This window comes from Hakea prostrata, chromosome 4 (assembly GCF_041222555.1).
Source record: "Hakea prostrata isolate BN-2017 chromosome 4, UWA_Hpros_2, whole genome shotgun sequence".
Classification (NCBI taxonomy): domain Eukaryota; kingdom Viridiplantae; phylum Streptophyta; class Magnoliopsida; order Proteales; family Proteaceae; genus Hakea; species Hakea prostrata.
Genome location: NC_142603.1, coordinates 35,161,312 through 35,305,490, shown reverse-complemented (window position 1 = coordinate 35,305,490; position 144,179 = coordinate 35,161,312). Strand labels below are relative to the sequence as shown.

Sequence of the window (144,179 nt, the reverse complement as noted above, 5' to 3'; positions counted from 1 at the left end):
TCTCTCAAGAGGGTGCTCATCACATCAAATGGAATTTCTAAAACCCTAAACTCTCATTTTGCATCCAAGCAAGGAATTAAAACATTTATCTTACCAAAGCCAGAAAAAAATTGGCCACTTTTTATGTAACAACCCCCGTATTTCTAACCCGAGATCCGTATTCCAGGTCCGAGAACCCAAAGGTCTAGTCGGGTAAATTTGTGGAGTGTCGGGATAGAAGTCCATGATCCATACCCTGAACCCATGGATCTGGATTCTCTGTCTGAAGAGCCTGCTTTGCTTGGTAGTTGGTCTTCTGGAAGGCAAATGATGTCTGAAGATGTCCGGAATGAAGGTAAGATCTCCCCCATCTCTTCTTTAAGGCTAGGTTGTACTTGGATATCAACCCCCTAGCAAAAGCACCCTTGTATTGCAAAATACATGGGGGCGGTTGCTAGTGGCGGTCTATCAAACCAAGCGACCTCCTGGAGCGACCGCCTGGTTTGTTTTCTGGGTTTTGCCCTATTTTGCCCCCTGACTTCTATAAAAGGTAACCCTCGTCCAATTTATGAATATTTTATTCGTGGTTACCATTTTTGGAGGTTAGACGACTGCGGAGAAGTGGCACAATCGGATCTGAAGTGCTGGTAGTGATCTGGAGATCAATCCTTCCCTATTTCTGATATTCTGGAGTGAGGTAATGGATTCACCCTTCATCCTTTATCTCCTTTGTCTTTCAATTTCTTGTTAACCCATCCCCTCATCATGGTGGTTACCCTTTTGATCAATCGTAACTCTCTTTCCAATCTTCTTGATGTGATTTATCCAAAAACGAAACCCTGCTTTCTCGAAATGGATAGATCCAGTCAAGGGGAGAGTTCTAGGTAATCCAATAATGGTAATTGTTAGGTTTCCTTTCACCCATTGGCTATAGGAGTGTTAGATTCGAGATTTAGGCCATGATCACTCGAAATCCGGATTGAAAACGGATGATCAGAAGCTTGAGTTTCAGATTGAAACTCTCTGTTTTTGGGGCGGTCACTAGTGGCGGTCGCTTAACCTAAGCAACCGGCTGGTAAACAGTGACCAAATGACTTTTGGTTTTGGTCCACTTTGATTCAATTGACTTATATATTATTGTAACCCTGTGTTTAGGTGTTCTTTGTTTGAAGAGAAAGTTTTATAATTCTGTTTTACAGACAATTTACTTATATGTAGGTAAGGACATTCAATCCTATCCTTATGAATAGACTTAAACATGCTAGTCCAATGTCTGTTAGAATTAGTCTTTCATTATACTAGTACAAACTTCACGTGCAAATGCACGTGGAACTTTTGCTTTTGTTGTGTTTAGCCTAATAATATGACATGTGGACTTTTATTAGTAATTGAAATTTTTGTCAAATAGTCTTTTATTCTAATTAGTTCTAAATAAGCTAAATTATAAGAGATGATAATTGGCGACAGAGAAAGGTGCTTCGGATGGTCTCTGCTTTGATTGCTATGAGAGAGAATGAAAGGTAACATTGTTGGGAAAAATAAAGTATATTCACTCCATCTATATTATGGACATATACGGAGCATTTAAGTAGCTATATAATTCTGCTCAAATAGTAGATGTTCTGATAATCCATTGAAAAAAATGAAAGGAGAATAAAAGAGGAAACCAAGACAAAATCATGTGAAAGAACCATCCTTTTTCAACAATAATTGCAAAATGGAAGCACTCCATAACACCTTCAAGTTTGATTCATGTTCATCATTTGCACATTGCATAATCCAACAAAAGTTCTCCCATGCACAACTTTTGAATGAGTAATGGTTCTCTGCAACAATAAGTTTCAATTTTAGTAAGCTTCCATATGATTTGTATAATTGTAAATAATTTTTCAATTTCAATAGGTAAAAAGGAAGGTATTGCACTTGCCTGTATATGCTTTATTCAAGTTTGCGATTTCAAGTATTGCTTCTCAAGGAATCAAACTGATATGAAGCTTGAAGGAATCAAGCTAATATGAACTGAATTAACATTGCTCCTTGTTTTCCACGCAATTCAAGGGAAGACTAGCATCTTGGTCACGACGAAACCATATCTCTTAACTTGACCATGCTAACTTGACATCACTTGAGAAGTTGTTTTCACATATATAAAATAAAAGAAACTTTAAAAGCACAGGGAGACGAAAAGAAGTATCTTAATAATTCGTTGGTATGCATGAAGAACATACCTTCTAGAGGAAACTCTCAAAAAGGAAAAAAAAAATAAGCAGAACTAAATTAAGGAGTCAAGTTTTCATATTTGAAAGCTACTTTAATCATGAGAAGATGCTTAATTTTAAGTGAACACGAACAAAGTTCTAATATCCGAAATTAGAACTGAGACATGTGTAAATAGGTGAAGTAAATAACAATGACTATGCAAAGTACACCGATTAAAAGCATAAAAATGTGGACAAATTGAGCACTCAAAGCAGTGAGTTAACCATGTATAAGAGATTGTCACATAGCAGTTTCTAAGTCCCGTTTCTCAAGGTAATAAGAATGCGGTGATTACCTGGACGGCACTCAAAGAATCGTCCACCATAGAGAAGCCACATCTCCAAGCCTTTTGATTTTTCCCGATCACCCTGAATCTGCCTCTTCTCCGTCCATCGAGCCGCCGCTATTTACAGTGACCAACCCTCCAGAGGGCCAGAGGGTTGAGCCAATGGTGAACTGAAACTGGCAGCAAGGAGAGATTGCATCACTGAGAGTGCTTTTTCCGCAAACCAACTGCCACTGAACTACTCTCCTAAGCGATGGAAGACTTCGTCAACAGAGTTTTCTCCATGGTTGGAGACCCTGTCGCTTATCTCCTTCCATAAAATGTGGGTCGTTGAGGGAGATCTTCCAATCGCCGTTGTCGTCAAAGACAACTTCTACTCTAAGAAAAGGATCCCTGCCCACAGCAGCTGTAATTAAGAGCATTATCTACAAGAAGCGAAAAATAGAAGAACGAAAATTATTGGATACTGCAGTGAGCTAAATTCTACCACTCAACATCAACTCAGGTCATCATTTGCGGATGAGGGAAGAAAAGAGAGATAAAGAAAATAAAACCCACAAAAAGGAAGTTCGAAAACCTGTCGTGTTCAAACCTGATACTGTGAAATGGGAAAACAACAAAAACTTGGCCTCAGAGTGGTCTCTAAGAGTCATGATTGAAAGATGGTAACTCATTCGCACGCTGGAAGCTATAGAACCTTGGAGAGAAGAAGAAACATTGAATACAATGAGATTTTTTATTGTGTTTGAAATGCGAAAAAACGTAGACTTTTTTGATTTAGCGGATACTTCAGCAGGGGGTGGTGGGCTATTAAGAGGTGCTTTGTTTTGAAATGGTGTCTCATTGCCAAAGTTTACATTATTTAGAGGTTAGGATCTTTGAGTCTAAGTTCTGAGGGATGCTTTGTTTTGAAAGGGTGTGTTTCATCACAAGGGTATGTTGCTTTGAGGAATGCTTTGATTTGAAAAGGTGCATTTCCAGTGGCGGAGCCACGTTGGGGTTGGGGGCCATGGCCCCTGGATTTTTTGAAATTTTAAACTATATCTATATTTTTTGTTATTTCTCTCACTTTACATGTGGAACACCACTATTTGGCCCCCTCCAAAAATTAAAAATAAAAATTTAAGATAAAGATAAAGATAATGGGTACAAATGTCATTCTTAATCATGGTTTTCATTAAATCCCTAGTTTTAAGGAATAAAATGTGAAATTCTAATTAAAAACTAACTCACGATCCATGAATTTCTCCCTATATATTCTCATATATTTTCATTCCTATTTATTCTCTCATGAATCTCCTCTTTTATTCCTATTTTTTCTCTTCTCTTTTTCTCACACGTCTCACAAAATAGTGGAGTAGTTAGCAGACATTGGAATTTTCCTAAATCTTCTCCACAGTTATCAGGTATTCACTCTTTTTCTCAAATTATTTATATTTCTCTCACACACTCACTATTTTTCCTAAATTTTTTATTCTACTAATAGCAATTTAAATATCGTTAGAATTTAGCCATTGATTTTATCATATATAATCATAATCATTGATTTTTTTTTAATCCTACTTTTTTCTCCTAAAATTTCATTTCCTATTAATGGAAATTTAAATCTCGTTTAGGATTTACCATCAATTTTATCATATCTAATCATAATCCTTTAATTTTATTTTTGAATCCATAAACTTTCTCATAAAGTTTCGATTCCTACTAATAGCAATTTAAATTTTTAGATTTTTAAAAAATTTTCTCCCACAATTTAGCTTTTACTTTATTTAAATATATTTTTTATAATTTACTTATAATTGTGGTACCCACCGTGGGTCCATCATTGGCCCACGTATATTCGGCCCCCAACTTTCAATCCTGGCTTTGCCCCTGTGCATTTCATCACAGGGTGTGTTGTTTTGAGGAATGCTTTGATTTGAAAAGGTGCATTTCATCATAAGAGAATGTTTTATGAAGAGGTACATGTCTATTTAGGGGGTATTTTGGTCAAGTAAAATACGTGCCACAAGTGTTGAAGGTTTTCCTCTTACACAGTAGTATGATAGTATGATCGTTGATTTTTTTTTTTTTAATCATGAATTTTTCTCCTAAAATTTCATTTCCTATTAATGGAAATTTAAATCTCGTTTATGATTTTACCATCAATTTTATGGAAATTTAAATCTCGTTTAGGATTTCACCATCAATGTTATCATATATAATTGTAACCATTTAATTTTATTTTTGAATCCTTAAATTTTCTCATAAAGTTTCGATTCCTACTAATAGCAATTTAAATTTTTAGATTTTTAAGAATTTTCTCCCACAATTTTAGCCCTTACTTTATTTAAATATATTTTTTATAATTAACTTATAATTGTGGTACCCACCGTGGGTCCATCATTGGCCCACGTATAATCAACCCCCAACTTTCAATCCTGGTTCCGCCCCTGTGCATTTCATCACAGGATGTGTTCTTTGAGGAATGCTTTGATTTGAAAAGGTGTATTTCATCATAAGAGTATGTTTTATGAAGAAGTACATGTCTATTCAGGGGGTATTTTGGTCAAGTAAAATACGGCCACAAGTGTTGGAGGTTTTCCTTTTATATAGTAGTATGATAAGCTGCTGTAATCATGTTTTACATACTAATCTTGTTGTATTGCTGCTGTTTATCTTGTTTACATATATACTTTGTTGATTATGGATGTGATATACTGATAATGCTTAGTATGAGGTTTTGATGGATGAGGTAATCCTTTGGGATATCTTAGCTTGGGATATCAGAAAGCTGTGGAATTACACACATGCCTGCTAATGTCTCCAGCACTGTCATGACTATTGGATGACATTCTTAGGTAGAGTCTAGAATTGCATGGCTAGGTACCTCACATGCTACTACCCTTTCGGTAGGGGGATTGAAACCGGATGACTCGTGATGACAATGATGTGACGTTGGTCCACTGTTAGTCATGTAAATGGTAGGGTTGCAAATGTTAGAGTTGGGCTCATGGACGTCCAAGGAACGGACCGGGTGTCGTGAGGAGTCATGAGAGCATTCTGCCCCAACAATATGTGGATGACTATAGGGTTATGGAATGAAGTCCAACAGCGGTAGCCAGTCCGTGAGGATTCTCATTCCTAGGTTGCGAAGGATACTGAACCGAGTTGGTTGGTGCCATAGGGGTTGTATCTAGATTTCATGTAGACATGTTACCTGTTTGACATTGCATTGGATTAGAAACCCTGATGTTTGTGAAATTTAAAAGTAACCGTAAGCGCACGGTATCGTGTAACTAACGCGTCGATCTCAAGGACATATACCACTTAGAATTCAACTTCTTAATAGTAATGCGAGAGTGCAATGATTCAATTTTTCTTAACTAATTAACTAAACTAAACGATCATAATCCATACATCTAATGCAATCGAATTGAAACGAAAAATAAATTAAACACAATCAATGCATAAATAAAAGACAGGAAAAAAAGTGCAAACAATAAAAATAAAAGGAAAAGGGAAGTGATCCGAGTGTCAGCTCTGGATCGAGGGAAGGAGAGTATAATAATAATGACTTTGACCGTGGACCATTTGCCGTAGCTTACAGTCCACCAATCGGGGGAACGGATATTAAAGAAAAAAAACAATGCAGAAAGTAAATAAAGGAAAGTAAATAACAAAGCAATAAAAGGAAAAGGAAGCCTTAACCAAAGAGAGGCACGACTGTAGGCATCTCTAATCAAGGATCTAGGGGAAGGGAGAATAATAAATAAATGTTGAAAGTAAATCGCAGAAAGTAAATAACAGAAAGTAAATTGCAGAAAGTAAAATGGAAACCTTAACCAAAGAGAGGCACGACTGTAGGCATCTCTGATCAAGGATCCAGGGGAAGGGAGAACAATAAATAAATGCTGAAAGTAAATCTTAAATTAAGAATATGGAGGGGTAGATAGAAGCGGGAATGCAAGGAGGAGAGAAGATTAATAAAGAATGTTACTTACTTTCGAATTGAATAAATGATTCGAATCTCAACCAACCCTAACAACCAGATCTAGATCTAGAATGATCTAAATCTGTAATTGCTAGACCCAGAGAAAAACGAATCTAAAAACTTCAACTTGAACTTGAATTGCATTACATTGACAAATTAAGCCTAAACATTCATTCTAGAAATTTAAATCTCACAAATGCAAACAATGAAAACTAGAGAAAACCTAAATAAACCGAAGAGAGAAGAAAGAATGCTTCTACTAACCTTGGATGGATTATGCTCTCCTTTTATAGAGTTTACATGAGATATGAGGCACGGCTGAATTTGAATAAAACTCAGGGTTCCTATCTGACTCAGCCAATTAGGGTTTTGACGTACTAATCGCACCAACTTAGAGAGATAAGATGCATAATTCCACCATTGGATTTGAGGTTTAAGTAGTCGTGAAGCTCTCCTCCAAAAATCAGCACGATTGGACATCGGATGACCATTGGATGAAGGGCTTGATCGAAACTGGACAGAGACATTCAAAAACAGAATTTTTGCTTCATCCTTATCTGAATATAATTCTTTTTCTTCTTTTTCTTTCTTTAATCAAATCCCAAATAGAAAATAAGATATTTAAGTATGCAATGACTCTTTTCTCCATGTGGACTCTCTCAATAATATCTCTGTAGATTTGATTGATAATTTATAATCTCAGCTGTAGATCAAATTTGCCTTCTTTATCTCTTCAATATTTCGGAGTTGGCCCATAATCACACATCTCTAGCCCATTATGCTCCAGATCAGGCCCATTTTTGCATTTGAGAATTTGAATAGACTTCTTGACGTGTAAAATTGAATGATTCAAGCCCAAAACTCCAAATATTTGCTTAAATCTTGAAAAGTCCTAAAATCTGCAAAACAACATAAAACCCAAGGTAACTCCACTCTAAGTGTATAAAATGCATGCTTTATGCCCTAAGATTTCACACATAAATGTGCTCATCAGATTCCCCCACACTTAGACTAAGCTTGTCCTCAAGCAAAAATTAAAGAAAAATAAAAATGCAGGTAAGAAACTAGTGCAACAAAATAAATCCTAACTCACTTTCGTAGGAATCACGGTTACACTTGGCATGTGCAACAGGCCTTTAAACCACTAGGTTACCCCTAGAGGACGAGTTTTGTCTCGTGGATGTTTGCAGTGAATGTACATCCAAAATTCCAATTTTAGCTCAAAATAAAACATTGCAAATTCCAACTCTAACAATTGGTAAGTAATCATACAGGATCAATAGCTATCACAATTTTTCTCACCATTGATTTAAGATCCCCCACACTTGAACTTTATTACCCCATATTGATTCTTGAGACAAAGCATATATCTCAATCAAAGACTCACCTTATATCTTTCAAGTACAACTCTCCTTTAAGCAAAACCACTCATAAAGTAAGGGGACCAAGGACTAAGGTTTTGAAGTATTTTTGACCAAACAATTTTACCAAAGCATTGATGACACTTGTATTTATCTCTCTTTTTTCTTTTGAGTAGTGAACTCTACTTTACTCCACTACGGTTGGCTTGAATGACATGGTGGAGCAAACACTAGAAACCAAAGTTACTTTGTAGCTTTGCTTTGCATATGCCCACATAGACAGTGATGCGAGAGTTCTTTTCAATAATCTCCTTCCTAAGAGTTTCGATCAAGTCACCTCGATTCCTGAGTCGGAGTGCCCTGTCTAGTTCCAAGGAATTCAACTTTTACTTTTTACTCTTCTTCTTCTTCTTCTTTTTCTTTCTTTTTTTTTTTTTTTTTTTTTCCCTTTGTCATATGCCATACACCAAATTGATCTCAACTTCTAGCCAAAGAAACAAGGACCCACAAAACTCATAGATGGTCCAACGCCTTAAGTTAAGGGCCTTTTATGTATAGTAACCAAAAGTCAAAATTAAAATCTACAACGAAGCTATACCCCCCCCCCCCCCACACTTAAGTAATGCAATGTCCTCAATGCACGCATGCTAAACAAGGAAGACAAATGAGGGGTATACCTTTCAGTCAAGATGTGCTTATCATGGGAAGCTTTAGTCTTATCTTCAATATCAATGTATGATGGGGAAGGCACTCCAAATAAGAAAAACCGTGAATCGAAAAATCATCTCTAAAGATCTCAAGAAAAACATTCACAATGTTAAAGAAAATTCTCATCATACGTTGAGGTTCTCTATAAGGTTTTGCATCTTTCATAAGATGAATATGATGTTGTTCAATGGAAGAGCTTAGACCTTTGATATGAGTGATAAACCAACCCAATGCTTCTCTATTATCATTCAATAGCATGATCAACTCTTCTGCTTTGTCAGAAGTTAAATCAGAGACAAAAATGATAGGATTATCTTGTCCCAGGAAAGCATACTTCAAATTAGAAGGCAACTCTTTCAATTCTAGCTTGGGGGGTTCAATTATTGAGGGCTTGGGAATGGAGATGGAGATGGATAGAGCTTTAATAGGCTCCAAAGGTGTGTGAAATATTTAAGACTTTAGAAAAGAAAGTTTCACTATCATCATCCAACATATCCATACATTCTTGAAATTCAGAATCAAAATCAATCTAAAGTTGGTAATCACATCATTAGGAAAATCAAAAAATTCCTCAAGCATATTGATCTCTTCTTCTATTTGTGGTTGTTTCCCTATTCTGAACATATTAAACTCTACAGTTTGACTTCCAAAAGATAACCGTAAGAGGCCATTTCGACAATTGATTAATGCATTACCTTAGCCAAAAATGGTCTTCCTAAAATTATTGGGATTTCATCCTTGATTGAAAAAGGTTTAGTATCTAGCACAATGAAATCAACTGGAAAAATAAATTCTCCCACTTTCAGTAAAACATCTTCAACCATCCCTTTAGGAATCTTAACTGACCTATCTGCCAACTGAAGAGTAGTTCTAGTTGCTTTCAATTCTCTCAATCCTAGTTGCTTATAAACATGGTAAGGCAAAAGATTCACACTTTCACCAAGATCAAGTAAAGCATGTTCAATGTGTGTATTGCCTATGACACAAGCTATGGTGGGGCTCCCTGGATCCTTATACTTGGCTGCTACAGGTTGAGTAATTATGGAACTAATGTTACCTGCCAAGAACGCCTTTTTGGGAATGCAAATGATTCTTTTATGAGTGCATAAATCTTTCAACACTTTTGCATAGGCGGAGATCTGGGATATGATATCCAAAAGAGGGATATTCACTTCTATCTTTTTGAAGACATCAAAAATTTTCTCCATAGTTGCAGTCTTCTTCTTATTAACTAAACGACTAGGATAAGGAGCCTTAGAAACATAAGGACTCTCATTTGAAATTTGCTCTTTTCTCATAGTTTTTGATAGTGGTTCACCAAACTTAGGTACTACTAAAGCAACTGGCTCATCCTCAACTTCTATGGGTTCTTCAGACAAACTTTTATTAGGAGATACTTGAACATTCTCCTCATCACAGTGGTCACTAATCTCGCTCTTTTCATTAATATGTGACTCACCTGTTAAATACCCTTTCCCACTTCTCAATGCAGACACAGAATTAATTGAAGCTAAAGAAGAATGGGAGGATTCAACTTGGTTGACTTGATTTGGTGGTTTTTGTTGAATCTGAATCCTAGGATTTAACTCAGGTTGGCTAGGCATTTTACCTTTTTCTTGCTCGGACAAAGCACTTGCAAGAGTGGAAATTTGTTTTTCCATATTATGCATAGAAGTCATGAAGGTGCTGGAAAGTACTTCCATATTCTTCTCTAAGGAAGAGAGACGAGAAAACTCTGGATTGTTACCTCTGTTGAAACTAGGTGATGATTGATTTTGTGCAATGTGAGGCATATGAGGCACAATAGGTGGATTGACAGGCCTAGCTAAATTGGCATTCTGGAAATTTGGGGCTTGAGGGAACTGAACAATTGGATTATGAGAAAATTGGGCACTTTGTTTTTGAGGGGCACCAAAGTGATTTTGTGTGGAATAATTGCTTAATCCATTTTGGTTTTGCCCTTGAGACCATGAAAAGTTAGGATGATTCTTCCACCCAGGATTGTACGTGTTACTGTACGGGTTTGGAAACATCGCACTGACATTTTCATGATGTCCTCCAGAATAGTTAGGACATTCATCAATTACATGTGTAGGAGACTGACACCATACACACATAGCAATAGATTTGTCAAATAAATGTGCTTGACTTGGTGGTGGTGGTGTAGCTTTAACTACCAAAGTCTCTAACTTTTTCAAAAGACTATCTATTTGTGCTTCCTTATGAACTTGGCTATCAACAAAATATCCCCTACTAGTCCATTCAGATTCTTGGGTTGACTCCTATTCTCTAGTTCTATCTGCTAGGTCTAAAAGAAATTTCCAAGCTTCGGAATCATCAGTGAACGATGTAAATCCTGTGGGGCACATAAATTCCAAGAGTTGCTTTGTTTGATAATCGATACCCTAATTATTTGGCATAAATGCCATAATTCTTTCCATGGTGAGGGCATTCTTGGAGAAGGCTTTGGAATCTCTCCATTACCTTAGCAAAGGACTCATTGGGTTTTTGACGAAATTGAAGAATATCATTTCTTATTTTATTCGTCTTGGAAAAAGGAAAGAATTTCTTCAAGAATAGGACAGTGAATTGTTCCCATGTGATAATGCTATCCCTAGGTAAGCTATAAAGCCACTTTTTGGCTTGGTCCTTTAATGCAAAGGTAATAAACCGTAGTCTTACGGCATCATCAGTAAGTTGTTGTACCTTCATAAGGACACAAACCTCCTCAAACTCCCTAAGGAACAAATATGCATCTTGATCAGGTAACCCATGAAATTGGGGTAACATAGATAGATAATGAGATTTGAGCTCAAATTATTACCCCTCACTTCAGGTAAACGTATACAGGAAGGTTGTGCAGATCAGGTTGGATAAAATCTATCCCTAAGACTCTTAGGTGGAGGTGGTGGAGGTAGACCTTCCATGGTCAAGTTAGACACTCGGACAATTCTATTTGTAGAATCACGAGTCCAGACACACATGTACTAACCACCTAATGCAATTAATGACTCTTATGAAAGAATGAGATTTTATTTTATTTTTAATAAAAATAAAAATAAAGTAACTAAAGAATAAAAGAAAAGAAAATGGGAGAATTGAAAGGCAAGTAGTGAATTTCCCACTACAAAGATTGAAATAATAATTCCAAAGCTGTAAGGTTGCCGTATAGCTGAGCGCTGTATAGGTTTGACAGCAAGGGAATCCGTATAGTCTTCGGAGCCACCTACAATTGAATCCTGGGGATTCTGCAGTAGAGTGGGGACTACTATACGTTTTTGTTTCTACTCAAGTTAAGAGTAATATCTTTGATTTTTTTTTTTTTAAATCACTTCAATTTACCTAAGAATGAGAAAAACAACGTGGACTAATACCTCCCCGGCAACAGCGCCAAAAACTTGTTTGTGAAATTTAAAAGTAACTGCAAGCGCACGGTATCGTGTAGCTAACGGGTCGATCTCAAGGAGATATACCACTTAGAATTCAACTTCTTAATAGTAATGCGAGAGTGCAATGATTTAATTTTTGTTAACTAATTAACTAAAGTAAACGATCCTGATCCATACATCTAATGCAATCGAATTGAAACGAAAAATAAATTAAACACAATCAATGCATAAATAAAAGACAGGAAAAAAAAATGCGAACAATAAAAATAAAAAGAAAAGGGAAGTGATCCGAGTGTCAGCTCTGGATCGAGGGAAGGGGAGTATAATAATAATGACTTTGACCGTGGACCCTTTGCCGTAGCTTACAGTCCACCGATCGGGGAACGGATATTAAAGAAAAAAAACAATGCAGAAAGTAAATAACAGAAAGTAAATAACAAAGCAATAAAAGGAAAAGGAAGCCTTAACCAAAGAGAGGCACAACTGTAGGCATCTCTAATCAAGGATCCAGGGGAGAGGAGAATAATAAATAAATGTTGAAAGTAAATTGCAGAAAGTAAATAACAGAAAGTAAATTGCAGAAAGTAAAATGGAAACCTTAACCAAAGAGAGGCACGACTATAGGCATCTCTGATCAAGGATCCAGGGGAAGGGAGAACAATAAATAAATGCTGAAAGTAAATCCTAAATTAAGAATATGGAGGGGTAGATAGAAGCGGGAATGGAGGGAGGAGAGAAGATTAATAAAGAAGGTTACTTACTTGCGAATTGAATAAACGATTCGAAGCTCAACCAACCCTAACAACCAGATCTAAATCTAGAATGATCTAAATCTGTAATTGCACGACCCAAAGAAAAACGAATCTAAAAACTTGAACTTGAATTGCATTACATAGAAAAATTAAGCCTAAACATTCAATCTAGAAATTTAAATCTCACAAATGCAAGCAATGAAAACTAGAGAAAACCTAAATAAACTGAAGAGAGAAGAAAGAATGCTTCTACTAAGCTCTAAAATACGTTCTCCTTTGATGGAGTATGCTCTCCTTTTATAGAGTTTACATGAGATATGAGGCACAACTGAATTTGAATAAAACTCAGGGTTCCTATCTGACTCAGCCAATTAGGGTTTTGACGTACTAATCGCGCCAACTTAGAGAGATTAGATGCATAATTCCACCGTTGGATTTGAGGTTTAAGTAGTCGTGAAGCTCTCCTCCAAAAATCAGCACGATCGGACATCGGATGACCATTCGATGATGGGCTTGATCAAAACTGGATAAAGACATTCAAAAACGGAATTTTTGCTTCATCCGTATCTGAATATAATTCTTTTCATCTTTTTCTTTCTTTAATCAAATCCCAAATATAAAATAAGATATTTAAGTATGCAATGACTCTTTTCTCCATGTGGACTCTCTCAATAATATCTCTGTAGATTTGATTGAAAATTTATAATCTCAGTCGTAGATCAAATTTGCCTTCTTTATCTCTTCAATATTTCGGAGTTGGCCCATAATCACATATCTCTAGCCCATCATGCTCCAGATTAGGCCCATTTTCGCATTTTAGAATTTGAATAGACTTCTTGACGTGTAAAATTGCATGATTCAAGCCCAAAACTCCAAATATTTGCTTAAATCTTGAAAAGTCCTAAAATCTGCAAAACAACATAAAACCCAAGGTAACTCCACTCTAAGTGTATAAAATGCATGCTTTATGCCCTAAGATTTCACACATAAATGTGCTCATCACCCGACATGTGCCAGTACTCATTACCAATGGTCAGGTGAGAGAGTGTTGACTTAACCCCAGCCATGGTTTGAGAGCCAGGTGTGGACTTTCCATTTTGCCCAGGATCCCTACAGAGGTAACCAGTCCTTGCCGGATCAGAGTGACTAGACTTACCCAGAGGAGGGCTGGTGTATATCTTAAAGCATGTCAGTTGTTAGAGACTTGCATAGTTAGAATCATAGTATCATTCATACTTTGTATCATTCATACTTTGCACTCATTCATATCATTTGTGCATTTCTGCTTTGTTGGATAATTGATGGGAATTGTAATTGTTCTTACTGAGTTCTCTAGAACTCACTCCTTTATTTGTATATGTTTTATTAGCCTGCACAGATGGAGGAATTATGCCAGAAGATGGACTGGTTTCCTATGAAGGAACCTTCCCTTATGAAGATGATGTGGCACCGGCAATGGGAAATGGAAATAGCCTGTGCGGGAGCTCCTGCGAGTGCATGGAGTGCGCTTATCACACCCATTGATGGACAGAGACGAAAAGTGGTTAGACAGTTCGCTCAGCGAATGGAGAAGAACTGGAGGACCCCCTTTCTAGAGATTCATGAAAAACATTATTTAGCCTTAGAAAAGGAAACTGGAAAGAAAATAATATAACTCTTCTGATTGCTTCCGCTGAACTCGTATTCATTTTGATTTATTATTCTTTCATTTATTATTTTATTGGAGCATTTGGACTCCTGTAATCCTTTAATTCATTTATTGAACTGTTATTGCTCTTGATTGTCTTTATTTGTATTTATTATTGTTGATAGACTAAAACCGTGGATCCTGTAACGGATCACTCCCACGGGTTGTCGGGCGGGTAACCGAGACCGGCGGGTGGGGTGTGACATTTTATCTTTGTGACAATGCTTTACCAACTATCAACGAGTCTTACTCGAGTTGACCCCCCCCCAACACTTAAATTATACAATGACCTCAATGCATGCAAGATATCAAAAATTAAAAAAAAAAATAATAGTTGCAAATAGAGGAAAGAGTGTACCTGATGTCTGAAATCGTATGCAACAGTAAGCCTAACAAACAAACAAAGAAAATAACAAGAAATAACATCTAAACAAATGGGTTGCCTCCCATAAAACACTAAGTTTGGAGTCTTCAGCCAAACTCAGCGAGAGACTCATGAAGAGTCTTGAGGCAAGTCTTCTAGGCCCAACTCCTCAATAAGTTGGCCCTCAGCTAGGCCATCAATATAAAGCTTAAATCATTGACCATTAACTTTAAAAGTATGTTCAGACTGTGGGTTCCAAAGTTGGTCAATAAATGGCAAGGGGAAGTGATCATTCTTAGTAACTTTGTTCAACTTTTGGTAATTGATGCAGACACGTCAACCCATAGTGGTAGAAGTTGGAACAAGATCATTTTTGTTATTTGGAACCACATTGATGCCGAATTTCTTAGGGACAACTGGGGTAGGACTGACCCCTTCATTCTTAGAGATCGAGAAGAAAATTTCGGCATCTAACCACTAAATCACCTCATTGTTCACTACCACTCTCATGTTAGGATTCAGACGATGCTAAGGATCCCTACAAGGTTTCGCTCCATCCTCACAATATATCCTATGCATACATATAGAAGGGCTAAGCCCTTAAGATCAGCTAAGGACCAGCCAATGGCTACCTTGAATTCAAAAAGCACTTGGAAAAGTTGGTCCTCTTGCCTAGGTGATAGATTAGAAGAAATAATGATAGGCAAGGTTTCATTTTGTCCTAAGAATGCATACTTTATATTGGAAGAGGGAAGTTTAAGATCCAACTCAGGGGAAGATATGAGGGATGAGGGTTGGGGAGATGCAGCCAATGGAGGTGGAGGCTCGAATCTAATTGTGAATGGTGATTGCTCCAAATAAGTGGAAGAGTCCAACAATGTGTTGACGTCCTCAATATTCAGGTCAAATTCCCCAAATGTCAAGTGATGCTATAGGGGATCATTAATAAGCATGTTTGGAGTATAATCAACCACTACCTCATCAATAAGGTTAATCGCAAAGCACTCTTCATCCCTATTTGGGCTTAAGGATGCATTGGAGATGTTGACTCTAAGTTTCTTATTGCCAAATGGTATGTCCATGACACCTGATATACAATTGATGCAAGCATTCGCAGTGGCTAAAAAGGGCCATCCAAGATTGACTGATGGTAACTTACTGGTAGTTGTATTCTCCATATCTATGATCAAATATAGATCCTCAACCTTTACCAAAACGTTTTCAAGTAGCCTACGGAGTCATTTGATTGAGTGGTCTGCTAATTGTAGAATCATATTAGTGGGTTTCAAATTTTCTAGACCAAACCTATCATAAATTGAACCAGGTAAAATATTCACACTGGCTCCCAAATCAAGCTACGCTTTACTTATGGATAGATCTCCAATGACACATGAGATTAAAGGTGTACCTAGATCTTTAAGTTTTGGGGGCAGTTGGTTGGAAATTACCGAGTTGACTTATTCAGTTAGGTGCACAGTTTTATCCATTTAACAATTGAGTGTTTTGTGAAGCTGATGGTTTCTCATTCCTATAGACATTTTGTTGCATATTAAATGGAGGTGGCCTATAAGGTATTTGATTAGAAGTATTGTGCATTAGGTTTTGCCATAAAAAATTATGGTGGTTTCTCCATCCTGGGTTGTAGGTACTGGAAAATGGGTCATTGCTTAGTTTAGAAACTCCTTAGGCCATATGTGCATGCTCTTGAACGAACTCAGGGTATTGAGAAGCCAAATAGCAATCAGTGACATTGTGGGAAAGGCTAGAACATAAAGCACAAGCTTTAGTTTGATTAGGTGGAGAGAGACTTGTGGGAAACGGATATGGGGTTTGTTGTCTTAATGACAAGAGATAGTCCAATTTCTTTGATAGCAAGTAAACCTTAGTGCTCATCTCAACAGTAGGATAGATCTTATAGAGATCGCTTCTCTTTGGTTGCCCAGTGGATGGAATCTCAGTCCTAACTGCTGAAGCATGGAGTTTTCACTAAGGGTCTCAAAAAGTTCTCATGCCTCATTCTCATTCTTATGCATGAAATCTACCACAAGAATAATCAACCATTTGCCTATGTCGATCTCTAAGACCATCATAAAAGCATTGAACCAATCGCCATTTAGGAACAGCATGGTGGGGGCACTTCCTAAGTAATTCTTTAAGTCTTTCCCATGCTTCATGAAATTGTTCTCCTTTTTGTTGGGAAAAACTCATTATCGCTTTCCTAAGGCTATTGGTACGGCCAATGGGGAAAAACTTTTAAGGAACTCCTGTTGCATTTTGCCCAAGTGGAGTTTTTAACAATGTCTAAGGAATGAAGCCAATGCTTAGCTTTATCTTTAAGGGAGAATGGAAAAGAAGTAACCTTAAAGCATCAATTGAGAGGTTTTGAATTTTAACCATGGAGAACACCTCTATAAACTTATCTAAGTGCACTTATAAGGCTCCTTATTGGCAAGTCCATAAAAAGACAGTAGCATTTGAATCACACTAGACTTGATCTCATATTGAGCCGCTTCTATGTTAGGCAACATAATACAAGAAACCGGAGTATATGTTGTAGGAATGAAATGCTCACTCAAGGGCCTCATTGGAGGCTCATTGTTTGCCATGGTTCTTTGCCTTCTAAGGTTGGCCAAGGTCTATTTTAACTCTAAGTCAAGTGGGGTCAACTCAGGATTTAGGGATCGGTGACCATACATACACAAAGAAAAAAATAACTAAATAAATAAAATTAAAAGAAAATAACTGCAACAAAAGAGAGAGTTTAGGATGTACCCTGAAGTGCAATCCACGTGATCTTTCGAACAAAAGTTACATATGTGGGATCGGAGGGAAGGGGATTTTTAAAAATTAACCTAAACAACCCAATCTAATGCAAATATTACAATTGAAATATCCTAAATACAATTATATCTAAAAAATAAAATATGATAACCTAAACTAATTATCAAATCGCTACTCTTGCAGTTACCTACAAAACAGAAGAAAAAGAGATTAGTTAAATAACCAAAGAAAATTTTAGAAAATAAAACACTAAAATTACTCATAAAAATTATGCCTAATTGACAAAAATCAATCCTAGAAACCGTGCTTCGGTTCCCCAGCAACGGCGCCAAAATTTGATTGTGTCGCCGATCAATCAAATATAAAATCCTGTACTAATCTAGGTAGCAGAAAGTACAAGGTCAAACTATAGGAAACTAAAAGGCTAAGTTACTAAGATTGAATTCAACAAAATCTAATTTAAAATAAATTTGAATTGTTTTTATCCTACTTAAGAAAAACACAAAGAACTTAAACTATTAATCAACGCAAAAACTATGAATACGTGAGGATCTTTGGGATTTCAAATCCTCAATGCTTTTCACTAACCGATATAACTTCCACTTCAAAACAAATGATGGTCTTTCCTAAATATGTCCTATCTTTGCAAGATTATCGTCCTTCGCCGAAGCTTGGCACGCTTAGTTTGTTTAGTTATAGAACATCCTTGGCCAGACTCAAACTCAATTAAAGCATCAACTAGAAGACATAGAACAATCAACTTAATGAAACAAGAAATGGTTCATCTACATCCCAAAGAAAAGGAACTATCTACTCATTATAACAAAGATCATAAAACTAATAAAGATGAAATTTTGAGAGAGGGTTGTGGTCTTCTTCTTGAGCAATGAAAGAGAGATGAGAGCCAAGATCTGTGTTTACCGTCTTCTCCGATTCTTTGTGGCCGGCATCTCCTTTTATCCTGCACACAATGAATTCGTCCTCTTTACCCATCAATTCGACATTTATTTGTTCAAATTTGAGAAAACTCACTAGAAAGTTGTAGATATTTTCCTTGTATTCCATAGTATCTTTAATCACCACAATCCAAGTTCAAACAAGAGATATAAGCCCAAAATACTCAAGGTGGGTCTATTTACACGATTTTCAGATCTTATTACCAATTTTGTTCCTTGGACCTCCACCTGTTTCCAATTTGGCTAAGATTCATGCTCTCTTTGCATTAATTAAGTTGGATCCCCCTATTCATAATTTCTTGGGTAGAAAGATTGAATCCCATGATTTTATTTTAATTAAAATCCTCCAATATCTAATATGCCAACTTTGCTCCACATTATCTGTAATAACCAAAATCACCTTATTCCTGAAAATACTCAATTAGCTCTATTTTAATTATGGGGAATTAAATCAAATAAATGATGATAAATGCATGCTTATCAATAATGAATTTGAATACCCCCCACCTTAGGCAAGACAATCTTATATGTCAAGTCAGATCCAATAGTTAGAAAAGTGTTGATATCTTCCCCCCTCTCCCCGAAGTCAGGTAGATCCTTCTCGATTCTATGCTTGCATCTACCCAACCACCCGTCCAGCCACCCCAGTGACCCTACTCAAACTTGAACAATTTGTGTTGGCATGATATTTTTATATTTGTTTTTCAGGATGATATTATATGCAATTGGTCTATATATATATTCATAATGTCCCTCTGTGGTTGTGAAAGCAGTCCATTTTATGGATTTTTCTTGCATTTTTATCTGATGAAATCCTGATTTACAATCAAATTTGCTAAAAAATTTACAATCTTGAATACAACACAACTAAGGAGATAATCTCTATCAGGAATTTTGTAAGCATCTTCATAGGTGTTATCATTTAATCTTTTATAATTTATCACCATTCTAGTTTTTCCTCTAATTTGTTAAGAATGTTTGTTTACTATGAAAGCAGCTAAGGAATGCCATGCCTAGAGTATCTCAAACTATACATAAAGAATATACATATGAAAACTATGGAATGCAAACATGCCCATGCATGAAATGTAAAGGGGCCTAGGAGGTGGTAGAGGCACTACTGTAGGCATGCCACCTCAAATCCTTCCTTTACGAAATTAAGAAAATAAAGGAAAATGACAAGCCAAGAACTATATTATTACTTTGCTTGGTTTCCCTTTCGGGTTCCCTAAAAGATATAAAGAAGCTTAAGGAACTTGGAGTCCATACCCGTATGTATGTATATATATATATATATATATATATATATATATATATATATATATATATATATAGGGTTATGGATTGTATGGATTATATATGCTTTTAAACAGGGTATGGACCCTCCTACTTTGGATTGCATTGTATGCATATGTCTGCTTTAAATAGGGTATGGACTCTGAAACTTTGGATTTGCAGTGTATGCATATGTCTGCTTTTAAATAGGGTTTGGAGTATGAAACTTTGAATTTGCATTGTATGCATTATGTGTGCTTTTAATAGGTTATGGATTATGAAAATTTGGGTTTGTATTGTACGCATTATGTGTGTTTTTTAATAGGGTATGGATTATAAAACTCAAAGTATGGATTGTATGGAATGTTACAAATTAGAGATGGGTGTTATCTATCTTTTTTATTTGAATAGGGTTCGCCTAATTATTTACAGGGAGTATAGTCAAAATATGGATACATCTAGGGATTCAGATGAAGAGAATTTCGTGGAGATCTTGGGTTTGGAGATGTTGCTGATGGGTAAACCACAAGTGACCCGTGTCCCTAAGCCAATACGAGGTAGAAAAATCACTGGACCGGAACGTGTTAGAGAATTCTTAGAGGGACACGTAGATCGCATCTATGAGAGATTCAAGATGGAACGACACCTGTTCTATAACCTAAAGTCTAAAATGCGACATCGAGGGTGGTTAGATGATACTAGGTACATTCATGTTGATGAAAAACTTGACATCTTTTTGTGTTTACTTGGTTGTAACTTTAAATAAAGGGATGTCGCGGAAGATTTCCAACGTTCGCCGGAGACAATCACAAGAGTATTCAAGAGAGAGTTAAATGCTTTTGTGATATTAAGCAGAGAAAACATAAAGCCTCCTAACCTTGATGCAATTCCAACAAAGATCCTCACAAATCCAAACCACTTTCCTTACTTCAAGGTATGATACACGCTTTCATTATTGGAATACAATAGTAAACATTTATATTTTATGCTTCTCATCAACATCTATTAATGGGTTTGAAAATGTTCATTGTACTAGGATTGTATTGGTGCAATCGATAGCACCCATGTGCATGTAGTGGTAACAGATGAAAGACAAATACCATATCGTGGAAGGAAAGGAATCACCACACAGAATGTCATGTGTGTGTGTTCCTTTGACATGAAATTCACGTTTGTCTATTCTGGCTGGGAAAGTTTTGCAAATGATTGTAGAGTTTTTAGACAAGCGATTATAGACCCCAGTTTAAATTTTCCTCAACATCCTCCAGGGTAATTTAATACAACTACTTCGTCGATTCTTTTTAACCCTTCATCGGATCTAAACTAATGGGACTAACTTATTTCAGGGGGAGAGGTCGAGGGCCAAGGACAACAGCTGGACATTTTAACCACAAGCACTCTTCAGTAAGGAATGTTATAGAAAGGTGTTTTGGGTGCCAAAAGGGCAGGTTTCCAAATTCCAATTTTGGCTAAATGCGTCATAGGTTTACATTAATTACTCAAGCTAGAATTGTCATTGCTTGTTGTGCTATTTATAACTACATCCGCAATGAGCAAGTTGCTGACAAAAAGTTTCAAGAGTATGGAGACCCACATTGGATACTTGAAGAAGTCATATTGGACCCTTATGTTCCCCTTGAAAACACCCAAAATGAAACAAAACAAATGGAAGAGCAAAGGAAGGTAATTGCAAATCAATTGGCAGTAACAGCGAGACTCCCACTAATCACTTGAAACATTATAATCTCACCTAATTTTATATGAGCAATTGTGTATCAACTAATGTGTATTAACCATTTTAATTATTTTATACTTACATTTTTTAATCAATTTATTAGAAAAAAGTGTCCATTTTGTACCTTGATTTTGTACATACAATACAAGATTTTGTGCCAATTTTGCTAGAGAATCGTGCCCATCTATGTCCAACCATACAAGATTTTAGTACATATTCTATGCCAAATTCGCCCAATTCAAGACAAAAGCATAAAAAGTGCATTCTATGCTGAATCGAGAAATTTGGCACAAAATCATTACCATACAACCCCTTAGAGTATTAACTTGGCCCACTGGGTTAGTTTCTATTTTTCTTTTTGTTGCTAGTAACATGGAAAAAATTAAGTTTGGTAGTTTTCCTCAAGAATCATGCTGGTTTTCATCAGCTCACATATTGTACTTAAGCTATTCTGGTAGATCTCCTCTACTTGAATAACTCTATTGTTTTCTCATATGATTTTTCTTCCATTAAAAAAAAGCATAACACCCTATAAACTTGGGTTCTGTTCACGTGAATATAATTTAGATATTTAGAAATCTGCCACATGAACTATCTAATCTAAAAAATAAGGAGAGAGAGAGAGAGAGAGAGAGAGAGAGAGAGAGAGAGAGAGAGAGAAATCACTTGGTTTTGTTCATGTGAATTTAATTTGGATCTTTGGAATCTGCCACATGAACTATCTAATCTTAATTAAATGGAAAATAAATCATCCCTAAGAAAAACTCATTTAAAGTGAAATCACATACAACTTTTATGCAAAACACCAACCCCAATTATATCCAACATACTTCTCACCAAACAAAACTAACAACCTATAAACTGTTGTGCTTTTAATTTAAAAAAATAATATAAAAAATAATATAAAAAAAATACACACTCCCTCTCCAAATAATTCATGATTTTGCACTTTATTAACACATGTAGACATAAATGTTTATGACCGTGATTTTGTCTGGCCTCTAAACTTGTGCCGTCGTGTTTCTCATCTTTTAGATTGTGTTAGGTAGCAAGCTTTCTCTCTTGGTCCTTCAACTAAGCTTTTAATCATTCTATACGGTCAAACCATATCAACTAAAAACCTATTGAAACTCATCTCTTCTTCTCTATCAAGCCTCTCTCTGCTTACATCTTTTCCTTTTCCTCGCATGAGTTTCATTAACGAGATCATGATTCTAACTTGATTCTTAACATTCACTTGATTGATTCCCATTATTCTTTACAATTTCAATCAATTCCAATTCGATTCTTGATATTTATCATATAGAACATAGGGCTTCGATTTGGGGATTTATAATTGGACCGTTGGATCGTCATGAAATTTAGTGTGTAGTGTCCTCATATTGTGATAATCACGCCCTCCAAATTTCGTGTCGATCGGAGCACTGGAAGGTCAGTTTCGGATCAAGTCTTCAATTCTGCCCATGGTTAACAAGTCTTGGTCGACTGCCTTGTTCGACTGGCTCGACTGACAGTCGACCAAGCCAGTCAACCAAGAGATGGTAACATCCCTATACTTGGCCGAATTGATTCGTTTGACCTCCGATTCGATTGTTTTCTTCTCTGATGTTACTTGTATGTTGTCTAGGGTACCAACACTGACTTTTGGGACTATTCTTGGTGATCATTGATTTTATTTACGACTCGATTAAGGTAAGGACGGTCGTTAACTCAAGTACATTGATTATGTAAACATGCTTATACTTTGAGAACTCAGTGGATATATTTCCTATGTGTACTCCTTAACCATGCATGACTATTATATGCATTTTATCAGTAATTGAATGTTATATGTCATTTGGAATATCATGCTTAATTATCCTTTATGATTATGTATATGATTAATCATGTTATGACATGTCTTTAATTATATGATGAATTATTGAAATGATATGATATGATGAGATTGAACTTGTGAATGACTACGTATGACTTGGGATTGAGGAGTGTCCTTCCGACACTTCTGTCCTTGGACATCGGAGGGAATAGTATGGGATATTCTCCGAAGGTGTCCATCGACACTTTCCCGGGTTATTGGATGACATACATAGGATTGTCTAGGTGTATGGTTAGGATTATCCTTGTTGTATCAGACCCGAATCGGAAGGGTATTGAGACCGAATGACCCGTGGTAGAGTATGGTTGATGGGTGCTCAAGACCAGTAACCACTCCGTGAGAGGATTTAAACCATATTGCGGATACCCGAAAGGGGCCATTTATTGGTAGGGTTGCAAATGGATAGACCTGGGCTCACGAGAGCTCAAGACCGGTAACCAACCTGTGAGAGGACGTGAGAGCTTCCCATTTACCATTTTTGGATGACCAATAGGGTTGATGAGTCCGTAGTCCGAGTTGGTCGGTGCCATAGGATACGCTGACTCTAGTGTGAAGGATACGGAACCGAGTTGGTCAGTGTCATAGGGAAAGTATCCGGATCTTACATGATACGACTGAGTAGATGATTTGCATTAGGCTAGGCTTCGCCGTGACATGCGCCAATACTTATACCAATGGTGATGTGAGAGAGTGGTGACTTAATCCCCAACCATGGTTTTGATGAGGACTTTACCAAATTACCCTGGCAGACCCAAGATATCTTGTATGATTGAGGGGGAGTGACAGACGACCTAAAGAAGTATGGTGCTATGGCTTAAAGCATGTCTACCTTAGAGACTAGCATACTTAGGGTTAGAATCATATATCATCATTGTCTCATATCATCTTGCATCATTTCGTGACTTGTATCGTATGAATTGTGTATTATGAAACGACTTGCCTTGCTGAGTTCTTTTGAACTCATTCCTTTCGTGCAATTTGTTAGATTATCCTGCAGGTGTAGAAGACTCTGATGGTGCACTCTACGACCTGAGCTATGATCCCGCATACTACCCTTCGGGTGATGGCTACGATGAGAGTCAGGATTATTGTGCCGAGGAGGATTATGGTTCATACCAGGGTTAGCCCCAACATGGTGAGGGAGCAGCCGCACTGGGTTCACTTGATCCATACTTATGAAGAAACAATCATTAGGATAGAAGAAACCTTTGCGTAGTGCCCCATTTTCCTGGATGACTGTTAAACATTTGGATATATTGTCTTTAACTCTTATGGATTTACTCTTGAGACTGGTTGTAATTAAATTTGATTAACCACTTTTCCGCTATTATTAAAGGAGTGATTCCTGACCACTCTTTCCCTTTTAGGTTACTTTATGTGTAATTAATACTTGATAACTTCCGCACTCTGATTGATTATCTTTTCTTATTCACTTGATCTGTTTATTGCTTACTTTAAACATTGTTTATATTGTTCATGATTATGTTATCGTGTATGTGGGAGGCATGGCCTCTCCATCTGGATCTTCAGGCTGTGGATCACATCCTGGGTATGCCAAATAGGATACCGGCTGGGTGGATGTGACAGTTGTTGTCTTCTATTCTCAAGCACTATTATGTTGTCGATGCATTAGGTTAAACACATTACGAACTCTCAAGTATTGTGATCCCCAAACCCCTCTTCTACTCTCCATCTCATCCATGACTAGCTTGAAAGATAATATGCCTTTTAGTTTGAAAAATATACCTCATCCATCTCTATTCGTTCTCTTCTCCTAGACAAACCATACTCATCAAACTTTATTTCCCTAGAAATGCAAAGGTACAAACATTATATAGCTACTTAGATGCTCAATATATATCCATATTAATATAGTTGGAGTGAATGTACTTTGTTATTCGCAACAGTTTAACCTCTCATTCTCTCTCATAGCAAACCAAAGCAATGACAATCCGAAGCACCTTTCTCCATCACCAATTATCATCTCTCATAATTTTGTTTCTTTACAAACTAATCATATCATATCATATCATATCATACTATCATACTACTATATAAAAGGAAAACTTGAAACAATTGTGGTATGTATTTTGGATGACCAAAATACCCCTAAACAAACATGTACCTGTTCACAAAACCCAAGAGCTACCAACCCCCATAGAAGCACCACCTAAAGAGCCCCAGGTCGAAACCCAACTGCCCACATCCCAACCTTCATCCCAACCTTACACGACCAATAAACTTATCTTAGAACTGACACCAACGTTCTTATACCCCCACTAACATACATAACGTTTCATTTTGAAGACCAAAATACACTCGGCGCAAACAACCTGCCTTTCACACGAAAAGCACCCGCTCACACTCCTACTCGCTTAAAAATTCACCAATAGCTACACACCCCATAGCTGCAAACCGAGCCGTCTGATCAGTGGTTGACACAACCTAAAAAGGACCCTCCAAACGCAAACCCAATCAATTAAATTACATTAAATTACAATACATAACGAATGGGACAATAATAAATATTGAAACTTTGTTATAAACGTACCCTTGCAGATGGGAAACCCACACTATTACAATACAATTTGTCACATCCCCCTAGCCAGTACCCTAACCGTGATACCCAGAGGTGTGATCCACAAGTCCCATGGTCAAGTTTAGGGAAATAACCTCATTACACAATAACACAATCAAGAGCAAAGAATAATCAATGTTTAAATTTATTAAGAAACTAATCAAAGAAATAATCTTGAAGTATAATCAAAGTGCGGAATAAAATGATACCAATTAGAGAAAGTAACTATAGAGTAGAGCTGAAAAATAACTCTATAAATCAAAATGCAGAAGAGTAGATCAAAACTCTAAAGTAGCTCTAATTACAATTAGAATAAAAGTCTAGAAGAAAAAAGAATAAGGAGTCAAAAGTCAATCTACGTCTAATCATACAACTCTTTGAACTCAAATAGAGTATGATCATATTTGTAGACTCCTGTAAACAAAAACGGATGCTCCCACTTCAAGATAGGACTAATCTTGGTATGCTTCATAATCACATAATAAATCTTCACTGTTATCTTTGTAATAGCCAACACCTTGCATAGAGTACCGATCACTCATTGTGGCTTCATAGCCTTGGTTCTTGTAGTCATCAGTACCTGCAACAGGATCTAAAAACATATCACCCGAAGGGTGAGCTCAACAAAACTTAGCAAGCAGTTCAATCACAATAAGCAACTACAAACAGTTCAGAACAAACATGATGCAATGATATGAAACAATGTATGCAAGTATGTTGGTCTCTATTAGCAAAGACACATTAAGATAAAACACCATACTCCTTTGAGTAGGTCTCAAATCACTCTCCCTCGTGGCTCTGATGCACGTCTTTTGGGTTCTCTAGTGGTAATTTTTTCATGCATCCTTCTCAGACATCCCATGGCTGGGGTTTAGGGCAACACTATAGCTCACCACCGTTTGTCTAAGTACTATCACGTGTCAGTGTTATACTTTGCCAATGCAAGTCATCTACTGAGTGACATCTACTCGGAGTCAGATACGTCCCTTCCGTGCACTAGACAATCTGTTCTTCCAGTATGATAGCCTCCCTTTTCTGCTTTGGCAGTCTGTTTCTATATCTCCCTCCCTAAAGTCACCATCTCCCTCTCAAATACATAAACCTCATTGTAAAACCCAGCCCTAACCTTGACCCGGAAACCTTGTTATTTGTAGGTCCAGTGACCCGAAGTAAAGTAAGAAGTCAGCTTTGGGCCATCCCAGTGGAGAACTTGGTGTCTGGCTTTGAATCCATGAGAGTTGATGATGAAGTTCTATTTATGGAAACTGAATCTTGATGAAGATCGGATTAGTTGATGGACTTGGAGTGCTCTCTATCTTGGTTTGAAGGCATTTCTACCTATTAGGTAAGTCACTTGATGTGTGTGCAAAACCCCTTTAGGTTTGGATTTGATCTGGGCCTTCAATTCCCTGTTTTGGAATTGCTGTCTGCATTGGTCGACTGGACCAGTCGACCAATCCACTCGACCAATGGGTGCTGTCCTTGGCAATTAGGTCTTGCTTGCTCTATTTAAGTCCAATCTCGAGTCTACTTCGTATTTGCTGCCTCCAAACTCTTTGGAACGAACCAAAGACCTCTGCAAGTCATCTCCCTTGCATCCTTGGTGATTTTCTTGACGGATCTTCGTCAAAACTCTTCCTTTTGCATCAAAGGTATGTCTACACTCTCTTCTTCTCCTCCATCTCTGTTTTTCTTTCCTTTTTGAGTTGAGACAGTAGAGGAGATGCTGCATTCTCTGTTGCAAACATCTCTGGACTTGTCTCTCATGATCATCCTAAGGATTAATGGCTAAAACAATGATCTTAACCATGATCATTGCAAGCTTTTGAAGGAATCATGATCAAACCATGATCTAGTCTTTGTTTAACTTCTGATTTGAATTCCGATCTCCTTGGATCTTCTATATTGATCATGTTAGTAGTCAATTGCTGTGTTTTCTTTTCATGATCCATGATCTATCAATCTCTAGTTGTTTCTCTTCTACCATACCATGTTTTCTTCATGAATCATGATAGTTACATATATGGTAGGTTTTGTTTCCTTATTTAGATTTATGCTTTTAAGCCTATTTCCTTGAAGATCTAAGTATGCTTTTCATGATACCTTTACCTGAAGCAATGATCCATTCTCCTATTGTTCTTGTCTTTGATTTCTATCTTGAATTCTTCAAGATCCATGGTTGATCTAATTATGGTAACTTTTTGTTTCCTAATTTGGATCTTGATGGCTTGATTCGATTAGTGTTTTGAGGCCCCCTATATGTTAGGATACTACTGATGTAGTTTACCCCTTGATTAGTACCCTTTTGAACCACCAAATTCGGATTTTATATCTTAAAACTCTGTTTTTTTTAGGCTATCGTATCGCATTGGTCGATCGATTGGTCGTTGGACCGATCGACCAATCCACTCGACCAATGAGTACAGCAACTCCAGAATTGGTCTGTGTTGGATGTTTTGGTATCTTTTTTGTTAGGGATCTTTCCTAAGATGTTGTATACACTTGTTTAGGACATTCTTCTCAAGTTTGCCAAGATCTTACTTGATTTCTTAGGATTCCTTTGCGAGTTATAAAAGGTAAGGATGGTTACTTCTTTAACAACATAATTGCATATCTTAGTTTCTATATTTGAATCTTGTTAATTTATTTCTTTAATTAGATTCTTATAATGTTATACTACTGTGGTACTATCTTGATATCAGTAGCGTTACTTATTCATATTGAATTGACTCATGTATGATTTACTTACCAATTATATACAAAGTGATTGTAATTATTGATTTCTTTCCATATATGAAGTTACCATATATGTGATGATATGAATTGATGCATGTGTATGCTTAAGTATAGTTTGGAAAGGAGAGGTGTCCTTTTGACACTTCTGTCCTTGGACTACTACGGGAATATTATGGGATGTTTCCGGAGATGCCCTCTGGACACCTTCATAAACTGTTGGATGACATATCTAGGATTGTCTAGTAGTGTTTGGCTAGGATGTCCTGTTATGTCAGACCCTAATCGGAGGGGTATTGAGACCGAACGACCCGTGGTAGCAATGGGGATTCATGGGCGCTCAAGACCGGTAACCAACCCGTGAGAGGACGGGAATCACATTGTGGGGGCCATTTATTGGTAGGGTTGCATATGGTTAGACTTGGGCTCACGGGCGCTCAAGACCGGTAACCAACCCGTGAGAGGACGTGAGAGCTTCCCGTTTACCATATGTGGATGATCAATAGGGTTGATGAGTCCGTAGTCAGGGACTATGAGGACTCTAGTGTGAAGGATACCGGAAAGGATCGTCGGGGACGAGGAATGGACGTATCTGGATCGACTTGATGTAACTAAGTAGAAGACTTGCATTTGGCTAGGCTTTACCCCGACATGCGCCGGTACTTAGACCAATGGTGATGTGAGAGAGTGGTGACCTATACCCCCAGCCATGGAATGTCTCGAGGGATGCCGGACCCATTACCAACTCGATGATGAGTGATTGAGACCTTCCTAAAGAAGTACGGTGCTATGACTTAAAGCATGTCCGCCAATAGAGACCAGCATATATAGAGTTAGATTCATTCATTCATTGCTTGTCTCATACCATATTGCATTTATGTTTGTTCCCAAATCCCGCCATTTATGTTATTATGGATTTAATCGCCTTACCGAGTTTCTTTGAAACTCATTCCTTTATTGTACAATGTTTGTTAGACTATTCTGCAGTACTTGAATATTATGACGGCCCCTATGAAGAAGCGCAAGGAGAAGAGGCATATCTCCAGGAAGGTGATTGCGGTTACAACAATTACACTGAAGATCCCGCGAGTGGTTATGCTCCGTACGATGCTTAGTCCGACCATTGAGTGGAACCGCCCTTGTGCTGTTTATGAGATTTATACTTATAGGGATGTTGTCTATAAAGTGGAGAACAATTTAGTTACCCATTGTACTTGCTACTGGGATTAGATTTTGTCTTGCTTATTCTCTTTTAGAACTACTTTTCCGCTGGTTGTAGAGTGGGATTTTGACTCACTTTACTTATCTGTTTTAGACACTCTGATTATATCTAGTACTCTGATTTATATATGATTCATTCTTTCCTTATTTGGATCTATGGTTTATCTTCCGCACTTTTATTATTATTGTTCATGATTATGTTATTGTTTATGTGGGAGGTTGACTACTGATACCTAATCTTCGGGCTGTGGATCACACTCTCGGGTATGCCAGATAGGGTACCGGCTGGGAGGATGTGACACTCATAACCATATTGGTCATCCACATATAATAAACGGGAAGCTCTCATGTCCTCTCACGGGTTGGTTATCGATCTTGAGCGCCATGAGCCTAGGCTTATTATGTGCGACCCTACCAATGAATGGCCCCGACTATGTGATTATGTCCTCTCACGCCTCTGATGCACGTCTTTTGAGAAATCACCATTGCTGCCACGGGTCACTCGGTCTCAATACCCCTCCCGATAGGGTCAAATATGACAGGGTTTCTCTAGCCAAACTCATCTAGACCAATCCTAGGTATGTCATCCAGTAGTTGAGGAAAGTGTCAAAGGGCACCATAGGAAAGCGTCCCATACCACCTTCACTGATGTCCAATGACAGAAACGTCGAAAAAGCATTCCCCAATCCACAACCACACTTAGGCAATCACAACACATCATGTTTCCATAAATATCACAATAGAGTCCAACCCATAGTCACATCATTCATATTCAATAAGTATGAAAATCATATCATGAATAGCCTACTGTAATCATAGAAGTATAACAATTTAGAAAAAGTATAACTACAGTAGCTAACTCATGCATATAAGTCCTAACATATCAAGGCATGTATTTGTGCAAATTGTGAGTGAACGTACTCACCTTATATTCAACTTCGTAACCTCCAAGTAATAGATCAAAGAGCAAGTCCAAAATCACCAAAACAATCCTAAACAAGCATGTAGAGAGTATAAGGGACAAACTCTAATGATTGGAGATGAAACGGAGGCAAAATAGACAAAACTGCTGTCTGGGCACCCTTTGGTCGATTGGCCTTTGGTTTGTTGGATTGACCAAAGCTATAGTGTACGGACAATAACTTCCAACTTTGGTTGGAAACTCTTCGAATGACATCGTAACACTCCGAAGTTAATAGAAAATTTCTAAAATAACATATGAAGACTATCTATGATGATCTAAACATCAAACAAAGTCATTGGAATAGAAATCTAATAAATCACCTAATAGGCTTGATCCGCAGATTCTCAAGAAATGACTAGAATGAATGGGGATTCATTCTAAAGATAAGAAAACAATAGATCATGCATAGTAAAAAACTTAGGAATAGATTTAACATAGATTAGAATCAAATAACAATAGTAAGAATAGATCATGGTCTCATGCTAGATCAAAACATCAAAATCACATTTTATTATCTACGGAGAGGATAGAGTGAATGGGAATTCACTTTAAGACTATGAGGATCAGAGATTAGGCCATTACAGTAGTGTAAGACCTTCTTCACATACAAAACAAAGAGTAGAAACAGTAGAGAGAATAGATCACCAAAGAATAGGATCGAATACTAACCTTGTAGAAGAAGATTCATTGGAGGAATTTCGCTTGGATGCTTGGAATCAACTTTGGGCTTGAGGAGGAAGCTCTAGAGTTCTTCTCACATTCTCCAAAGGCTAAGAGGCAAAGTGGTATGAATTAGATCGAAGTTTGAATATATAGGGCTCAAAATACCTAAATTCCCCAAAATAGTCAATTTTGTCCCTGGGCTTGCTTTGGTCGATAGTCTTGGTCGATTTGATTGACCAAAGTAATCGACCAAGGCAGTGCCTTAGGTCAAACTGCTGAATTTTGGTTCCCAGAAGCCAAAACCACCACTTGGGTCTTCAACCAACATAAGGAAGGGTCTTACCTGACTTCATAGGACCTTCCGAAGGTGTCAATACTGTACTCAAAGTCTACTTCCCAAGTCCATCATCATTTAGGCTACATCTTCTCTCAAAGTCATACAAGGTTTCCACAATAGGATCTTCACTATCAATCTCCATTGGTTCTAGGTCAGATCCAATGGGTTCAATAGAGAGGTTCCACACCTGTCTTCTACCTTGACTTGGGGTCTTCAGACTTAGAACATAGATTTCCGGATTAGGGTTGGTGGGGGGTTTCACACAATTATTATAAACAAACCAAAACATATCAAATCTGACAACCAAACAAAAGCCTTCCTAGAAGTTGCCACAAAACACCACCTCAGGACCCCAAAAGAAATGAAAACAATTGCTCAAAGAAACATGACCCCAGGTTGCCACGATACTCCCAAAAATATAGAAACTGACAATGAACCACGCCAAAGGTCAAGAGCTTCCAACAATCTCAAAATACAAGTCCTAGCGCACAAAACTTGAAATAGTTGTGGTATGTATTTTGGTTGACCAAAATAACCCTAAATAAACATGTACCAATTCACAAAACCCAAGAGCTACCAACCCCCATACAAGCGCCACCTAAAGAGCCCTAGGTCGAAACCCAACTGCCCGAATCTCCACCCTTGTCCCAACCCTACATGACCAAGAAACTTATCTTAGAACCGACACCAACGTTCTTATACCCCCACTAACAGACATAACATTTCATATTGAAGACCAAAATACACTAGGCGCAAACAACCTACCTTACACACAAAAAGCACCTATTCACACTCCTTCCCGCTTAAAAATTCACCAACAACTACACACCCCACCGCTGCAAACCGAGCCGTCTGATCAATGGTTGGCATGACCTAAAAAGGTCCCTCCAAATGCAAACCCAGTCAATTAAATACATTAATTACAAATACATAACGGATGGAACAACAATAAATATTGAAACTACATTAAATGTACCCTTGCAGACGAAAACCCACACTATTACAATACAATTATTATAAACAAATAAACCAAAACATATCAATTCTCACAACCAAACAAAAGCCTGCCTAGAAGTTGCCACAAAATGCCACCTCGGACCCCAAAAGAAACGAAAACAATTGCTCAAAGAAACATGACCCCAGGTTGCCACGATACTCCCCAGAAATATAGAAACTTACGGTGAACCACGCCCAAAGGTCAGACGCTTCCAAGAATCACAAAATACAGGTCCCAACACACAAAACTCGAAACAGTTGTGGTATGTATTTTGGTTGACCAAAATACCCCTAAATAGATATGTACCCGTTCACAAAACCCAAGAGCTACCAACCCTTATACAGGCACCACTTAAAGAGCCCCAGGTCGAAACCCAACTGCCCGCATCTCCACCCTTGTCCCAACCCTACATGACCAAGAAACTTATCTTAGAACTGACACCAATGTTCTTATACCCCCACTAACAGACATAACATTTCATACTGAAGACCAAAATACACTCGGCCCCAACAACCTACCTTTCATACGAAAAGCACCCGTTCACACTCTTGCCCGCTTAAAATTCACCAACAGCTACACACCCCGCCATTAGAAACTGAGCCGTCTGATCAATAGTCGACACGACCTAAAAGGTCCCTTCAAATGCAAACCTAGTCAATTAAATTACAAATTACAAATACATAACAAATGAGACAACAATAAATATTGAAACTATTATAAACGTAACCTTACAAAAGGAAACCCACACTATTGCAATACAATTATTATCAACAAATAAACCAAAACATATCAAATCTCACAACCAAACAAAAGCCTGCCTAGAAGCTGCCAAAAAACACCACCTTAGGACCCCAAACGAAACAAAAACAATTGCTCAAAGAAACACGACCCCAGGTTGCCATGATGCTCCCCAAAACTATAGAAACAGACGGTGAACCATGCCCAAAGGTCAGACGCTTCCAACAATCGCAAAATACAGGTCCCAGCACACTCATGGAGACTAATAATAGCACACAGGTATGCCAATCCCACCTATCATGCCACTTGCCATGCACAAACAACCAATCTAACTTACTACTCTTCTGCAGGGCCCAACAAACACCAACGAACCGCAACATCAACGCCCTCAAACTCCATCAAGAAGAATGGAAACTCAAGGCCACCATACTACAAAAAAGTCGCATCCATGAATACAACATTGCTAAGGGATTCGGCCGACTCCATACTACTAGATGAAGAGGTCAGCAACCCTACCCACTCCTCCCACTCCCTCCAACCACCTCTTGTAGAGCACACCAACACACAACATTACCAACAACCTCCTACCCGTGCAGCATTGCCTGCACTGAAAACACAAAAATTAGAAGAACTGTGTGAAATCTCACACCAACCCTAATTCAAAAATCTATGTTCTAGGTCCAAAGACCCAAAGTCAAGGTAGAAAACAGCTGTGGATCCTCTCTGTTGAACCTATTGGCTTTGACTTTGAACCAATGGAGATTGATAGTAAAGATCCCATCTTGGAAACCTTGTGTGATTTTGGAAGAATATGTAGCCTAAATGATAATGGACTTGGAAGATGGACCTTGAGTATAGTGTTGACATCTTTAGAAGGTCCTATGGAGTTAGGTAAGACCCTTTCTTAAGTTGGTTGAGAACCCAAGTGGTGGTTTTGGCATTTGGAAACCAAAATTCAGCAATTTGCAAGGGGGGGAACCCTTTGGTCGATCCCTTTGGTTGATCCCATCAACCAAGACCATTGACCAAAGCAACCTCAAGACAAAATTGTGTATTTTTGGAAGTTTTAGGTTTTGAAGTCCTATTTATATGTAACTTTGGACTAAACCTAAACACTTTGCCTCTTAACTTTTTGAGAACTTGAGAAGAACCCTAGAGCCTCCTCTTCAAGCCCAAGGTTGATTCCAAGCATCCAAGCAAAGTTCCTTCATTGATTCTTCCTCTACAAGGTTAGTATTAAATCCTATACTTCATTGATTTATTCCCTCTATTGTTTCTACTATTTGTTTTGATTGTGAGGAAGGTCTTACACTATTGTAATGACCTAGTCTCTGATCCTCATAGTCTTAGAGTGAATTCCCATTCACTCTACTCTTTCCTTTGACCATAAGGAGTGTTTTCTATGTTTTGATCAAGCATGAGGCCTTGATTTACTCTTACTGTAATTATTTGAATCTAGTCTATGTTAGATCTATTTTTAGGTTGTTTTCTATGCATGATTTACTATTTTCTTATATTTAGAATGAATCCCCATTCATTCTAGCCTTTACATGAGAATCCGCGGATTAAGCCTATTAGGTGATTTATTGGATGTCTATTTCAATGGCTTTGTTTGATGTTTAGATCATCATAGATAGTCTCTATATGTTATTTCAGAATTTTCTATTAATTTCAGAGTGTTCCGATGTGATTCGAAGAGTTTTCAACCAAAGTTGGAAGTCACTGTTCGTACACAGTTGCTTTGGTCGATCCTTTTGATTAGGGGTGTCAACAGTGCAGTTTTGGGCGATTTCAGGCTAGGTTTAATGGTTTCGGGTTGAAAAACACCTAGCCCAAATACGGCCCATTAGTAAAATAACGGTTTCGGGCAAGTTTCGGTTTGGTGCGGTTTGGGTTCGGCTAACTAACAGTTTGGGTTAACAATTTAGACTCGGGTTGGCTAACGGTTTATGGTGTGTAAGAAAAAGAACTAGAAGAAACAATTGAGCATCCTACAACAATAGCGAAAATTATATGAAAAGCAAAGTTGCTATTGGTCAATTTCCATTAAAAAACCCCACACATTCTATAAAAATCAAGAACCTAGATATTAAGTAGTAAAATGACAATTTGATCTTTGAATTCATGCTTAATTTTTTTAATTGTCTATGCCAATTACCTAATGGTATTATAATAATTTAAATATTATTTAATGTAAAATTACAAAACGGGTTATAACGGGTTGCGGTTCGGTTTCGGGTTGGTGCGGGCTCCACCACCCTCATCCCAAATTCGGCCCATTAAGGTTCAGTTTGGGTGCGGTTCAGTTTTAACCGTTCAAGCTACAAAGTGACACCCCTACCAGGGGCGGAGCCAGGATTGAACATTAGGGGGGGCCGAATGTATGTGGGCCAATGTGGGACCCACTGTAGGTCCCATCTCAGAATATATTATTATATTTTAATGTGGAGTATATATTAAAAATTAGGTAAACTAATAGAAAATTCGTGAGTGTGAGAGAGAAAGGAATAATTTGAGAGAGAGAGAGAGAGTGAATACCTGATGTGGAGAAGATTTAGGAAAATTCCAAAGTTTGCTAACTACTTCAATATTTTGTGAGACGTGTGAGAAAAAAATAGAGAAAAAATAGGAATAAAAGAGGAGATTCATGAGAGAATAAATAGAAATGAAAATAGGAGAGAATATATAAGGAGAAATTCATGGATCATGAGTTAGTTTTTAATTAGATTTTAACTTTTATTCCTTAAAACTAGGGATTTAATGATAACCAGTAGATAAAGATTATGAATGACATTTGTACCCATCATTTTTATCTTAAATTTATATTTTTTATTTTTGGAGGGGGCCAAATAGTGGTATTTCACAATTAAAGATAGAGAAATAAGGGGAAAAAACAACGATATTTACAATTTCAAAAAATCCGGGGGGGGGGCATGGCCCCCTCCGGTCCCAACGTGGCTCCACCACTGACCCCTACTCTTGGTCGATGCCATCAACCAAGACCATCGACCAAAGGTGTGCTTGACAACAACTTTTCTTTGTTTTGTCTCCGTTTTGTCTCCAATCATTAGAGTTTGTTCCTTATATTCCATACATGTTTATTTAGGGTTACTTTGGTGATTTTGGACTTGCTCTCTGATCTCTTACTCAAAATTTACAAAGTTGAATATAAGGTGAGTACGTTCACTCACAATACGCACAAATACATGCTTTGATATGTTAGGACTTATATGGATGTGTTAGCTATTGTAGTTTTTCTTGTTCTATATTGTCTTACTTCTGTTATTATAGTAGTCTACTCATGATATGATTTACATACTGTTATTGACTATGAATGATGTGATTGTGAGTTGGACTATATTATGATGTTAGGAATCATGATATATTGTGGTTGCCTAAGTTGTGATTGTGGACTGGGGAATGCCCTTTTGGAGTTTCTTTCATTGGGCATTAGTGGAGGTGGTATGGGACACTTTCCTATAATGCCCCTTGGCGCTTTTCTTAATTACTAGTTGACATCCCTAGGATTTGGTCTGAATGAGTTTGGTTAGGGAAAACCCTGTCATATCTGACCCTATAGGAAGGGGAATTGAGACCAAGTGATCCATGGCAGCAATGGGAATTCTCAAAAGACATGCATTAGATCCATGAGAGGACGTAATTCACATTGTGGGGGCCATTCATTGGTAGGGTTGCACATAATAAACCTAGGCTTATGGGCGCTCAAGACTGGTAACCAACCCGTGAGAGGACAGGAGAGCTTCCCGTTTATTATATGTGGATGACCAATAGGGTTGAGAGTCTATGTAAGCGTCGATGACTCTAGGGAGGGAGATACTGGAATAGACTGCATAGACATGGAAGTGAGGCTATCATACCGGATCGGATTGTCTAGTGCACGGAAGGGAGGTATCCGACTCCTAGTAGATGTGACTCAATAGATGACTTGCATTGGGCTAGGTATTTTCCCTGACATGCGCTAGTACTCAGAAAAATGGTGGTGAATGATAGTGTTGACTACCTAAACCCCAGCCATGAATGTCCGAAATGGATGCAGGACCCAATTACCACCGAAGAACCCAAAAGACATGTATTAGAGCCATGAGGGAGAGTGATTTGAGACCCACTCAGAGGAGTATGGTGTTGTATCTTAATGTGTGTCTACCAATAGAGACCAACATACTTAGAGTTAGAAGCATATTTGCATTCATTGCATCTTGTTTGCTTTGAACTGCTTGTAGTTGTTTATTGTGAGTTGAAGTACTTGCTGAGTTCTTTTGAACTCACCCTTCGGGGATATTGATGCATCACTGTTATATTGTTGCTGCTCTCGACTAAACCTCCTCTCGTTCTGAAGACGATGAGTCCTGCAAGAAAGGTTAGATGCGGCCGGCTAGAATACCGGGCAACCGCCTCCGATGGCTTAGTCAGACAATGATCATTGCATCTTGTTAGCTTTGAACTGCTTGTAGTTGTTTATTGTGAGTTGAACTACTTACTAAGTTCTTTTGAGCTCACCCTTCGGGGATATTGATGCGTCACAGTTATATTGTTGCTGCTCTCGACTAAACCTCCTCTCGTTCTGAAGATGATGAGTCCTGCAAGAAAGGTTAGACGCAGGCCGGCTAGAATACCGGGCAACCGCCTCCGATGGCTTAGTCAGACAGTGATCATTGCATCTTGTTTGCTTTGAACTGCTTGTAGTTGTTTATTGTGAGTTGAACTACTTGCTGAGTTCTTTTGAGCTCACCCTTCGGGGATATTGATGTGTCACAGTTATATTGCTGCTGCTCTCAACTAAACCTCCTCTCTTTCTGAAGACGATGAGTCTTGCAAGAAAGGTTAGACGCAGGCCGGCTAGAATACCGGGCAACCACCTCCTATGGCTTAGTCAGTGAATAAGTTAAGGTCCCGTGCAAGAATTACACAAGACTATGTTCAGAATGTATTGGATGCTTATTGGAGGGGAGTGTCTTTGTATTTATACTGTAAGTGTTACCTTTTCTGTATTTGGTAAGTTTACCCGACGAAGGCAGTTGTTTCTCTTGGGATTATGCCTCCTTGTCGTTGGTCCCGCTTGATCGGCTACTGAGTTGACTTTCCTAATTGAGAGTGACTGCCTTATAAATCCTGCGTATGTTACGCCTTGATCAAGTTGATCGGTATTCGTCCTGACTACATGGCATGTGGAGCCCCGACAGGGTCTGACCCGGTCGGGTAGGAAACTTCTGTATCAAATATGTTTTTAGATTCTATTGCAGGTACCGATGACTTCGAAAGTCAAGACATCGAAGCCACAACGAGTGACCGGTACTCTTTGCAAGGTGTTAGGTGTTACGAAGATAACGGTGAAGGGCACTTGTGTGACTATGAAGCATACCGAGATTAGTCCTATCTTTGAGCTAGTGTGACCGCTTTTGATTACAAGATTTTATGAATACGATCATACTTTATATGAGTTGAAAGAGTTGTATGAATAGAACAGTTTTCTTTATGTTCTTAGTTTATTCCAGATGTAATAGCTAAGAGTTTTGATCTACTATTCCGCATTTGATCTATTGAGTTATTTCCGTTGTACTCTGTAGTTGATCTTTTGATTGGTATCATGTTATTCCACACTCTGATTATATTTCCAAGACTATCTCTTTGATTCATTTCTTAATAAAGTTAAACATTGATTATTCGTTGCTCATGATTGTGTTAGTGTGTTATGTGGTTATATGATTTCCCTAACTTTACCGTGGGACTTGTGGAATCATACCTCCGGGTATCGCAATTAGGGTACTAGCTGGGGGATGTGACAAACTACATACAAAATATACCCATATACCCAACATAGTACACGTCACATGGAACATGCATGGGCCATGTATCAATGCGGTGGTTGGAATTGAACACGCATGCCAAGAAGTATACCTAGCCAACACCAAGGAAAAATCTGCCTCAAAAAGGGGAAAAACCCACAATAACTTAGAAGGCCTGCCAAAAAGTTTGGAATTCAAGAACCAATGCCCTAGCCCATAATAGGCTCTTTGCAATTCCTATGCACAGCCAACCTTGTGAACAAAAACTATATTAGCATATTCGCCGATAGCCATTTACACACATCCTAACAAGTAAACATAGAAAACTAAGTAAACATACCTAGAAAAGAAAAAAAGAAGGGAAAAAAAGAGGGAAATAACATAAATAAAATATATATAAAAAACAGACCATGTCAACGATTAAATAATGATTGAATAACCCAAAAAAATCACAAGAAATAATTGAAACCACACAACCATTCACCTTGAAGAAAGGAACATAGACACAAAACATATTCACCTTGAAGAAAGGAACATAGACACCAAAGCAACCAATTGAACTCCCCCATAAGGAGGTTTTCACACTGCATCCTGCCAAACAAACAACAAAGTAATTTCCCAACACCCCAAACTTACAGTCATAATTCTGTTAGGCGAGATCGATACTGCACCTCAAGTAGAATACAAGCACAAAATGTTCCCACATTCTTATCCATATAGATCCAAACTTAAATGCATCTACGCTGCCAGAATTCACAACAAACACAACCTCAATATTTCCCCACCTTCCAAGAAAAAGAAAAGCCAACTCCATTGAGAGAAAAAAGCCAACAAGTTCAATATTCTTCTATGGTTGAAGAAGAGAACAACTGTAGACAATATAAATAGAGCTGCAACCTATCCATTTCTTCCTCTTTATAGAAATCCATTCCAAGATGTAGTGTTTCTTTATTTTATTTATTTATTTTTATTTTTAATTTTTAATTCTTATATTTTTCTTTCTTCCTCTTAAATAGAAATTTATTATTTTGTGTTTCTCCTTTCTTTCCCTCTTTTTACACGAATCCATTAAATGCCATCAATCTTTTTTTTTTTCCTTTCAAATTTCTTCCTCTTGTACAACAATCACAAAACGGAAAATGAAAATATAAGTAAAACCAAAAAATAAAAATTAATATAAAAGAATAGAATAATATAAAACTACATAAGCACATATAATAGATTCTTATAAAGAAAAGGTCAAAAGAAAAGACTAGTTAGTAGTTACAATACAAAATTAATAGAAAAAAAGATACCAATGAAAGTCTACACGATAAATTATTCAGTCTATTAAAAAATTCCAAGGTAATGGCATGATTGTAATTTACGTAAATCGTAGGATTTTTCTGTAAGAATTATATGGCTCCAGTGAAAAAAAGATGACCAGCGGGTGCGTTCGGCCTTTTCGGAGGCGTCAGAGAATCGGAAAAGAGCTGAGAGACTGAATTGAAGAGTCACGACAAATCCTCGCTGCAGATCTCTCCCTTCCCTTCTCCAATCTTATCTCGGTTCAAAATATCTTCAATAGAATCTATTTCTGGATTCAAAATCTATCCAATGTACTCTATTTCTGGATCCTGCAACCCGGGTTCTCTGGGGGCCCTGAACTGAAACCGGCGGCCTCGCCGGATATTCGCTCCCGATCCCATCTTCTGTGTCTGTGTTCAACAATAATATTATCGGATCTAAGTGTTTTTGCAGTGGTTGGACGGTTCTCAAGAAGAGTATACGCAGATCAGATAATCGAAATTTGGAAGCTTTGTCCAGATGCTATCTTTTAACATATTGTGACAAAATATCGCTGTGAATCCAGTAGATTAGATTGGTTCTTCTGTTTGACACTTGGATCTGAAATGGGGGAATGAGATCCATATATCGTAGCTTCACAATAGGATTGATGGGGAGCTGTCTTACCATTGAAGACCAAAAATTAACTCCGAGTGCAGGTATTGCTTATCAATGTACCTAGCTTCTGTCATTTTCATGGGCATGGTTTTACTGGTATCGAATTGTTCTTTTTCTTGGTAAAGGTTAACAGATTTTCATATTTAATGGATATATATATATTTATGTCTGTCTTGTCCAAACTTGAAAATTATAGAAAATGGGAAGGATTAATACGAAATGGCACATCCAATGATGTTGTTTAGGCTGTTAGAAGGGTCACTGATATACCTTTACTTGAAAGTTATGTCACTTAAGATGATTCTGGTTAGGGCTGGATAGCAATTCACCTAACGAGTGACTGAAATCAACTAACCTGGTAATAATAGCTTGCATTAATGAATAACTAATACTTCTAATTAGTCTTTGGAGAAGTTTTGGCCCGCATTTTCCGTGGATGTCATGAGTTCCTTAAGAGTTTTAATCTAAACTCCTGTGTGATTCCTTATTTTCGTCCATCCAAATAAGAATTATTGGACTATGCCAGGACCAGGAACCTCCAATCCTTATTGTCCTCACTCTTGAAAGCGTGGGCAGTTACTTCATCTGTGACAGCTGGTTCTGGCAATGGTGTAGGTTTTAGTATAATTGGCATTTTCTTTCCTTCCCCCCCCCCACCCCACCCGGTGGAAATGTTAGTGTCATTGTTATGACTGCAGATGGATTTAGCAATGATATTAAGATTTGATGTGATGGTAGTGATAGTAGTAGTAGCAGCAGTATTACTAGCAGCAGCAGTATCAAATAATATGGCTGACATCTTACAAATTTCTGATTATCTATGAATTTCAGTTGCCATATGCCAAGCCACAACATTTCCAGCAAAATCAGATAGACTGGCTGCAAATACTTTTTTAGTTCCCAAGAATGTCAAAGATCTGCGTCAGAATCCTGGATACCATAATGTTGACATCTTTAGCTATGATGAGATGAGATTGGCTACCAAGAACTTTCGTCCGGATAAAGTTCTTGGTGAGGGTGGGTTTGGAATCGTCTACAAAGGAGTTATAGATGAAAACATTAGGCCAGGTTACGAAACCATAGAAGTTGCTATCAAAGTGCTTAACCCAGAGGGGATCCAAGGAGATAGAGAATGGCTGGTATTTATCTTCTCTGAATTTTTTGTGACTTCAATTCACTATGTTGTCTTTCTTCCATTATGAGTAATTTGTCTCGTAGTAAATGATTATTGATTTGGAAGGATATCTGGTCTATTTAATTGGTTACTTGTTGGGATTATCAGGCATTTTTCCCGCTCTCTTCCATTTATTATGTATTAGTATTTTACTGATGAAAAGAAAATGTTGAAGAATATGCATAAAGCTATGCTAATCATGTTGTAGGCACATGACCTAGAAATATCCTTGATGAAGAAAAAATCCCTTGAAATGTTGATCCATTAAATGCAATTTATACTTTGGAAACTGACCCACACTCAACTGTTTATTTATTTATTTACTTTTTGGGGGTTGGGGTGGGTGAAGGTGAGGTGAATGAATGTTCAATCTCTATGGTAATCTTATAAATAATTGTTTGTGATGTTTTTTCCTTTTTGGAGGCATAAATGCAACAAATCATGCATGTGGTGCCCAGTGCCCTTTTTGTGTATTTTCTGAACCATATACTAGAAATGGTTTTGCAATGGTTCTGTGAAACACCAAAAAGTAGTTTTGAGAAAACAGAAATGCAAACTAAATCAACAATATGCACGATACAAACTTGATATTCATGAATCATCTCTGCTACCACCACAACCAACGTCACCTTCTAATGTAGTTGCAGCTTGGTGGAAGACCAACTAGAAGATAATTCAACTAGGATCTGATCTAAACAGCTAGTTTCAATAGGTCAAAGTCGAGTTTTATATCAAAATTAGGGTTAGGGTTTAGTTAGGGCTTGGGCTTTTGCTGTTTTGATGATGAGTATGTCACTTTATTGATGGACAATTAGAGTATTGGAGAGGCGCCAAAATAGAGAGCAACCTACTACAGTACCTATATAGATGGACAATGAGTTCAAAAGCTACTAGGGTCCTTTTGTCTGACGAGAAGCACAAGCCCAAGTGAATACCACCCTTATTCCAACCTTTTTTAAGCTTATTTTTGGGTACAAGTTGAATGGATACCTTTCTAGGTTGATGGGGTTAATGTCTAGTTAGGATAGGTTAATTTTGTTGTAATTGGGTTTTATTTAGGTTCTAATTTAATAAAATATTTAGATTCATCACCATATTGGGTTTCTTTCCTTATAAATAGTCTAGGATTGGATTGTATATGTATTTAGCTTTTGATTCCATGGTTTAATTTGTAATTGGCCATTTTCCTGGGCCCAAGATATGGGTAGAAAGTAGAAAAACGGGATTTATTTCATTACAGATGTGAGAATTATATTTTGAGTCTATTTTCTTCATTATTTCAGCTTATTGCTAGTTAAAGTTACCTAATAGGTTAGGGATTGGGTTAAGCCTTTCTTTTTAGCATAGGAGTATATTTTGGAGTCAGTTTTTAATTTGAGTTGTAGTTTGAGTTTGAAACTATGTTAGCCTATGTGTCTGTAAGTAAAGATGTAATTGCTCAATTAATGAATTGAATTTTGAGTTTTGCTTATTCTCACCAGTGAGGTATAATGGCATAATGACTAATTTCTCCCCCACCCCACACTCTCTCTCTCTCTCTCTCTCTTATACAAGATTAAGGGTCTTCTTCAAGCAGTCCACTTCCTGTTCTTTAAATCAGTCATTAGTTCCCAAGATTCTTCTTCTCATCTTCAAAATTCTGCAACCCTAAATTCTTTATTTACTTTCTATTGTCATACTAATCAAAACAACTTGAATTTCAAACTTATCTTGTCACAAGACTTAAATTTCAAACTTAGATCTATTCTGACTGTCAAAGTTGTCCTATACTTTTGGATCATTCCAATATATCATTATCTGTGTTCTCTCCAAGTTCCATTGCCATCCGACCGCTATATATCGTGTTCTTGTATACCTCAACAAAAATAACCACAAAATCCTAATGCCCTAAACCCTTACTTTTTGGGTTAAGATTTTGGTAGACAAGCCGTAGTTGATTCTATTTTTAATCTAGGGCTACATCAAGTGGTATCAGAGCCAAAATTTCTCTTATGTACAATGTAATTTTCTGAGCTTATTATTCATTAGGCATGTTTCCGATGTAACCATGGATCTTGGGTGAGGGATAAAACTGTAATTTTCCTAGAATGTGGCTGCCCAGGAAATTCCAGCAATTCGAACAACCTAGGCCTGATGAGAATGATTTTCAGATCTGAATTCTATTGGTTCTTGAAACTCAGATTTAAAGTTTGAAATTTAGGCAATTAGTGTTTCAGTTAGGGTTGAAAGAAGGGCTAGGTTCGCTGGTTCTGCAGACCAGAACTGTCTTTTATTGTTGTTCCCTGAACTAGAATAGGGTCTAATTGATAAACTCAATAAAATTCAGATTTCTGGAATTCTGAAAATTTCTGCAAAACTCAAGGAAGAAGATGAAGTGCAGGTTTTTTTTAGAACTTAGGGGAATAGGACTGTTTTGGAGAAACTAAGAGTAGGGATGAGGTCTAGAGTGTTATGCGATTCTAGTGGTGGGTGATTGGTGGAGTCTGAGGCTAGGATTTGGGATATCCTAGCTGTGGGGTAGAGGGTGAGTGGGGGAAGGTCACGATGGCTAGGGAAAGGAGCTGGATTCGTAGAAAACTAAAGGGGAGGGGGCAAGGGTGATTTGTGATGGGGTGGAGATGGGTTTCTAGGCCAAACAAGAGGGGGAGGGGGCCGGGGATGCTGCGGTTGATGGGGGAGGGGGTGGCTTCTAGGGTTTTTGCAAGAGAGGGTGAAGGGTGGGAAGGCTACTGTACTCACTGGAGATTGGAGGTTGATTGCTGGAATGGCTTCTTGGACGTGTCATTGATCTCTTGAGTTGCTGAATTGAAGAAGATAAAGAAGAACTTGAAACTTTTTACTCTGCCAAGGCCTACCCACACATGAGACCCTGAACCTCAAACACTCAATTCATTAATTCATCCAAGACTGAAAATAACTTACATGAAGAGGCTATTTATAATCTGAAAATAAAGACTCTGACTGGGATTTCCTTGCCGATAGGGTCCCATTACATATAGAACTGGACTGTTATCAACACTTGAGAAAATGAATCAAATTACTACGAGATTTCAACCCCTTAGATTGGAATCTCACTAACATCCTTTATCTTGTAAGCACATGCTAATTAACTTAAGACTAAAGCAAACCACTTAACTCAAAATAAAATACTCAAAACAAATCCTAACTAGACTCAAACTGACTTAACAAAATTCTGAAATAAATTCTAAATTAAATTCAGAAGCTAAAATGTCCAAAATACCCCTCCTATAGGGTACACCCACTTTATGGAGGCTTTTTAGATCCTTCCTGGGGGCCCCAGTTAGGGTTTCGGACAGGGGGTCCCTGTGTTGACATCAGTTTCGCTAAGGAATTTCAAGAAGGGTTGTCCGATACCAAATTAGATCTTGGGGATCTTCGACCAAATATGCAAGAGTCTAGCACAAATATCAAACAGTTTGTTATATAGTGTGCAATGTCCCAGAAGCCTTAGAGGAAGAGCCAACAGTGGTAGATGATGTGGACAATGAACATGACAATCATTTCTAAGTACATGAGGGTATAGGTGAAGAATTGATCGATGATCAAATTCCAGTTGTGAAGCTCCATGATCATAATTCAAATGATATGTTGTTTCATGACAACCATCAAGAGATTGTGATAGATGACTATAAGATGCTCTAGAACATCACCCCGCCAAAACTTATATTTTGTGGATGTGGATTCAGTGGTGTTGATCCTCTCATTTTATAAAATTCATGGTCGAGATTTTCTCAACATCAGGAAAGTTGATGCAGATTCATTACAAATTTGGGCTTCTTTTTTTCTTCTAAGAAATAGTGTAGGAATGGATCATATATGTATTTGGCTTTTGATTCCATGAATTTAATGTTCAACTGGCCCATTTTGGTGGGCCCAAATTATGAGTAGGAAGTAGGAAAATGGGATCTATTTCATCTGTTTAGTTAAGAGTTCTATTCTGAGTCTACTTCCTTATACCCCTTAAGATGAAATTCTATTCAAAAGAAGTATGGTGTGATGTTATCTCGATGAAGGAAATGTACTATTGGAGGACCTTGCCTTTTTGTTAATGGTGTAACTATTACGTTGAGAAGGAATAGGTATACTTTTATGCCAAAGGAAAAAAAAAAAAAAAGCCTTCTACCTCCAAATGAACCCACTAGCTAAAATGCAGAAGAGGTTTTTAACCGGGGGGGGGGGAGGCAGAAGAGGCACTCTATACGTAACAGTCAAAAGGGTTTGATGTTTTAATGAAGGAAATTTTATAGGTAGAAGACAACAATGCAGGGCCTAACTAGCAGCATAAAACAATAGAGACAAAGAACTACTGCCAAGAAGTTCGAAGAAACTCCAGATGATTTATCTAGTGAAGTACCTTATACGATATTCACCATGTCTTTGACCCAGTTTCTGATTCTGTTTTACGTAAAGAAGAGGAGGTTATATTTGAAATTATGACAACAAAAGTTATACAGGTAGAATAGATCTTTAATCTTTAAAAAGAAAAAGATTAAAGCAAGGAAGGCTGACATTATGGAAGGTAAAGAAGTAACAGAGAGCACTGCCATCAAAGTTCACAGTGTTCTCGAATAAATAGAGTGAATGCCTCAAATCTTTGAAGAGAAGGATAATGAGGCTGGGGATGGTATTCTAGAGGTTCATGAAGACATGATGAAGACAACAATACCAACGGAAGCTGTGATTAAAGAACAACCCAAGAGCATTGCTGCTGATTTTGAACAAGAGTATATTTAATTTTCATCATAGTTTTCTAGATAGAATCATCCTCCTGGTTGAAGACTTCATTCCTAGTGTTCCTACAGTCTCAGGGTTTGCTTAGGAATGGTCAAGGCTGCTGCACGCCTGTTACTTTTCCCACATCGCTACCAAGTCAATGACAATTTTTTTTTTTTCCTGGTTGGATGAGAAGAGTTGGTGTTGATCTAGACCCTAATTAGGTCTTTGGGACTTGCTGACCTGCCCTTAGAAGCCCAGCTGAAGGGCTTGCTGCCTAGCAACACTTTAAATCGTTAGTGATTTTTCTGGTTGTTCTGTAATTCTGCCTAATCTGAGGTGTATTTCCATAATGCTTTTTTTTCTTCTTCCGGTTGGGGGGGGGGGGGGGGGTTACACAGAATGGGGTTTAAAGAACCCAAAAGAAACTAAAAGGAACAGCTGGTCCTTTATCTGCCTGAAGGATCTTCTCTATGTCTTGAGGAGGATCCTGAAAGTATTGCGAGAAGAACCCCACGGATGTTGGCCTCTTCGCCGTCCAGTCAGCAGCCTATTTGATTCTCTGTATACATGGCTGAACCTTCTGTTGCAATTTATTCCAGCTAGTTCTTTAATTTCTAGGGCCGGTCTCGTCACCGTCCCTTGAACTTGAGCACTGGGATTTAGAATATTTGTTGCCTGAAGAGAGTCTGATTCCACATATAGGGTAATATCCCTTTTCCATAGCCAAATGAACACCTTCCAATATGGCTTGGAGTTCTGCTTTCATGATGTTCTTCTTTGGCACTCATTGAACAAACTCACCCATGAAAGTCCTTTCTGAGTTATGGTAGATACCGCCCACCTGGTTATTATCTTTGTAACTTGTAGCGGCATCCACGTTACGTTTGAACTATTCTTCTGGGGTTTTCCAACTGCCAGTGAACTGACAAGCAACTGGGTTAGCTATCGGCTCTCTGCAAGTAGTCCATGCTGCTTCTACCTGATTGTAATACTTGGTGATGGCTTACACTCCATTCCTGGTCGGATAAGTTCTCTTCGTGTGATGCCCAATTCCTCCACCCCTATATATATCATACACACTGTGCAAGCAAACTTGGAAGCCCATCCCTTGTGCCATCTTGCCGCTTCCCCCCATATGTTTGAGTGAATCCACTCTTCACAACCGCTTCCAAAGAAATAATCGTGGCATGTCTCTGGAGCGAGTTGCGTCCAAATTCCTCTAGCAAAAGAGCACTCCCGAAACACGTGGATCGTGTTCTCAGAATCATTCATGCGGAAGTTGCAGAAGGCATTATTCTTGAGCTGCATTCTCCACATCCTTGAATTCATTAACAAAAGATCTGAACTTAGTAACCATATGAAGCTACAGGTATGACTCAGCACTCTCAGCTTCTACACTGCCGTCCAGGATACCATTAGCCTGGCTTGATAATTCTTCAGTTAACACATTATAAGCTGATTTACTGGAGAAACAGCCATCAGAGCTGGGCTGCCATAATAGCATGTCTCGCCCTCCTTCAGGCCCTTGGGCTGTTGGAATTCTTCAATTCAATGACATGTATCTAGAGGAAGTAAGTGAATGAACATATCTCTCTTCCAGCTGCTACTTTCGTCCACATATGATGATAACAAGTCTTTCCTCATGGATTAAGAAATATTTGCAACGGCTTCTGATATGAGATTCATCCTGGTGCAAGCCAAATATCCTCCCAGAAGGATACCAACTCACCATTGCCAACTGAAAATTTGCAGTTTGAGAGGACTGCTGGCACCACCTTGCACATTGCCTTCCAAATGGGGGTCACTGGGTGTAGCGGTAGAAAAACGTTTTCTTGTTTGCACGTTTCCATACTTAGCTTCAAGGATTATAATGGTGTTTTGGTTTAAATAAACCCACGACAATTTCATTAAAAAAGCCTCATTCACCTTCACTAAACTCTTGCAACCCAGACCATCATCTTCTTTAGAGTTGCATAATTTTACCCAGCTAAGGAGGTGGTTTCTACGATGGTATTGCATATCTCCCCAAACAAATCTTCCTGCTGCTTTTTGAACTTCATGGAGAGTTCCTTTGGGGAGAGGCCCTGAGCACATTGAATAGATAGGAATAGACATAATGACAGATTTTGCTAGTGTAAATACATCTGCCATAGAGAGGGCATTCACCTTCCAACTTGAGAGTCAGCCTTTAACCTTGGATAAGATCTGATTATGATTCTCCTTTTTTATACGCCTATTCCATATTTGCACTCCAAGGTAGTGCCCAATTTCCTTTGTTTCAGTAAAACCACTTGAGTCTCTCTGCCGTGGCCATGATTCACATTCTTGGAGAATAAAATCCGAGTCTTTGCTGTACTGACTTTGCTACCATAGCAGCACTAAAATTATGTAAACAATCTTTTATGACTTGCATCTGATCAAACAATGCTTTGGCAAAGAAAACCACATCATCAGCAAACATTTGGTGCCAGATGCATGTTTCCTCCTCCCATTAGTAACTGCATCCTGGATGCAGTGGGAGAGATGTTCAATACACATCGCAAAAATATAATGCTTTTAGGGCCTGTTTGGTTATATGAATCCAGAGATTTCATTGAAATCTCTAGATTCAAGATTTATACCCGTTTGGTTGTGAAAATCTCTAGATTCATGAAATCTAGAGATTCATCTTTTTACACTAAAAACGTGAATCTATAGATTTATGGGTATCGGGTGAAATCCCGAGATTTATAGCCGACCCCGTTTAGTTGGGACAAGGCTTATTGTTGTTGTTGGGTGAAATCCCGAGATTTCATCTCTACTATAAAAACGCTAAACATTTTCTCATTCACAAAAATCACAGATAAATCCACAAATTTCATTCCACGTATTCGGTTAACCAAACAATTAATTTTATAAATTATGACTCCATAGATTTGAAGTCTACAGATTTGAAATCTCTAGATATTTGAAATCTCCAGACTCATGTAACCAAACAGGCCCTTAATTAGTTTATTCAAATCATTGAAAGGACCACAATTTCAAGGTCCTAGTGCATGTAAAGCTCTGATATGTGAAGACCCATTTAAGTTGGTATTTGAATGTCTTAGTCTAGGCCACTTAGTTTCTATTTTGAGATAGAGTTTAGTTAGGTGTTCAATTTAGATTAGAACACCAGCTTATTATGCATAAATAAACACCCCTCCACTCGATGGGAAAGACACCAATTTAGATTACCAATAAAGTAATCTCAGTTTGAGATCCCCTTTTCGATTGTTGTTGCTTCGTCAATGTGTTGTTCAATTTGTAAGTCCAAGGTTGGAGAAAACACTAGAATTCTTGGCGAAGTCAAAGTAGATCTGTACTTGGCTGAATAGACAGCCTTGAGAAGTCATTCGATTCTTTCTATTACTCTAAAAGACTGCTCTCATTCAGGTGCCTGGCACTGTACACTCTATTCTCATTCTTTAAGACATTCCTTTTTTTATTATTTTTCTTGAATTTTATCAAATTTTTGGACTTCATGAGACACTCAAAATTCAAGATCAGATCTCCAACAATCTAACCATCAGATTGTTCCACACTTAAAGCACATCATCCCTCTACCTTGGTGACCTTAGGTACTAGTTTGACCCCATTCCAACCAGCCAATTTCAAGATTCTAATATTTTCTTGAATTTTCATGCACCAAAACCCCCCAAATCAAGAACCTTTCGTACCTTCCAATTTTACCGTCCAAACCCAACCAAACTTGGGGGCATCACGTTCGTATATCATTTACCTATATACCCTCTTAAGTTTCAATCCATTCCAACACCTATAGATCTCAGTTGTTCATCTCTAAAATATTTACCCTGTATCTCTAAGATCCACCCATAGCTAAGTATCCTTGATACCTTAGACATTAGTTAAGAGCGCATTACTTTTAGCCATATGATCCTAGCCTAACCCTTTTCCCTTAAAACCAAACCTTTCCACCCTATATGAGTTGATTCTCCTAAAGATCTTAGAAGAATTGGCCCTCATTCGGTTGAGGCTACATCACTAGATCTATATTCCCCCAAAATTAGAGCTCCATCCAAGTCCTCATAATGGGTCCTACTAAGATTCAAACTCTTACAAAACTTAGGACTCTAAAAACCAGCCATTATATTTAGCCAATTTCACACCATATCATCCTTAGGACATGCATACCAATCCTTTAAAGTTTCATTTAAATCCAACTACTAGATATACACAAAATACCCCTCTATAGCCCAGTTTGAAAAGTCTGATTTTTGTGTTGATTTCATTGAAGATATTAGGAGTGTGCTGCCTTGTTGGGACTCTCCAACCTAGCTGCATCATAGTGGCATAATAGCATGGATAAATCAACCATTGAAGCAATATTTGAACACTTTAAAAAGATTATGGCTGAGATGGCTGAGATTATGGCAGAGAAGCTGCAACCGAGCATTTTGATGTTTGATTGATTGCCCTAGAGAATGCATGCAAGGGCAGAGAACCTCCCCACAACGCATGGAAGAAATTAGTGAAGAAGCAAAGTTAAGTTGGTCAAGGTGGGAAAATCTGAAGATGTTACTGTTGAAGCTTGCAGACATGATCAAGGCCATTCACTGATGGAAGTTGTGATGAAAGAAGACCCCTAGAAAATGGCTGCTGATTGTGAACAAGAACATATTGAATTTGTCATGCCGTCAAGGTTCTTTAAAGAGAAAGTTCCTCGGGTTGAAGAGTACATTCCTGGTGTCCCTAGAGTATCAGGGTTTTGCATGGGAATGATCAAGGATGCCACACAGATGCTACTTCCCCCTCATTACCAAATACGAGAGCAAATTTTTTCAAGTTGGGGAGAATTTTTGTGGCCTAGTCTCCTTTTGGGCTTGTTTTCACCAAGAATAAACCTAGGGATGGGTCATATAGGGGCTGGGCCACTTGTCCGTTGGTTTATTTACTAATGGGACTTCCCAGTGGGCTCAAAACAGGGGTACTAAAAAGTACACGAATTTAGTTTAATTTTGGGCCTGCTTTCAAGCGACTAAGTGGTCATGTTACTAGGTTAAATTGGTTGCCGATTTATTAAGTTGGTTTTGAGTTAGAAGTCAGATTGTTTTAGAACTCTTAAGTAGTTAAGGAAAGTTCAATTTTTCAAGAATTCTCTTTTTTTGAGTTTGAGTTAGTATAAAACTCCTATTAGGAATCTTGCAAGGCTTGTGCCATCTATTGTAAAACCCCCGAAAAGGATGAACAGAAATAGGAGATTTGTTGAAAAGAAAATTAAATTGTCACCAAGGGTCTTCTCCACAGTAGAAATAACCAAGCAAATATTCAAATCCTATTGAAATGGGCAGAAGACTCCATCTCCTTTCTTCTCATTTGATTTTTTTTCTTCTTTTAGCCTTGGGATTCCCTTCTATATGAAAATTTCCAAATCAGATCTGCACCTTTCTAACTACTGGGTTTGACTCAAACTTTGAGGGATCCTTCCTATTAGGTCCATATCCCTATAAGTTACATCTTCATCTGAGTCCATTACACCCATTAACCATTGGAATCCTACTAAGATTTAAAAAGCTTAGGACTCTCAACCCAAGCCATCAGATTTAGCCAATTTTCACACCATAACATCCATCCTTAAGACCTCCATGCCAATCCCTATAAGTTTTATTCAATTCCGACTACTGGAAATATTCAAATTATCCTTCTACAGTCTATCCTGAAAATCTGTTTTCTGGGCTGATTTCATTGAAGATCTTGGAATGCCTGCCTTGTTTGGCCTCTCCAATCAACCGTAGTCTTTTTCTTCAAGTCATACTCTTTTCCCCCCTTCATATGTGTACAGTTATATTCAATTTTTTCATTATATTCGTTTTGATCCTAGCTGCTATAGATCTCCCATTGCTTTCAATATGTTTGAGGTCAAGTTTGCATTTCTTTCTTTTCATTTTTCCCTTTCTATTAACAAAAACATACCACCCACCCATGCCACCCCCTCCTCCCCCCTTCCCCCCTTCAAAAAAAGAAAAGAAAAAGAGCTTTACCATACAGCAGTTGTTGAGAAATTATTACTTGAAGATCACAGAAATACAAAAAATTCTTCTGACTCGAAAAGCAGCATTTTGGAATAGCTAAGTTGCCACTTGCCCATACAGATCCTATGCATCAAGTGAATATGTCAGAAAAATAAGTGTTGCCCTTCTATTCTGTGAGCCAGATGACAGGTCAACCAGTTCAAGAGGCCAGGCCTGGTTCAAAATACTTGGTGGGTGGACCATCTGATGGGACATAAATACAAACATCAGAAAATTAATGTTACTATCAGGGAGTTTGGCCTGAGGGTTTCTATGAGTACTGTGGTGATTAAAAATTGTTTTCTGTGATGCTTTTCTGTGGATGCTGTGGAAGTTTCCTGTGATACTTTGACACCAGACTGTAAATTTCAAGGTTCATGTTTACCTCAAGTTTGATGTGTTTTTACAGGCAGAGGTCAACTATCTTGGACAACTCAGTCACCCAAATCTTGTCAAACTCATCGGATACTGCTGTGAGGGTGAGCACAGGCTGTTGGTCTATGAGTATATGGCCTGTGGGAGCCTGGAGAAGCAACTTTTTCAAAGTAAGAATTTAAATCTTAAATGACATGTTGGTAACCTTGTAACATAAAAAATAGCATGAGGTTTCACTATGGAGTACAAGGCCCATACTGGCCTGGGCTGTGGGACATGCCGACTGCAATGCAGGCAGTTAAGCTTTTCCAGCCACATGGTGACAGAGACAATAGGAAACGCATTTATCTTTGGTTTGAATTTTTGGTTTTCTAGACACTAGAAATGTTGAAATGAGTAAGTGACACCATTTAGTGTTGATTTTATTTTCCTTTTTATTGATCCCCCCTTTTTACTTTTGTTTTAACAGGAGTTCGTGCCTCATTGAATTGGTCGAATAGAATGAAGATAGCTTTGGATGCTGCTAAAGGGCTAGCTTTTCTGCATGGAGCGGAAAGATCTATAATATATCGTGACTTTAAAACATCAAATATCTTACTGGATTCAGTAAGACATAATACAACTTAATGTTGCTTTGACCTTCTGCATTCTGTCTTAATGTGAAAATTTTATAGCTTGTTCAATAGTTGTTGCAGCATGTTGGTGAACCAAGGCATTGAGGGCCTGGATGCAAAGTGGCATCAACCAAGGTGATGGTGTGCCTAGGCAACTAAAGTGATTGGATGCCTAGGCATCATGTAGACACCCAACTAAGGCATGTGCACTAAAAAGACGGAAGATTGAAGTTTCAGTATAGAGTAGAACCAATCCGACCTTTATGGAAGTATCTTTCTTTTAATAGAGTCCAACAGATAAAGATGGAGATAATCAATGCCAGTACTGGCTGCGATTTTTCAAAAGAAAAAAATAATAATTCTGGCTAGGCCTTTTATATGTTCTAGATAAGTCAAATATATTGGTTATCCATTTTGTACTTAAACTAATGTTGAAGACATACCTTGCAGGATTATAATGCTAAGCTGTCAGATTTTGGGCTTGCTAAGGATGGTCCAAGGGGAGACCAGACCCATGTGTCTACCCGAGTAATGGGTACCTACGGATACGCTGCTCCGGAGTATGTGATGACTGGTAAGTCATCTCTAAACTAACTATTTCATTGTTAGTCCATCTTTGAAAGTTTAGTTCATGATCCAATCTGTACTTGCTGTCAGGCCACCTAACAGCTCGAAGTGATGTATATGGCTTTGGGGTTGTGCTCCTTGAAATGCTAATTGGTCAGCGGGCAATGGATAAAAGCAGGCCAAGCCGGGAACACAACCTGGTTGAGTGGGCACGCCCACTGTTGAACCATAAGAAGCTGCTAAAGATATTGGACCCCAGACTGGAAGGCCAGTACTCAGTGAAGACTGTTCAGAAGGTAGCCAGATTGGCTTACAACTGCCTTAGTCAAAACCCCAAAGAGAGGCCTACCATGAGTGAGGTGGTTGAGAAACTTGAAATGTTTCAAGTGCGCGGTGAGAATCGGGATGACATGCTGGTGCAGAGTGGGGGCCATGCTGTAATATTGTATGAGGCCCCAAAGAGTAATCCTAACAAGAACTATGCAAGCAAAACAGAAGGTGGAATAGAAACCAAATTGCTGCACAAGTGCGGAGAGGAATTATACAGTAGCAGGAGCAACAACGAGCCTCCCAAGGAATGTGATTTGCACTGCCCTTCCCCAAATTTTCAGCCCCCAGACAGGGTAATACCACCTAGGAGTAGAAGAACTGTGAGAAAACCAATTGATGGATATTGACTTTACAAGTTAGAGCCAATTCTTCTACCAAATGAAGTGGTTTTACTTAAATATATGATAATTATAAAGGTTTGTTCTGCAGCATATTGTGTTGCTTGTCTTTGTTCATCTACAGTAAGATTGCATAAACTTAACATCAATGCTGAAAAGCTTAAGACTTTTAGGGTCATGGAATGGCGTGTGTAGATGACGAACATCACACTTAATGCAATAAGGCCATAGGTGCATGAGTTAGAATGGGAATGGTAGAAAAAAAGGTATTTGATATGTATGTGTTTCAAACAAATCAAAACTTGAGCACGCCAAAAATAAGAAAAATAAATGTCCCTAGATGTGATTCGATGGGGGCAACTCATTCGCTGGGAGCTGTTTGCTATTCCTATTCCTTGCAGAGCGTTGGAGTAGATTCACTGAGATGTGGGAGTTGAAAACCATTTTACTTATCTGGTTTGCGATTGATGCCCTCCCTTCGATGACCTCTTTTGTCTGCAGTCATTCCTCTTCTTCTGTTCATGTATTTTTACGATTTCTCTTCTTACACATATTTTCATTTATGTTCTTCTTGTTTGCCATCTTTTTCCCTTAAATGTAATAGAAGTCTAACTGGTAAATTGGATGATTCAGGAGAATATACTAATATTAGAGTAACTCAGGGGTGGCGTTGAATTCTTTCGTAAGAAAAATTAGGAAGAAGGTATGTGGGTTTGTTTCACTCTGAAGTTTGAAGAGAAAAAAAATATCGTATCCATGGTCTTCCCTCAATTGCTGGATTACTGAAAAATTGGTTCAGCCAATTATGGTTTCTAGTGGTTGCCAAAATTGCAATGGCGTCCATCGATATTGAGAGTGATTGGGGTCAAAAACCCATTGATGTGGAGGATTATGATTATGAGCAGTGTGAGAAGCATAGGTGGACATGGCGATCGGAATGCGAGCTGTGACCTAGCTTTCCTTATTGATCAATTACTATTTGGTGTCTTCATTTTATCATAGTTGTGAGATTCCAAAGAATGTTGCTTCCTTATGGGAAAAAAGGTTTTACTCAAGGCATTGTAGTGGATTTTTATTTGCCGCAGCTGTTGCAGTCAGCAGCGAATTGTTATGATTATGCCACGTATTAATTTGCATTCGAACAGTTTACATCATAAGTATAAGCATAAAACTTTGTTCTAATTATGTGACGTGGTTTCATAAAAAATCAGTACCTCTAACTAGGAAGCCAGAGTTCAAATCCCTTTGAGGGCAGGGGCTAGCCCTGTGATGTGAACTCAACTTTAGGATTAGAGTTTCTTACAAGAATTCCCTAATATGTAGGGTTGTCCAAAATCTTCAAGCAAATAATCAGACAATTTCAAGGGATCCTATGAGTTGCTTTTAGGCCAAAAAAAAACTAGATGGGATGGGGGAAAGATTAGGAAACAGAAATGGGATTCTAAAGGTAAAATTAAGGTGTTTTCCAATCCTTGTGGGATATAACAAAATAATGGAGAAACTTGATATGCTTTCAGATACATGCTTATTTTTACCCAAAAAGAAAAATACATGCCTAAGATGTGCTATAAAATATACAAAAATGTGCTATATATATGATGTGCTATATATATTCTACTGTTTATTTATTTATTTCATTTATCACATGTTTGAAAGAATGTTGGGCTGAGAGCTAACATATTGCGTTCATATTTATAAATATATCATGGATTGTGATTCAGGTCATTGCCCTTGGTAACTCTTGCGTCTCATATAACTGTATATATGTATGTCTAGATGCATGAACTGTGATAGTAGTAGGTGACCTGTGGGCTTCCAAAAGACAATTGAGAACCATGAGGAGGCAGAGTATCTCCAAAAAGACAAGTGAAAACCATGAAGAGGCACAATACTACTGTTCTTTTATTCATGGTAGGATTATATATGATATGGGTGGACTTGTGGGAGTGGGACACCCAAAACACAGTTGAGAGCCATATGGGAACACGGAGTGCCTCTGCTGTATTATGTGGTAATGATCATAGGGTTGCAAAGTGTTCATCCAAAAGATGGCTAGGAACCATGAGGATCAACATTCCTAAATTGGGAAGGATACCTGACCAACAAGAGTGGCGGACTTAAAGAAAGGTATCGTGACCATAAGCAACATGACAAGTGGATGACCTTGTATCGTGGCTAGGTATTTTCCTAACATGCGTCAATCTCAGACCAACAGTCGTGATGATATCATGTGATGAGATGCACCAAGAATGGTGAGAGAGTGATGACCTGTCCTTGGATCCTTTGTCATGGATGCGCAAAAGACAGTTAAGACCCGTGAAGGGCCAGTGTGAATTTCAACTTACACAGAGGAGAATGGTGATTCATCATGCGTGTTTATATAAATAGAGACCAGCACGGTTAGTATACTAGATTGCATCCTAGGACTTCATTGCATCTTACACATCCATAATCATGTATATGCATATTGTTTCCTCGCAAGTTCTGTGGATTGGAACTCGCCCCTCTTGGGAACCTCTCTTTAGATGATCATACAAGAAACCATAATTGTCAAAGAACATAGCTGGAGTTAATACTTTTTAAGGTCTTTAATATCTGGGAAGACAAATTTGAAGCATGTTTATTACTAGTAAAATCCTCGGGATATCTGAAAAACTTATTGATATTAATCATCTTTCTTTCTTTCTTATCGTTTAAATAGCTCTTTGGTTTTTCAGAGTTATTTTCCAGGAAAATTAATGGCTGAAATTCCATTAATGATATAATGCTTCAATTTAATTTGAAATTAAATTATACCGTAGCTATGCATTATTTTTTAGAAAACACAATATTCAAGTCTGAATAGAGCAATGAACTCAGGTGTTCAATAGTATCTTCAGTGATGTGAATATCTCTGTTGGGGCCGGCCTGCTGCTAGTTGACAACTTAAATCAATGTGGTGCTGTCAGCCTGTCACCTTGAACGACTACATGATAAATTCCTTCTGAAATGGATTCCAGCAAACCTTACCTCCAAAGAACTTCCATTGAAAAATTGAACTTTTCTGGTGGAACTTAAAGAGGTGAGCATCTAAAAGTGTTCATGCTGGAACCCGATCCCCCAAAACCCAAATATGAGCCATTGATGTGATCTCAAATGTAAGAATGTTCAGTGAAGTATGATCCAAATGTAAGTTTCTTTGAATCCCAACTTTTACCGGGAGCTGCCGCAAAGAATGACTGAGGAGAGCACACACGATCATGGGTAAACAGCAGATCACTTCACTCGTTCAACCTATGGTTGAGACTCAAGAATACAACAGCAACAACAAGAAGCATTTTCTCAACCAAATGGGATCAGACACATGGATCCATGCCTTATAATCAGCCCCATTTGAGGCCATAGCAGACACAAGGCCGATGCTATGCAAATCCTTTTTCACTTCGCCAAAACAAAAAAACCTGATAATATTCAAAGTGACAGGTAGAAGGCTTATGAACGAAGGAAGTCAGAAAGGTGAATAATTCAAGACTCCGACTGGCAATTCTCTTGGCTTTAAAAAGCTTCCCCTCATAGGCTGGAGTCACACTGGTGAATCAGAGAGTTGCCTCATAGTGGCATCTTAAAGATGAATAAGATATACAAAGAAGAATAAAGATTCAGCCAGTAAAGACTTGGCAGGTATTCTTCTTTTACAAGTGTGGTGTTCCATACATGATAAGAGAGAGCGTCATTTCAGCATTGGAAGCCTTTTAGGTGCTTCAAGAGAAGGTGATTTGATTCATATTGAAAGAGCGAAAAGAGCCACAGGTTAAGGCACAGAGTGGCTCTAAGAAAAGTGATAAAGGACATGTATAACTGAGGATTAGTAACAATTATGGTTTTGAATATCAGATATGCTTTAGAAGATTACTGAATTCAGCCAGACCAATCCGAAATCTACCAAACAAAAATTTAAATTCAAGAAAAGGAGACAATCTATTTACCTTTTATAGGAAAACTTTTTTATTTTTGGGATACCCTTAATATTAGGAACCAAAAGAGGTTACCGTGTGTCGGTAATTGCAACAAACAGCCCTCAAAAGTGACAACAGTTTAATTTGATAGCTCTTACTCATCAATATTCTTCATGTACTCCTTTGAAAGCTTGGTCTCCATAATGAGCTTCTGTTCTCTGACAAGAGAATATCCTGACTCAAGTAAAGCCTCCACAGTTTGCTGCTTAAGAACACACAATGTTTCAGTTTTAATTCAGTCAATGGTCTGTTGAGTTCTAACACACTTGCAATTCACAGTTAACGGTATGCTCACAGATTCTTTTTTACTTGAATTCATTCTAATATAAAGGGGCACACACAGTACGTGAGGCTCTCACCACTGTGGGGTCTGCTGAAGGTCTTAATGTATGCAGCCCTACCCCAGCCTTCACAGAAAGGCTATTGTTGGTCAAAATGGAGCTACTGCACCATTTTAGTATCAATTACTTTACTGTGATCATATACCAGCTGCTGAAACTGAAGTATCTGATAAGTAAATTAGAACCTTGGAAAGTTCACATGATGAAGTGATAACCAGTATACAAAGAAGAGATCTTCTAATGTACTCATTTTCCTGAACTTCTCTCCCTAGATCCTATAGTGGACTCATTCTGATGTGCTAAAATTTCATAATTAATCAATGATGCTACTGCTTTTTCAAGAAGAATCTAGATTTTTTTATTTATTTTTTGCTCCCCTATTGGCAAGTCAACAAGAATTTCCAGAAAGGAACCACTGGCTTCTAACAACAGAGTGTAGTGAGTGCATGGTTTCAGAAAGGTCAACCATACCTTGCATCCTAGATAGTCAAAACAAAATTCCTGACAAAAAGCACAATTTCTCACCCCTATCCATTGAGCATTAACCAGGAATAGAGAGAAAATATTTAACAAACACTTACTGAAATAGGGTGGATGAGGTTTCCCAAATAATTAAAATAGGGTGGATGAAATGGAGAGGTGCGTCCGGGGTCTTATGTGATCGACATATTCCATTAAAGCTTAAAGGAAAATTTTATAGGACTGTTGTTCGACCAGCTATGATGTACGTTGCAGAGTGTTGGGCTGTTAAAAAGAGTCATATAGATAAACTCAGTGTAGCAAAAATGAGGATGCTAAGATGGATGAGTGGCAAAACTAGGATGGATAAGATAAGAAATGATCATATTAGAGTTCGTCTGGGAGTTGCTCCCATAAGTGATAAGCTTCGAGAAAGTCGTTTGAGATGGCACGGCCACATTCAATGGAGACCTATAAATGCCCTTGTACAGAGAAGTGATATAATCCATATTGAAGGAACTAGAAGAGCTAGGGGAAGACCTAAGATAACCTTAGGAGAAGTGGTGAGAAAGGATATGTATAGCTTAGGCCTTGTATCTAGCATGGTCTCGAACAAAACTGATTGGAGGGCAAGAATCCATGTAGCCGACCCCATTTGGTTGGGATAAGGCTTATTGTTGTTGTTCTTGTTACTGAACTTGAGATAGCAGTTCAAATCTGTCCAGGAAATTGATCAAGAATACAGGATCACAAACAGACAGGCATACCCCATAATACAAAAACATTGAGGACGTGATAATGTAGGAGCATGATCACGACTCTTGGATGTAGTTTATCGTGAAACTTGGGCCTTCTTTGGTAGTTTTATGGTTATGGTATTTAGTTTTAAGCAAGGTTCGGAATCAAGGCCGGTTTCAACTGGGCGGGAGACCGAGATATGGTGGTTTCAACCAAAATTTTGTTTGAAACTTGGAAGTTTTCCCTGCAAGTTTGGACAGTAAGTTTTGGCCCTTTTTTATGGTTTTTTTTTTATCTGATTTCTTGCCTACTGCCTATTTAAATAATAATGAACACAATGGAACTAATATTTTGTTTAAAAAACCAATGAAAAGTAATCATTCAATTGTACTAACACATGAAAGGTTTTGAGAGATACAAATGTTAGAAAACTGAACAACACACAATCATTGATAATAGTCTTGAATTAAACATTTATTAATCTCATAGCCATACAAGACCATTTAAGCCATCAACAAACAAAAAATCATAAAATGGAATGTTTGGAAAAACCTTGCAAAAATCTTCCAAAATCCATGAAAAATATGTTGAAAGAAAAAAAAAATTAGCAAGAAAGGGGTTGGGGGGTCAAAACCGCCTCAGCGGAAGTGGCAAAAGCCGCGAAACTAGGCGAAACCAGTTGAGAGCTACAAAATCTTGCAGGTTTGGATTCATCACAAGTTTCATCTCAGTTTTCTAAAAAAAAAGATTTTGATGGAAATTTTGTCATTTTCAGTCAAAATTTCTACCATGGTTTTGAGTGGTTTATATTTGTAATGAGTTCAATTATAAGGTCCAAAATTTAGATTTTAATTATGAAGTTAGCATTTCCTATTAATTAGAAAATTATCTTATTAGATATTTGTCAATCAATTGTTGGACCCTATTCTGATTAACAGTTTTTTTTTTTCTTTTCTTTTCCCGAGTTTAGTCCAAGATGTTATTTCCATTAGTGTTATAATACAGATTTAATAGATTTAGTTTCCATACATGGGTTTCCTTGTTTAGGGTAGATTTGCTAGGATCTTCTATTCTCTTGTAAGATTCCCACACTCGGAAGATTTGATTTATTCTGTGTTTATAAATAAAGCTCCTGTTGTGTCCTTTAGACACAAGTCAGGATTTCTCTAACTCTTCCAACATGGTATCAGAGCCGACTTTTATTTGAGCATCGTCGCCTCCTTTTCCTCTTCTCTATCAATTGCAAAGTCCCCCCCCCCCCCCCAAAAAAAAAAAAAAAAAATAAAAAAAAAAAATGCAGCCATGGCTGACAATTGAAGTTCCATCATCATCCAGCAACCAGCCTTTCCCCATTATCGTGACCTGAAAACTTAAGCCTAAACCATCGGAGGAACCTGAAGCATCCACCTTCGGCCACCTTCCTCCATCAAAGATTTTTTTTTCTCTGCAAACCACCATCGAAGCTCTTCTGCAACCTGCAACTACAATCAGTTTTTCCCCTCCTCTGTCTGCAGCTGAAACCACTTCCGCCATGTTCTTCCTTTATCGCATCTCTTTTTTTTTTTTTTCACTTCTAAAGCAATCGGCATCTGGTTTTCTTCCAAACCTGAGACACTAACCTTGTCTGCAACTATCGTTTCCACCAACAACCATCGCATAACAGACTTCCTCTGTTTTTTTTCAGGCAATCAACATCTTTCTCTGTTTTTTTAAAGCAATCGAACCTTCTTTTTTCTTGCTTTGGGTCATAAGACATATGGAACCTTCTCCTTCCTGTGGTAGTTTCTCACCATTCTCTTCTTGCAATTATTCTGCATCTACCGCCTCACCTCCAGCAGCCATAACCTCCAGCGCCTGCAACCTGCGACCATCCTAGTAGGCTCGCAACACTTAAGCGACCTCTGTCTAGGGTCATTGATTCCCCTTCCAGAAAGCCCACAACTCTGCGATGGCTCTCGAGGAGATTACCCCTGCTGTTTCCGTCACTCCATACCTTTTTGAGCTCTAAAAATTGTTTTTTTTGGTAAAAATTTTTATGCCTAGTTTGGGGTGGTAGGCCTGTCTTCTCCTACCAGTAATTTTTCCAAAGTTTGTGATCTTTTATGTTCTTGCAATGGCTGATTCTCTCACTCAAATGAAGTGCAAGTATTGTGGAAAGGAGTGTCATACAAAAGATAAGTGTTGGAAGTTGCATGGATGACCCAAAAAAAATTCCCCTAGAGATAGGAATGGAAATAGGGGTGGCAATCAAGCATCTAAGCAACATTGGTTTTAAAACTTGAGTACTCCAGCACCTCTTTCCTCATACGAGCTCTAGTACCTCTGGCAGTTGATGTCCAGACTTGCCATGTCTTCTCCAACGTGACTTCCAGTACAAATGTAGCTTCTGCCTCCATTCCCTTTTGTGATCCATAGTCATCCATAGGTATTTTTGTTGTCACAATGTCAAATTTGGATGATTTTGAGGACTTTCTTGTTGCCGTGTGGGTGGACCTAAGCAACTTGCTGCTTCATTCTCTTTACTGCAGCAAATATGTGTGGTAGAGTAGGTTTTCTCTGCATCCTTAACATATGCACCACAGGCTTAAGCATCTTCACCATTATCCTCACATTATGCCAGAGAGTTTCATCGAGTATGGTCCATTGTGCTCTCCTTCCTCCCACATATGAAGAACCCTCCCAGCTAAACCACTGCTCTGATGCAAACATGCTCCTAAGGCCAGTCTTCCTACACTCAACGCTTTGCAGTGCTATCCATATGAGTATTCGGACTATAACAGTTCCGATGAACAGTCACTCACTTTTGACAGTTATACAATTCCAGAAGATGATCCAGAATTGGGTTAATCACGTTTTTAACAGCAAATCTGGTTATGCCTGGCCTCACTAAGTCACCCTGACACTTGTCCCTCATCATCTTTAATGCATATGTGTGGTTATAGATGAATGTGCTAACTTGTCGGGCTTGCTCCATGGTCTTCTTCACAAGCTTGACATTTCCGATGTCCTTCAACATTAAGTCAATGCAATGAACAGCACATGAAGTCCAAAAGAGCTTTATATCTGTCCATCCATCAAGGCATCAATACAAAGTCATAAAGTGTACATGTAATGTAAATATATGTATTTAAAAATGAAAATTAATACTATATATTTTGAATCTTTTGATACTTAGAGTTCTCCTGCATCTTTAACCCAGCTTTCTTGTAGTTGGAGCCATTATCAGTCACAATTTGGATCAAATTTTCCACTCCAACCTCCTCCACCACTTGCTTTAATAATTTATAAATATATTTTGCATCCTTCTTATCACCGGATGCATCTACTGACTTGAGGAACACTGTCCTCCCATCACAATTCAACACGAAATTGATGATGGACTGTCTAGTGGGACTAGTTCAACCATCATCCATCATCCATCAGTCACTTCATAATGAGGCCACATGGGCTTTAATCCCTTAATATACTCATTTAAGTCCTCTTTATGCTTAGGCAAACATACATTATATTTCTCATATGAAGTGGGTCCCTGTACACCACTCCCAGCCTTGCCTATCTCCTCAATCATATCCTATAGTAGGGCCCTTGGGCTGTATGTGCTGGAATACAACAACAACAACAAGAACAACAATAAGCCTTGTCCCAACTAAATGGGGTCGGCTAAGCTGTATGTGCTGGAATACTATGGTAATAAGCCCATTTAGAGAAAGCTATCCCCACTTTTTCCTTCACACTCCCCCATAAGTGCTTCAACTTTCTCTGCTTATGTTTAAGCCTCACAAATAAGGCCGGATCATTGTGAAGAATCTCCAGATCTGGATCTATAGGATGTGCTGACGAAACTCGACCCCTTGTAGGGGCCTGTGAGATAGGAACCTCCTGCCTCACACTCTGACTCCTCATAGGGACTGGGGAGCTGCCTGTTCCTCCCATACCTGCTGGCTCTTTAGAGGATCCACAACCCAATACCTCTGTTGCCTCCTCATGTCATCAACCCTCTATTGCTCCCTACTCATCATCATCGCCTTCCTGATCTATTCGGCCTCTGGTTCAAGGTCACATCCATACTCTTCTGGCTCATCTAAACCATAATCCTTGGGATCTAGAAGGTCGTTTAAGCATGCATCCTCGAACTCCTCCCTTTGTGTTCTCTTCTCTTTCCTTTTTTGCTTTCCCCCACTAATATATGAGGCCATTGCCTTCTTAACCTCTACGGGCACCTTTTGGCACCCTACTACATCCCTGTTTCTACCAGCTAGATGCACCTTCAGCCTAGTGGCCCCACCTCCTCCTATTTGTTTATCGCAATAATTACTCTCGCTCTTCCTCCTATCAACTGTCAGTGGCCTCCGGTGTTGCCAAGCTATGTCTGACATCTTTGAAAGAGTGTGCCTGATACAAGAAATACACACTAAGTATCTTAAAAAGCTCCACAATATGTTCCAAAAATTACATTCATGCTTCTAATAATAACCTCCTATTTTTAAATATAAAAAAAATATATAAATGTGTTTTTTAATATATAAAAAATTAAAAAATATACAAAATACACACTATCTTAAAAAGCTCCACAACATGCTCCAAAAAATTGCATATATGCTTCCACTAATACTCTCCTATTTTTAAATTTAAAATAGAAATTAATTAGTTTTAAATATTTTTTTAATTATTTAAATATATATTAAATACAGTAAAATTACATAATTAACAAAAGAAAAAAATTGATCCAACACCATCACAACAATATGGTGTCTTAACTCTCACATACATTAATTTGAAGCTCATACCTCTACTATACATATACATTTTTAGCAATATACATAATTTACTAAATATTTTTAATAATAGAAAAATAAAAAAATAGTAGGAAGAATAAAAAATTAATTTTGACACTACAAATTTATAGATCAACACTCTAAAGTAAACATACTTAAATTTGGAAGCAATCCAAGAAGATGTAAGGCACAAACAAAACAAAAATAAAAAAATGAGGAAGTTGGTTACTTACCTTGCAAGATTTAAGAAAATGCACAAATGGAGGAGCAAATCTAGTGTTTGAATGAAATGTAGTTGTAGAAATTAGGTGAAGAGAGGGATGAAAGCAAAAGAAATACAAAAAAAAATTTTAAAAAATCAAAATAGGGTCAAAATGTCACTGGTGATATCGCTCGATATGCTCGAAAATGGCGATAGGTCGAAAACTAGGTCCAAAATGGACACTTTATAGCCTACCAATGTGTCGTTTTGGCTTGATATAGTATCGGATGGAAATTTAGTATCATATTGACCGAAATTTCGGTCGATACGATACATGACACTTTTCATATCTGTCCTTGTATTTCGTTTTGATTAGAAAAAATGTAGGCATTTCAACCGAAATTTCGTTAATTTTGGTCGAATTTTGTACTATGCCGGAACCATCTCTCTTAACAAATAAGGTATGGTCTGCATTACTCTGCTAGTAGCCATAGGAAATCATGAATCTATGAAATCTCCTAAACCAAGCCCTAAGAGACTACTTCAGCCCATACAAATCTCTCTTTTAACTTGCACACTTCCCCACGAGTCTCAGGAGTAGAATACCCAAGTGGCACATCCATATATACCTTTCATGGAGTTCCTTATGTATGAAAGCATTCTTCACATCTAATTGTTGTAGGCTCCAGCCCTTATCCATAGCACATGAAAGAACAACGGAATAATGTTCATCTTTGCAACTAGAGCAAATGTCTCTTGGTGTCAATCCCATAAGTTTGAGCAAAGCCTTTGGCCACCAATCTTGCCTTGTACCTGTCAACTGTCCCATCTGCTTTGTGCTTGATCAGCTTCATTCACTCGAAGAGGCGCAACCGATTAAGTGTGAAGCGTCTAAAGGACCTTGTCTACATACGCTATAATATGAGACTGAGGGGAGGACCATATTAGACAGTGGGTGGACAGAGAGAGTAACAATATCTAGTTGGCCGACATATTTGAGATGGATGATGATGATAACCCAATAGTTGACTGGATTAGGGATAGTGGAGAGCCATTGTTGGACGAGGAGGGAGGTCATCCCAGTAGATAGATTGCAGAGGAGATGAAGGCTGATGTGGAGGACTTCATGGCCCAGAAGGGGAGTGCACATGTAGCACCCGCCCATCCCTTCGTGCCACACCCTAGTGCATCCACCCAGAGTGAGGATTTGATTGTCTGGTCTGACACTGAGGATGATGTGACTCAGGACTCAGGCGACGACAACGATGGTGATGATGATGATGATGATGATGACAACTATGATGATGGAGGGGATAAGGAGGGTGTTGGACCTCGTGATCAAGATTCAGCTAATCCTAAGGACAGACCACCACCACCACCACCAGCAATACGTGAGAGTCAAGGGGGGAGGATGACCACCGAGATTCACAGGTGAGAGTCAGTTCACCCACACAACACAGGATTCAGACCATATGGAGCTGCATCTCGAGGCCAAAATGTTTCCTCTACATATTGGAGGAAGGGGAAGGGGAGACAGCACGGCTATAACACAAAGGACACGTCATCATATGGGTCTTACAGTCCGACTGATGCTGAGAGCTTGGTGGGATCTATGAGATCGATGAGCATTGATGATTCTAGAGACTCGGAGACTCCTCCACCTTCAGAGGATCCAGATGGCATAGGCCTGTAGAATCCTCATATAATACCTGAGTCGAAATTTCGACCGAAACGTCGAAATTTCGGCCTTTTGCAAGGTCGAAATTCCTGTTTCGGTCGAATTTTCTTCCTTGATTTGGATTGGAAGTCAACTATCAGCATAGCTCATAATCTGGTACAACATGATAGGACCAAGCATGTGGAGATCAACAAGCACTTCATCAAGGAAAAACTTGAGATCGGGCTGGTTCATATTACATTAGTTACCTTAGATAATCAGCGGGCCGATGTGCTTACAAAGAGCTTAAGTGTCAAGATGTTCAGTAATATTATTGGCAAGTTGGGCATGATAAATATCTAAGCTCCAACTTGAGGGTGAGTGTTGTAAGACAGATTTAGTAGATTTAGTTTCTGGGGTTTCCTTGTTTAGGATAGATTTGCTAGAATCTTCTATTCTCTTGTAAGATTCCCACACTAGGAAGATTTGATTGGTTCTATACTTGGTAAGTTATTAGTATAAATAAAGCACTTGTTGTGTCCTTTAGACACAAGTTAGGATTTCTCCAACTCTTCCAACAATTAGTTATATAGGAGTTGTGTACTTGTGGTTTGTCGTCAAGGAAGTTTCCTGTAGGTGAGCTACCTCAGCTAATCAATGTGAGGTTTAGGGGTCTTTTTCCGTTGCTTCTCTCTCTTCTCCTTTTCTTTCATCAAGTTGACTCACCACAGCAGATTCATCCATCAATCTGCACCAAAGCTAAACTTGGCTGTAGATATCACAGACTCTCCTCTTCTTTATTGTCAGTACAACAATTTTAGGCCATGCAGGAGAACTTGCCAGAATTTGAAGTAAAGCTTATGAGAGATAATAGCAATGCAAGGAATTAAAGAAACCATTTTCTGGTCACATCTAATCCTATGGATGCTTACTTAGACAAACTGAGCTCAGTCATTGAACAATTGGGTAAAAGAACAAGAAGATAAAGCCACGACAATGGAAGATGAAGTGGCTCCACTTATCACTCCAGCTATCACTAAAGAACGACCCATAGGCAAGGAGCATAAACTGGTTGATCTTTAGATTGGACCAGTGAATCTTGTCTTTCCACATTGCAACTTCAAAAATAGGTTATATTTTGCCACATGTTTTGGTTTTGGCATATTGTATTTTATGTACCTCAAAGAATTGTTTTAAAAAAAGAAAGATCTTGGCATCTTCTTAAGACTCATATCCCCGTGCAGCTCTAGGGAGTTGATCAAAGCTTCACTTTGTTCATGATAATATTCTGGATTCGTTCTCCGAGCTTGTTGAATGCTTGGTAAATGTACACTTTTACACTTGTGCTGTGGTAATCTCAGTCATATTTTAGCACACATAAGTAGACTATCACAAACATGTTTAGCTCATTACCATAAACCATGAGAAATACAATATACTAACAGCGACCACACAACATGATGAAGACAAGATAAATGGAATCCCATGTTTGATTCCAGGAGCATGAAAATCAAATAAAATTGACTAACATCCCATTGACCTAGGGGAGTCAAGATGGATCTTTCTGCGTGCTAGGGAAAGCAGTCATAATAATGGATTGAAACCTACCAGGTTTTCTCATGTGTTGAAGAAACACATCAACCAAATAACTCAATTTTTGGATGAAGACTTGTCAAGATAGAAGCCACCACCATATGATTCGGTTTCAAAGAATGTGAGTTAAGATAGCCACAATGTGCTCAAAATCTGTTGTAACATGGATCAAAGACAGAATTGTTAATGGGCCTATTCTGTCTTGTAATAGGCCTTTCCCCTTTTTTTTTGGGTGGGGTGCAGTCTTGTAATCTGTGTAGAATAGAAACATGAAGATAAGTCCAGGATGTATGTATTCATTGATGAACTTAATATGGAGTATGAACAGAAATATGCTGAGGTAACTAGCTTGGATCCCTTCCCTACTTCGGAGTAGACTTAGTCTCTCATCCAACTAAAGGATAATACTTGAGCTGCATTTCTGCATCCCTGATCCAAAGACTGGTTGGTATTTCTTTCAGGTCCTCCAGGTGGGCCTCGTCCCAGTGATCAATGCAGCTAACCAAGAACCCATCAAGTGTGATTATAGTATGCTAAAGAGAGGCATACCAAAGGATTTGTTGGAATATTATGGCCATCTCAATGCCAATTCTAATAAAGGTAGCGTTCATGAAAAGGTATCAGCAAACCATACTGAGACTATTCCTTTGATTCTTTACGTCCTGCCGCTCTTTCAACCTCTCAAAATAAACTTAATAAGGATCTGGGTCCTCTCTGGTATTTTTTGGGTATTGAAGAGCTTTGCAGCAAGGGAGATTAATTTGTCCCAAAGGTAATATGTCCATGGATCTTTTGTCTAATACAAGACTTGTTGCTGCCAAACCAATTGATACACCTACGGATTCTCATCAAAAACTTCGTTCTACTGACAGTAAAACTTTGCTGATCCCCATTGCTCTAGACGATTAATGGGCAAATTGAATTACCACACCATCAGAAGGCCTCATATATGATATATCATTTGCAGTTGGACTAGTAAGCCAGTTTGTGCTTTTCTTTAAGAAAATACATTGGCAATCTGTATGCCACAAATTATGCTATCATAAGGAAGCAAGTAGCTGATCTAACATCCAAGTTATCTCATTGACATCATTATATTCTGGTGTTAATTTGGCAGAAGCTTATGGAGATAGATGGTAGCTACCACTGGATATTGAGTCTGGCTCCTCCACTCATATGGGTTGGAAAATTTTCCAACCCAGATATCTGGTTACAGTGACATGTCCATTCTATATTAGAATCCACCATTTTTTCGTAATTAATCTGAAACAGAATCAAAACATTTTGAAACTTCGTTTTCTTCAAATTTATTATCATTATTTTTCCCCTAACTTTATCAAAACGCCACAGAGGACTCCTCTATCTACACTTCACTTTCTTCTTCTCTATCTTTCATATATCTACTACTACTTGGGAAATATTCAAAACATAACTCTTTGTTTAGCTTTTTTGGTAGAGAAACAAGTGTTATTGGAGATGCAGTGAAAGAGATGTTCTCTAATTAGTCGTTATAATCCACTACATTTGATCTTAGAATCCAAACCCTCTAAATGATGTGTTGAATTGGAAGAGTTTAGATGTCAGGGTTTACTTGATAACAAGAATGAAGGAAAATGAGAGAGAGCAATTAATTTTCCAATTTTGAGAGATCAAGATCTAATTATCCCAGTATTTTGATTCCTTCATAGACAGTATTAAAGGATATTTTATTCTATATTTAAATTTCTAAACAATAAAAATTACACATTTCTAAGAATTGCTACAAGTCTAGGAGATTGAAGAAGAGAGGAAGTGGAACAAAGAGAAGTAGAGAGGTGGAAAGGAGAGGGAAAGAATGGAAGTGGAAAGAAAGGTAGCGAATCGTGGTGGACTAGTTGGAAACTTTTTTAAAAATATTAAAAAATAATGAAAAACAGTATTGGATTCTATTTTAGATTGGACACATGTCACACAACCAGAAATGTGGGTTGGAAAGTTTTCCAACCCATGGAGGATCCAAACTTATATCTGGGATATTTTATTATTATGGCCCTATAGGAGGATTTGTTGAAAAATGAAACCTTTTGAATTGAATCAATTAGACCCAATCAACGATTTCCCCCATCAATCAAATACTTCCCTTGTTGGAAAAGACAGATTGAGCTTGATGATTTGAGTCTCACTTGGAAACTTAATAATCTTTGCTCAATCAATGAGCTTTGAGATTTAAGTCTCAATTGCAAGCTGAAAATCCTTACTCAACTAGTGAGGCTTGGTGATAGGGTCCAATTGTTCAATGAGTGCTACCAATAGAAAGTAGAGTTTCTTGGTTAGAATTCACTCACAATATCATTCTCCTTTTGAAATTTGTAGAGAACATTCCTCTCCTAGAAATCTCTCTTTTCCCTTTTTTTTTTTTTTTTTTTGGTAGCTGTTACATATAATTTAAATATAAAGCGGGGCTTCGCCCCTGGCCCTGAAAGGATTCAAACTCTAACCTCCTACTCCTCAGGAGGCTCTCTTCTTCTTTTTTCATCTCATAGTGTGTGATCTTGAAGACCAAAAAGGTGTAGAGGAGCTAGAGTTGTGTGGGAACAAAATGTGTGTTGTCAAAGGACTATCATTGGTTGGATATTTGCACTATGACACTCTAGAAATCTTGTCTAGAATTTGATGTATATGCTTCTGTTGGGATCATCTATGGATCCTAACAAGGAAACCTTGTCATTCAATCTATATGCTTCCATTGGATCATCAATGCTTATGTTGCTTGATTAAGAGCAGAAGCTAAATATGGAGCTGTGCTGCTGTGGTTCAAACTATTGCTTACCAAATGTGGCTGCAATTGTTCCTCCATGAGTAGGGTCTTCCAATCATCAAACCATGAAAATGTCTTGTGATAACCAAAATGCTATCTGCATTAATGGTAACCCTGTTTTACACAAGCACACCAAGCACATTGAGGTTGATAGTTAATTTATAGATGTCTTACTCAAGAAAGACATTAGTCATCCCATATTTTCCTTGTATTGGGCAGCTCAGTGGCATCTTTATCAAGAGCTTATTTGGTCCTACCTTCAAGAGTGGTTGTTGCAAGCTGGGTATTGAGTGTTTCCTATGCCCTAGCTAAAGGGGTACTGTTAAAGCATAGATTAATGTAAGGGAACGTAACCTTGTGTATTGTGGGAGTACACCTAAGTCATGAACACTTCAGTTTATGTTCTGCCCCTTTTATCACATTACTTGGAAGATAAGTTACCTATCATAGGCTTATATCTTCATAGTTTACATGTATTTCTTTCTTTTATCATGTAACCATCTAGGAATCCTATTCATACCCTAAATATCATCTCTATTTGCCTATGCAAGGAGGAGAGTTAGAATTCTATACAACAGCCATTACCATGTCTTCTTTTCTTCATCCTCCCTATTCACTCTGTTTTGGTTTGTTGTGTTTGTAATTATTAAAAGGATGACTACCACAGATGCTTTCATCAAAATCCTAGTAGCTGAAACACAGCACGAAGGCAAATGGACTACCCAGGTAGCTTTACACAACTCGTAATGAGTCCGGATCCTCTACCCACATGGAGAGGAAAAATTCCAATTCACATGGTTGGATGCTTGACACATGTCCAATCTAAAAAAAAAAAAAATCCTCTTTCTAAGAAAGTTGTGAAAATGTAGGTATCCAAATCTTCTCTCATTTCCTTAAAGAGAAGATTTTGTTGTTAGATTGGACATGTGTCAAGTATCCAACCATGTGGGTTGGAATTTTTCCTCTCCATGAGGGTAGAGGATCCAGACTCATTGTAGTTGTGTTAATATTGAGTCTAAAGTCTAAACCTTTTTGGTAAGAAAACTGGGTTAAAGACTAAGAAGCACCCACAACTATATCATCTATTCTGAATGGTGATAAGCTACAAGTCAATAAGAAGTGTCTAACTCCCTACAACTATACCATCTATTTTGAAAGTTTCTAATGCCCCTACAGCTTCATTACTATTCAGAGTACATCTAATGTGATGTGCCATGAGGCTTACAGATAGCGTTATTATGAAGACCATGGTTATTTGACAATGATGTAATTGTAATTGGGAAGTAAAACTAATGCATCTCTTTTATGTACAAAGGGCATTACATAATACTTCAACCTCTTAACCTACCTACTGAGATACAAAATTAGTACTCCCTAATGAAAAAGGGACAATTTCAAAGAAGTTACTGTCTCTTTTCAGAAGCACTGATTGTACCCGCAAAGAATCAAGCTTGCCTTCTTTCCCCAAAACAAGGGGTTCCTCAATGGCTCAACTTGAAACCAAGATCATGAAACCATCAAAGAGCTTTTGCCTGAGAACTTTTTAGTACCTCCTGAAAAGCTACCCAGGAAGCATGTCTCCAAAGCAGAAGCCAAGTCGCCAAGTCCCACCCCAAGTGGAAGTTAAGACTAGGAACAACCCCCCCCCCCCCCCAAAAAAAAAAAAGATAAGACTTGCTGCCCAGCAACACATGAATAAATAGAACTTGCTTCATAGTTCATACAACGTCCTTTTACTTATTTTTCAGTATTTTTTTTTTTTAATTTTGGTTAGGCTAGGGGCAGTCTAGTCATTCTACCATAGGGACAGTTTAGTCCTTTATTTTTCAGTCTTTGTTTAAGTCAATTTTACTTCAATAAGGAGCCCACGATTTTGGGTCCATACGTCCTCATACAGGTCTGTTCTATTTTCTAGTCTGGTTCTATGTTAATAATCCTAATCCAACTAGGACTACTCTATTTTATTGTAAAAAGTCCTCAAATTCAATGGGATGCTTCATATTTTCAAACATAATTATTTTCTTCTCAAACTTTAAGTGTTTCTATTTGTCTTTTGCTGCTGCATGTGTGGTTTTTCTGAATTTGGTTATTGAAGGTCCAAGATTGAAGAAACTCAAAGGTCTTAAGGTTAGATCAATCCTAGATCTTTGCTGAGGCTGAACCAATAGCCTTCAAAATTCAAACTCTATTGCCATTCTTCAAATCACCTTAAACTTCTATTTTAGCCCCCAATCCCAGTTTCAATCCCTTCTGTCCTCTAAAATCAAGAGCTTCCATGTTTCCCCCACCACCCTTCAAAATTCAATCACACTTCAGCCACAGAACCCCCACCATACCCCTACCACTAATCTGAGATATAGCCAACACTGACGAGCCAATTCCAAGCTATTGTTGTTTTTTATTTGAAGCCCATTCTTTAAGTTCCAAAATAAAGAAACTTCAAAACTATCAATCCACCATCTAGATCCTTTCAAACTTGGAGGTTACTACCAAGCTAGTAGACCCTCGATCCAGTTTCACCCAATTCCAGTACCATCTGATCAGTTAACAAAGACATTTAGGGTTATCTCCCCCATCTCATCCCATTGGGAGTTTACTCTTACTTCTTGAAACCTAACTTAATATCTTTGAAGCCTAACCTATATTAAGCCATTCTAGATTAAGCATATCCATCACTATCAGCAGAAACCACCCCCTTCATAGCCTAAACTCAATACCCATCCCATAGGCCATACCCTTGGTCCACATTCCATCAAGGCTACATCACTTCCTTATGTGATATTAAGCATGCCCTTGACCCTGTTCATGGTTCTACTCAGCCTGAAGAAAAAAGGAAACATATGAGCCAGAAAAACACAAGTTCTACAGGAAGAACAGTTTATTGAAGAAGTTCAAGTCGAAGAGACCAGATCAGACGTGGCATGGGTCCAGACCTTAGAAAGGCCTATTATCTTGGGCTTCACAAAGAGGGTTAGAAGAATGAGAAGGAGAAGATAGAGAGGAAAAATTACACTCAAACAGAGCCACAAACAGCTTTTACTAAAATCTTCAATATTGAAATCTCATACTTGAGAACTCTATGTCTAAATGAAATAAATAGGCAGTAGGCCTTGCATAAAAGTAAAAACTTCTCTAAAATAAAACTACTTGAAATAGGGAAATACCATATGAAACTAATGCTAGAAAGGTGGGAAAAGTCAACAAAATATTCTGATGCAAACCACCCAACCAACTTCAATACTTGAAACTAATACTAATGTTATTACTAACTCCAACCTTTGATTCTCCAATAGAATAGATGACCAAACACCTGTCAGTAACCTTGTCATGGTGTTCTTCAACAATGTAATTTTGCAGGGGTTTGGCTATCTCTCCTGCAGCCTTGGTCTAGGTTATTAAAGTGGATTATGTCGATCCAGCTAACCGAGCCGCACAGGCCCTTCTAAAGAAGGCTCAACTGGAGACATCAGGACTTTGAAACATCCGCTGGACTGATCTAAACTGCTTTCTTGAGCTTAATGTTAAGAAGGTCCTGGAGGAAACTTCATGGCATTGTTGTCATGCTTAAAGGAGTAGGTATTTGCATATCCACAATGTCAGACCTTTTCATCAAATAGCCCATGGTTGACCAAGGACACACCAAACCTTTGGAGGGAGAGTGTGACATCATCGTACTAGTCCTTCAATTCTACAATAGATAACCTTGATGTTGGTGTTCTTCAAAGACAACATTCGTGCAACTGCCACTATCAATCACCATAGTGCATAAGTGGTCATTGCCTCACCTGGGTCTAGAAAATATTTCTTTTGCACCAGTCTTCAGCTTTCATTACCTTTATAGGTGTGATCAAAAGAGGACAAAGATTATTACAAGCATATGCGTCCTCATCATTATCGTTATTCATAACCATCTGTTGGCTGCTTTTGCTAATAAATCAATCGTCTTGGATATCTTTTGGAGTATAAGAGATAGAAATGTCTTTAACATAAACTACCAAATAGAAGGGACACTGAGTACTAATTTGTCTATAACAACATAACACATACAGAGAGAGCACTTAATGGTAGCTGTAAAGCCACAGAAGATGAAGACCTGTTGGAAACATGCCAAGGTGAAGAATATGGTCTGTTAGGCCTTGCAAATGACATGGTAAAATCATGTCAGGTCATAAAAGATGCCATAGAGGAACTGCTAGACTGTGGTTAGCTACCTGAGGTTGACCTCTCTTGTGAGAACAGTACACTGCTATAGATGAATGTTTCACCCCTAGTATATGGCTTTAATTTCTTTAATTATATGGTTTTCTCAAAACCCAAGCTGATATGCCACCTGGACTACTTCCTCCATATTTTGATAGTTTATGACTACAACTGTGGTACTTTTTTGCAGGTACATGCCATTTCGAAATTCTGCCACTACGACTTCCTCGTCCCACTCACAACGTAATCCTCAACTCAAAAACTTACCTGTCCTACTTTGCAAAGGTTACAAGTGCATATTTATCTTATAGTGTAGTGTCATGCAAATTCTCCTTTGCTACACAGAGAAACCGTGAAAAAGTATCAGCTAAGGCAGGAATCTGATCTCCATGAATCTATGCATGAACTGAATAAAATTCTTTCCTGGACCTCCCACACTCCCAGGAAGCCCATTGCTCTGTTACCTTTGTTTTTCAATTGCTTTTACATCAGAGGAGATGGGTCATGTGGAGTTCAATTCTTCATACATCTTAAAATTGACAAAATATTGGTGTAAGGGTCTACCTTTCCTATCAATCTGATAAAACTCTTGTGATAATTCACATATTCTGGACAAATTATTTTGGACAAATTATTTTGACCAGAGCACAACATGATTAAATACTCCCACACATCTTTCACTGTATCTAGGTGAGTTAAAATGTCCACAATATTGTCAGCCATTGAATTAAATATCTTTCCTAGAATATACATGCATCAGTAACTTCCCAATTTGTAACTACTTTGGGATTAGTTTATGTCAACTAGTCATGTTGTCCCCATCCAGTGAGTACAACTTTAACCATAGTCTTCCACTGGTGAAAATTAGAGGCACCTTCTAGCTTCTTTTCAGTCAAGCGGTAGGAGGATGAGGATACAACTTCAGTCATAGTAGCTTTGGTTCAGATGTTTCTCCCACAATTTCAACAATTTACACAGCACAGCCCCCCAAAAGTCAGAGACATATAAGGGTGGATAGCAATAAAAGGAGATAGAAAACCAGAACTGGCACCAAACCAGAGGATTCCCTTGCCGTAAATTAAAAATACAAAGTCTAAAACAGAACCAAAAAAGTTACCCCAGAGCTGAACTAGAGAAGAATTTTAAACCAGAACAAATTCCCACAACAGAATTGGATTTTTTATTTTAACCAGAATAGTTCTCAAACAGAAATCATAAACCAGAATACTTTCAAAACAGAATGTCAAGCCAGAATAATTCCTAAACTAGACTCCCCAAGTAGATAACAGATCTAGAGTATTATAACCAGAATTTACCCCAAAAAATTGAAAAATAAAGTTAATTTTTCCCCCTCTTCTCCAGAAATCAGTATCTTATTTACTCAGAGAGAGAAGAACCAAATATGGAGTATATGCACCCAAACCCAAAAGAGAATAATCCATCAAAAAAGAAAAGAAAAACACAGCTTCTGCCACCCCCTGGAAAAAGAAAATCCTAACAAACTTAGGATGAGTTCACTAAAAAAACAACCCTAATTTCGAAAGAAAATAAACTGACCTTTTAGGAAGACATAAGCTGCCCTTTAAAGCAGAGAAACTAGTTCTTGAATTCACCATCTAACTAGTCTGAACTTCTCATAAAAAATTGCAGCAATAGATGCTGCACCCTCCAGCCGATGGTCAAGATCCTCAAAACTTATCCAGCAGCGATGTACTTTATTAGAGAAATGAAAACTTAAAGAAGAAGGATCACAGCAAGTGTTTTATTGAACCAGCTTCGATACCATGTAAACAGAACTTAGTTTGAAGAGAAGGGAAGAGCGATCTGTCCATGATTTAGGTGCGGAGCTTCACTTGAATTGTGAAGACTCCACTAAGCTATAACACTCAATTTATTTATAAAACCAAATTAAAAATCATAGTAAATAGGAAAATAAAAAGCAGAAAGAAAATAGGACTTAGAAGTCCTAAACAGCTCAATCCTCTCAGACCAGGAAGTTCAGCTCAATCCTTGTCTGACTAGGAAAGCTCCAACAGGTGTATCTTGCTAAGCCCGATTTTCCCTTCCAACAGAATTCATTCAGTATTGGTGGGCAGCAACATCATAACCCTGAGACTTGATCCAAAGCCTAACCACTAGCTCCTATCTGAACCCCATTGACCAACCATTTCCTGTTCTTTGTAACTGTCCTAAATTTTAGGTATTCAGATCCAGCCATTAGAATTCATCTAATTTGGAGAAAACTTCCTTCAACACATCTCACAGTAGAGCCATGTTTCAGTCCCAAAAGCTGGAAACCCTACATCCAACTTTCACTATTAGAAACCTAACACCCTAAACAGTTTGATTTCTAACAGGTTCTGGATCCCCCCCCCCCCAGGTCAACCAACAGATTTTGTTTAAAGGTCCACTAATTGGCTCTCTATCCAATTGAGGCTACATCAAGCCTGCTGTTGTACTTCTATTTCAGGTAATAAATGGTTTGCTCCTTTTACTGATACAATACATTACACTAATACTTTAAACCTTAATCATGACAATACCAGCTAGCTGTCCCAGACATTCCTTTCAAACATGAGTCCACATTTTTCTGCAGGGCTATGTGACATGTCAATATAATAAATAGTACATCATAAGGCAGAGCACAATCTTCTTCTCTCTTCTCTTTGATATTCTCTCTTTCTCTGTTTCTATTTCTTCCGTTCTATGACAACCCACATTTTTGAGGACTCACAGAGTCAGTGAACATGCTTAATCTAGGGAAACTAACATTTTGTTTTTGACAATGATATTAGTTGGGTATATCATGTATGAGTAAACCAAAGTACCCTGACACCCAAATTTCTTCAGAATCATCCAAAACTAGTATGCTTAATAAGTACTATCTTTCCTTGAATTTAGGTTTCTAAGCCCCAAACCACCCTTCTCCCTTCTTAATAGAGGCAGTCAAGAGTGTGTGAAACAATAAATCATGTCTCTGCAATTTATAGCCTATGGTCTGATATTTGGAGATAAACAGTCACATTTTTATCTTCCCTTAGAAATAGTGAAAGATTTATACAAATAAAAGGAATATTTAGTCTTAATTTTGTAGTCTGATTACTGCATGCATCGCCTTTCTTTACCTCAACTTTACACGCAAACAATTCATTCACATTAAGAGCAATATTTTAAGTAAGAACTATACCTTGAGGATCATCACGAATTTCTTTTACTGCATGGAAGGATTTATTCAATAAGCTACTATTACCTTTGGGGGAATGAATGCAGGAAATTTGTTGTCCTTTCTCTGCTTTAGAAGTTTGTCTCCAAGATTTTCAAAGCCACCAATATCATTTACCCACTGTAATTTTTTTTGGGGTGGAGGGTTGGTTAACAGATCAGAAACATGTTATAAGCAGTTAGCATCAGTTCAAAGACAAGTGTTGATCTGCAAAGCTGAAATGTCCTAGACTCCTAGTTCATATTGGCTAGAATGAATTCTGGGTTAATGCAGCAAAAAAATGAGAGCTTTAAATTATCTAGAGAGTATAAATCATAATGTTGACTGCAAAAGATATAGAAAAACACAAATTTTGATTCCATTAGCTGGAAATTAAGCACGCTCAATATGGCCAACAGTGAGTGCACTGCCATGAAACCATACGTAGGAAGACGATTATCCTCGTTCTGTTGATTTGACAAATATATGGCGTCAAGCTTCCAAGAGTAATTTGGTCTTATTAGTATACGTATGTTCAAGGAGTATATGCATGTCTCGCTCAATTGTCAGCTAAGGAACCTCCAGCCTATACTTGTACCTTGCTGCCACATCTGTGACAACTGGTCTGGTTATGGATGGCAGAATCTAAGCCTTTCACTGACATGAGACAGGTCCTTGCTCTCAGTTGCAGCAGCCTTTTGTGCTGCCTATACATGGTTATAGCCCTAGATTGATGAATAAAGAAGAAACTAGGGTCTCTTTCTGTTCCTGCTGCTTTGCTAGACAATGACAGTCCAGCTTATGAAGACAATGGTTGTCAATGGTAGGTTAGTTAGGTCAGACTGCAACGTTTTAAAAGACTAAGCAGTTTTATTCTTCTCTCTCTTCTCTCTTTCTCTATGCCTTAGTCTGGATGAAGGATCCTGGTTTTCTGACATATGGAATTGGACAATCTGAAAATGAAATATCTAACAGAACGAAGAGTTGCCCGTATAAGTTGCACTGTGTTATTTTAACTCAAGGATATAAAGGTGGGGCCTTGTTGGAATGGTAATGTTGCTCCATTGGGTTTGATTCTCTATAAGCACCCTCCTAGCGCAAGAAAGGGTAAGGCCGTGTACCTTATGACCCCCAAGACCTGCAGTGGTGGGACCTTGTGCATTGGTACACCCTTTTTAATTCCAGGGATTTAAGATGGAAAAGAAAAGAAACAGAGAATGACGGCAAGCAGACAGAGAGATCAAGCCAATTGAGGTTCTTCTCTCACAGCTCATTATCAATTTAGAATGTCAGAAAAACCCATAACAACCCAAAAAAAGAAGTGAACATTAGGAAACAGGGATTATTTGAATGCATTAAAAAAAATGTCATACTAACTCCTGCTGTTCAATTTGTGGATCTGATTATTTGAAGGCATTCAAAAAATGTCATACTCAGTGCACAAGGATCTCATTTAGCAGGATTTGGGGAGAGTTAAGCATATGCAGCTTTAATCCCTGTTTCTGAACATGTGACAAGCATTTGAAGGTGCACTTGACCAAAATGCCAAGTACGACTCTTCCACTGACCATGCAATTTTTAAATTTATAATAAGACACAAATTTGAGTTTCCCCCAAACAATGGATCCTGAACCAGAAAGCTCATTTCCACTCTCACAATGTTCCAAGTACCCTATCAATAATTTCAGCACACATGGACCTCCTTGAAAGAGATTTAACGTGTTAACATTTGAAGGTGCACTTGACCAAAATGCCAAGTACGACTCTTCCACCAACCATGCAATTTTTAAATTTATAATAAGACACAAATTTGAGTTTCCCCCAGACAATGGATCCTGAACCAGAAAGCTAATTTCCGCTCTCACAAAGTTCCAAGTACCCTATCAATAATTTCAGCACAGACCTCCTTGAAAGAGGTCTAACATGGTAACATCAGCCTACACTCTGCCTTCATACTTATCACTTCTTCCTAAAGAAAAGGTATCTGAGAATCTGAGTTGATTACTTCTAAGCGAGAATTCTTGTTGATGACCAGTTCTTTCAAAAACTTTAAATGATTTGAGTCCATATTTTGCACCTTTTTAAAGAGTCCTTGTTTATGTTAGATTTTAGTTTGTGAAGGAGTCCAATGAACTTGTCCTAGTCATCCCAAGGAACCAGCATCTACTCCTAGAATTTTAATTGGAGTCCTCTGGAATAAGTTAGAAGGTTCCTTGTGCAAGTTAAAGTCCTAACCAATTAGTAGTTTGAGTTAGAATTGGTTAGACAGTTAGAGTTCTAATTGGTTTTCCAACTTTGATTTCTTTTATGATTTCATTTTAGAGGCTATAAATAAAAGCCCTCCATTCTTTGTAAAGTTAAGTTGAAATTGATTAATAAAGTTCTGAATTTTGAAGGAAGCAAGGTCGTCAGCTTCTTGGGAAGGCCAGGATGGAACTAAGAGTGTTTTTTCTTCAAGTTCACCTGTCCTATTCAATTCCAGCAGTATCAATCAGTCTCCAAGTAAGTGCAAACCCACCCCAACCCCTCCCTAATCCCTTCCCCCTTCTCCTAATCTACCTGCAATTCCCTCCCACCCACCTTCTTCCTTGGCAGCAGCAGCTCCCCTCCCCCAGAACTCCTAGATTCCCATTCCATCCCCTCCCTTCTTCTCCCTATAGGATCCCACCCTTGCCCTTCCCTATACCTACTTTTAGTTACATCAGAAGCCCTTCATCCATTAGGTTTTAAAATATCTGCAATTCATTTACAACCTTTCTGAACCCTAGTTCCATTAGAACTCCAATATCTCCAACCCCAACTCCAATCACCCTCCCCTTTCAGGAATAGCTTCACCAACCAATCCCTCACACTCGATCCCAACCCCAACCCAATCCAAGAATCCCAAACCCTTTAGGACTCTTCAAACCTATCCCAAACCAACTAGGACTGACCTAAACCAACTAGGATTAACCTGAAACTATAGAGTAGCAACAACAGCCCCTTCCCAAGTCCAACCGAAACCCTAAACAGCATCCCCTAAGTCCTAACCTATAAAACCTAACCTGAAACTAAGCAGCAGCAGCAACAGAACGTTCCTACCCTTCTTCCTAGCCTCTGAAACCCCTGAAGTTCAAACCTAGACCGAAATTCAGACCTGGAAACACAATTACAACATGTATTAATCCTTGAAACCCATATTCCTTTAAACTCAGCTGGCTGAACCCTTCTAGCTGTTGTTTTGTGACTTGAAACCCTAATTCCTCCAAGATATCTCCTATAAAACTGTTGGTTCACCGAGAGAGGATCCTGGAGTGAACCTAAATCTAGGGCAACATCATTACAAGGTAAACCCTTGAGTTTTGGTATAAATCATCACTCAGAGTCAATGATAGAGTTCTATGCCTATTTGGTTCCCTAGATTTCCTAGTTCTATTCTTATTCATAGGTTGTGATCTGATAAATATCCTGTTTTGGGATCACTAATACAATAAATATACTGCAGATTTTCCCTTTAGTTTTGATTGTTTATTTGCTTTTAAACATTAGACACAATGTTTAGGAATTAACTTAATGGAACGTTGTTTTGGTTTCAAGAGTTTTGTAATCTTTTTATTTAATTAATGCAAGTCCTTGGAGCATCCCTTTCGAACTATGTGTTTCTTCATGATCTATTTTCTCCAGGCCTAGCAACTTCAGATTTGTTCAATTCTGGATCTGGTTTTTAGGCTTAGTAGTATATTTTCAATCAGCAACAACCTCTTTTTCTTTTTTTTTCAAAGGATTGAAGTTCAGGCAAGTAAACTTCTTTAGTACTCTTCTTATTCCCCTCCTCTGAATCCCTATCCAATCTCTCCTTTTCTTTAAGTATGATTTCCTTTCTATTGCCATTTTGTGTTATTGTTTCCTCTTCCCCTATTGATCCTCAACCAAAGATGACTACAATGTATCTCTCTTTATTGCACTTGGTTATTATTTTTTGTTATATTATTATTTCCTAGACGATGGTTAGCTCTAGATGGGTTCAACTTCCAAGTCCAATTCTCTAGTTGTGTTGGTTAGCATTGTTAGTTTTAGTTGAATGTGTTAAGATCTTTGCTAATATCTTTAATCTAGTTTAATTATTTAACAAAATTCAAGGATATGGAGTGGTTGAGAACCTCACCTCTCAGTGGAGAGATTATGGGTTCAATCCTTACCAGCGGCATATGTAATATCCCCATCCCCAATTTCCCTATATACAAAGCAACTTTGTTCCAAAAAAAAAAAAAAAAAAAACTTAAAGCGAGTAAGAAAGAGTGATGTATCACTTTTACATTGAAACTTAATCTTTTTAAAGCCTAACCAACCACTCATTTCAGACCTCCAAGCTATACTTAATTAACCACCTCCATGAAGAGTCACAAAAATCATCCCATTCTAGTCCAAGTCAGAGAATGCTACTGTAAACCTAACCTAATTTGTCCCACATAAAGGTGCAAATTTGGCCCTGATGGAACAAACCCACCCTATCCCTCCCTGAACTCGAACAGGGTTTGGCTCCAGCCATGAGGGTGGGTCAAGGCTGGGTTAGGGTGGCCCTGGATAAGGGTAGTGCCCGGTTGAAGTTGAGTGTTTGACCAAGGCAGGTTCGGCTTGGTCCAGCCTACCCTCTACCACTTTGTAGAATAGTTTTGGTTAAAGTACGGTAACAATACGGAATTATGCATTGATTTAATGTTTTGTGGCTAGTGAGCATCAAGGTCAGGGTTAAGTGTCTAACCTAGCATGGCCTAGTACAGCAGCCATGTAAGGTCAGGATCAGGTTTGAAAAGCCTGGCCCAATCCAACCCTGTTGCAGCCCTAGTCTCATAAGTAGGTTCTGTTTAAGGATCTGGGAAGAACTGGCTCCTAGTTGGTCATCCATCAATCTAGGACTAGCTCAGGGGTGTAATTGAGTATACTGATATTGCATGTTTTTGAGAACATCATTGTAAGTTTATATAAAGCAAAACAGACTTCAAGTATGGCAAACAATCAGAATTGAAAAGATACAAGTGTATTTCAGTTCAGAATTTACCTTGGAGATTGATCGATCATATGTCCGTGACCTAAGAGCTCCATAAAAATCCAAGGCTGCAAATCACAAGAAGACCGAATGAAGGTTCATTCCGCACAACTGCTCCTCAAATATTAATAGCTAAATAGAAAAGCATGATATGTATATTTATACATAGAGAGTTAGGGAATTGATGTTTTCATGTATAGAAACAATCTGGCCTAAAACATGAGTATGGAAGTGGCACACCAGTTTAGGCTTATTTATTTAATCTAAATTCCATTTTACTGATTGAACCATGGTTCAGTTAAAGTTCAATTGTTTTATTTCTTGGTCCAATTGAAGTTAGGGTATCTAGGTCATTTTATACCCTTACTAGCTTTTAAATTTAAATAGATTGTGTTAGCATGAACATAACCATGCAAAAGCTGGAATTGTTGTTTTGTTTAAAGCCCTTTTACATTGTCAGCTAGATTTTAAGAGTTAATTACAAGGTGCTAACAATTGCTTTCTTATTTTATTTACATTCTTGTTAGAATTACTTTGTGATTGGCTAATTAAGCCCTGTATTTACAGCCCTCAGTGCATAGTGGTCAAAGTGTCCACCTACGCAGCTGCCCAGGAGCTAGGCCCATTTTTGGGTCAAGGCGACCTGGTGTCGCCTTGGTTTTCGTTGCCCTCTATCGCCTTACCTCACCTTGTCGCCTTGACAACCATGCCACAGTGGGAGGATTAACACACTTAATGCATTTCTACTAGCAAGTTTTGGCAAGTTTCCTCTGTTCTGGTGTTTCAAGTGCAGAAGGGTCTAGATGATTTTATGTTCAAGATCTAGGTGTTTTTTAAGTCCAAGACTTGGGATATTTGGTGCTTAAAGTTCAAACAGGTAACAGGAGTTCGGCGTTTTTTGGTCCAGACTACCTGTTGTGACTGTGGAATCAGTATTACTCATTGTATATCCATCACACTCATCATGCTGCTAATCAAGGACTAACTTGAAGCTGCAATCATTAAAAGCTCCGTCAGCCTAGTAAGTTATCAGCACAATTTCCCCAAAACCCTAACTCTAGTCTTCTATTTTGTCCCCATTGAATCCCCCTGCATCCCCTGCCCATTTCCTCCATTACAAGACCTTCAAAGCCCCATCAAAGGAGCTTGTATACCTGTTCCTAAAGGACCTAAACAAAAAGGCCCTATCATTTCTCCCCCTCCCTGACCTTCACCAGTCAAAACTTAGAACCCAGGTAGCGATAAAACTCCATTGATACCCTCAAAACCTGCAACTTCCCTTTTCTATCATCCTGTCTATTAGAACCCCAAGGGAATTTTGAGCAATGAAATAGTTAGATTGGCATGCAGACTAGGATTGGTTAGAATTCTCAGTGGGGTCAAATATTGACACTATTCACCATGGATAATTTGAGAAGTTCACTTTGAGTTTGTCTTGCCATTGAGTTGGTCCAAAGTGGGTTAATTGAATTACGGGCTACCAGATTAATCAAATGGGTTCAAATCAATAAATACAGTTAGTAACTGATTATAAACTTGATTAAGAACTTAATTAAATGATTTAGATCCTAACTATATAAGAGTTGAATGATTAATTAATTAAAGTTCAATTGCTATATAGAACAAGGAAGAAAATAAAATAGACTCCAAGAATTCAACCCTACAAGCGTGATTTTTGGTTTTCAAATTCTGGAGGTATGGTAAGAGAGGAATTTGATCAAGAAATAAGCCAAGCATTTGGGGGATCGAGGCTGATTTGAGGTGATTACAGTTTAAGCTCAAACCTGGAAATACTGTGGTAAATGCCATGTCTTGAGTTGATCCATATCAATTCAATTTTCAGAAAATTAGATCCAAATCTGCTAGGTCTTGGAGTTAATGAAAAATAAATATGATCTAATTAAGAATTAGAAACATTCTAGAGCTGCGTACCAAAGAATTAGGGCTTAATTAATAATAATAAGTGTAAAAAATTGATTTACAAATTGCAAATTAGATTAGAACAAATAATTATCTGATGAAAAGCTGAAAAGCTGAGACATGATCTTCTTTTTAACTTGTTTTTGTTCAGTTCTCCTGTTTTGTTTGGGGGATACATCTTGTATTCCCTCTAGGAGAAATTGCAATTAGATTCACTAGGTATTTTAAATATTCTAAGTTGTTAAACAGATACTAGTGTAATCCCTTTTTATGTAAATTCTCTTTTGCTTCCGCAATGTGCTGTATATCAATTTGAGAATTTCTTTTAGAATTTAAATTTGAATAATACTTTATACGATGGAAGTGAATGCATGACAGCTGGTTCCTTATGGAATCAAGTTTGATGGACAAATAATTATCCTCCACTTTCAACAGCACAGAATTTTTATAAACATCATTTCTTCACCCAGTTTCTTTGCTTTTAATTTTTTATAATAGAAAATGCTAGATAAGACCAAACTTGGTGAAAAGCAGGCGACTGAAAAGCCACTCGAGATACACCAAGGTGCAAGTTCAGCTGTTCTGCACATGCTTGAGCTTACAAAAAAATAAAAATATTATGGATGGTTTCACATGGCTGTGAAGAAAGTAGAAAATGCTTTAAGCAAGGTTTCCAGACTAGATTTCTAAATTTAATGTTGCATTCTACTAGGAGTTCAATTAGAGTTTGTATTCATGTAAAATTATATTCCTTGTAATAGTGTACTTTCCACTTGATTATAAATAGAGGGCTTGAGATCATTGATCCATAAGCCATTCTACCAACATAGTGTTTCTCAACATGGCATCAGAGCCTAAGTTATATTACGATCTTTCTTTCTTTTTTTTTCTACAAAACCCATCGCAGATTTCCTGCAAAACTAATTGCAGAATTTCTCATTTCTGCAACCACCGTTGCAGAATTTTTCAGAAATTCTCACTTCTCTGAAACTTTCTGTAACCAGCTCCCTGATTACCACAATAGGGAAGAAAAAGATCAGAAGGAAAGAAGAAGAGAAGCACCACCGCCTCTGCTTGTCGGTGCTTTCTGCATCGCTCAAAACTCACCACTGCTTGCTGCTAGCAAGTAGAAGAGAAGAAGCTATCCTGCTTTGAATCGAACCAGGTTTTCTTCTCCTCCCTTCTCCAACCTTCTCCTCCACCGAACAACTATTGTAGGTTAGAGGGGTTTGGTTTTGTAAATTTAAATTCTTTCAGGGATATTTTGGTAATTCTGCATATTGTCAGGGGCTTATTTAAAAATGTATAAATTTTCAGGGGCTTATGTGTAAATACACATAGTTTCAGGGGCCTAATTGAAAATTTACAAGTTTTCAAGGACTTATTTGCAAATTTACACAGTTTCAGGGACTTGTGTGTAAATTTGCATAATTTTAGGGACTTAATTGTAAATTCAGATTTGTTAGGGACGTATTTGTCATTTTCCAAAAGAAAAGAAAAGAGAAAGAGAGGGGTATTTATAAGTTTTTTTTGAGTGGTTTGGCTATTGCATTCTGCGACATTTCAGTTACTTTGAAGGGGTGAAGACTGAAGAACTAAAGACAATTCTTTCAACATGGCAACCACCAATGGTACTACTGCTCCCATTAGATCCGAACACTACGCCACTCTTCATCCTCTTTCGGTAAAATTTGATGGCACAAATTATTTGATATGGTCTCGATCTACTTACCTGACTATTGCTGGAAGAGGACTAGTTGGACACATTATGGGCACCACTATCAAACTTACTACCGCAGGTGTTTTACAGGATAAATGGATATCAAATGACTCTCTTATTATGTCATTCCTTTTGAATTCCATGAATCCAAATATTGCCTGGGGTTACCTATTACTTGATACTGCAGCCCAAATCTAGAAGGCTACTATTGAAACCTATGGACAATTGGGGAATGATGCATAGGTTTATGAACTAGGAAATAAGCTTCATGAGACTACTCAAAAGGAACTGACTGTGGCCCAATATTATACTGAGTTGTGCTCTCTTTGGCAGGCGTTGGATCATTATGGGGATTATCACCCCACTAATCTAGATGATGTGACTACTTATAGGAAGCACATTGATAAGATTCGGGTATATGACTTCTTGGCAGGTTTGAATATGGAGTATGATCAGATCAGAGTGCAAGTATAAAGTCGTTCTCCCTTTCCTACACTAGAACAGTCTTATACACTTGTTCAATGTGAAGAAAGCCGTCGATTAACCATGCTTCACGCTCCTATTGTGGAGTAATCAGTCTTACAGTCTGTTAGCACTAAATCTACTTCAACAAAGGAGATTGTCAAGTGTGACACAGTCATAAACCATATCATACCAAGGCCAATTGTTGGAAGCTCCATGGGAGGCCTGCTGATTTTGAGCAAAAAAGAGGAAAACCAAAAGCTCATATTTCGAGACAAGTTTCCACAACAACCTCTGCAGTCGTTGGTCTTTCACAAGAGGAGTTAGCTACTCTATGACGTATTCTGCAGTCTTCTATTGCCAGTACAGACTCTACCACTGCTTCCTCTACTACCCAAACCAACTCCTACCTTGCTACTTCAGGTAAAACTTTTATAGGCTTCCAAGTTTCTTCAGTTTCTACTCCTTGGATTATTGATACAGGAGCCACAAATCATATGACAGGTTTATCCTCCTTTTTCTTACAATATTCTCCAACTTCTGGAAAGGATAAAGTTCGAATTGCTGATGGCTCCTATTCTTCCATTGCTGGAAAAGGGACCATTCAACATTCTCCATCCCTTTCTTTGTCTAAAGTTTTACATGTTCCCTCTTTCTCTACTAACTTGCACTCTATCAGTAGTCTTACACATGACTTGAATTGTAAAGTGACATTTTTCTTATCTTATTATGTCTTCCAGGATCTGGTCACAAGGAAGGAGATTGGACGTGGTAAACTAAACAATGGACTTTATTTGCTCGAGCCGATTAAAGGATCTACTTCTGCTCTAACTACATCTTCTAATCAGGTATATTTGGTAATATCAGACCTTCATCAGTGGCCGTAGGCTAGGTCATCCCCCTCTAAGAACTCTTAAGAAAATATTTCCTAATTTAGTTTCTTCTTGTAATAAGGATGATTTTTTTTTGTGAAGCCTGCATTTTTGCGAAGCAGACTCGTTCTACTTATTTGCCTTCTCTTCATAATAGAAAAACTACTCCTTTTATGCTAATTCATACTAATGTTTGGGGTCCCTGCCGACGTGTCTATTACTGGCCATAGGTACTTTGTTACTTTTATTGATTGTCACTCTCGTTATACATGGATTTATCTTTTAAAACAAGAAAAATGAGGTTTTCCGATGTTTTCGTGATTTTCATAATATGATTAAGACTCAGTTCAATGCCACTGTGAAGATCCTTCGTAGTGACAATGGCACAGAGTATATTGATGGTGAATTTCAAAGATATCTCTCTGACTCTGGCATAATACACCAGACCGGTTGCATTGATACGGTTGCCCAAAATGGGGTCGCCAAAAGGAAGAATCGGCATCTCTTAAAGATAGCCCATTCCATTATGATTGCTATGAATATACCTGACCAATACTGGAGTGATGCTATACTCATTGCTTCTTACCTTATGAATAGGATGCCCAGTAGGATAATTTGGTTTTAAATGTCCTAATGAGATTCTTCTGGGAGCCTCTTCTTTTATTATTCCCTCAAAGGTTTTTGGATACGTGTGTTATGCCAGAATCACAGCCCACCAAAGTAAGCTGGCTCCCCGCGGCCTATGCTTCATATTTTGGGGTAATCTGCTACTCAGAAAGGGTACAAATGTTATCATCCTCCTTCTAGGAAAACCATTGTATCCATGGATGTAATTTTTCATGAGTCTTGCCCTTACTATACACCTCTCCAAGGGGATAGTCCTAGAGGAGAGTTGTTCTTTCTGACTCTAGATCTTCCCATCACACACCAACACAACTTAAGAGTCCTAAAAGAGTTTCCTGACCAGGGGGAGACTTCGGCCAGTATACCTAAGGACTCTAATCCTCCCCCTTCGTTTTCTGAACCATGTGAAGAACCTAGCCAGGGGGAGACCACTCCTGTGAGACACACTGTTGGGGCCTTTCAAAACCAGATTAACCAGAATAAGGAGATGCAGACTTTTCAGAGGAAGAATTACAACCAGCTAAAGTAGGTGGAGAAAGGTGATACGTTACCACTTCAGTCTCCTGCTCTAGAATCAGATTCTACTGTTCCCCTTAAGGTATATTCTTCTGATCTTCCTATTGCTGTTAAAAAAGGGGTCAGATCTTGTAATCAACATCCCATAGCTAAATATGTTTCTTATAACTCTTTGTCTGACTCCTACCATGCTTTTATATCCTCTCTATTATCTGTATATGTTCCTAAAAGTTGGCAGGAAGCCTATGTTGATAAAAGATGGAAAGCATCTATGGTAGAGGAAATGCAGGCAATGAAGAAAAATGACACTTGGGAGCTGGTTACACTTCCTCCAAGAAAAAAACCAGTGGGCTGCAAATGGGTATTTGTGGTTAAACAAAATATAGATGGATCAGTCAACAAGTAGAAAGCTAGACTAGTTGCAAAGGGGTTTACTCAGACCTATGGGATTGATTATCAGGAGACCTTTGCCCCTATTGCGAAACTAAACACTGCCAGAGTTCTATTGTCTGTAGCTGTGAACAAAGACTGGAACTTGCGCCAACTAGGCGTAAAGAATGCCTTATTACATGGGGAGGAGTTAGCAGAAGAAGTCTATATGGAAATCCCACATGGTTTCTCCGATGACAATACTGCAGGGAAAGTTTGTCAGTTGAAGAGGTCAATTTATTGGTTAAAATAGTCTCCTAGATGCTGGTTTGGATGCCTCCTGAAGGCAATGACTTCTATTGGATACAAGCAAAGCAATGTTGATCATACACTATTTGTCAAGAAGTCAGGTACTAACATCACACTTCTCATTGTCTATGTAGACGATATTGTCATCACAGGGAATGATGGTAAAGAAATTCAAAAGTTGAAGGCCTTTCTTGGCAAAGAGTTTGAAATTAAAGATCTAGGGAAGTTACAATATTTCTTAGGGATTAAGGTGGCTCGATCAAAGAAAGGTATATTCCTATCCCAAAGAAAGTATGTCCTAGATCTATTATCAGAAGTGGGAAAGTTGGGGTGTAAAGCAGCTGATACCCCTATTGAAGCTGGAGCTAAACTTAAAGAAAAAGAGGGAGAACCAGTGGACAAAGGAAGATACCAAATGCTGGTAGGGAAGCTTATTTACTTGTCCCACACTAGGCCAGACATCGCTTATGCTGTAGGGATAGTGAGCCAACTCATGCATGATCCATATTTAGCTCATATGAAAGCTGTTACCAGAATACTACAATATTTGAAGGGAACTCCTGGAAAAGGAATACTTCTGTCACCCACTGATAATCTAAAAGTAGAAGCATACACTGATGCAAACTGGGTTGGATCTCCAGACAGGAAGTCAATTTCAAGTTATTGTACCTTTGTTGGAGGTAATCTAGTTACTTGGAGAAGTAAGAAACAGAATGTGGTAGCTTTATCTAGTACCAAAGCTAAATATAGAGCTATGGTTCGTGGAGTTTGTGAGCTACTATGGTTGAAAGGCTTGGTGCAAGATATTGGAGTCCAAGTTCCAAACCCTATGATGTTACATTGTGACAACAAGGCTGCTATTAGTATTGCTAATAATCCGGTGCAACATGATCGAACTAAGCACATTGAAATTGACTGGTTTTTTGTCAAAGGAAAGTTGGAACAAAGGCTTATCTGCATGCCTTTTGTAAGATCTGGAGACCAAGTAGCAAATGTTTTCACTAAGGGTTTGAAAGAAAGAGATTTCCTTCCTATTGTAGGCAAGTTGGGCATGACTAATATCTATGCCTCAACTTGAGGGGAAGTGTTGGATTCTACTAGGAGTTCAATTAGAGTTTGTATAGGAGTTAAATTAGAGTTTGTATTCATGTAAAATTCTATTCCTTATAATAGTGTACTTTCCACTTAATTATAAATAGAGGGCTTGAGATCATTGATCCATAAGCCATTCTACCAACATAGTGTTTCTCAACATTTAAGGATACAAAGATGCATGTCGCTAAAACCAGTACGAGAGAAGGACAAACCTTGATTAGGAAATGTATTTACAATGCTCACAACTTCATCCCTAGATGTCCCATCCTTTTCATACATTTTATGGACTATATTTACAATATCTTCATGGGTTGGTCGCCTGCATCAAAGACATAATTCAGGTAAGGAAGGCTACTGACCAAATAAACAATTTAGAAAATCATATTTAATACAAATATGTGAAAATCAACAGCTAGAGAACCATGAACATATGAAGAGGAAACTAGACACTTTATATACACATAAGACCGATATAGACATTTCTCCATGATTGATAAGAAACTAAAAGAGGTGTTCAATTCATATAATTTTAAGATCTGAAAATTTAAACCAAGTATAGGGCCTAGTTAGGCAAAAATTTCTTGGTCCCCTTTCTTTTGGCTTTCTTGTGGGTGCAGGTCCCCAGTACTGCATCACATGGACTCAATCAATTCCAGATCTTGAACCAAAAACTTGGTTCAACCAGGTTTCAAACCAAACTGCAACTTAAAAGGGGCCCAGTCTTGATCAATCTTGACCCAATCTTCCTCAAGTTCTGCACTTTTCACCTGGTTTTCTGCTAGAAGTTCTATTCTTCAGCTTTCTTCAAAAAGACTTGTACGTACATTTAATGTAACCCAGGGTTTGGGTTAGATTTCCAGGATCTTCCATATAGGAACCAGCGCTAATTGGGTTTGGTTGGTAGCAAAAATTAAGGTTTCAGAATCTGAAAGTCTTCTAATAAATGGAGGAAGTTCTGAAATATTTCTGGTTTCCTATTTACTGCCAAAACAGTGAGCTGAATGGAGGTGGGGAGGTTCTAGGGGAGCCTATAGGTCTGAAACAGCAAGGGGAAGGGGTTCCTAGGGCTTGCAGGGGTGTGGGGCTGGTTTAATGCGGCAGCAGGGATAGGGGGCTGGGGAAGGGTGCGCAGGAGAGTGAAGGAAAGGGGTGGGAGAGGTTGCGTAGAGCAGGGGAGGGACGGGGGGTATGGTGCAATGGCTTAGGGAGGAGGGGAAAGGGTTGGGGAGCTTTGTACTTACTTGAAAATTGAAAGGGATTGCTGGAACTGCCGATTGACTAGTTGTAGAAGAAAATGAAAGTGAAAATAGATCACTATTACCTAGCCGCAGGTCAACCCCAGGGATCCCACAACTTTCTCTTCAAGCCAATTCTTCAAACTCATTTTTTATTCATCAAATTAACTGCCAATTACAACCCAAAAGCAGGCTATTTATAGCCTAACTCTTGACCAAAACACTTAAGACGGAATCAAATTACTACAAGACCTCAAACCTCAGATTGGAATCTTGTTAGGACACTTAACAACTTCCAAATAAAAGCAAACTCTAAAAGATAAGATCCCCTTTGGATAAAGAATCTTATCCACAACTTAAATAGGACTATAACTCTCAAACTATTGACTCAAAAAAAAAAAAAAAAAAAAAAAGTAGATCCATGACCCTTGGATTGAGGGAATTCTGTCAAAACTCATATTGAGCCCTAAAAGGGGGTTGTAAATGACCAAAATGCCCCTGGGCTAGTTTGGCCAGCTTTAGGAAGCTTCTTGGGTCTAGATTTTTTTGCCCAATTTTTGGGGGGTCTAACCCAAGTTATTTCAGCTCTCTCCTTCTTGAAAACATTCATCTCCTGATGAATGTGCTTGTCATGTGCTTCAAGGTCAACCCTCTGGAGGGCTTGCAAGTGGACACGTCCTCTCATATTATAGTGGGGAGGGATTAGTATGTGTGTTGCTACTTGCACCTTTCCTTAATAGAACCTTAGTGGAATCGGACCCATGGTAATGTAACCCTCAATCCTGGGGGCATGAATGTTAGGAGCCCTAGGAGGAAGGATGGAGTCGATAGCCATGCCCTTGGGGTCTTCTTGTGTCACCAACTTTATCATGACTGTAACTATGGCCCTTAAAATGTATGCTATCTTCACCCAAAAAGAAATTGAAACCCAAAGGAGGCCAGCTTCACATGGAATTGGTGCAGGTATGGCCTTGATGTCTGTGGGCAGCAGTAAGGGCACCTCTAGTGTAGGTACCTCATTGATGAGATCTTCTTCTCCTAGGGTAGTTTTTTTCAATCTCTTCTAGCACCTTCGCCGGAGGAAGATTCTCGATGGGTGAAGAGGATTCACCATCTGGTTGTGGAGCCTTGGTCTTGGGGCTAGTGGTGGTGTCTTGGTTGTTCTCTTGATTGAGTCCTTCACATTTGGGATCCACCAAGTGTCGTGTTTTGGTATTGAGGTCCTTCTGAGTTGCTTTCAGGACCTACTTCTTCCTGATCTTAGCTAGGTCCAAGGGTAAGAGTACAACTCTCAAGCCTTTGTGAGTGAACTTACACTTGTTTTCCCTCCGCATGATAGTTACATCATCATCATACAACCAGGGTCTCCCTAGAACAATGTCAGACAATCCCATGGGTACTACATCACACCATATCTCCTCTGAGTAGAATGGAGACTAACTGGAAGTCTGGAACAAGGCACCAATGAGTGACTTCTAATTCTTCATTGTTTACAAGGGAGATTTTATGGGGTTGGGATGCCTCTCAATTTTAAAATCAGCCCTCTTTACAAATTCTTCAGATGCCACATTAAAGCTATTACCATTATCAACCATCACCAAAGCTTTGGGCTCACCTGATTTGACTCTTGAGTAGAAGGAGCAACTCCTCCTCCAATCTTCTTTTTTCTCTGCTGAAAAGACTTTTTAGATGCCATTGATGGAGGGGCCGCCACAAGAGTCTTTGAATTCAGTTTCTTCCTTTCAGCAATACATTGAATCACCCATGGTGATGACTATAGCTGGTTCATGTAGCTCTAATACCAATAATGCAACCCAGGGTCTATGTTACATTTCTAGGACCTTCCGAATAGGAACCAGCGCTAATTGGGTTTGGTTGGTAGGGTTTCAGAATCTGAAAGTCTTCTAATAAGTGAAGGAAGTTCTGAAATTTTTTCTGCATTCCTATTTACTGCCAAAACAGTAAACTGAATGAGGGTTGGGAGGTTCAAGGGGAGCCTATCGGTCTGAAACAGCAAGGGGAAGGGGTTCCTAGGGCTTGCAGGGGTGTGGGGAGCTGCTGGTTTAATGCACCAGCAGGGATAGGGGGCTGGGTAAGGGTGCTCTGGAGAGTGAAGGGAAGGGGTGGGAGAGGTTGTGTAGAGCAGGGGAGGGACTGGGGTTATGGTGTGATGGCTTAGGGGGGTGAGGAAAGGGTTGGGGAGCTCTGTACTTACTTGAAAATTGAAAGGGATTGCTGGAACTGTTAATTGACTACTTGTAGAGAAGAAGAAAGTGAAAATAAATCACTATTACCCAGCCGCAGGTCACCCCCACGGATTCCACGACTTTCCCTCAAAGCCAGTTCTTCAAACTCAATTTTGATTCATCAACTAAACTGCCAATTACAACACAGAAGGAGGCTATTAATAGCCTAAAAATAATAGACTATAACTGAGGTTGGGAATCCCTAATAGACAAGGTTCCCAACTCTTGACCAAAACACTCAAAACGTGTTGGTTGAGTAATACTAGGAGTTCAATTCTATTAAGGGTTTGTGTTCATGTAAATTTCTATTTCTTGTTACCCAAGTAAGGGTATTGTTCTTTCCACTTTATTATATATAGAGGGCTTGAGATCACAGTAATCACAATAAGCCATTCTACCAACATAGTGTTTTCTCAACATGGTATCAGAGCCTAAGTTCGATTAGGGAAGAGAGACCTACCTTCTTCTTCTGATTTTTTTAAACATGTCACAAAACCATCACAATTGTTCGTTCTACTGTCTTTTTCTAGCTGTTCATCAGTTCAGTCTCGGTTCGACTAGGGAAGAATAAGAACAGAAAAAAGAGGAAAGAAGACGAGAAGAAGATATTCGATTCAGTTCCGTCTACGAATAGGGTATTCAGTTCCGCCACTGCCGCTGCTCCTGCAATGACTGCTTCTGCATCTGCAACTTCCGCTGCCGCTGCTCATACACCTACAGTGAGTTCTTCTTTTTCTTTTTTTTCTCTCTTGTCCTTTGTCTGAAAGAGAGACTCCTGAAGATCAGCTGCTTCGATCAGCCCAACCAAAAAACAGAAAACATAAATACAACGTTTGTGGGGTTGAGTTGTAAATTTACAAACTTTCAGGGACATATGTAAATTTGCATAGTTTCAGGGACCTAATTGCAAATTTATAAATTTTCAAGGGCATATTTGCAAATTCACAGTTTTTCAGGGGCCTATTTGTAAATTTACACATTTCCAAGGACTTGTGTAAATTAGCATAGTTTCCGGGCCTATTTGTAAATTCAGATTCTGCAGGGACTTATTTGTAATTTCCAGGGGGGAAAAAGAAGAAGAAGAAGAAGAAGAAAGAAAGAAACATGGTGTTTCTGAAGAAAGAAAGCAACATGGTGTTTCTAATATGTACTTTTTGAATCGTGGTTTGGCTATTACCTTCTGCGACGTTTCAGTTATTGTTGAAGGGTGACGACTGAAGAACTGCAGCCAATTTTTTCAACATGGCAACCACTGATGGAACTACTGCTCCCACTGGCTCCGAACATTACTCTACTCTTCATCCTCTTTCGGTATGATTTGATAGAACAAATTATTTGATCTAGTCTCGATCTACTTACCAGACTATTGCTGGAAGAGGACTTGTTGGACACATTATGGGCACCACTATCAAACCTACTACCACAGGTGTTTCACAGGATAAATGGATCTCGAATGACTCTCTTATTATGTCATTCCTTTTGAATTCCATGAATCCAAATATTGCTTGTGGATACCTATTACTTGATTACAGTAGCCCAAATCTAGAAGGCTACTACTGAAACATATGGACAGTCGGAGAATGATGCACAGGTTTATAAGCTACGAAAGAAGCTTCATGAGAATACCCAAAAGGAACTGACAGTGGCCTAATATTATGCTGAGTTGCAATCTCTTTGGCAAGAGTTGGATCATTATGGGGATTCTCACCCCACTAATCCAGATGATGTGACTACTTAAAGGAAGCACGTTGATGAGATTCGGGTATATGACTTCTTGGCAGGTTTGATGAATGTGGAGTATAATCAGATCAAAGTGCAAGTATTAAGTCTTTCTCCCTTTCCTACACTCGAACAGTCTTATGCCTTTGTTCAGTATGAGGAAAGCCGTCGATTAGTCATGCTTCATGCTCCTATTGTGGAGAAATCAGTCTTACAGTCTATTAGCAATAAATCTGATTCGACAAAGGAGATTGTCAAGTGTGAGCACTGTCACAAACCATATCATACCAAGGCCAATTGTTGGAAGCTCCATGGGAAGCCTGCTGATTTTGAGCAAAAAAGAGCACAAAGAAGGGGAAAACCGAAAGCTAATCTATCTGAGACAGTTTCCATAACACCCTCTGCAGACATTGGTTTTTCACAGGAGTTAGTTACTCTGCGACGTATTCTGCAGTCTTCTACTATCGGTACAGCCTTTACTACTGCTTCCTCCACTACCCATACAAACTCCTACCCGGCTACATCAGGTAAAACTTTTATAAACTACCATGTTTCTTCAGTTTCTGCTCCCTGGATCATTAATACAGGAGCCACCGATCATATGACAGGTTCATCTTCTTTTTTCTTACATTATGCTCCAACTTCCGAAAAAGATAAAGTTCAAATTGTTGATGGCTCCTATTCTTCCATGCTGGAAAAGGGACCATTCAGCATTCTCCATCACTTTCTCTGTCTAAAGTTTTACACGTTCCCTCTTTCTCTACTAACTTGCTCTTTATCAGTAGTCTTACACATGCCTTGAATTGTAAAGTGATTTTTTTCTCATCTTATTGTGTCTTCCAGGATCTGGTAACGGGGAAGGAGATTGGACGTGGTAAACTTGACAATGGACTTTATCTGTTGGAGCCAATTGGAGGATCTACTTCTACTCTGACTGCATCTCCTAATCAAGTCCATTCGGTAATATCAGACCTTCAACAGTGGCACCGTAGGCTAGGTCACCCCCCTCTAGGAACTCTTAAGAAAGTGTTTCCTGATTTAGTTTCTTCTTGTAAAAAGGATGATTTTTTTTATGAAGCCTGCATTTTTGCGAAGTAGACTCGTTCTACTTATTTACCTTCTCTTCATAATAGAAAATCTATTCCTTTTGGACTCATTCATACTGATGTGTGGGGCCCTTGCCGACGTGTATCCATTACTGGCCATGGGTACTTTGTTACTTTTATTGATTATCACTCTCATTCTACATGGAAATATCTTTTAAAACAAAAAAAAAATGAGGTTTTTCGATGTTTTCGTGATTTTTATAATATGATTAAGACTCAGTTCAATGCCACTGTGAAGATCCTTCGCAGTGACAACGGCACAGAGTATATTAATGGTGAACCAATGCTCAAAATGGGGTTGTTGAAAGGAAGAATCGGCATCTTTTAGAGATAGCCCGTTCACTTATGAATTCCATGAATGTCCCTAATCAATACTGGAGTGATGTTATACTCACTGCATCTTACCTTATAAATAGGATGCCCAGTAGGATATTTGGTTTTAAACGTCCTAATGAGCTTCTCTAGGGAACCTCTTCTTTTATTATTCTCCCAAAGGCTTTTGGATGTGTTTGTTATGCAGAATCACAAGCTCATCAAAGTAAGCTGGCTCCCCATGGCCTACGTTGCATTTTTCTAGGGTATTCTGCTACTCAAAAAGGGTACAAATGCTATCATCCTCATTCCAGGAAAACCATTTTCTCCATGGATGCCATCTTTAATGAGTCTTGCCCTTACTATACACCTCTCCAGGGGGAGAGTCCTCAAGGAGAGGTGCTATTTCAAACTATAAACCTTTCTATCACACCACCACAACACAACTTAGGAGTTCAAGAAGTGTTTCTTGACTAGGGGGAGACTTCAACCAGTATACCTGAGGACTCTAATCTCTCCCCCCCCCCTTTTTTTGAACCATGTGAAGAACCTAGTCATGGGGAGACCACTCCTGTGAGGCACACTATTAAGGTATTTCAAAACAAGATTGACCAGAATAAGGAGGTGCAGACTTATTAGAGGAAGAATTACAATCAGCTAAAGTAGATGGAGAAAGGTGACACATTACCACTTCAGCCTCCTGCTTCAGAATCAGATTCTACTGTTCCCTTTGAGGTATCTTCTTCGATCTTCCTATTCGCTGTTAGAAAAGGAGTCAAATTTTATACTCAGCATCCCATAGCTAAATATGTCTCTTATGACTCTTTGTCTGACTTCTTACCGTGCTTTTATATCCTCGTTATCATTTATATATGTTCCTAAAAGTTGGCAAGAAGCCTATGCTAATATGAGATGGAAGGCAGTTATGGTAAAGGAAATGTAGACAATGAAGAAAAATGATACTTAGGAGCTGGTTACACTTCCTCCAGAAAAAAACCAGTGGGCTGCAATGCAATGGGTGTTTGTGGTTAAACAAAATATGGATGGATTAGTCAACAAGTTGAAAGCTAGACTAGTTGTAAAGGGGTTTACCCAAACCTATTTGATTGATTATCAGGAGACTTTTGCCCCCTGTTCTGAAACTGAACACAATCAGAATCCTGTTGTTTGTAGCTATGAACAAAGACTGGAACTTGCACCAACTAGACGTAAAGAATACCTTCTTACATGGGGAGTTAAGAGGAAGAAGTCCATATGGAAATCCCACATGGTTTCTCCGATGACAATACCTGCAGGAAAGTTTGTCGATTGGAAAGGTCAATTTATGGGTTAAAACAATCTCCTAGATGCTGGTTTGAATGCCTCTTGAAGGGAATGACTTCTATTGGGTAAAAGCAAAGCAATGCTGATCATACACTATTTGTCAAGAAATCAGGTACTAACATCACACTTCTCATTGTTTATGTAGACAACATTGTCATCACATAGAATGATGGTGAAGAAATTCAAAGGTTGAAGGACTTTCTTGGCAGAGAGTTTGAGATTAAAGATCTAGGGAAGTAACAGTATTTCTTAAGGATTGAGGTGGCTCGATCAAAGAAATGTATATTCCTATCCCAAAGAAAGTATGTCCTAGATTTATTATCAGAAGTGGGAATGTTGGGGTGTAAAGCCGTTGATACCCCTATTGAAGCTGGAGCTAAACTTAAAGAAAAAGAGGGAGAACCAGTTGACAAAGGAAAATACCAAAGGCTGGTAGGGAAGCTTATTTACTTGTCCCACACCAGGCCAGACATCGCTTATGCCGTGGGGATAGTGAGCCAATTCATGCATGATCCATATTTAGCTCATATGAAGGTTATTACCAGAATACTACAGTATTTGAAGGGAACTCCTAGAAAATGAATACTTTTGTCACCCACCGATAATCTAAGAGTAAAAGCATATATTGATGCAGACTGGGCTGGATCTCCAGACAGGAAGTCAATTTCAGGTTACTGTACCTTTGTTGGAGGTATACTTGGAGAAGTAAGAAACAAAATGTGGTAGCTTTATCCAGTACCGAAGCTGAATATAGAGCTATGGTTCGTGGAGTTTGTGAACTACTATGGTTGAAAGGCTTGCTACAAGATATTGGAGTCCAATTTCCAAACCCTATGATGTTATATTGTGACAACAAGGCTGCAATTAGTATTGCTAATAGTCTGGTGCAACATGATCGAATTAAGAACATTGAAATTGACAGGTTTTTTGCCAAAGGAAAGCTAGACCAAGGGCTTATCTGCATGCCTTTTTTGAGGTCTGGAGACCAAGTGACAGATGTTTTCACTCAAGGTTTGAAAAAAGGAGATTTCCTTCCTATTATAGGCAAGTTGGGCAATGACTAATATCTATGCCTCAACTTGAGGGGGAGTGTTGGTTGAGTTATACTAGGAGTTCAATTCTATTAAGAGTTTCTGTTCATGTAAATTTCTATTTCTTGTTACCCAAGTAAGGGTATTGTTATTTCCACTTTATTATAAATAGAGGGTTTGAGATCACACTGATCACAGTAAGCCATTCCACCAACACAATGTTTTCTCAACAAAATGGAATCAAATTACTACAAGACCTCAAACCTCATATTGGAATCTTGTTAGGACACTTAACAACTGCCAAATAAAAACAAACTCTAAAAGATAAGACACCCTTTGGATAAGGAATCTTATCCACAACTAACTAACTCAACACGACTTAGAAAGGACTACAAACTCTCAAACTACTGACTCAAACAACAACAACAACCACCAAAAAAAAACACCAAAAGTAGATTTATGACCCTTGGATCGAGGAAATTCTGGCTGGAAAAAATGAACAAAATGGGAGTAGTTCAGCCAGCTTTAGGAAGGTTTTTAGGTCTGGATTTTTGGGGGGATCCAACCCAGGTTACATCAACATTTCTTCGAGATATTGTTCTACTTTATTATAATTTCATGTTTGAACATCTCTATTGTTTTATCATACACTTTTTTGAACATAAATAAGCAAGTTGATTACTTTGTATGAGTATATTATGTATATGAGGGGGCATTTTAGGCTATTACTTCACTTTACTGGTTCACAACTTGTTCCAAAATAGAACTCTAAGATTTGCTTTCCTATTAATCTGAAGGCATTATGTTCAGAAGGCCTAAAATAGGCAAGGCAGCAAGTTTTGGCCTCAACAGCCATCATATACCCCTCAAGATGGACATTTAAGTTAAAAAAGAAAAAAAATGCAATAGCCCAGCAAGATGTTGAGCCAACTAAGTCATACACCCCTTGAGATGACCCTTGAGTTTGAGTTTCTGATCTATGTCCTAGACAGCATAGTAGTTACTAATTATAATTATTTAATAATTACCAGCAATTTTATTAGAACCTTAGGAGGATGTACTCAATTATTGTAAGCCTTTGATGATATGTTAAACAGTTTTGGCCCCAGCAGCCATCATATAGCCCCCGAGATGGACATTTAAGTTAAAAAAAAAATGCAATAGCCCAGCAAGATGTTGAGCCAGCTAGATCATACACCCCTCGAGATGGCCCTTGAGTTTGAGTTCTTGATCTATCTCCTAGACGGCATGGTAGTTACTAGTTATTATTAGTACTTACTAATTACTAACAATTCTATTCGAACCTAAGGAGGACATTAATGTGATAATGTACTTGAAAATTAGGTAATCAATTATTGTAAACCTTTGATGATATGTTATAAACAGTTTAACTTCATTTCTCGTTCAACTCCTTTATTACTTGAACAATGTGTATGTGTGTAACTATACATGAGAATTCCACCATTATTACCAATCAAAGTTATGAATACAAAAGGACAATTTTTTCAACAAAATCATTTAAATATGTCTATATTCCCTAAAGTAAAATTTATAAATGTTTTAGGCCTTAATTTTCCCTACAACCCACTGAATCTTGGCAGAAAAATACCACACTTCAGCAACATTCCCGATATTATGGTCTGACAGAATTACTGAAATAAAACAACATTTTAATCCTTATTCCTACCATACTACTGTAATTTTCCAATGAAATGAGATAGTATGATGAAATCAAAGTTTTCCACTCACCAATAAAACTTTTCCATTCTTCCATCACGAATCAGAGGAGCATAAATGACAGAAAAATCATTCCCTGTTACAATGACAGGAATTCTCTGTGTCACATCCGATTCCCTCCAGTCCTGTCCAATACTAACTCTAGTAGGATTATCTGCCAAATTCATTAGGGTCCCGACAACGATTTGGTTGTTGACAGTCATCTGAGTATTTCCTACAATAACATGAATATATATAAACAAAGAATTAATTAATAGAACAAGCAGAAAAGATGCAGGTACAGAAGTATAAATGTGGAATTGTGGGCAGCTGTACCAGTGCTTCAATTTTTGCCAAAATGGCATGATAACAGCAAACTTCACAAGCATTGAGTAGGAAGACGGATCAAGTATTCCAGTGTATCAAAATTGAGTCCCAATTCAATCAAAAGGCCTACTTTTTATTGGATATAGTCACTTCTATTTTGAGAAGTTCTGCAAGCTCAGTGTCGTCTTTCCCATGACTTTTCTTCATTTAAAAATATGGATAGGTCAAATTGTGCTCAAATATGGCACAGGAGCTCATCTTCCACTTACTCTGGGCCCACATGACATGCCACATGGAAGGTATTGCCACTAGCACTTCACTTGGGTGAATTGCCAACCAGGCCTGCAACTGCAAGCCCAATAGACATGTTTTGACTACTATTGCCTAAGCTTGCTAGATGAAGAGAAACCAGAGAAAAAAGTGAGCAGAGACTTGACTTTTTTGAAACTAGTTGGTCAGGGTGCATGAAACAATGGAACATTTCATTCCATTTAATATTTAATTCAAAATCAACAATTCAAACCCGAAAGCACGCACCAAATCTTCCTAGCCCAGCATCAATATCATTGATCATCAAACAACTGAGTTTTCCCTGCATTAATCAAGGGAGAAATAAAACAGAACGGCATAAATATCTTATAAACAGAAGACACTCTTCCTTCTAACAGTCAAAAAGTTTAATTTATCATATAGTATGAAAGAAGGAATGAACTGAGGACATAGATGATTCTGGGACAAGGAAAAACAGCCCAAAGAAACAGAAGGAAAGAAGGATTATAATACTTTTGGGGCCGCGAAAGAGATTTTGCATGGGTTGTCCTCTTACTCAAGGCAGACGCTAGTTCAGGATTTTACATATCAGTAAGTATAGTACTTGTTGGATGATACTTACAGCTCTTGATAGTTGGTAGCTATCAAGAACGAAATTAAATTGTTCAAAAGAAAAATGTTAGCAATCAATAAAGGCAGATAAAATCCGATACAGGACTGAAAGAGACTGTTACAGGATCAGTACAGTCCAAAATGGTGCAACAGTAGTAAGATACACCACATACACATCCTTCAAACCTTGAAAAAAGAAACCATAAGTGGCATATGAAACTGAGAACAACTGAAGGCCTCAGAAACTTGTTTTTCTCTTCAATATGAGTGGAATCATTGAATAAAACTGCGCCTAATCTTCACCACTTCAACAAATGGTGGGGATTCACAGTTCTCAAATTATCTGAATCATAAGAGAAGTTGGTGAAACACTGACTATGTTGCAGATCTCCATTTTTTGTGGTTCTCAAGCCTCTTCGCCCCCCCCCGGTTTATGAAGTAGTAGATTAGGTAAAAATGATTAAAATCCTTTTGTCAAGCTAAGTTTTATCAACATATTGCATAATAAGGTGTCAGGGCTGAAAATGGGGTCCAAAACTACTTCCTGTTCCACATTGTCATGTGGCCATCCTAGGAAATGAGAGTAGGGGCCCAAAACAGATATGCACCAAAAGTTCAAGAGTAGGAGTCCATAACAGCAGCACAGAAGGCCAGCTTCCTCACAAGATCACATAAAGTTGACCCACAGAATAAATATCCACCCAAATCCACCACATGCAAAAGGAAGGATTCTGTGATTTTTTGGCACCATTTTGATAGGATGGATTCTTTTCCAAAAGACAAGAAGGAGCACTCAAAAAAAAATTATGATTGATATATTTGATTGCATTCAGAAGAGGCAGCACGAGAGGGAGAGTTAAAGAAGACCACCTGGCTGTGAAACAATGTGATATGGTGTTTGAAATGAAGAAACATCACCTAGGGGAAGAAGAGCCTCTGGGTTGTGTAGGATTCTCGAATCAGTGTAGAACCAACTTGAGATCCTCCCCAACTTGCTCTCTTCCAATAATACCCTTCGAACACTCCCCCTAATGCTGGAGCATAGAGATTACTCATGCCCAGCTTGTTATAAATATAGTCAACCCTGGCAAGCCCCTAGGGACTTTATGAGTAAATCTGCCAACTGTTCCCCTGTACGAACATGTTTTGGAGAAATCAACCCTTGTTGCAGCTTTTCACCAACAAAGTGACAATCAACTTCAATAAGTTTTGTACATTCATGAAACACCGGATTAGTAGCAATGTGAATAGTAGCCTGATTATCACACCATACTATTATAGAGGAATCATCACCAAAGCATAGCTCTTTCAATATGTGTGTTAGAATATCACTTTCTATTTTAGCTTACGTTTCTATTTTAGTTATTTTCTAGTTTAGTCATTTTCTATTTTTCTTATTGCTTAGTTGACAAGTAATCTCCCTAGGATAGTGTCATTTTTAGTAGATTTGGGAGATAATATGTAATTTTCCTTTTTTCTATAACTCAATTTATGAAACCTTCCTAAACTAAAACTTGATTTTACATTATAATTGAAGCACCAAGGAGAGCCAAAATATACACGCACAAGCTCTCTCCCTCTTCTCTTCTTCTCCTTCTTCTCCTTCAGTCTTCTTCTATTCTTCTTCTACTTTCTGAATTTCCTTTTAGTCCCCAGGCTGATTACAGGTGCTGAAATTCTAACATGGTACAAAAGCAGGTTTAATCCACATTTGTTTCTCTCTGTGATTGCCAGTCTATCAGGATGGGGGGCTTGTAGATGCTGGAATTCAAGTGGAGGAGTGGTGTCAAAGGCGGTCCTTTCAGCCATCAGAAGAGCCTAGGAATGATTGCACCATAAAACCTTAATTCTTCAATCATGGATCTTCAATGACCAAATTGAACAAAACCAGTATTGCAGCAACAAACCACAAGAGGGTACTCAAATAGAGAAGCTTTATTTATAATCTGAAATTTGGGTGCCTTCTCCATCAAGCAGAGGACTTATTTATACATAATAATATGCTGGGGTCCTAATTTGATTTGGACTCCAAGCTAGACTCGACTTAAATTAGAAAATATCTGTCAGACTAGGAAACATGAATACGGCTAGATGTTTATAACTCAGACCTGTACAACGAATAGGACCCTAAATCAAGGGCCTCTATTAATTACTTAAACTGATAAAGAATTACTATTATACCCTCGTCTTGGGCAGAAATACAAAATCTGCACTGTCCAATTGAACTAACTTAGAAAACTTTAAAAAAAAAAATATATATATATATATATATATATATATATATATATATATATATATATATAAATAAACAAATTAAAAGAGAGAGAGAGAGAGAGATGTGCTGCTGGGCAGCAACCCTAGGGCTTCTCTTGTCCGGCCTTCCACTCGGTCTTAGACGGCTTGGATCCCGCATTCTCATTCCATTTTATAAGAGTTCTTCTCCTGCTTCTCAAACCTGTGTGACTGACTCTGCTGGTTCTGCCCATGCTTCAGTCAGGTGTGAACAATGTGGTCATAAGCCCCATACCTAAGAGAAATTTTCAAAGCTCCATCATAACTCCTGGCCTCCTGATGGGGGTATGGTGCTAGGAATGGGGCTACAGCCCATCAGTCTACCATTAATGTTTCACTCACCAGCAGACCACTCTGTTCAGATAAGTTCCAACAACAGTCTCAGCTGATAGTCATGCTCAAGTACTCTACATCATTGCTTCCTTCCAATGCTGACGTTAACATTACCGCCACACATTACTCTAGCACATCCTCTACATAGAGTATTCTTTTCCAATGGCTATAATGCCTCCATCAGTTTAGTTCCCTGGATCATTGACTCTAGCACAACTAATCACATAACATATTTCACATCTTTTCTTCATTCCTGTTTTCCTTAATCTAAGGCCTTTAGATTATGTCTTGCTGATGGTTCTCTTTCCCAAGTTGGATGGAACGGTTCTGCTCATTGTTCTTCTTCTTTACAATTATCTTCTGTGCCATATGATTCCAATTTTTCAGCTAACATTTTTCTATTAGTGGTCTTACTCAGGACCTGAGTTACAAAATTACTTTCTGTCTCATCACTTGTTTTAGTAAATAGAAATGGGATGTATGATGGGTAGTGGTAGACTAGCTGATTGGCTATACTTGCTTGAGCATTCTCAGTCAGCTTGGTCTATTGGCAACTCCTCTGGTTCTTCTACACCTGCTTTATATACCTTACTTCAGCATTTATTTTTTTCTTTCTTTTATTGAGATGAATATATACCTTATTTCAGTTGCATCACCGTCTGGGCCATCTAGCTTAAGCAAACTTTTCTAGTCTTTCTTCAGATTTGACCAAGAAATGTTATTTGAATCATTTCCATTGTGCTTTCAATTGCTCCTTTTCATATTATTCATTTGGATATATAGGGACATGCCCAGTGCGTTACCTCTGGTTTTAGATGGTTTGTCACTTTTATTGATTTCTTTAATATAACTACAAGGAATTACTTACTCAGCACTTGTTTCCAAATATTCTATACAAGGTACATACTCAATTTGGAAGAAATTCTTAGGCCAAACAAAATGGAACAAAGTACAAAGTTGGTGAACTACAGTCATATCCTACTGAGCACAGGATTATTCATCAGACTGGTTGTGTGGATACCCTTGCTCAGAATGTGGAGGTTGAGTGCAAGAATAGACACCTCATGGAGGCCAGCTGTCACCAATGCTCTTGAAGTCCACCTTCTGTTGGTAATTAGTTCCTTATTTAAACACCCTCCCCTGCCCCCAAAAAAAGAAAGAAAAGAAGGAAAGAGGAACTCAAAAAGCTCCCTACTACCAATGATCATTTTTGTATGACTTCTTAAGCGTTGCACCTGTTAGATCAACTAAACAGGTAGGCTTATACAAAGATAATAATAGCATATGAACAAGGAAAAAGGAATCATGAATTAAATAAAGCAGAAAGGTTTCTAACCTGGTTCTGGACTACTTGAGAAGCTGTCCTATACCGTTCACGTATGAGTTTTCCTGGTTCACCTAAAAAAAGAGATACAAACATCCAATGGTAAATAAAATATTCCTCATGAAGCATACAAAATAGGAAGATTAAATAACATAAAGGGACCAATGTGAGATATGTTTACTACTAAAGGGTAGCTAGAAAATTTTCAGGGTTCGATATTTTGACTTTGACCAGGGATTCGACCTTGGTCAATGCTGAAATGCACTAGGAAATGTCAAATTCAGTTAAAAAAGATTAAACATTGTACCATCAAATTGGGGGAAAACACACCAAAACCAATAGTTTGGCTTAGCCTGCTCTATCATTTCCATTATATAACATATATTACATTTGTTAAAGTGTCCACCACTTTTGGTAGTAAGGGGTTATCATGCAGACCTAGGGTAAGGCTGCCATGGTGGGCTTAAGAATGGAGAATTGAAACAAGGGGAGATTCACAAGGGAAAGAGGAAGAACTGCACAACGCAAACACTCTAAAATCAAAGAGAATACTCAACATCTACAAAATTCACTCTAATCAAGCTGGGTGTTACAAGCTTGTAATTGAAAGAAAAAAAAGAAAAAACGCGTATGCTAGATGAGATGTTTTGGGACCTTAAACCTACTAGAGCGGCCCAAGGTCTTGCCCAGATCCCGGTTCGAACCTTGATGTGTGTTGGCTAGACTAGAAGGAAATAAAGTTGCACCTCTCCAAAAGTCCAGGCTTTTGAATGACTATTAGGCACTTGATCCTACAATTGGCACCAAAGCAGGTGGTTCATGGGTTCAAGTCTCCCTAGTGGCATGACTTGGGAGGATTGTTGGAATCTCAACGGTACTAAGGTAGCCCAAGGCCTCACCCCAAATCCCGGCTCAAACCTTGATGCCGCTGGCTAGACTATAAGGAAATAAAGTAACACCTCCATAAGTCCTAGCTTTTGGATGACTAATAGGCACTTGATCCAACAATATGAAACTCAAAAATAAAGTTTGACTCAAAGCCTAACTCTACCTTCATCTTACCTAGGTGACCCAAAAGAATAAAGTATTGAAAATAAAATACTTAATTGACTAATTCCCACCCTTGGACCAAAAACTCTTGGATGGTTCTTGTTGGGTTTCAGCTTCCAAATTCTAACATGCTGGTCCAACCAATCAAGTGATGCTGCATCAAGTCTGTCTTGAGAAGAAGTCAACTCCAACAAGTTCGTATGAGGTCCAAGGATGCCGTCTAAGTCAACTAGCCATAAAGGAATGTACCAGCAGTTTTCTTAAGCTTGGTAGATGGAAGATCTTTCACTAGGAGGAATTTCATCTCGAGTCTACCATGCTGGAAGGAGTATGTATTCTTGTAACCACAGTGGTTGGCTTTCTTATCAAACAACCATGGGCATCCCAAAGACGTGGTGAAATTTTAAAGGAAGAGCATCACATTGTACAAGATCAATTAGACCACCAATAGAATATACAAGCAAACACCTTTCATTTACATCAAGGTTTATGTTGTTCACCCAAGCAACCTTGTAAGGATCCAGGTGAGGTTCCATCTTCAAGCCTAACTTTCAAACAGCATCTTCAACTACAACATTAGTGCAACTGCATGGGTAGATCACCATATCACATAGAGTGCTACTGCAGCCAAGGATTGAAATCTCATCTCACCTCGGGGTCTTTAAGGTGGTTGGGACCAGCAAGATCCCGAGATTTCAGTCAAAACCTCACCGAACCTGGTACAAAATCTGCAAGGTTTCAGACTTCCAGAGGTATTTTCTGGTGGATTTTATACATTTTTGGGTCTGGTTCTTCTTGGATAGCCTATTGTAAGGCCTACAAAGACATTTGCAGTTAATTAGATTAAACAACAACATACAAGGTCATCTGTATTCAAACTCATGCTTGGTAGTACACAGACGAAACTGAATGGATTCTCACATAACTAAACATGCCTGAAGTATAAGTCGACATAATTGACAAGCAATTTCAATTGATAATGAAGTAAAACATTATACCCACATTATAATATGCATTAACATTTTGCTAAAACATATGCACGTACATCATTAGTAGTCTAATATCAAATACAAATAATGTGCAAACTGTGGAAGAATAAGAGTACACATGAAAACTTTGATTCATGGGAAAAACAACACTAAATAAATTCCTCCAGACTCAAGAGTGTTGACTAATAGAAGCTGCCATGCCAACCTTAGTCATTCCCACAGTAAGTCTATCGGACTCAATGTGCACTGTGCTCTGATTGTAACACATAAGAATCCTACATCACAGACTTCAAGCAGAACCAAACACTTCAATCCTGGTGTTGGAGGCTTCAGTCAACTGCTTCCATGTGTTTGCCAGTGTTTTTTGTTAATGAATACCGTTGATTTCAAGAAGATTTTACTCAATATGGTCAAAACCCCTCTCTTATAGGTTACCTGCTGAAATCAGTGCTTTTGTCAAAATCTCAATCGAGACCTCCATGATGTCGATGAGATTTGGTACTTCAATTTTTCTAACAAGGAAACCCCTCGAGATACTGAAATTTCGAGACAGGCCAAGATTTCAAAATTTCACAGCATTTTGGTCAATACTTTGGTCAAATTGGTTGACCCCCATTTCATTCCATGCTCTAAGAAAAGAGAAGGGATTCTGGTGAAAGAAGGAGGTTACTAGGGTTAGTTGGAAAAGGACCTGTCAGATCGGGCCTGTTATAGGCCTTTTAAGGGCTGACAGAAAAGAACAAAAAAGGGAAAGAATAGGTCCCAAACCTGAGGGATGTTGCTTGCCTGAACTCCCATTTGGAGCCTTGCTTGGCCAAGAAAGAATAGCTGTCCAGCAGCTTCAAATGTCCCAAACCTGGTTAACAATGCAGTCCATCTCCAGTCTTGTTGGCTCTCCCAGGGAAAAACAATGGCAGATTCTTCAGCCTTCAAATAACTCCAATTCTATTGAAATCAAAAACTTATTTTTTCATCCATAAGGGCTTCAATGAAGGATAACAGCTATTATGATATGTACTTTCTGGACCAAAAGAAATAAAAGAGTCCCATATTAACTCAAGATAATATCCTACCTAATACCATCTTTTAAGGAATTCTAAAACCGATAATAACTACCAGCTTAGCATTTCAAAGGACTTCTAAACCAATTAAAACTTCCCCTATATGTCAAGCCTAAAGATAACCCTACATAATACTAATTTTAAGGAAAAGTTATACCCATAGAACAAAATTCCATCGAAACTAAAATTTCTCATAACGAAAAACTAGTGGACCAAAACTGTCAAAATTTCGTCGAAACTTGTCGAAAACTCGAAACTTGGTTCGATCCAGCTAGACCAGCTAGTTCATGAGAAGAAAAAAATTCCAAATTTCGTGGGAAACATGGAAAATTTTGTGGAAACCTAGGACTTTTTCTTGCAAATTTCGTAACTTTCCCATATGTTCAATTTTTTTGTTTGTTTCATGTTTTCCCAAATACCCCCTCCATTAGGACTTCCCTATCCAAATTACGTATTCCCTCAGACTGGTTATCTTAGGCATGTTGATGACCAGACTTATAAAGTTACAATTGTCGATTACCTTGACAACCAAAGGCATAAAATGTCATGGGATGTCCATGTTCGTTGGTTGGAGGAGAGGATGTTACAGACATAGTACTGCAAATCACACAGGATGGATACACCGAGGCACTCCTCTTGACACTGAGGTGTACTTTCCTTTTATTGTCAGTTACTTTTTGTATTTGATGTTTTGAAGTTAGAAATTATATATTGAATGTTATGTACTTAAGTAGTTAAGTTTATAGTGTACTTCTTGGACAACTCTACATTGACGTTATGTACATTAAATGACATATCTACATTGACTTTTTTACCAAAATACAGCCAATGTGTTCTTTATACTCTAATTAGCTTAAATGCAAAGTTCCACCCAAAAAAACTTCCTAAAACCTATCGAAACTTCATGTCGAAACTTGCACAAAAAAGTCCCAAGTTTCCTCGAAATTTATTAGTTTCCCACCTAGGTTTCCCATTTTCACCTAATCGAAACTTGAGTTTCCATAGAATTTTTTTCTATGGTTATACCCTAACTTAAGTTAGACCAAACCACATGGACTCAAACTGAACCAAAATTGAACCTGGATCAACTGATTTAATGTAAAATTAACCTACTATAGGGCTTATTTAGGCCAGAAATCCTCGGCCTTCTTCCTCTGGGCTTTTTTGTGGATGTGGACCTATGGGCCTGCATCAGGATTACTGCAAAGCACAGGGAATGGAAGCAGAAGTGGAGGTTTTTGGTGCTTCAAGCATTGATGAAAAAAATTCCAAAAAACGCTTCTCTGATGTATGTTGAATAATTTCAGAGTCGAGCTTAAAGTGAACGTGATATAGGCCCATTAATTACAATAATATATGAGTATTACAACTGAAATATATAATCATAGGGCAACAAAAGTAAAACCATATAGACAATTCTACCCCTGTACCCATATTACAATAATTTAATGTTTAAATCAGTTGGAATTTGGAAACCCTTTTGTTTCTCCAAAGACCTCATATTTTCTAGATCAAGGCCTGTACTGTCAATTATGTAGCATTCTCTTCAACAGTTGGATGAATTTGAAGTATCATTTGCCCAATGTTTCCCCAAATTTCTAGTTTGCAAGTAATCCCCAAATTCCTTTGAAATCTTACAACATGGACTGCTATGCTTTTAGAATTAAGGGTTGCTGCTCTATTAAACCACCGGTGTTATCTCATGGTCAAGAGCGGTTTTGATAACTGATGTTGCTGCGTAGTTTCTTACATGAGAAGAATTGTTCATCCATACCAGATATTTCTGAATTTGTGTGCAACAGTTCAAGATGACAGATCTTAATCTATTTGAGAATGTTCTTGAAGTCCATCATGCTAGTAACCTTTGATCTTATTCCCCTTCCACAGCATGCAGGATAGTCTAAAAACAAATAAATTATTATGGCATAGTGGGGACTGGGGAGCTTTAGACAAAAATAAGACAATGGATAGCTCTAAGAGGTGAACCTTATGAAACTACTGTTGATCAGCATCAAAGGACTTGTCTTTTGGAGTCCAGCCCTCAAAGATCATCCCTACACCTAATTTGCTATGTTTTTCACTTCTTTTTTCCACAAACTTTCATATTTCTGGACTGTCAAGCCAGCAGCAAATAACACACCAACAGTTCAACACAACAAGTCTCAATTTCATCTTACACAAGAAAGACATACGCATAAACAAAATAAGTAACTACTTTATATCCAAACCAACTCACGTTACGTGGCCAATTCTCAGCTAGAATTGCTCATTTAGAATGATAGAACCTACAGAATTCATTTTTATGTCTATAGTTATCTGGAACAAGCTAAAAAACCATTTTACCTGCTCTCTCTGATTCAAGTTCCCCTGCAGACATGATGACTGGCTCAACTCCCATTGCCTGAAATATAAGTTCTGTCTGAAATGATTTCCCTTGACCTTTTCCTCCCCAAATACCTATAAAAATGTGCTACTCTTATAGTTGCATGTATATGTTTTTGATATATGTTCAGAATAGAAACACAGTAGCAGAAATTCAAAATTGAAATCAGCAAAGGACAGAGAAGAAATAAATGAGAGTCTTAAACGAAAACGTCCACCTAGGATTAAAGGAACTTTGGTGTTGAGAAGATGAGCAATAAAATTCTTCACAATGTGACACACTGCAAGAAATAAAAAACATCTCACAATGGTGAGTGGGAAAGCACAAGAGAGAGAGAGAGAGAGAGAGAGAGAGAGAGAGAGAGAGAACTTTCTGCATAAATATTTCAAATGCTTACTTTCCTTGCGTATCATATAACTTACCAACTTTTTCCTGTGGCAAGTCCCATAATGCATTTCAGATCCAGAAAGTTGGCATTAGAGACGACAAAAAAGAAAAGCTACTCAGTTTCCACCCCATACCAATAAACTATAGAAGAAGCAAGATTCCTGTAGCAGACCCTAAAAAGATAGCGTAAGCTAAGAAAATAAGTTTTTTAATCTTTTATGCTGTCACTAAACAAAGAAAACTAATGGAGGACAATTATTCACCATGAATGGGAAATACTGTTAAAGAAATATGGTATCATGGATCTTGAAGGGAAATAAGGAGACAAAAGTAATAATATTGATTATTCTAATAGTAGTTCATATGTGTTAAGTATGAGACACAGCCACCAAACCAATACTTAGGGAAGGCACATGACTTAATCAGAAACAAAAGGAAATTTCAGAAGCAAAGGATAGTGTTAATGGGAAATTGAATCATTTCCCAGAGACAAGGTTGTCCTAAACAAATATATATTTTATAAAAAAAAGGAGCAGATCTCCTAAATAATATGGAGGATGTTTTCATACATGACCCCATATGTGGGAAGGGGATACAAATTCATCAATTTTTTCTTTTTTTTTTTTTTTTTTTTTTACTTTTCCAGGGGAAGGGGGCAATTTTGTCATTCTGCCCATCTTGCAAGAGGATGGATAGGAACATTCATGACCGTGCATGGAACCTTTTACCCAATACCACACATTTCTTCAAAGGATCCATCTTTTCCCATAACTTGTTCTAGCCAACCAAATGACATTTGAATGAAAAGGAGGGGGATAGCAAACATCATTCTTCTCTGAAGAGGATCTCCTGAAGAAGCTGTCCATGAGAACGAAGAGGGATCTCTCTTAAAGATTCTTCTCAAAAAACTGAAGATAAGGCAGTTTTTAGGGAAAAATATAATGCTGCAGTGTGCAAGGATAATAAAGACTAATTTCATGTGTGGCATGGCACAGTAAAGAGTGCAGGTTGTGGATGCTCAGAAGAGTAGCATGGTGATTCCAGAAAAGGAAGGCACTGGGAGACGATGTGGAGTTAGACACAGTGGCGGTGGTGGAAAAAATCGGTATGCTGGCACAATGATAAAGTGGGAAGAGGGCATGGAAAATGGAGAGCAACAACGAAGGACAGCAACCCTGTCTACAATTGGAGGGTTGGATCAATTAGCGGCTTTGGTGAAAAATAGAAAGAATAGAACATTCCAAGCCATTGTATTGGGAAGTAGCATTGGATATCAGTTACATTTTCATAAGGGTCTCTGAGAACGTTGCTGAATTGGCATGGCTGAGCAGCAAGCATGTGAACCAAGCTTGAGACTCTCCCTCACCTTGTGGACAAGGTGAAATCAAGGGGGTGGGAACGTTAGGACCCTGGGAGGATGCCACGTGGAGGGCAGAGAGAGGGGTTACCATAACCAACTTCTGGTTGGTGGGGGGGAAGGTGTGAGGAAAGGATACGGATGTTTTATGTGAGTGTTTGGGCAGCCTTTGGCTGAGGGCAGCATGCTGTAGCAGGTTACTGGTACCATCAAAACCAGTGTTATTTTTCATTGTGTTTGATCTCCATTATTCCAGTAATTGAATCTTATTAGTTTTCATATTCGATTCACGGTTTCCTAACACATACTTTTTTATGGTTGTTTATTGTAAGATTCAGGTCAGCAGATTCCAATGGGTATGCTGGCACAAAAGCAGTACGAGAGAGGAAAAACAATGTGAAGTTTTCTCTTCTCTTTTACCATTCACATCTTTCCTCAGTTAGGTAGATAAGTGGCAATATAATTGGAGTATCTGTGACTCCTAAGAGACAGGTTGCTAAGCTTCACATCTCAGTCTGTTGATCCATATATACATTCATACAACTTGGATCTAGACTTGAATTCTTATCCAAAAGCATGCCAAAATATACCTTGAGCATCAACTATCAGTGTTACGTATTCTGGTGAATCAGCAAGAGACGAAGATAACATGGCAGCTGAGATGGAAAGTGACCCCGTGACTACACGATGGAGCATGAGAGTGAGGAATAGGCCAGTGAATTTGAGGGCTATGTTTAACAGAATAAAATGTAATAGAAAGTAATAGAAGCTGTCATACAACGACTGATCCCTAACGGAATAATTCTAATGGCTATGCAATGGCTATCTAAGCCCCTGAACTATGAATGGAACCAAGAAGAATTTTCCTCTGCTAATTCCCTTTTCTGTTAGGAGGCCCCTACCCTCGAAGTAGGAAGCAATCTCTCTCTGAGCCCACTTGCATTTGGCTCAACCTGCCATGCCATGGCGGAGGGCACACGCCTGCAGAAACTTGATGACTCTGTTCACTCCATCCGCAAAGCTACCGCCGACCATGGAACACTCCTAGACTCCCTTCAATCCATTTTCCCTGATCAGCAGTAGTCCATCTCTGAAATCACTCTTCGCCTCACTGCCATTGATGGCAGTCTGGAACAGGCCCTGCACCTCCTTCCTTCACCTTCCACCCAACCAGCTGTTGAAGCCCCTTCCCGTTTTGTTTCCCAGCATCCTGAAACCCCTCTCTCCGTTGCCTCCACCTCTGTTTTCCCTGCCTCCATGCAGCCTTGCCCATCCAAACCCACACAATTCACCTTGACTTTCCCCATTTTGATGGCATCGACCCAGTCTGCTGGATCTTCAAAGCCAAGCATTTCTTTGACTATCATGGGACTGTCGAGGCTCAATGTCTCCTTATTTCTTCATTCCATACGGATGGCCCCCTCCTCCAGTGGTTCCAGCGGATGTTTGGCACCTCTCACTTCACCACTTGGTCGGCTTTCGCTCCCGCTTTGGAGATCTGTTTTGGCCCCTCCAAGTACGACAACTCTCGGACAACCCTTGCTAAACTCCAGCAAACCTCCATCGTTGCAGAGTATCAGTCCAACTTTGAGGCCCTTGTGAACAGGGGACAACGCACATTTCCCCCTCCTTTTTATTGAGTTGCTTCCTTTCAAGCCAGTGCCCTAAAATTTGCCACAAGGTCCAAGCATTTCAGCCCACAACCATGGCCCAAGCAATGGGCCTGGCTTGCATTCAAGAATCCAAGTTTTTGGAGGCCCATCGCCCTACTTTTCATTATGCCGTTTCCCCTAGCCCATAAATCCCTCCTCCCCACTCGCCTAACCGACCACTGTTACCCGCACCCCTGCCACATATCAACCCCATCCCTTCCTCTTCATCCATCCCCATCAAACACCTCACGTCGACTGAAATGCAGCAATGGCATGAGTGTGGCCTTTGCTACAACTGCGACAACAAATATGCCCATATCATCGCTACAGGACTAAGCAATTGTTCTTGTTGGATGGCAATGCCGAACCTTTGGCCCTTATTCCTCCTGAACCACTAGACCTGGACCCTCTTACAACCGAACTCCTGCCCTCTCCCCTTCCTGACATTGAGTTCTCGTACCATGCCTTGGCAGGTCACGCCTCTCCCACCAACATCCATCTTACTAGTTACGTCGCTGGTAAACCTAATCAAATTCTTGTCGATGGGGGAAGTACACACGATTACATGCAAACTCGTACTACCCAATATCTGGGCCTCCAAATTGAAGCCACAACCCCCTTTCATGTCCTAGTTGGCAATGGCACTCACCTCCCTACCGGCGACATCATCCTTGACCTACACCTCCAATTTGCTTACTCTCTATGACTATCAATGCATTTGTACTACCCATTGCTAGTGCTGAAATCATTCTAGGATTCCAATGGCTTTCCAGTCTAGGTCTCATTTTATTCGACTACACCAAGATGACCATCAAATTTCAAGGACCCCAAGGCCTGGTTCACATTCAAGGCACAACCGAGTCCTATTCAATTGCAATGCCATAGCCTCCATCGCCTCACCACCAACAACGCCCTCAGGGCTATATTCCATATCCAGCTCCAATATCTGGACTCGGTGGCATCGACCCCACTACTACCGGATCTACAACACCTTCTGGACGAATTTGCTTCAGTCTTCGCCGTTCCAACGAGCTTCACTCCAAATTGTCCCTCAGATCATTGAGTCACATACAACCAAGGTCAAACTTGTCAACGTCAAATCATACCGCTCGAGCGCCAAGTCTCTAAGATGTTACAGAATGGCTTCATTATTCCCAGCACCTCCCCATTTCTAGCCTAGTGCTCCTGGTAAGCAAAAAGGATGGTTCTCTGCATTTTTACATTAATTATCAAGTTCTTAACACCATCACAGGTGTGATCGTTTTCCAATCCTGACTATGGTAGAATTGTTGGATGAGTTATGCAATACTCAATTCTTCTCTAAATTGGACTAGCGCTAGATATTATCATATTAGAATCAAGGCAGAGAATACCCATAAGATAGTGTTTCGTTCCCATGACAGCCACTTCGAATTTCTAGTGATGCCATTTAGCTTACAAACACCCCCATCGACTTTTCAAGCCATCATGAACAGCATCTTCTAACCGTACCTCTAAAAATTCATCCTTATTTTCTTTGATGATCTTCTGGTACAGAGCCCTTCTTGGTATGAGCATCTGCAGTATTTGCACAAATCTGCAAGTTCTATGCCAACATTCTCTTTTCACATACACTTGAAGTGTATATTTGGGCAACAGGAGGTTTAATACTTGGGACACGGTTTCTACATCTAGCATCGCGATGGATCGGTCAAAATTTTCAAAGATGGTGGAATGGCCATGGCCGACATCCCTCAAAGAACTTCGTGGGTTCATGGGTTTAATAGGATACAACTGGCATTGGGTTTGCAATCATAGTGGGAGATCTCGCCAGATAGCGAGACGAGAGGAGAGACGAGACGGGAGAGATGGGAGATCTCACCAACTCTGGTCCAACCACCTGGTTTAAGGGGTTTTAAAACCCCCTATCTCCCTCGAGAGAGGAATATCTCGCCTCTCTCTTGCATCTCTCTCGCTGCAACTCTCAAAACTTGCCAGAAACTTGATTTTCTGCTAGAATATTTTGGAAATTTAACTTCTAAACATCCTTAACACATCTACAACATCAAATTATCATCATTCAAGCCTATTTTAACTAGATCTTCAATAAAGGTAAAATTTTCCCCCAAATTTGAATTTTTACAAATAGAATGTTCTACAATGGGTGTGTGAGTCTCGTAAATATATGTTGATCTACTAGCTTTGATCTACACTTTCATGGAATTTTTTCTTTCCTTTTTTTTGAATTTTTGTATTTAAAAAATATATTATCTAAAAAATTCAAACTAAAAAATATAAAAAAATACTTATGATATGAATGTGATTGTCATTTATGTTAAACTACATTAAGAGGGCTACAACCCCATGTATTCATATTTTGATTATCACGCTTTCTGTATTTATTTTTATTTTTATTTAAATAATTAAATAAAATAATTACGAAAAATAATATTTTATTAAAAAAAAATTTAAATGATGCTCATATTATGTAGTTTATTTTAAAAATACAAACATGTCTGTTTGAGCATTGTATTTAAGTTATCTTAGAACAAAGTGTGTGTTTTGTTGTTTTATAAATTGTTTTTACATAAAATAATTATGAAAATTAATGTTTTATTAAAATAAAATAAAAATTAAATGATGCTCATATTATGTAGTTAATTTTAAAAATACAAACATGTTGTTTGAGCATTGTATATATGTTATTTTAGAACAAAGTGTGTGTTTTGTTGTTTTATAAATTGTTTTTACATGTTTTTATTTATCTAAAAATTATTCTAATGATTATTTGGGAACATTCATGTATGTATTTCAGTGTTGTAGACTTGTACCTTAAATGGCAACTAGTGGGAGTAGCGGCACTGGCAGTGGGACTCAGGACATTGCTTGGCAACATAGGGATCCACTGACTGCCGACAAGAAAAAATCCCGATGCAAGTATTGCCCCAAGACCTTGAATTCTGGTGGTTCAACCAGATGAAAGCAACATTTGGCTAATGGCTACAAAGATGTTGCCAAGTGTCCCAAGGTTCCTTATGAAGTGCAAAAAGCAATTGCAACAACTTTAAAGGGAGGGAGACAAAAAAAAAAAGGAGGAGATGGCACAAAAGCAAAGGGAATTTGAGTATACAGTGTTGAGTAGACCTTTTGTTGATGTTGAGGAGGAGTCATACAACAATGAGGAGAGGAGGAGGCTTATGGGTATTTAATCACAGGCCGAGTGGAGACAGATGAAGGCTGCAATGGAAGCTAGCAGACAGTCCTTACATTTTGAAAATGTGAGGCAATATGAACAAAAAAGAGGAGCAGGTGGTTCGGGGTCAGGGGCATCCATGCCACCTAGACATAGTTTTCATGGAAGTGAGAGGACTGAAAGGAGGAGGAAGATTGCACATTATGATGCCACATTTGACCAAGACCCCTCCCTCTTCAAGCATCAAGACAACTATCAAAGAAGCATTCCATATATGTTTGTTGGAGGTAGAGAAGGCAGTAGGGAGGAGGAAGCTAGGTTTGCGATCAGCAAATTCATGCTCTATAACATTGCAGCCAATGTAGCCAGAACACCATACTATCAGGGGATGATCAATGCAGTTGCTAGGGTAAGTGTAGGGGTTAAAGGCCCAACAGCTTGGGAAGTAATGAATAAATATTTACCAAAGGTGAAGCAAGAGGTGGAGGAATACATTGGTTCATTAAAGGAAATATGGACAACATATGGTGTTACTGTGATGGCTAATGGATGGACTGGTCCTACTAGACAGTCCATCATTAATTTCATGCTGAGCTGCAATGGAAAGACATTCTTCCTTAAGTCAGTGGATGCCTCAGATAAAATCAAAGATGCTGACTACCTTTACAAGCTTCTTAGGCAGGTGGTCCTTGAGGTAAAGCCAAGCAATGTTGTCCAAATTGTCACAGATAACGGTGTTAACTTAAAAAAAGCTGGTGAAATGTTGATGAAGAAGAAGAGCAGCAGGATCCACCTCTTTTGGACACCATGTGCAGCACACCCGATTGATCTTATGTTGAAGGACTTAGGGAAGAGAAAGTCAATCAGTGTTGTGATTGACAGGGCTAGAAGGGTCAGTAATTTTATTTATAGCCATGGTTATATGTTGAAGATGATGAGGAACCATTGTAAGGGTGATCTAGTCAAACCTGGATTGACTAGATTTGCCACCCACTTTGTAGCTCTGAAAAGCTTCCAGAAGAAAGTGGTGGGTCTAAGGCACATGTTTGCAAGTGAGGAGTGGTTTAATTGGTGCGGATCTAGCCATCTTGATGCAGTTGTAGTCCAACAAATCATTGCCAATGATTCCTTTTGGAGGCAATTGAATAGGACAGTGGACATTTTAGAGCCTATTTGTGTTTGTTTCAAGGATGGCGGATTCGGAAAAGAAGCCCATAATGCCCCACGTATATGCTCCACTCCAGCAAATGAAAGAGTTGGTTAAAGTTGTTGCCCCTGGCTCCTCAAATCCTACGAGAGGATCATCAATGATAGATGGAAGACATAAAAAAATTATCATGGTAAATAGTCCATTACTATAACTCTATAAGTGATGACTGATAAGTTATATAAGTATTAAGACTTACTTGCCTAATGCATTCTTATATATGGTTATGCAGCTAACTGGTGAGTGCTATATGGAAATAGTTTGCAAAATCTCATGGACATAGCAATTAATGTACTCTCACAGACTTGCTCATCCTTTAATTGCAAGAGGAACTAGAGCACCTTCTCGCTCATACATAATAAGGTATAGAACAGAGTGGGGAGTAAGAGGCTCGAGGACTTCATGTGTGTGCATTACAACATGAGATTGAGAGTAGGACACATACAAGATGATATAGATGACGGAAATTGGGAACCGATTGACTTGGACTGATATATTCCACGAGCCCCCCACAGAGGAAGACGAAGATGATGTTATATATCAATGGGTTAGGGATCGAGGTGGCCCAATGCTAGATGGGCCAGGAGGGCAGTTGGATCCTACCATTTTGCTGCCATGGGCCCAGATGTTGTGGCTGACCACATGTCTTCTGATGAGGGTCAAGCTGTTGTAGCAGCATTAGCAAGACCAAGTGTACCATTTGTGGAGCCACCTGATCGACTTGAAACAACTACGGTGATGTCTAGTAGTGGGAGTTCAAATGATGCCGATGATACGAAGGGCCAAGTGGCCCAAGTCAACCATTGAGTCACGGAGGCAGTCAGAATGGTGGTGTTGCTGGTGGAAGTCAGGGTCAACAAAGGGAGTCACCTCCACTAGGTTTGAGTCATTAGACACAGACGAGCCACAGTTCCCCTATCTCCCGGATTTATACTAGGAGTAGGAAGAGCAGATCAAACCAGGGGCAAACGAATGATGATGCAAGCATGTAGGATCTTGAATTGAACATAGGAAGGATGAGCCTAGATCATGGTCACTGTGGTTCATAACAACAAGGTTTGGCCAGTTAGCAGTCATTGGGGTACCTATATGGGGATCACAGCATCGGGTAAGATTACATTGGGTATTCTTCTTATGGAGATCATGCTATCCTTAAGACCCTGAACCTGGAGAGTACACATATGGGAGTGAAGGTGGGTTGTTGACTGACTGGTTTAGAAACCCCAACCCATATATTTAACAACAACACGAACAACAAGAGTAGCAATGGCTCTTTCACCCACCCATGATTGACGGTTACCCTAAAGTGCTATTCCTCCAGTATTCTGACATGGAGACATATCAGTTCCACATAAACTGATATGTGACATACTACAGTGATGAGTTGACTTGGGAGTCATATGTGCCCACCGTTCAGAATCATTTGATGCAGAATGCTGAGTGATACTCTTGTTGTCATGTAGTCTTGTACTCTTATAACTCTTGTATTTTTGTGATTGTGAACTTATAAATTATGATTTATGACTTACTAAAAGTCTAAAACTTCTTATGGTTGTAAAATTTTGAAGACATTTAAGTTCTTTGATAGTTTGATGTGTAATGTATTTGATACTTGATAGTTGATAACTTGAATTACTTGATATCTCTACATTACATGATGTCTAACCTTGCATTCACAAGCATTTCGGTTCTACACATAGGGTCGACTTAGAAGATATACTTAGGGTTATTTTCTCACAAATCTAAGGCGACCAGTGTGTTCAAAAGGCCTTAAATAGGCTAAATACCAAGTTTCAACCCAATCGAGGCCCTAAAACCCACCAAGATGGGCCACCGAGTTTACACCAGAAAATCTGTATATCTCGACCGAGATGGCAAGATCTTGGTTTTTTTAAGTGGCGAGATCTCACTCGAGGGTGAGATCTCCCACCATGTTTGCAATCATGCCCAACTTGCCATCCCTTAACACATTTATTAAAATAGGGCACCTTCACTTGGTCAATGGTGACCCAGGATGCCTTTGATAATTTACGATCAGTATTTACTTTGAACCCTATTTTAGCTTACAAAACTTTACTTTTCCCGACATGGTGGAAATAAATGCTTCCCACATGGACATTGGGGCGGTGCTGTCCCAATAGGAGCATTCCATTTTTAATAAGAAGTTGTCCCCATATACAAGCTACATCTACCCATGTTTGTCAGGTATATGCCACTACTTAGGCAATTATGCAGTGGAGACATTATTCATTGGGGTGTTCGTTCATTATTCACACCAATCAGCAAAGCATAAAAAACCTCATTGAGCAAGTCGTTCAAACAATAGAATGACACCATTGGCTCTCCAAGTTACTCAGTTTTACCTCGAAATCCACTACCATCAAGGTCGAGAGAACATTGTCGCCGATGCATTATCTTGCTGTGACAGCAACAAGAGGACCTGATCCTTCCTTATTGCAGGTCCCCATCTTCCTTCCCTCCTTGAGTCGCTTAGATCTGAAGCTTCAAGCACTTTATACTCGGCTCCAAGAATAATCCTAATTCGGCACCAACTTTTGAATACCACGAAGGTTTGCTGTACCACAGGGGACACTTGGACCTTCCTTGTTCTTCAGTGCTGCACCTCACCTTTCTCAATGAGTTTCATTCAGCTCCTACAGGTGGTCACGTCGGATTTCACCACGCCCTCCAATGCATTTCTGCTAATCTTCATTGAGAGACCATAAGTCAAGATGTTCACAAGTTTTTTGCCGAATGTCAGATTTGCCAGCAAACGAAGAGCTCAAACCAACTTCCGGCGGGTCTCTTCTGACCCCTGCCCATTCAAGAGCAAGTTTGGGATGATGTGGCCATGGATTTTATAGTTGGTTTTCCCCCTTCACAAGGCAAAACTGCAACTCTAGTTGTCGTGGATCATCTAGGTATGGTCATTTATTTCCTTTAGCCACCAGATTTACCAGCCAGCAAGTGGCCGAAATCTTCACCTCCCAGATCATCAAATTCCATAGCCCCGATAGTCGGCGACAGGGACAGAATCTTCTTAAGAAGATTCTGGCAATCACTCTTCCGGTTGCAAGGCACAACCCTTCCTATAAGCTCAGCCTACCATCCTCAGGCAAACGGCCAAACCGAGGCACTCAACTGCCACTTAGAACTCTACCTCCAGAGCTTCATTTTGGATGCACCTAACCAGTGGGTTAAATTTCTTCCATGGGCAGAATATAAGTAAAATTAATCTTACCCAACTTCCATCGAAGCGACTTCTTTTAAGGCTCTCAACGGGTAGTCCGCCTCCCACATTATCCTGCTATGTCCCTGGAAGTTCTGAGGCTGCAGTGGTGGATTTCAAGTTGCAAAGTAGAGATACCCTACTACACACACTCAAGGCAAACCTCATCCATGCCCAAAATTACATGAAACAGCAGGCAGATAGGTGACGCAGTGACCGTTCCCTAGACATTAGCAATCAGGCTTTTGTAAAGCTCCAACCTTATCACCAACAATCACTGGCGTTACGCTTAACTAGAAACCTGGCCGGCACTATTTTGGCCCCTTCAAGGTCCTTGATTGAATTGGGAATGCTGCTTACCATCTAGATCTTCCCAGCAATGCCAAAATTCCTCATCTTTCACATATAAGTGCTTAAAAAGTGTGTAGTTGATTTTGCAACTCTGTCTCTGCCTACGCCACTCACTGTTGTCTCCCCTCAAGCACAACTCACTCCCCTGGCCATTTTGAATTTTCGCCAACACCGGCATCGTGACCTAGGTATTAGTTTAGTGGCAAGACCTCCCTTTGGAGGATGCTTCTCGGGAGGATGTTTCGGTTCTCAAACAGTTTTTTCCCCACTTGAACCTTGAGGACAAGGTTCCTCTTGCAGTGGATGACAATGTTACATATCCTGGTGAATCAGCAAGAGAGGAAGATAAAGTGGCAGCTGAGATGGAAAGTGACCCTATGACTACACGAAGGAGCATGAAAGTGAGGAATAGGCCAGTGACATTGAGGGATTATGTTGAACGGAATAGAATGTAATAGAAGGGATTCAAGGGAATAGAAGCTGTCTTACAATGACTGATCCCTAACGGAATAATTGTAATGGCTATATAAACCCCTGAACTATGAATGAAACCAATAAGAATGTTCCTCTGCTAATCCATTTTTTCTGTTAGGAGGCCCCTACTCTCGAAGTTGGAAGCCATCTCTCTCTGAGCCCATTGCACTCAGCCAAACCTTTTGTCAGTTCTCAATTAGAGTAACCCAAGAATTGCATCTTATCAAAAAATCCACAGTATAAGAAAGACTGGGGCACTAATAAAACAAAAATTTATGGATTAATATTTAAATGTAAAGGAAATTCCACAACACAAAAGGTAATAATATGGAAAACTGTTGACAAACCATGAAAACTGGGGCAATGTAGTAATCGCCTTGAAGGTACTCAAACGACCTAGTCACCTTTTGCCTGTAATCAAAGACGATATCCGCTACAGAAAGAAAAACGGAGGGAGGCAACAAAGAAATAAGATAAACAGAATTAACTAAAATCAGAATCGTCAACAAAAGAAATTTAAATTTAAATTCTTCAAAATTAAACGACAATTACAGTCTCTGCCAAGAAAATCTCCAACGAATAAGTCGTCAACGATGCCAGCCCTAGCTCCCACTGCAATATTCATATTGTCAGCCTCTTTACCCAGTCTGTAAAGATAATCTCTTCCCTCTGAGTCCTTTGCTTCCCACGAAGACTGCTCAGAGAGTCTCCTTGATTGGTTCGTCTCATCATCTTCTGCACTGAACTCCTCATCAGCTCTATGAGAACAACGAAGCGCCGAAATCAAATTCTTCCTAGAAGATAAAAATGAAAGACCCCCGGAGATTGGAAATTTCACGGATGAGTAGTGAGAATGAAAGGGAAGGTTGGCTAATATGAGCTCCTGGTTGCAGTTGAAGAGCGCAGCCATCATCAGTATGTATGGCAATTTTAGCAAATCTATCCCTCAGCAGCTGAAGCTTAAAGAGCAGAAATTCTTCAGTGGGACATGATCAGTTACTTGATAAGAAACCACTTTTAATCGTCTCGATTATCCTGCTCCCGTCGGTTGGAAATATTTGGCGCCACGAATGTGGAAGGACCGAACTGTCCGAATAGATTTCAGGATGGTTGGACCGGATTTGTCTTAAATGAAAACGAACTCCAGGGTCAAACCAACCTAGTCTGTAGTTGGCTTACGAGTCGGGATCAGCGACCCCGACGGCTTCCTGACCACAAAAACATTGGGGCCCACGGTGAAAAACACTTTCTAAAGAAAAAAAATCACTTGTTTTTTTCACCAGTGGGACCCTCTGATTTTTGTGGTTGGGGAGCTGTCGGGGAGATGATCTCGATTCTTGGCTCACCTGGCATAGTTTATATTTAAATGTAAATTTCACTTGCCTCCCTTCTTAATTGACCAATAACATTAGACCCTCTTAGTTGGATGATATCACTTCATTTATTTCCTTTTTACCTGGTAAAGATTTTTTTTTTTTTTTTTTTTTTTTTGAACGAAAGGAAATATCATATCATATAAAAGAGTTCCAGGAGATCTGCCTGGTCAGAACAAGAGATTGGTCAATAATGAAGAAGGGTGGGGACGACCACCAGACTCGTGACAAGAAAGTTTCTTTGCACCTAAAGCAAGGAAATCAGCAAGGTAATTTTGTTGTATATTATATATATACAACTTTAAACAGATCAAAAGAGGTACTAAGGACTGAAATTTCATGAAAAAGACCTATGCATAACCAATCAAAACTGTAATTTCCTTCAGCAAGTGCAAAAACCACAGGCTTGAAATCAGTGTGAATGCAAACTCGTCGAATTCCAAGGTTCACAGCTAGCAGAATTGCATCCCTAATAGTTTCTAATTCAAGTAGGGCAGCAGAAGTACAGTAGCAGGCAACGGATTTTGCCACTAGAAAAGAACCAGAAGGAGTCCAAATAATGCAGCCTCGACCTCCTTGAGAAGCGTGGGCATCCCAAGTAGCATCGGTGAAAATGAGGTGAGAGTGAACATCCTCCACAGTTGTAGAAGAAACCTGGCTAGAGGGGGAGGGTGAAGAAGAAAGCACTAGAGCATTCTGCAATTCTGCAATTAAACTTGAAAATTGGATTAGAGTTTTATTAAAATGGGGGATTTCCCCTTGAAATATGAACTTGTTCCTCCTTTTCCAGATGAACCAGCATAAGGAAGACCATAATGTGTCCACCCATTTCATATTAGAAGAACTTCGAAATCGGGTATGAATAAAAGTCATCCATTCTTGAATTGAATTACCAGAAAATTCCAACACATCTATTCTCAAAGGTGAGAATTTCCAACATGCTTTAGCATGATCGCAGAAAAATAATGCATGGGCAATTGTTTCAAAATCCGAACAATAAATATAACAATAAGGTGAATGAGAACTCCTTCTATGGAACAGAGGTTGATTAAGAACAACATCACCATGACCCAATTTCCAAAGAAAATTTCTGATTTTTGGGAGAGTATGAATAGTCCGAATCTCCTTCCAAAAAGTAGATGTTGAAGCTTGAGAAGGGGACAAAAGTGTGAGCTGCTTCGCCAAATGGTAAGCAGATCTAACAGAAAAAAACCCAGAATTTTCTAAACTCCAAATCCAAGAATCATGAACCAAGGGTGAAAGAATGGGTAGGGAGAGAATTGCAATTTTTTCCTAGGGGGAGACAAGGGAAGTAATAAGTCTTTCATTCCAGCATAGACTCTCCCAATTAATTAAGTCATGAACATAATCGATTCCTTGAACCAAGGGAGGGGAAGTTATTCTTTTGATGGGTAAAGAAGGGAGCCAGGGATCATGATAAATATGTGTGTTCAAACCGTTTCCCACTCTTTTCAACAGCCCCTTTTTTAGAAGATCTCTACCATTAAGAATACTGTGCCACCCCCAGGATTCGCCCCTTTTATGATGGGCTTCAAGGATAGAGCAGTTTTTAAAATACTTATCCTTAATAACCCGAGCCCATAGAGAGTTTGGATAATGAAGAAGACGCCAACTTTGTTTTGCAAGAAGGGCAGAATTGAAACAATGAAAGTCCCTAAACCCCATACCTCCAAGCATTTTAGGTTGACACATTTTATCCCAAGCAACCCAATGCAGCCCCCTACCAATCTCAAATTTCCACCAAAAATTTCTAACTTGTTGGTTCAATTTCTCACAAAAGTGTTTTGGGAGTAAAAAACTAGACATCACATATTGAGGAATTGCATTTGCCACTGCCTTAATGAGAGTTTCTTTTCCAGCAGCAGAAAGAAGTTGTTCTCTCCAGCCCGACAATTTGGAGGCAAATCGATCAAGGATGTATGAAAAGGTGTCAGATTTAGACCTGCCTAATAAAGATGGTATGCCTAAGTAAATTCCAAGGGATGGGGAAGCTGTGATGTGTAGGAAAGAAGAGATTGAGGTCCTGGTATGAGGTGGAGTTCCCTTACTGAACATAATTGCAGATTTTGCACAATTAATGTGTTGCCCAGAAACAAGAGCATAATCTGATAAGATTTGGTCCAAAATGGATGCATTTTCTATACTGGCTTTATAAAGAAAATACAATCATCTACAAAGAAAATATGGTTTAGTTCTGGTCCATTTCTTGACAATTTAATCCCTGGAAACCTAGGAATACTGGAGGTGGAAGATAATTTCTGAGCTAATGTTTCATGGCACAAGATAAAAATGTAAGGACTCAAGGGGCAGCCCTGTCGAATGCCCCTCTTTGGAATGACCTTCTCAGTTAAGACCCCATTGATTTTTATGTGGTATTCAACTGTGGTTATGCATTGCATGACCCAGCCAACCCATTTTTCCCCAAAGCCCAAGTGGAGAAGAACATTTTCTATGAATGACCATTCTAATTTATCATATGCCTTGCATAGGTCTACCTTAATAGCCATGGACCCCTATTTAGCTTTAGATTTTCTCAGGTGGTGTAAACATTCATGAGTTAAATGGATGTTATCAGAAATGTTTCTTCCAGGAACAAAAGCATTTTGAGTCTCACTCACAAGAGAAGGAAGAAGTGCTTTTAATCTGTTGATAAGGCATTTGGCAATCACCTTGTAAGGTGTTGTGCATAGGCTGATTGGTCTATAGTGGGTCATCTCCAAAGGATTTTGTTTTTTTGGGATTAAGGAAATGACCGTTCTGTTTATGCTGCGAAGCATAAACCCCCTTTGAAAGAAGTGTTGCACACCTTGGGTGAAATCATCACCCAAAAGATCCCAATTTCTGTGAAAAAATCTACTAGGTAATCCATCAATTCCAGGAGATTTATTCCCCTTAATCTGGAGCAGGGCTCCATGAATTTCCTCAACCGAGAAGGGTTTACAAAGGTCCAGATTTTGTGCAGCATTTATACAGGGAGAGGTGCTATTCAGAAACAAACTAGGTGAATGGGGTTGGGATGATTCAAAAAGGTTAGTGAAATAGTTTCTTACCTCAAAGTGAATGGTTGATTCATCCGAAATCCATTGTCCCGAAGAAGACCTGAGTCTGTTAATTGAGTTGCAATGTTTGTGTTTAGCAGTTGCACTATAGAAGTAGGACGTGTTTTTATCCCTTGCCTCAAGCCATGTCACACGAGATCGCTGGTGCCAATACTTTTCTTCTTGAATGAGTAGAGATTCAAGTTTTTTTGAAAGTTCCGTCTCACGAGCCCTTTGAGAAATAGAATCAGGGCAAGCAACAATTGATTCTAATTCTATTCTAACCTTTGAGATTTCCTTTTCTGCAGAACGAAATGTGTTTTTACTCCAGAAACGAAGATGTTTACCAACTTGAGAAATTTTCTGTTGCAAGAGGAAGAGATTGGATCCAGTCGTCTCTGCTTGCCAACCCTGCCGAATCTGGTGTGTGAGATCTGAATGAGTTTTCCACTTTGTCTCATAATGAAAACGATACGTTTTCCTCCCTTCAGCCTCTAAAGTCAATTCCATTGGAGTGTGATCCGAACCAACCATAGGATACCTGTGTGCATGTAGTCCCTAATAGACTTGAAAGATGTCAGAATTGCAGAAAATTCAGTCCAGATTTTCTTTGATTAGCTCCTGCCCTCTTCGTTTGTTTGACCATGAAAATTGGGGCCATGAATATTGAATTTCCATTAGATTGCAATCATTGATTGTTTGTTGAAAGGCATCCAATTTCCACTGCACTTTGGGTTTGCCACCAAAATTTTCCTCTCTTCTTAGTATTGCATTAAAATCTCCCAGAAGAACCCAAGGGGTGTTCACAGATCTGCTCAACTGGATGAGTTCTTTCCATTCCATAGATCTTCTGGCAGCTTTTTGAGCACCATAAAAAAGAGATAAACAAAACCCTGCAGCAGACGAACAAGGTTTTATTAGTACATCCACTATATTCTGATTGGTTGAAAGTAATTGTAAGGATATACTAGAGTTCCAGAATAGACAAATCCCACCTGAATTACCATTGGAATCTAGACAGTACATTTCTGGAAAACCCAATTTCATTTTAATTTTATTCATAAACACTGTCTTCTGCTTGGTCTCAAGAAGCAGAATGAGGTTTGGCCTTTCCGAGTTGCTGATTTTCAGCAAATATTGCTGGGTCAAAGGTTGGCCCAACCCCTGCCCATTACAGAAAATAAGCCTCATGGTCCCCGTGGGGGCTGAGATTGGGCAGCCCGCCAGCCCCATTCAGAGGAAGGAGAATAATTTGCAAAATCAAGAGAAAGAGAAGAGTTCTGGGTTGAAGAAACTGAATTTTGAGCTCTTTTGCGTGCCAAATTTTTTAGACGTCGAGAATGATTTGGCCTTTGGCTGAGAGAAGTTTCAGCAGGTGGCAAAGCTTTAACGCAGAATTGATGTTCAAGGCGCAATCTCTTGAATCTGTTAATGAGGTGTCCAGTAGATGGTTCTTTGCGTTTGAGGGAAAAAGAAGGGATGGGTTCAGGCCCATTTTGAATCTCTTCAATACGCACAGAAGAAGGATTGTGATTGGATGTGGCCTCAGAAGTGAAAATCATTATTGGGCTCTTGCAAGTTATTGTGGAATCAAAGGCCGGAGCTGGGCCCTCAGAAATATTATGGGCCATGGTGAAAGCCCCAAATACATTATGGGCATTGGGGGAATGGGCCTCAGAAAGTGGGGGTGAGAATCTGTGGGTAATAGAGAGGTCTACATTCGGGTCAATCCGAGAAGATTCAGGTTCCGGATCCGAATTGCTAGAAGCCACTGGAAGCACTTCGACTAGGGCTGACGTGGCATTAGGTTCCCTGAAAGGAGCCCCAGAAGGTTGCCCTAAGAAAACCTCCACGCCGGCGCCGCTGCCAGAGCTCGAAGGAATAAGCTGCGACGAGGGAGGCTTCAAGATCAAAACATCTAGAGTATTCTGCACCGGTGGGATATTAGGCAGTACTACCGATACTAAAGCTACGATTAACTGCAGGATTGGTTGAGGCACCGGTGTTGGAGGGCGATGAGTTGTTGGATGGCAAAGCAATGCACCGACTTCAACCAGTAGAGCTTTTGCAAGAAGTCTGAGCTGGGTTTCCATGGGGGGTAAAGGGAAAGGGCTTCCCATTCTGACCCAGTCACCAAACAGAGAGTCGCAAACTTGAGCACAATCAGAAGGAGATATTTGAGGAAGGTGGGGATAACCATTCCGATTGACATGGTTTTTTAGCGAACACTGAGGGGAGTCATGACCAGTTCGTCCGCAGTAATAACAGAAAGCAGGGAGTCTTGAGTATTTGAAATCGACCCAAATTGGAGAGGTATCAGTTCTCATTAGACGCATCCCCACTCTAACCGGCAAAAGGATCCTACGAGTAATGCGAAAAGATAGCGGTTTCCCAATATCCTTGAAGTGGTGGAGGGGTTTTGAAAACCGGACCTCCCCAAGAGTACTTCCAATTTGCACTGCAGTGGAGTGAGTCATAAGATTTGCAGGAAGACTGAAGGTATGAACCCAAATATCAAACTCATCAAATATGTATTTCTCCAGAGTAATCTTCGGGTCCCAGATCTGAAGAGCTATCAGGCAACCTTTGACTAACCACTGTCCTAGAGAAATGGCCATGTTGATTTCATCGATGTTCAGCACCTTGATCAGAAAGAACTGTGAATCAATTTGTCGGGCTTCAAGTACTCTTTGAAGACGCCAAGCAGCTTGGAGGGATTTAGCAACCGTTAAAGCACTGATCTGGCGGTGAGAAAAAGTACGCCCGACGAGCACAGTAGTCCAGTCTAACTCTCTAGAACTTCCGTCTTCAGAAGTAACCAAAGTTGCTTGAGGTAGAATAATTTCAATGGGTTTTGAGACGGGATTGTCAATGTCCTCCATCGAAACCGTGAAGCGGAGAAGAGCTGAGATCAGAAAATTATATTTAAAATATAGAGCACGGTAAAGATATTAACCAACTCATTTCTGTAGACTCTTTTAGTTAAGTTAAATGATATTATATTTAAACCTCAATTTACCGTCAGTTACCTTTTAAAACCATAAATTACTGTTTACCAAAAAAAAAAAAACCATAAATTACTTTCGATTTTCACAAATCAAAAGTATCCCTATGCTTTTTAATCTAGACGTATCTCTTTCGTTTGAGAAAAAACTAGACATTTTTTTAAAATTTTCTTCTTTTCTTTTTTCCTAAAGAAAAAGAAAGACATATAAATTAAGAAACATTAGGGTATTTTGGGGTTTTAGAATAAAATTAATAAGGATAATTTAAAGTTTTAACTATCACGATAATTGAGGGTAATTTGAATTAAATTATATTTTCAATAATGGTAATTTATGGTGTTTATTAAAATAATTAAAATTAAAGGTATAATTAAACTTAAAATAATAGAAATGAAGTATTTGATACCTTGCCAGCAAGAGGACAGATAAGTAATATTATCCTACTAAAAGGGGTTTAAGTGTGATTTGGTTAACTAAAAAAAGTAAATGATGACTACTCTTTAATTAATTATATTAATTATTATTTCCTTTCACTGCTCGAATCAAAGTCGGATTTCTAAATCGATCCAAACCAAGAAAATTTTACCTAATTGCATTCCGTAGTAGCTTATCGAGCTATTTATGTAAATGTAAAACCGAGATGGGTACAGAGAAGGTCACTGGCAAAGTGACAACAACCTTTTGAGATTTTTGTTCTTCTCCTCTCTTTCCTAGAATTTTGTGTATTCAGCCCTTGTGCAACGAGTTGGGGTTCTAATCGGAAAAGGTTGATTTTGCATACAACAGACTTCAAGAGAACTTAGAATGACAGGAAAAGAAAAACGATCATCTGAAGGAGCAACACGGAGGTCTCCAAGTGTGCAATTATTGTTAAGTCAAAGAATAAATGTTTTCTATTTGTTAGATTATTATTGAAAGGAGATCCAAATCAATCTTTTTTATGTTGCGAATTCAGATCATGGGATGTAGTTTTGGAGTAAATTATTAACAAAAATTCAAAATTACTCCTAAATTTAAAATTTAAAATTCAAATTCAAATAATTTTGTTGACAATAATTTTTGCTATTCATTAATATTATTTTTTTTAGGGAGTAAATTTTTTTTTTTTTAAAATAACCTTATGAAGTTTTTTTTTTTTTAAACACAATATATCAAGGACATATTCAGTATAAGGTAAAGGGTTAAAGGCAATACTATAAAATCAAAAGACATTAAAGGCAATTTAAAAATTATGAGATTATATAACCATGCCTTAACGTAATCTGTAACATTGTACAAATTTCATAGACATTTTGGGTGTTTCTTCCAACTTGGTATATGCTTGGAGTGTTTATGCATTTTGCTATTAATTTTAGAGTGCCTCTGAAATTTTTCCAGTTAAATATGACCCACCACAATGTATCTGTAAGACCCTAAGGAGAAATTATATATTAAAAAGCTTAAGTGGTCACCCTTAAGATCCCATAAGGATTTTTCCTCTTACCTTTATGGATGCCGATGTGGTTAAGTCTAACATTAACTCGATCATCATGGGAGGTCCTCCACATTCTAAAGAATGGTTAAAAAGTGTTTCATAAAGAAGAGCAACTTAAACTGTATGTAGAAGTGATGCGTCCAGAATCTGTTCAGCCTCAGGATCTACGAAGATAACCTGCAAAACAGGATTTGACGTGGCCTGACCGTGGGGGTCGGGAGGCCACCTTTGAAGGCTAAGTCCGTTGTTGAACTGATCACATGACTCTAGCTAATTGTAGAGTATAATTTGAATATGAGTATATGGGAAATGAGTCAAATACCCCTAGAGTGAGTAAATCACTCGTTTATATAGATTTTACCTTCAATTCTGGACCGTGAGATGGGTTCATGATCTTCTCAGGAGACCGTCCGATTGTAGGGTACTTCCCTAGATATTCGAGGGCGTGATTAGTTTCCAATCTTGGCACGATCCCCTCTCTGCCTCGATGGTTGTTGCTTCCTATAAGCCAGCTGCGTATCCCGCAAGATTCGGGATGTCGTTCGTGGCGTATAACCGTAATGCAGCACCCTCTTATATGAACGTGCGAATTAGGTTAAGACGAGTCCTGATCATGGTCCAACCGGGACATAAAGCATGAACCTTGTTTGATGGGTTCGATATAATTTTCTCCGTATCAAGAAGTCACCACCTGATGCATCCAAAAAGTGTTATGCCCTTGGATTCCTTGAAGCTTGCCTGCAAAACGAGGTTACACGTGGGCCGACTGAGCGGTCAGAAAGACACCTCCGAAGGTTAAGTCAGCAATGGATCACCACGGAGCTCTGGCTAGCTCAAAGCTTAATTGAATAACATTAGTGAAGGGAAATGATTCAGATACCTTCATTGTGTGCTAATGTCACATCCTTCCAGCCGATACCCTAACTGGCATACCCGAGAGTGTGATCCACAACCCCGAAGATCAAGTATCGAGGAAATCATCCTCCCACATATGCAATAACATAATCATGAACAGAAATAAATCAAGGTTTAATATTATAAACAAAGTTCAAAACAAGAAATGAACAATCAGAATAATCAGAGTGCGGAAAGATACCAGATATCCAATGATATCAAAAAGGAGTGAAGTGAGGCAGAAACTCACTTTACCAAAATAGCGGAACGTAGTATAAAAATCAAAAAGGGATTACAACTGAAACAAATGTGCTAATAAATAAACTAAGATCAAGCGTCTTCAAGTTTATAGATAACGTCTTCATAAGTATGGACTTCATCAATCCAATGAATCCGTTCTAACTCTATGCCGTTCTCAAAAGTAGTACGCAGCTTGATCCGCCGAGGGATCATCAAAGTAATCTTGATCGTTGCCAGCACTTTGCGTGTAATACGCTTCATCAGCTTGTGCCCATTTGCATCGCTCGTCATAGTATTCTGTATCTGCAGGATAATCTAACAAAAAGAAATATACAATAGGAATGAGTTTCGAAGAAACTCAGTAAGGTAGTTAATCCATAACATCATAGATAACATGTGGGAAAACATAACATGATGCAATGCAGTATGAAACAAGTAATGTATGTATGCATCTAACTTTATGTATGTTGGTCTCTATGGCAGACATGCTTTAAGTCATATCACCGTACTTCTTTGGGTAGGTCACGCATACGGCTCCTGTTGGTAGTGGGTCCGGGCATCCCTCTCGGACAAACCATGGTAGGGGGTTAAGTCAACACACTCTCTCACAACCATTTGGCATAAGTACCGGCGCATGTCAGGGAAAAGCCTAGCCCAATGCAAGTCATCTACTTAGTTACATCAAGTCAGTTCCAGATACTTCCATTCCTCCCCTCTCGAGATCCTTTCCGGTATCCTTCACACTAGAGTCACGGATATTACTCATCGGACTCGTCAACCCTATTGGTTATCCACATATGGTAAACGGGAAGCTCTCATGTCCTCTCACGGATATAACTCACCGGTCTCGAGCGCCCATGAGCCCAAGTCTAGCCATATGCAACCCTCCAATAAATGGCCCCCACAATGTGATTCCCGTCCTCTCACGGATATAACTCACCGGTCTTGAGTGCCCGTGAATCCCCATTGCTACCACGGGTCGTTCGGTCTCAATACCCTTCCGAATCGGGTCTGATATAACAGGGGTATATCCTAGCCAAACACTGCTAGACATCCCTAGGTATGACAACCATTGATTCGGGAAAGTGTCGATGGGCAACCCCGGAAACATCCCATACTATTTCCGATAATGTCCAAGGCACGAAGTGTCAAAAGGACACTTCCCAATCCCAAACCAAACTTAAGCAAACACATTCTCGGATCGGTCATGACATACACAACCAGTAGTTCATCATATAAAAGAGAATGTAAAAACAACATCAGATTAAGCAGTAATAAGTAATTCTAACATAAACAATGAAAAGATAATTAAGTGCTACTGTTCCCACAGTAGGAGATCAGAATTAAAATACAGTAACAGTAGGTAATCTCATAGTTTCATAAAGTAGAACCAGAGAACAAGCAATCTATGTAGTTAAGGAATCAACTGTCCTTACCTTCTAACTTGAATGGAATCTTAAAGAATCAAGTATGATCTTGACAAAACCTGAGAAGACAGTCCTAAACAAGTGCACACAACATGTTAGGAAAGATGCATAAAGGAAAAGATCATAAATCAGTCGAAACAGACCAAGATTGAGGTTCTTTGTACTCATTGGTCGATTGATTGGTTCTGCTGAACCGATCGACCAATGAGTCGACCAATGCAGACAGTGGCCTGCAAGAATCCGAATTTTGAGAATCCATAACCGAATTCGATGGTTCAAAAGGGTACAATTAAGAGGGAAATTATCATGGTAGTATTATAGGGTATAGAGGATATTAAACCATAACTCAAAACAATTCTCAAGTTACAACCTAGAAATCATGAGGTTAACCTGATTAGGGTTATCATAGGTTAGGAGGGAAAAAAATAGAAAGATTAAAGATAATGAACTAGGATATGAAAGAATTCAGATCTAGTAAAGGAAACATAATAATTGGGTTACCATGATTAAACTAGAGGTTCTTGATCTTACCCAAGAATTAGGGTTTTACCCTTTTTGGTTCCCTCGAAAAATAATTGTGAGATCTGAATGAACAAAGACAAATCAAAACAGGAAAGTATAGATGATTAAATTTTAGGTTAACACAATATTACTCAAGAAGATTTTCCTTCACAAGGGAGGTTACCAAAAGTTTTCCAGACAATCACACAAAGTTGGGGTTTCAAAGAATTAGGGTTAGGTTTTCAAGAATTCAATAAGTAGGGTTTAAGAACATGATGATGATCATGAGTCTTAAAGAATATGGTGAGATCGGAGAATTGATGATTACAAGAATGCTTCATCACCTTTTCGATCTCAATGAAAACAGAATAAAAGAAAGAAAATCGAGAGATAGAAGAGAGAGTGGTTGAGATCATACCTTTGCCGTAGAAAGATGAAGAATTCTTCAAGTCTTTGAAAGAGATCACCAAAGAATGCAAGGGAATGGGTTAGATTAGGGTTCTAACTCGTTCCAGAGGCTTAGGAGGCAGATGAGGCGGAGTATTCCCGAGATTAGACTTAAATAGAAGTGACAGGATTCAAATTTCAAAAACAGAATCAATTGGTCGATTGATCCAATCGACCAATGAGTCGACCAATCAAGACAGCAACTTCAAAACAGGGAATTGAAGGCTCAGATCAAGTCCAAACATCAAGGGGTTTTGCACACCTCTAAAGTGACATACCTAGGAGTTAGAAATGCCTTTGAATCAATACAGAGACCACTCCAAGACCATCAACTAATCCAATCTTCATCTGGGTGCAGTTTCCACCATTGGAACACTAGCATCAACACTCATGGATTCCAATCCAGCCATCAAGTCTTCAACAGAAATGGCCCAAAGATGACTTCTTGCCTTACTTTGGGTCACTGGACCTACAATAAACAGAGTTTTCGGATTAGGGTCAGGGCTGGGTTTCACAGCTAACCTTTAATTTATATAGGATTTACCTCCCATCCTTGACCGTTGGATCAATCCATGACCTTCCTTTGTGGCCGCCCGATCATAGGGTTTTTACCCTTCTTTCGGAGTTAGTGGTAGTTACCTTTTGTGGCACGATCGTGTATCCTGAATTTCAAGGGATCACATCTCCTTCTATAATCGTTGAGGTTCCTTCCTCTTCTTATTACTTGATGGTTCAATCGTCAAGCCAATCCCGACCGAGGTCATTGACCCGACTGTGGTGGAACCTGGTTCAGGGTTATTCTCTGTATCATGAGCCCCCCAGGCCGAGAGATCAAGAGAAGCCCTTCGGACCGAATGTTTGGCTTGTTTTCCCCAATCATGATCACCGATCAGAAGGTTAAACGTCCTCCCATATTTGAAACGTCACATTTATTGCTTTACTGTGCAACGACACGTTCATTGAGCCGACTTAGTTTTTCGTGACTCGTGCTGCAAATGCCATGTGGCACGAAAGTGCAGGTGCTATCATTGTGATCCTATGCACAAACCGTCTTCAATCTCTGGCCGTCGATTTTGAACATATCTCGTTCTTTGGATGCAAAACATGAATCGTTGTTCATCCTCGTCCATTGATTCAAATTAATCTCACTCGTCCAAATTTTCCATGAGGTCTATTTAAACCCTCTCCTTCTTTGTTTCACTTATTCACTTTATTGTTTTTATGAACTGTTGCTATCTTTGTGAATTTTGCCTTTGTTTGCAAGTTCTCACCTTCTCAAACTCCTAGTGTTGAAGAATTCCTCCTCTGTTCCACCACAAGTAAGTGCCATTTCCTAAGCTAATCTTCATGTTCTTTTCTTTTTCTTTTCTATTATGTTCGAGACTCTTCCTGTAGTTCATAGAAAACCTCAGTTTCTTCATTCTTCATACCTCCTTAGTTAGTTCATCCTACCAATGGGTAGTGACAAGACCTCAGATGATGACTCCATTGATCATATGATCGATGGAGATGATTCAGCAAACCAAGCCAGCCCTTTTGAATCAATAGAACTGTCGGGTGATAGGAACTAGAGGATCACATACCGTTGGTTGGCCTCCATTCATTCTATCCCAAGGGAACCATCAAGGAATGTAATGGTGAGCAAGAAAAAGACCTCTTCACCAACTTCCCGAAAGCAAAATGCCCCATCCCAGTCTATGGTAGGAGGTTCCCAACTGTCTAAGAGGCCTTCTCATGGCCCTAGTTTCTTCGTTTCGCATATTCGTCCCGAGGAGGTAGAAGCCCTCTCTAGTCAGTTTGCACTTCCTTACCCTTACATCCTCCATGTCTCGAATCCGTATGAGAGGGTTAACTCCACCCCTCCTGACGAATTCTCCATTTACACTGACACCCTAAAGAGGGGGGGGGTTCGATTTCCCTTTTTCTCTCCTCTTTTTTCTGAAATTCTCAATCATTGGGAGATATGCTCGGGCATGCTTCTCCCGAACAATTGGCGCCTCATTGGTGCATTATGGGTCTTTGGTTTGAATTAAAACTCACTCCTTCTCTCCCTTTATTCTCTCATTTTTTCCATTTGAGCAAATCCAACCCTCCCATTTGGGTTTTCTTTTCCAAACACCTTATGCAGGAGTTAGGGTGGTCAGGTAGTGTCCTTGCCGAGGGCACTTGCTCTTCTATCAATAAAGGGTGGCGTCATTGGTTTCTATTTTGCTAAGCACCCCCCGAGGGTTTGAAATTCCCGATTGCCTAGAATCACCACGATTCATTCACACAGGCGAATCGCCCCCTAGCCCTATCTCCCGACGAAGACAGCTCCATCTAGAAGATAAAGTCCATCCATGTGCATCAGGAGATCCACGGACTCGCCGTGGAATACAAGGCCATACTCCAAATGTGGGGTTTAGCCCCCGGTGAGATTCCCAATCATTCCTCTAACCTCTTTATGTTTGTTGTTTCCCGTTCTTCTTTTTCCTTTGGTTATTGTTCTAACTGTTGTTTCTTTGCTTGGTGCAGTGCCTCCCCGATATAATCCAAAGGCAGTTAAAGCCAGGGCCTTTGAGGGTTTGGAGGCAGCTGAGGACATAGCCGTTCGGGCTAAAAGAAAGGAGACAAAACCTACCTTGCTGACCTCAAAAGCTACTCCTTCAGCCCCTAAGGGAGTACTAAAGGTTCACCTTCCCCCTTCTGAAAAGAGAAAAGCCTTGATCGACGTTGCGGAGTCCACTCATGACAACATAGTTCAAACAAAGAGGAGATAGGATCTTACCAATTATGCTATCTCCAATAAGAGGAGGGTAGAGGATGTGAAATCCCTCACAAACCCTAATCCAAAAATCTATGTTGTAGGTTCGAAGACCATAAGTCAAGGTAGAAGACAGTTGTCGACCCTCACAGTTGAATCCATTGGCTCTGACCTATAACCAATGGAGGTTAATAATGAAGATCCCATTATGGAACCGTAAATGACTTTGAGAGAAGATGTAGCTTGAACGATGATGGACTTGGGAAATGGACCTTGAGTGCTGTGTTGACACCTTCGGAAGGTCCTACACAATCAGGTAAGACCCTTTCTTAAGTTGGAAGAGGACCCAAGTGGTGTATATGGCTTCCGAAGACCAAAATTCAGCAATTTGACCTAAGGCACTGCCTTGGTTGATTGCTTTGGTCGCCCCAAGCGACCAAAGTTGGCTAGGGACATAATTGTCTCTTTTGGGGAAAATTAGGTTTTTGGAGCCCTATATATTCAAACTTCCATCTAATTCGTACCACTTTGCCTCTTAGCTATTGGAGAACATGAGAAGAGCCCTAGAGCTTCCTCTTCAAGCCCAAGGTTGATCCCAAGCATCCGTGAGAGATTCCTCCATTGAATCTTCTTCTTCAAGGTTAGTATTCGCATCTATACTCTATTGATCTATTCTCTCTACTGTTTCAACTATTTGTTTTGATTGTGAGGAAGGTCTTACACTGCTGTAATGACCTAATCTCTAATCCTCATAGTCTTAGAGTGAATTCCCATTCACTCTATTTTTCCCTTGGAAAGCACGGTATGATTTCGTTGTTTAACCTAGCATGATGACCATGATCTATTCTTACTTGAGTTGTTTGATTTCTAATCTATGTTATATATGTTCCTAGGTTGTTTTATAACCATGATCTACTGCTCTCTTATTTCTAGAATGAATCCCCATTCATTCTATTCTTTCCATGAGAATCAACGGATCAAGCCTATTATGTGATTTATTAGATTTCTATTCCAATGACCTTGTTTGATGTTTAGATATTCATAGATAGTCTTAGTATGTTAGTTTAAAATTTTCCAATTAATTTCTGAGTGTTCCGATCTCAAACGAAGAGTTTCCGACCAAAGTTGGAGTTTGTTGTCTATACACAGTAGGCTTGATTGCCTGCTTTGGTCGCCTCAAGCGACCAAAGGGCCAAGCGGCCAAAGGGGTCTATGACAGCAACTTCCCTCTGTTTTGTATTCATTTTGTCTCCGATCTTTAGGGTTTGATCCTTATACTATATACTTGTTTGTTTAGGGTTGTTTTGGTGATTTTGGACTTACCCTCTGATCTCATTCTTCGGAGTTTACGAATCAACTATAAGGTGAGTACGTTCACTCACAATTAACACAATTACATGCTTTGATATGATAGGACTTGTATGCATGTGTTAGCTATTGTAGTTGTTGCTGCACAATCCTGTTCGTCCCTTCAGCCGGGTGAACCTACAGGAATGAGCTCGACCGTGGAGGTCGAGTTTTCACCTCCAACGATCTAGTTAGGAATCCGACCAAGGAAGACAAGAAAGTAATGAACAATAATAATACGAATAGTGATAGTTCTATTCAGCGTACATTTCTCTTGTATTCTTTTACCCTTTTATAGGTTTTCTCTGTACTACTTTGATTGGGATTCAAACACTGTTTAGACTACAATCCTCTTCTTAGTGAATGAGTCCTACTCAAATATAGATAGTTGAGTCCCAATTGAATACCTTTTCTTTGACTATAAGTCTCCTTGGATTTGTCTTGTTGTTCCGCCTTTGTACTTGTTCGTCCGACCTTGACCTGGTCGGTTTAACTTTAATCCGAACTGGTCGGACTAGGTTCAATCCGAACTGGTTCGAGTTTTACCGAACTGGTTCAGGCTTGTTTATTTCTCCCTTATCATAAGCCCCCCAGTCTCTGAAGTCCGAGCTTCATACTGTTCGGGCTTTAGAGATTTGATGATCGAATACGTTTGCACTTCTGACCAACATGACTTTGGTTTTTTGAGAGTTGATTTGGGAGGTGTTGTTGCTAACGTCATCTGACAAGATAGTGCACCGTAATAAAGGAAATGACAGCGCACGACTTTTTGCACGTTCATCTTTATTGACATGTGTACACTCATTTATGATATCTCATAATGGTTTTGAAATTTTAAAAGACATGAATTCCAACCGTTTTTCTCTCTCCATTTCGTCCTTTAGATTTGAATCTTTCAAAGATAATCATTTCTCTGATCGTTGGATGCGAATTACTCTTGAAGACGTTGGATTAGAATCTTTTTATACTCACCCTTTTTCATCCCTTAGATTAGGATTTTTTAGAGAGTGTATAAACCTGTCTTTCCTTCTTCCCTTTCATTTCCATTGTGTTCATCATTTTGTCTGTGGAGAAGACGAAGGTTGTAGAATTTTTCAAGGCCCCTTTTCGACCTTCATAGGAGCTCTTTCTTCGATTCCTTTTGCAAGTAAGTTCGTCTTTCCTTCACGGTGATTTTTATCCGTTTTATTTTTGCTTTGTGATATATTCTGAGTGTATTTTCCATTTCCTTTTTCTTGGGCCCTGTTTGTCTTTTCTTCTATTTCTGCTACTGTAACCTTAGCTTATGTTGGGTAATGGGTGTCAAGAAGATGGCCTCTAAACCTCCTAGAGTTCCCCCTAGCCAACCCTCTTCTGAAAGCAAGACTGTTTGTTCTGAGAACAGTGGGGCTTCCTCTTCTTGGTATAGTGACTCTAAGAGTGACACCTCTGTTAATCCGACCTTACCTCCTGGTGCTTGTCCAAACATGCTTAATGATGAGGAGTTTAGGACTTTAAGTATTCGTGCTCGGTTTAGTACAAATAGGAGAAAATGGTTAAAAAGTCTTTCTCCATCCGAGCTTGCATTTGAGAGAAGTCGTCCTAGGACATCTGAAACATAGACTTTGATTCTAGTAGTTCAGGTCCCAGCTTTTTTCCTTCCGAGTTGACTGAGAGTGATTTAGACCTCATCCGAGCTCGGTATAGGATACGTGATGATTTTGTGATTAGGGTCCCTTCTTCTCACGGACGGCGCCAATTGTTGCTGCACAATCCTGTTCGTCCCTTCAGCCGAGTGAACTTGCAAGAATGAGCTCAACTGTGGAGGTCGAGTTTTCACCTCCGACGATCTAGTTAGGAATCCGACTAAAGAAGACAAAAGACAAGAAAGTAATGAACAATAAGAATACGAATAGTGATAGTTCATTCAGCGTACCTTTCTCTTGTATTCTCTTACCCTTTTATAGGTTTTCTTTGTACTAGTTTGATTGGGATTCAAACACTGTTTAGACTACAATCCTCTTTTTAGTGAATGAGTCCTACTCAAATATAGATAGTTGAGTCCCAATCGAATACCTTTTCTTTGACTATAAGTCTCCTTGGATTCGTCTTGCT

At 38.8% G+C, this 144,179-nt stretch overlaps 2 protein-coding genes and 1 non-coding gene across 3 annotated transcripts; 2 read left to right on the top strand and 1 right to left on the bottom strand.

Annotated features, from left to right (window-relative positions):
* Positions 1 to 16,877: 16,877 nt before the first annotated feature.
* LOC149018738 (small nucleolar RNA R71) lies at positions 16,878 to 16,984 on the top strand. The gene has a single exon (XR_016173225.1). It is a non-coding gene; the product is annotated as a small nucleolar RNA R71 (small nucleolar RNA).
* Positions 16,985 to 40,845: 23,861 nt separating this feature from the next.
* Positions 40,846 to 55,919, top strand: LOC149018737 (putative serine/threonine-protein kinase PBL17). Its single transcript, XM_089152900.1, has 6 exons — positions 40,846 to 41,401; positions 42,192 to 42,499; positions 53,731 to 53,866; positions 54,166 to 54,302; positions 54,761 to 54,884; positions 54,968 to 55,919. Exons 1-6 carry the CDS (start codon positions 41,317 to 41,319, stop codon positions 55,552 to 55,554), a joined length of 1,377 nt encoding a protein of 458 aa, XP_089009026.1. The 5' UTR covers positions 40,846 to 41,316; the 3' UTR covers positions 55,555 to 55,919.
* Positions 55,920 to 59,068: 3,149 nt separating this feature from the next.
* LOC149018736 (P-loop containing nucleoside triphosphate hydrolases superfamily protein) lies at positions 59,069 to 126,618 on the bottom strand. Its single transcript, XM_089152899.1, has 12 exons — positions 126,128 to 126,618; positions 125,923 to 126,008; positions 114,169 to 114,178; positions 113,964 to 114,026; positions 113,707 to 113,820; positions 108,276 to 108,337; positions 103,970 to 104,024; positions 103,139 to 103,340; positions 92,630 to 92,736; positions 84,543 to 84,598; positions 79,553 to 79,645; positions 59,069 to 59,742 (listed from the first exon to the last, which is right to left on the bottom strand). The coding sequence occupies exons 1-12, from the start codon at positions 126,486 to 126,488 to the stop codon at positions 59,635 to 59,637; spliced, it is 1,317 nt and encodes a 438-aa protein (XP_089009025.1). The 5' UTR covers positions 126,489 to 126,618; the 3' UTR covers positions 59,069 to 59,634.
* Positions 126,619 to 144,179: the final 17,561 nt, after the last annotated feature.

Bases quoted from the DNA above. Each gene is read 5' to 3' on its own strand.
- LOC149018737 (XM_089152900.1), top strand. From the start codon at position 41,317: ATGAGATCCATATATCGTAGCTTCACAATAGGATTGATGGGGAGCTGT. The intron at 42,500-53,730 runs GTATTTATCTTC...GTGTTTTTACAG, and splicing joins AAGGAGATAGAGAATGGCTG to GCAGAGGTCAACTATCTTGG. The intron at 54,303-54,760 runs GTAAGACATAAT...CATACCTTGCAG, and splicing joins CAAATATCTTACTGGATTCA to GATTATAATGCTAAGCTGTC.
- LOC149018736 (XM_089152899.1), bottom strand. From the start codon at position 126,488: ATGATGGCTGCGCTCTTCAACTGCAACCAGGAGCTCATATTAGCCAAC. The intron at 103,341-103,969 runs GTGCGTGCTTTC...ATGTTATTGTAG, and splicing joins TGCTGGGCTAGGAAGATTTG to GAAATACTCAGATGACTGTC. The intron at 79,646-84,542 runs GTAAATTCTGAA...AAAAAATTACAG, and splicing joins ATGATCGATCAATCTCCAAG to TGGGTAAATGATATTGGTGG.